This window comes from Setaria viridis, chromosome 4 (genome assembly GCF_005286985.2).
Source record: "Setaria viridis chromosome 4, Setaria_viridis_v4.0, whole genome shotgun sequence".
Taxonomy (NCBI): domain Eukaryota; kingdom Viridiplantae; phylum Streptophyta; class Magnoliopsida; order Poales; family Poaceae; genus Setaria; species Setaria viridis.
The window spans coordinates 4396076-4535288 of record NC_048266.2 but is presented as its reverse complement, the minus strand read 5'-3'; the positions used below and the strand labels follow the sequence as shown (position 1 = coordinate 4535288).

Below are 139213 nucleotides of genomic sequence, written 5' to 3'. Positions count from 1 at the left end.
AGTACCATGTAACGCTAGCGCTATGGCTGAGCTAGTGAATGTGAGGAGCATGTTAATCAATTAATGTTTAACTCCTATCTTTTTTGAATAGCACCTACGGAGTATATATGGAAAGGCTAAAATTTGAAGGCTAAAATAACACTTATATTTGTAATTCTAACAACTAAATGCTGAGTTAGTAACATCATTGATTGCGACCAGCCTGTCATGAGATTTTTCATGCTAAGCTATTTTTTTTTTTGGCAACAACAAAATGATATCCTGGTGATGGGCTGATGGGAGTGAACGTATAAAGGCATTTTATTTTCATATCAGAAGTGGCAGGTGATTTCTAATAGATATAGAGGTATTTTAGGTTTTTTCCCTTAATGATAATGATGATAATTTATAAATAGATATGGATATAGGGTGTTTTGGGATTTTAGATTAACATATCCATAATGACATAAATAATGGATATAAATATAGAAGTATGTTAGCTTGTTTTTAATTTTAAAGTGAATGGAAGTTTTTTTAACCAATTACTAGAATATTAATAGATTTTAGTAGCCACGATATCAAGTGGTACCGGAATCTCACAAATTAGTGCGTAATTTCCATGAGATTTCGAACCTGCATGAAAACGTTTCATAAAAAAAAACTGCATGAAAACCATAACAAATATATCTTGAAAAAAGAAGAATATAAAGAATTTCTCACAGAACAGCAAAAGGGAAAAATGAAAAGATTATCCCGTATTCTTCATTTCAAGCATCCGCCGTCTTCGCTCTTCACTCTCTTTTCAGTCTTTCTATCCATCAGTTCACTCGCCAGCAAAATCCGAGCACTGCCTCCCCGAGCGCGCCTCTTCCCGCCGGCGCCGGCGACGCCATGCCGCTTGCCCTTCCCTTCCTCCACCTCCTGCCCAACCCCGCCCCTTTCCATCCCTTCCGGATCCACCGCACCCAACAATCCCACCCCCACCTCCCCCTCCGCACCCGACGCCCCTCGGCTGCGGCGGCGGCCGAAGCAGAGAACCCGTCCGCATCGGTGGACGTCGAGATGGTTCGCGGGCAGGACGGAGTGTGGACGGCGCGGTCCCCGACGGTTGTAGTCCTGTGGGACCTCGACAACAAGCCCCCGCGCGGGCCGCCGTTCCCGGCGGCGACTTCCCTCATCGCCGCCGCCTCCCTCCTGGGCCGCGTCGTCTCCATCTCTGCCTTCGCCAATCGCCACGCCTTCTCCCACCTTCCCGCCTGGGTCGCCGCCGAGCGCCGCGACCGCCGCGCCCTGGACCGCGCTGAGCGCGCGGGGAGCGCCGCCCCTTCCGTGCCCTACTCGTGCGCCGTCTGCGGCCGTCGTTTCCCCACCCGCCCGGACCTAACCCGCCATTTCCGCCAGCTCCACGAGCGGGAGCGCAACAAGAAGCTCTCCCGCCTCCGCTCCCTCAAGGGCAAAAAGCGGCAGAAGTACCGCGAGAGGTTCATCACCGGCAACACCAAGTACGAGGACGCCGCACGGGAGCTCCTCACCCCCAAGGTCGGATACGGGCTCGCCTCCGAGCTCCGTCGCGCGGGCGTCCAAGTCCGCACCGTCTCCGACAAGCCGCAGGCCGCGGACCACGCGCTCAAGCGCCAGGTGAAGCACTGTCTGGCCTGTGGCGTCGACTGGATGGTGCTGGTCTCTGACGACTCTGATTTTACCGATACGGTGCGGAACGCACGCGCCGCCGACCTGAGGACTGTGGTGGTAGGGGACGGGTGCCGCATGCTTGGCAAGGTTGCTGACATTTGGTTGCCATGGGACCGTGTCGAGAATGGTGAGGTTGATGAGGAGATGCTGAGGAGTTGTACATTTCCAGAGTTCGGAGAAGATCAGGAAGATGAGCAGGGTGAGGAGTTCAGATTGGATTGGGATACCAGTGACTTGGACGATGTTGTTGATGATATTGTTGGAATGAGAACCAGTTTGCATGGGGCTGCGGCAATATCTGCATTTGCTGATGAGGATATTACAGATGGTATATTTGGAGTTGAATTGAAGGGAGATAGCATGTTTTGGAGTAGTGATGACGAGGAAGAGGATGGTTACTTGTGAGGATTGAGGAACACATGGGTGTTAACAGGTAATCAGTAAACACTTAGATGGATACATTTCTTTTGTTTTCTGTACATCTGAAATGATCAATTGATCATGTATCAGTTAGCAAACTATTGTAGAACTAGCAACTAGATTGTATTCCCTAGAAAATTAACTGGATCATGAATATTGGACCAGCTTGTTTCACTCACTATGTGCTCTCTGTGGCACAGATATTTGGCAACTAAATTGAATTAGTCCACCTCTTTGGTTTTTATTTTTGAGCATGGAGGCAGACTAAATTTGTTCACTTTAGTGATTACACATCATTGCAAGTATGTCCGTAGAATTGAAGAAAGCTAGTGTGAAGTTTTCAAGCAGTCATTGGAACAGATAAAATTTCTCCACCTTGTATGCTGCTGGAAGGTCCATTTGTTTTCCTGTGCATTCCACTCAGGTTTCAGAATGAAAGTTTTTTATTTTTTGAAGCAAACTGGCAGGAGCTCTTCTGAGTTTATGTACAAAGAAAGCAACAGGGGCTAACCCCCAACAGCGCCCAGGTGCTACTCAACCCCTTGTCTAGAATGACAGGTCAAACACAAAGGGAGAAAAGACACCACAAAAGTTAAGAGATATGCCCTCCAAAGGCTCCCCTTCTCTGTTCTAGATCCTCCTTGACGCGTTGCGCAACATGGAGTGGTGGCTGAGCCTCGTTTTAAAAAATCCTCCTATTCCGTTCCTTCCAAAGATTCCACATGATGTGGATGCAAACACCGTTGAAAGCCCGCCAGCGGTCCTTTGGAACTGCCTTGGCCACTGCTTCCACCAGTCCCACCAGTCCAAGGACTCCGCTTGTTGATGCGCCTTAGAATACCTTAGGTGGTGGTGTTTCTTTTTCAGTTTGTGGTTTACATCCCTGAGCAAGTTTTTTTTTCCATTTTTGCGTGGTCGTGTATCATGGTTGTACATGTTCAAACTTCTCTTCTTCTTAATGAAAAACGTGCTATGCACGTCTTAAACGCAATGGACTTAAAGCTAGTTTGAATTTGAGGTGGGATGGTGAATTGTTCCTAGCCAAGGAGATGCATCCAGACTGTGTTGGGGAAAGAGCATCCAAATGTGAAGAACTAACTTCCCATATGCCATACCGATGCATGATTGCTTCGCTCACTGCTATTCTACTTAAGAGTGGAGCTCTTCTTTTCGAGGATGTACTATTTTGTCAAATAATTCAGCCATTGTTCCTTGAAACTTTTACCTGTAAAGAGAGGGTTATCACAGTTGATTTGCAAACCCTGTTCAGGTGGTTTCTGTTCTGTTGGCACTTCAGTGCTTTCAACTTTCAAGGGCTTGGGACTTTCCCCAGACTTTCTTCTCGTTACTTCTCACCTCTATTAGCATTGTTGCACATGCTCCAAATTTTGTAGATGCTAACCATCATAATTGTCATGCCATCATTGTATCTGCTCTTTTTTTCTCCAAGCACTTATTTTAGAAACAACATTAACTCCTGCTATTTGTTAATTTTGGCAATTGAAGCCCATGCTATTCAAAGAGATCGCCAGGAACCATGCTCAATTATTTCCTTCTGAACAAAAGAGCATGGAGGTTGGAGAGTATCCAACTATTGATTTCTCTGTGTATAAGTTCATTCACCACCAAAACTTTTGAAAGCTGAACACATTTTCCCAGTTTCGTTATAGAAAATGATCATGTGATTGTGAGAATCCATGCTTTTAGTTCATTAGGGCAGTGCTAGAATGGAAACTGTGGATATGAGACAGAGCGGCTTCCCTCTGTGTTATATGCGAGTAATTAACAGAAAGTCTGATGCCTCTGTTTTATGCGCCTGCTAAGTGCTAACTTCAGGATCCATGCTTACAAAAAAACTGAATTTTGAAGCTTAAGTAATGTTATGTTAGGCTGTAGTGATTCTTCAATGTATAAAAACTGATAAGAAACTCCAAACATCTTTCGTCACTTGAAGAACAATGGGGGCAAGGATCTGAAAACCCATAAACTGCAGTCCATCTCTTTGCAAGCCTTTCTTTCCCAACAATTTTTTCCCCTGCAGAGTACTGAAGAGCAATTGGCTGCAAACCAGTCGTCTGTATTTTCAGACTTATATCCACTTTTTCTTCTTCTTATTTTGGCTTTCAATACAAGAAGGGGCTGGAGCCTGTTTCCAAAAGGTACTCCAGTTATAAAATAGGTCCAGTGTATTGACATTTTGTCCTGTACTCTCTTAGAGCAACTCCAGCAATAGCACAAACCAAAGCTCCTAAAAATTAAATGGGGTTCTCTCAATTTTTTTAAGAACCATAAAAGTGTCTCCAACTCCAGCAATAGCCTGTATGGATAGGGGTCTCCCAAGAAATGGAGGGTCGAGGGGGAAATTTGGAGGCCTCCCCAAAATAAGGAGCAGAGTAGAGGATCCGCTGAAGTGCATTTTTTTGACTTGACTCTCTAAATTTAGAATAGTGGTCTATTTGGAGGGTCTACTGGAGTTGCTCTTGTGTTGTTAAAATGTTGTACAAGGGATACATTTCTTCAGGCTACAAAGTCCCGTTAAAGAGGGAGGATTTGTTTATCTGCATCCTTTGTGTTTCTTGAGCGAGCTTTTGAGAGGTTGCAATGTTATGATCCTATGATCGTTAGGGTAAACACCGGCCGGACGGAGTCGGCTCAGAGGGAGACTAAGGTTGGAGTTGGAGAGGGGAGTTTCTTTGCCTTTTCTTGATTGATTCCCAAATGACTGCCGTGCCTCTGTTGATACAGAGCCGGCTGAACCTAACCAACGAGCCTAACATCATAATGTAATCTTATCTTACCCTAACGATCCGATCTGATCTTACTAGTTCTATCTCTTTTAATGGACCCATCGGCCCTTGTCCGACGCCCCATGACACGCAACATCCAAATCTGACGAAGATTAGCCATCCCTGATACTCATGCTGCAACTTTGGGACAACAACGTGATTCAGGGATGACTGGATTGGGAGATCCAAGGCCGTGATACGGGAAAGATACAAGATACTCGATCTGGAACTTCCCCAACCATAAGCTGTTTGACTTTCTGTTTGAGTTGAGTGGGTCAGTGGGTGGCAGCGGATGTTCGATCATGAAGAACGCATGGGCCCATGAAGTTCAGTTCGGTGGGTGGCGTACTGGCGTCTGGCATCTGCTGCAGCAAAGGATGATTGCTTTTCACAAACTCATTGAAAACCTGATGGATACATACCATAAAAAAGTGCATGGCTGCAAATGCACTTATGTGGCTGTACTCAGTGATTAGTGATTAAGGTCCTGTTTGATACAAATTTCTAAAGTTTAGTAGTGTACTAAAGTTTAGGACTCTCAAATTGCTAGTCCTAAAGTTTAGTACATGGCTGTTTGGATGGACTATTAATCTTTAGGATTTTAGAAGGAAAATATCATTTTTACCTCTCAATTACTCCTCTAAACTACCCTGCTCTGTTCAAGTCATTAATGCATGCGAGGGCAATAGGGGTAAAGGGGGACTTGGGGACCACTTTTAGGAGAAATAGGATCCATTAGGCCCTGTTTGGATACAAACTCCTAAAGTTTAGTAGTGTACTAAAGTTTAGGACCCTCAAATTGCTAGTCCTAAAGTTTAGTACAGGGCTGTTTGGATGGACTACTAATCTTTAGGACCTTAGAGGGAAAATGTTATTTTTACCCTCCAATTACTCCTCTAAACTACCCTTGCACTGTTCACGTCATTAATGCATGTGAGGGCAATAGGGGTAAAGGGGGACTTGGGGACCACTTTTAGGAGAAATAGAATCCATTAGTACCCCTTAGCCCTCCTAATGAAAATAGCCCTCCTAAAGTTTAGGAGTGCACTTTTAGGACCCATGTTTGGATGCACAAGTCCTAAAAGTATCCTAAAAGTGGACTCCTAATGTTTAGGAGGGTGTATCCAATCAGGCCCTTAGTACCCCTTAACCCTCCTAATGAAAATGGTCCTCCTAAAATTTAGAAGTGCACTTTTAGGACCCATGTTTGGATGCACAAGTCCTAAAAGTGGACTTCTAATCTTTAGAAAGGTGTATCCAAACAGACTCTAAGAATTAAGCTGAAGAGAATCTACTTTGTTTGCTGTTTTCTTGGCATCCATGTGATGTTCTCCTTATATAACTGATGATGACTTTTCTGTCCTAACTTTTCCTGGCATAATCTAGTAATCTGTTTGCAACAACTTCGCACCGTCTTTCTCCTTGGGAAACACCAGAAAGTAAAAAAAAAAAAAAACCATGCCGGTCGAAAGAAAAGAAATCACGTACCAGTACTACTATACTAGAGACCTGCCACAGTGCCACGAACGTGGTTCCGTCATCCGCTGTCCACGCTGCCACCGAACACCTGGGCGGAGGAAGGAACCGTCAGGAAGCACAGGCCCCGTTCACCGACACGAAGCCCCAGTAGCAAACGGCCAAACCGGTGAATCGCCTTCACAGCTTCACTGGCCAGCGTCACACACACTGACGGTGACACCCCAGTCGCTCGATGCATCCATCCTCCCCGTCCTACTCGCCGCATTCCCCGAGCAGGCCCCCTGTGCAGTGTGCACTGCACTGGCCAAGCGGTGTAGTGCAGAGCATGACCCCAGCCGCCCGCCGGCCACCGGCCAACTCCGGCCGCTCAAGGCCGCGCGCCAGACAAAATCCCAAACCGCCCGCCGCCCCGGCCGCGTTGACGAGGAGAAAGAGAAGAAATCCAAGGGCCGGCGCCACGGCGGCAGGGGCATGGCAGGCGGGCCCCTGCGCGCGGGGCGGCAGCGGTGGCATCGGCATCCCGGACCGAAGCGGATAACAACGGCGTCGCGGTCGCCCCCACCCGCCTTGTCAGTCCGGGGGCGGGGCCCGCGCTACGCGACACGGGCGCACGGGGACGCCCCGTGCCCCCGGCCTCTCTCCTCCTCCCCCCACCGTTCTCCCTCCAGTCTCCACACCACCACTTCGCTCGGCTGTCCGCGTCGCCGGCCGCGGCGCCCGCCACGTGGCCGCCGCCCTCCCGCGCATGTCGGCGCGCGCTAGCTGTCCCGTCCTCGTCGGTCGCCGCGGCACCGTTTCGGCCTCGCCCCTACCTGCACGCCTGCTCCCGGTCCATACGGTCCGTCCGTCCATCCGTTGCCTGTCGCCCCTGGCGGCGCGACACGTGGTGCTGCTGGCACGGGAGACGCACGGCGCACCGGCCCGTCGGCGGCCTGGCTCGGCCTGGCTCTAAGACGGTCGCAGTCGTGGGGGTCGCGCGAGGGGTGTGGGCTAGACGACTGATTGATCGCGTCGCTCGCTTAGGCGCGACGCGATTAAGCGAGGAGACTCCAGTCTCCAGGACCCGTTGCGCCACCAGCCAGCGGCGGCGGCGGGGGGGCCCCGGCCATGCCATGCCAGATTCGGTGCACGCCGCGTTGCCGTCGCCGCTGGACGGACTGGGACTGGAGCCGCCGCCGCCGTCCTCGTAGCTACCTTTTTTGCGGCGTTCAGAACCGGGCGAGCGAGCGAGCGTGCCTCTCGCAGCCAGGCCAGGCCAGTTCACTTTGACAGAGAAAGAGAGAGGGAGAGGGAGAGGGTATCTACGTTACATCAATGGACATACAAGTACACGGCGAAAGAAATCATACGCGTCGTCTCGCAACTCATCACTCCGATAGAGATAGAGATAGACACAGAGAGGGCATCCGTTTCCATTCGAGTGCGCGCCGCCGACCACCAATTATTTCGGGCGCACTAATGACCGCACCCGTCACACCCAAACCTAACGATCGAGTAGTTTACTCCCGCTAAACATCCCTGGCGATAAGCTCATGGTCACACTCACAAGCCCCGCGCCGGCCGTCCCTGTCGCCTCTCGCCACACCGCCACACAGGAGCGCGCACCGACTCGCCCCCGCGAAAAATCCCCGGCCGGCACGGCGGCACGCCCTAATCGCCCTCCCACCAACTCACACGCCCCCACGCTAATCCCCACCTGGCCGCAGGCCTAATCCCCTCCTATTTATAGACCCCACCGCTCATAGGCGCAGGAGAAGAGAGAGGGAGGGGGGGGAGGTCAGAGGGGAGAGAGACCAGTAGAAGGAGCAGCGAGCGAGCGAGCGCCCCACACGGCGGCGGCCACTGCGACAGCGAGCTGCTGCCGAATCGGGGGATGGAGAGGGAAGCCACAGCCTTCTACCCGCCGCCCCAGCCGGCGCCGGCCGCCCCCGCCGCGGGGCCGGCCGCGGCGACGGTGGCGGCGGGCACCGGTGCAGCGGGCGGGGGTGTCGGAGGGCACGCGCGCGGCGGAGGCGTTGGAGGGAGGCAGTACCGCGGCGTGCGGATGCGGAAGTGGGGCAAGTGGGTGGCGGAGATCCGGGAGCCAAACAAGCGGTCGCGGATCTGGCTCGGGTCCTACTCCACCGCCGTCGCGGCGGCGCGGGCCTACGACACCGCCGTGTTCTACCTCCGCGGCCGCTCCGCGCGGCTCAACTTCCCCGACCAGCTCGACGGAGCCGCGGTGGCCGACCGCCCCGAGGGCCACAAGGACGGCGGCGGCGGTGGCGCGGGGCTCACCGCCGCCGCCATCCGGAAGAAGGCCGCCGAGGTCGGCGCCCGCGTCGACGCGCTCCACTGCGGCGTCGGCCTCGGCGGCGGCGCTCCTCCGCCACCGCCGCTGTCGACCCACTCCCACCGCCGCCGCGCCAAGAACCCCGACCTCAACCGGGAGCCCACCCCGGACACCTCCGACGACGAGTAAAGCGCGCTGATTTTGTCTTCTCTCCTCCTCCTCCTCCTCCTCCATCTACTAGTCTCTAGTCCTTAGGCAACAACTACTCACCAGAGGAGTAGCTAGCTAGCTAGCCAGTCAGTAGTAGCAGTAAGCAAGCAACCGGAGGTAGCGCCAGGCCAAAACGGATGGGCGTGGGCGGACGCAACGCAAGGTGTTCGGTGGAATGCGGATGAGCTCGGAGGTGGCCAATAATGGAGCCGCGACGTCGCCGTCACCCGTCAGGGCGGGAAGTAGTAGGCAGGAGGAGCCTAGGGTCGTGCGCGACCTGGGTGCTGTTTGGGCCGGAGGCGACGGCGACGGACGGCGACGGCTCGAGCAAGTAGCAGGAGACACAGACCGGCCGGTGCGTGTCAGTGTGTGCGGGCATGTAGCTAAGCAAAAGACGGCTATGTACCTCCTCTCCCCTTCACATAAAGATGTGTGTAAAGAAAAAAAAAAGATACCCGGCAAGCAAGATCGACAAGAGCTTCATGAATCTTTTGCTTGTTTCGTGTTTCTGATTCCATGGTGCCATTTGAATTTGGAAGTGGAAACCAACAGCTGTTGTGATCCGAACCTCGGGCCTGTTTGGAACGTTGGACTTTCGTGGGAATTTTCAAATTATGAATACCTTGCTCTTGAACTGGCAGTAGAGTTTGAATTAAATTATGAATACCTTGCTCTTGAACTGGCAGTAGAGTTTGAATTTGGAAACCGACAGGTGTTGTTGCAATCGCGACTGAATCTCGGACCTGTTTGGAACGTTGGAATTTCGCGGGAATTTTTCAGGTTACGGATAGTTTGCTCTTCGAAGTGGAAGTGCTATTTGAATTTGGAAATTGGCAGGTGTTGCGATCGAATCTCTGACCTGTTCGGAACGTTCGAATTTCGCGAAGGACTTTCAAATTACAAATAATTTGATCTTAAAATGGGGGGATAAAATTCACGTGTTCCAAACCAGGCCTTTGCGACGCTCCCGAGTGAATCTCTGCATGCTGCCGGTGCCATACCGGGCCATATGTGTTTGGCTGAAAGAAGCAGCAATGATTTGCACAAACCAGCTTTAGCAATTAGCATCTCTTATCACGCCTCGGCCCCCCTGGAGTGGCCCTCCTCGTGTCACCTGCCGGCGGTGGCGGCAAAGGATGAGGAGGCAGCCACACCCACCAGCCACAGCCAGGGGCGACGGCGTTGGGCTGGCTGACGTCGACGGGCGCACGTTGCGGTGCCGCGCGGGGATTGGCGACCTGGCCGGCGCGGTGGACGGGACGGGCGGCGGACACGGGGGGCCTGCCGTTGCCGTGCCTGCCCTGCCCGTCTCGCGGAAAGCGATAGGCGGTGGCGGTGGGACGTGGGACGGGGTGGGGTGGGCCGGCCGGTTCGGTTCGGGTTCGGCCGTGGGGATGGCGCGAGCCGTGGACGACGACGACGCCACGCCATCGTACATGGGGTCTCCTCGTCCGCTCGTCGGCGCTGGCCAATGACGCGCGTGTCGGCAATTGATTACGGCGCTCGAGAGCCGCCGCGCGCCGCCCAGGAGCCTGGACGGGAAGATTCGTGGGGGCTCTCCCTGTCTGCGCGGCGCGCGAAGACCAGGACACCAGGTACGGCGCCTGGTCCACGGTGGCGGCACAAAAACTGCCGAGGCACCTTTCAGTCACGGCAGATGCTGCTGCTTTAACCTCCACACACACGACACATGCACGTTCCTTTCAGAATGTTTCTCTCACACCACCGGCGGTGAACAGTGAACATGGCTGATTGGTGATTACACCACTACCATGTTGAGCTCAAACGGGCCGTGGCAAATATCTGCGTATCTAGAGGTGTTTGATATGAGGTGCTAAACTTTAGCAGGGTCATATCGGATGTTCGGATGCTAATTAAGAGAACTAAATATAAGCTAATTACAAAACTAATTGCACAGATGGAGTCTAATTCGCGAGACGAATCTATTAAGGCTAATTAATTCATCATTAGCAAATAGTTACTATAGCACCACATTGTCAAATCATGGACTAATTAGGCTTAATAGATTCGTCTTACGAATTAGACTCCATCTGTGCAATTAGTTTTGTAATTTAATTATATTTAATACTTCTAATTAGTATCAAATATCCAAATATCCGATGTAACGGGTGCTTAAAGTTTAGAGAGGGTATCCAAACACCTCTGCTACCAGCTTTCGATCGAGTGCACTGTGTGTGGAAGAACATTCCGATTGGACAGCTGTGGCGGTACCAATCAAAGCGAGTATGGACGGCAACGACCCCGGAAAACGACCGCGTTCTCGCCTACGATCTCGAGGATCCGGCTGGGTCGGCATCACCGCATGAGGCATCAGCTCCCTACGCCAGGCCGGAAAACAAAATCCTCGGAAGCTTTGGAACGGAGCGGGTGGGTGCCGCGTCGCCACTGGATTTCCTCCCGGACACGGACCACTCGTCGATGAGCCCGGGCGCCGGCCAGGACAGAGTTGTTTGACCGGCTCAGTCCGTGCAGTACAGGGTGCAGGCCTCTGACTTTTCCTACAGTTTCTACCCACCAACACCAGGGCACCTAAGGTCAAAGAGTAGAGGTCCAACGGCGGTCAGATTTTCTGGCGTCCCAGCAGGACATAGGGGGCGTTTGGTTCCCTTTGCTTATTTTTAAGCAAGTGTCACATCAATGTTTAGATACTAATTAGGAGTATTAAACGTAGGCTATTTACAAAACCCATTACATAAGTGGAGGCTAAACAGCGAGACGAACCTATTAAGCCTAATTAATCCATCATTAGCAAATGTTTACTGTAGCAACACATTGTCAAATCATGGACTAATTAGGCTTAATAGATTCGTCTCGCCGTTTAGCCTCTACTTATGTAATGGATTTTGTAAATAGTCTACGTTTAATACTCCTAATTAGTATCTAAACATTCGATGTGACGGGTGCTTAAAAATAAGCAAACCAACCAAACCAGGTCATAAACTGCTTTTGTTTAGTCTCCGTGCATGTACTTGCCTGCATGGATCGGCATCGGATCATGGTACGGGCAATATTCTAGGCCGTGTCGGTTCCGGATTATCTGAACCTCACCGACGGCGGCATGGCATGGCCCAGTGCAGGTGGACCCACTCAAGTGGTGGGGTCAGCTTCTTCTCCATTCCCCTTGCTACAGTGGAGGCAGGGAGAAAAGGGCGAATCGGAGGCAAGTGGAGTGTCCGGCGGCGATTCCGCCAGCTCCCTCCCTGTCCGGCGGCAGAGGTTCCAGGATCTTATTTGCAATTTTTATTTTCTTTAGGGGCCTCTGTGTCAATAGGTCGAAATAGCTTCTCGTATGTACCTGTATCTGTATGGGTCTTTGTACGGTATCCTTAACTTTTAATACAGGTATATGTTTGGTATAAAAAAAACTCGAGGCGCTTGATTGGGGAGCAGTGGGTGGCTCGGCTCTCTCTGGGTCGAGGTGTCCGGCCGGCGGCCAACGATCGCATGCTAAATTAAACCGCGCACGCCGGCCAGTTGTTTTGACTTGTTTCTACCCCGATGTGCGGTGAAGTTTTCGTCTTTCTTAGTGCCCTGCGTTGTGTCTCGTTGCGTCACGGCAGATCGAACCGCTAGTTCTCTGAATCGCTGGCTGGTTCTGAGCGAGGATGGCGATACGGCGGCCTTTACCGAAACAGGTCGGAACACGGATCGCTGTCCTGAGTGGAGTCGGCGGCGACGGCGGCGACGCAAGCGGAAGCGGCTGCATGTGGCGGGCGAGAGGAGCGGTCGTCTGGTCGTGCACGCCGGCGCTGCCTGGTGCCGTGCGGCTGCATCGTCTCCGCGGATTGGACACCTGCAGGTGGGCTGGGTGGTGTCGAGCTGATCAGCCTGCCCTCGGGCTCTGCAACTTGGCGGGGCAACTCGCCAACTCCTCGCGGACCTGGACCAGCTCTGGATGACTGGGTCTGTTCTGTCGCGACATGATCAGGGGTTGATTAGTTGTTCAACGCTTTTGTGCTTTGCCGGCATGGCTGTCTTCCTCTGTCTACGCTTCATTCTTCCATGTCTTGCGGCTCTAGCAAAAATGGCTTGCCACGGAGGGAGACAGGGTGTCTCTTTGCTTGGTAGCCATATATGTAACTAAAACTTTGGTATGCATAGTAATCAAAAAAGATAATACAAACAAATCGGCAAACAATTTTGGCAAGAAATGACTCTACCACATGCATGTAAAGCGGAGACTAAATCGAAAGTTTGGCGAGCCACTGTTGTAGTACATGCCTAAGAAACAATGGCACAAGTGGCAAATTTTGCAAGCAACCAAGTCCTTGTTTACTTCACAAGTTGGGAGGTGCCAAATTGGCATTTTGCCATAAATGCGACACTGTAGCGTTTCGTTTGTATTTGTGAATTATTGTCCAAATATTGACTAATTAGGCTCAAAAGATTCGTCTCGCAAAGTACAACAAAACTGTGCAATTAGTTTTTGATTTCGTCTACATTTAGTACTCCATGCATGTACCGCAAGTTTGATGTGATGGGGAATCTTCTTTTTGCATAGTATCAAAGTTGGGAGTTTGGAGGGAAGTAAACAAGGCCCAAATATGATCAAAGCAAGTGAGATCGTTTGGCAACTGTGGGGTAAATCCCAAAAAAATGGGTAGGGCGGAGTGAACATACTTGTCACTTATTAGGGGCATATCATTGTACACGCGGCGAATTAGTATTTTTACTGGTTGATAAGATAAAACCTCCACAGAGATTGCTCTAACAAGAATTTGGATCCCATGGACTATTACTCCGATGACTCTTCAAGTCTTAACGTCTTCTTTTTACTCACGATTTGGACAAAGTGACTCGCATTCTCCGTAAAATGAGGAGGCGCTGATCAAATGAACCATGACATACCACTCTACATTCCCAGTAAGCATACAGCCGATACTTGCAGCAATATTTCAGCAACGAACAGATCGATCCCGTCCCCGTGTGAACGGCGGGTGAGCGAGGTTCAGGCTGTGTTTAGATTCACCTTGCTTAGAAACTAAAGTTTAATCCTTTATACTTCCTAAAGCTCTAAATAGACTTCATTATGCGGACTAAACTTTAGTCACTAAATTTTAGTCCATGAGCCACCAAGAGGTTGTTTATGGGGACTAAAGTGTACCCTAGACACCCCCACCCTTATTTATGACCTGTCCATATCCCCCTCACCCCACCCACTCCGCTGCTCCGTTGGCCCCCGCCCTCCCAGGCCCCCGCCGGCCCTAATCACCCGCCTACTACCACCATCCTTCCCAGCCCCCACCCCGCCGCCGGGCCCCACCACCCGCCCGCCACCACTCCTACCCGCCGGGAGGGCCCCCGCGAGGCCACGCGCGGGGAGGCGCAGGAACACAACACGGCCGTCGGTGTCGTAGGACACGCTGTCCTAGGCGTAGCACGCGGTGGCGGTGGGGGAGGAGGAGGGGGACCACGCTGCGCGGAGGCCGGTGCCACCGGCGCCCGTGAGGTTCCTGGCGAGGAGGAGGAGGCGGCGGCAGCTCGGCCATGGAGTGGGAGAAGGAAAAAGGTAGAGGCAACAATGATTAGGAGCAAGTTGGTCATTGTACAACTCATTTAATACCGTTTAGTCACTAGAACCAAATAGGAAGGGACTAAACTTTAATCCTGATTAAAGGGAAGTTTAGTCCCTAAGTGAAGGGAAACCAAAGCAGCCTCAACCTGAACTGTCCACGCACGGATGCCCCCAGCTGTGCAGGCTGACGTTAATTAATTAGTACTGTCTTTATCGCCAAGCTGCGCTGATGACGGTAGATGTGTCGATCATATGCGTGTCGGTGTCTGCCGTTTCCAGCAGCAACTGACTTCATCCGCAAGCCATGTTCTTTCTGATGACAATAGTAAATAGACGAGCGTTTAGTCGTCTGTGACTATGAGTCAATATGCTAGTTCATTTTTATACGCCACTACTACTTTTGTTTAGAAATTCAAATAGCTGAAAATGTTGAGTTTCACGTCGATCTATTCATGATCCAGAGAAAGCAAACAAAGCTCACTCAGTACCTGCTGCACCATCCTATTAAAAAGAAAGTACCATCATGGATAAAAGTCCTAGCACTACTTAAAAACTGAGCATTGGTCCTACCTCTAGTATCGGTTAGTTTTTGATCCGGTACTAATGCACATTAGTACCGGGTCTAACGGTTAGTTCCCTAGGAGCCCTTTGTGACCCCTTTAGTACCGATTGGGAGCTCCAACCGGTACTAAAGGTCATATATTAGTACCGGGTGAGGAGGCTCCACCCGGTACTAATGGGTCACTTTTAGTACCGGTTGGAGCTCCCAACCTTATCCTTTAGATCTCCACCGTCCCCCTATCTACTATCTCTGCCCCCCCTCTCTCTCCCCGCCTCCTTATCCGCTCCCCCTCCCCTCCCCCCTCCTCTCCAGTCCCTCTCTCTCCTCCTCTCCCGCTGCTGCCCTCGCCCCCTCCCCCTCTGCTCGCCCCTCACTAGCAGTAAGGAGCGGCAGCAGGGTGAGGTGCAGGGTAGTGCTTGGGTGGCGGGGTGAGGTGCGGGGCGTGCGGAGGTGCTTGGCGACGCGCGTGGGTGAAGCAGCGCGCAGGGGAGCGACGGCCAGCCGGAGGCGGCGGGGCGCAACGGTACGACGACGGGGCACAGGTATTTTGTTTTTTTTGCTCCGAGGCTGATGGCGGCGGGAGGGCAGCGGGGCCGGGCAAGGAGCAGCGTCGGGAGGGTGGCGGGAGCCGGGCAGGAGGGTGGCGGGATTCTTTTTAATTTTTTAATACCTACCAGTTATTTGATCCAGTACTAAAGGCCCCCTTTAGTATTTAGTACTGGAGTAGCAATATCGGTTGCACAGCCGGTACTAAAGGGGGTTTGGAACCGGTACTGAAGCCCCTTTCCCTAGTAGTTTCCCTAGTAGTGCTACTTCGGTAATACTCAAGAGGGAAGAATACCAGCAATCAGCAAGAGGGAAGAATACATTACACAGTGTTAGTTGCGACACGTTTAACCCATGCATTTGAAAACCAGCAAGGAGACCCAATGGGATTGAAACCTCAAACACTACTAGCAGTACGTGAACAGGCTTAACTAGACGACCCTAACCCGGCCGGCCACAGACGACGACCGTACACGTATACGGTCGTCACAACGAGGACCGAGTGGCTGGCTATTTTGGACTGGACGCAGACGAAACCTTTGACACGAGATTACACGAACAACTCGGTGCAGCGTGACGAGATAAGATCGCTAACAGCTAGTGCGTAGTGGTAGACTATAGTAGCTATAGCAAGCTGTATGCTCTCGTCATGCTCTCAAGTCTGAACCCACCGAGACGAGCAAAAATACACGCACTGGTCTGATGCACAGAGAGGACAATACTATCATTATTGAGAGTGAGCTAGCCAAGCCATATTATGAGACACACACGGCACACGTAGCTGCTGGCGTACGTGTGCCGTCAGCTACGCGAGGATCTTGAGCCGCTTCACCGACTTCGCAAAGGCCCTGCAGCAAATCAAAATTACCATTATTGCTGTTAGTTTAACAGTGCTGGTGAACTGGTCTTATGCATATGCTGTATATGTACGGAGACGACAAGCGATTGTCTGGCAATGCAACGACTTACTCCCATGGCACGTCTCCGACGAGCAGCCAGTCTCCCTCGCCGTCCTCGTAGGTCACCGCGTAGGGGTGGCCACGGCGGCGCTCGTGCTGGGCCACCTCCCTCTCCTCCTCGGCACCTTTGTTGGCGGCGGACGGGAACATGCGGGCGAGCGTGCGGAGCAGCTCCTCGTACGAGGCGTGGAGGGACACGTCCACCTTCCGCCCGATGGCCACCCCTTCCATCTTCACCTTCACGTACCCGGCCCCGCCGCCGCAGCTTCGCCGGTGCGCGCACTTCACCGGCGGCCACCCCACGAGCCTCTTCCTCCTGCAGGTACACGGCGCGCATGCGTTTCAGCCATCAGCGTAAAGAAACCGTGCTTGCTTGACATGCATGGACGATCGAGCAACCAACACGGCGGTGGCGGCGGCTTGCAGTGGTGTGCGTAGATTGAATTCAGCCACTCACTTGTTGCTCGGTTCATGGTCGAGGACGTCGCGGTTGCCGTCGTCGCCGCCGCCGCCCCCATCGCGCACGAAGAGCGGGAGCGTGGCCTTCTCGGCCCCGCCGAACACCCTCTTCCCGCAGCCACCGCCGAGGAGGCCGTGCGGGTTCGGCGGCGCGAGCCCGAGCTCCAGCTCCATCGCTTCACCTCCCCTTCAGCTCCACGCTAGCCGCGCGCGCGCATACGCGCCGTGATCACAGCTAGCAACCCCTTTGGAGGATACGATAATGCAGCAGGCAGCTAGTTTGAGACAGACTGGAAAACACACACTACCAAGAACCAAGGCCTCGCTAGCTAGACTCTCGATCGACCATGAACAGAGCAGGGATGGAAGCGCGGCGGTGCGCGCTCGTATTTATACATGCGGGTGCGCGGATCGGTGGATCTGGGCGGCGGCGCAGGCAGCCGGCAGTGGCCAGTGGGGGCAGATCCGGGGCCGGGGGAATAAACAAGGGGCCGACAGGGTGTCGGGTGCCCGGGGGACCCGGCCGCGGGCGCGCTGTCCGCCTGCCGCCGCGCGGCGCGGCAGCGCGGGCAAGCCTCGAGCGGTCGAGCCCTCGACGCGCGACCGACACGGTCGCTGCCGTGCCGGACCCCCGCGCGCGCGGGCACCCCCGGGCCCCGGGCGGGGGTGGGCGTGGCCGCGTGGTTTTGGCGTTGCGCGACACGGCATGGGCGCCTGGCTGGTGGCCTGGTGCGCGGGTGCCGGGGGAGATGTGCCGTGCCGTGCCGTGGGGTCGTGTGGAGTGGGCACCGGCGCTGGTGGCTTTGCCGAGCGAGCGTGGGGCAGTGGTAGTGGCCCTTGCGCACGCGCGCGGCGGGTCCGGCAAGAGCCTGCTTGCATGGTGCGGTGGCTGGTAAGATTTCTGGGTGATGGTTCTCGTTTATCACCAGTGGCATATGATTGTTGCTCCCGCTTTACTCCCTGACATCCATGATCACGCACATCACTCTTTCCTTGTCCAACGAATTTGAGTAAAGAAATTGGAAATCTCTTTTTTCAATGCTGATAAGAAAAAAAAACCGAACTGCTGCTAGTACTCAGAATCCATCCGACATTTGTAGACCAAAGAGTGTGGCATACCAAGAACAAATTTAAGTTTTTCCTAGACACAACTGTGACGAAGAAGGGCAGGCAAGACTCAAGAGGCATGTGGGGCGCGGCTGTTTCTCGGGACTTTACCGCTGGGATTCCGATGGCCACCTCTCCTCCAGGCGGTCCCCCGGCACGCCACCAAGTCAGGCGTAGAGCCAACAACAACTGCTGCTGCTCCCTTGCTCCTGTGGGGCTCTGCACTCACCCACTCCAGTGTCACTTGCCCATACACTGCATGCATGTCCGCATCGCGATCTGCAGTCCACGCATGTGCACCACGCTTCCCCATGCCTCGGCGCACCCGCTGCCGGCTCCGTTTTACCCCTACGTAGCACACCGCAGTAAATTTTCCCTGCAGGCTTTCAGTGCCCAACGACCGTGTGTCCGTGATTTTTTCGTCTAGCTTAACCCCCTAGTAAAATTGTAGCTTAGGGGTGTTTGATACCCCATGCTAAAGTTTATCACATATTATATTGGATGTTTGGATGCTAATTAAGAGTATTAAACATAGGCTAATTACAAAACTAATTGCACAGATGGAGTCTAATTCACGAGACGAATCTATTAAGCCTAATTAGTCCATGATTTGACAATGTAGTGCTACAGTAACCATTTGCTAATGATGGATTAATTAGGCTTAATAGATTCGTCTCGCGAAATAGCATAGGGGTTCTGCAATTAGTTTTATAATTAGCTCATGTTTAGTCCTCCTAATTAGCATCCGAACATTCGATGTGACACTGCTAAAGTTTAGCACATAGTATCCAAACACCCTCTTACTCTACTCCCTTAGACTATTTCATTTGATCCAATCTACCTTTTAAAAATAAATCTAATTTGAAGATAGATTGAACCAAATGAAATAGTTTGGGGCGAGTAAAGTGATATCTAAATTTTGTTTAAAAGATTAAGTGGATAAAGTAAATAGGTGAGGAGAGTAAAATTAATTTTTTTTACTCCTTCAGTTGCGTGCACACTGGACGGACACGTCACTCGTAGATAGAGTACTAGTCTCGATCGGGGCATGTAATGTTTATCCTGGATCGTAGGGGGACAAGATTACCCGGATGTCAAAAAAGATTTGGGCGTTACGGCAGGCTCCGCTACAAGAAAAGGTGAGTGGTGTCTGATGCTGCTGCTTGCTGCCCGCGTGCCGCGGGAGCCGTACTGCGTTTTCTTGGGTGGACGGACGGAAACGGTTTGCGTGTGCCGACCACTGTCCGGCCGGCGGGCAGACACGACGCGACGAGATCTCTCGGCGCTGCCGGACGGCGACGGGAAACATGGCGTGGACGAGCCGAACTCATCCTTAACGAGCTGGACCGAGCCGAGTTGGCTCGTTATCCAGACCTAGGTGTGGATTTCCGGCTCACATTAGTAAAAACATGCTGCTAGCGCGTTGCGTCCATTCAGGTTTCGGATGCACGTAACCTGCGAGTTAAACTAAGGTTACTTGCTCCCTGCGGTGTCCGGGAGCTCTGCATTTGACTTGGACAGTTGAACCGTGCTCTGCATCCGGTCCGCGGAACTCTGCTCTTGTGAGAGGGTAAGTTCAGTGCTTGTGCTTCAAGTCTTTCATACCACCGAACACGCACGTTGACACGCGACCTCGCAAGTACAATGAACTCGATGCACTGAACCTTGGGAGCGAATGCAGGGCTCGGCAGATCTCTCGGTGCGCGACAAGTGTCGAACCGCCCCTGCTCTGCTCCCCCGCTAGAGGCGCGGGGCATCGGCTCGGTGCAGGCTCCATGCTCCTGCATAAAATTTGGCGCACGGGGTAAATTTTGTGGTAGTACTAGTAGCCGCCGGCCACGACTGAATGGGAGCGCCAGGACACTGCTGCCTTTCTGCTAGAACGGCGGGTTCGTGCGATCGGTACGGTACGCGGGCTCGGAGCAAGAGGGAACGAGGTCGAGGAGAAGAGTGAGGTGCCGTACCGGCATGTCCACCGGGCAGGGCCGGGATCTCCGGGACTGGCTTGCTCCGGCAGCGGTGTCGCGTTGCAATGCCGGGTGGAGTGGCAGCCCGTACGTGGTCCAGACGACGTCACGCGGCCGTGGCACTCATCACGCGCTGCTCAGGTACACGGGTAGTTCGTTGGTTCGTGCACAAACCATTTTGCACGGCACCAAACTAAGATCCTGTATGGATAGTCTAAAGCTAATTTTTAGTTGGATCTAGTTAGCTAAAAATGAGTCAACACTTACCGTGTTTGGATCCTAGAATTGAAATGCAATTAGGAGTTTACCCGATAAGATATCATATTGTCTTCACCAAACAATTAACCAAATGAATACTACTGTGGATATCTAGAACTAAATATAAAGTCAAAATACCATTAAGGTTTATATATGTATAAAAACGAAGAGTAAGGTGCATAGCCGATCCTTAAAATTGTTTCGCTCACTTAGGTCACTGTACTCTTACAATGCATATATGACTCCCTAAATTTGAGTCCGGGTGTCATTTATGTCCCCGTACTCTCAAAATGCAGATCTTACTCATTAAACTTGGCTTCAGGTGTCATATAGGTTCCTAAACTCTTGAAATGCAGTATCATCCCACTAATAGAACATGATATGAAATGCAGTATCATCCCACTAATAGAACATGATAAGCCATTACTTTCATTAGCACATTTCCAGACTTGTTTTATTGCCCCTTCTCCCAATATTTGATCAATCATTTATCTTATAAGCTCCTGATTTTAGTTTAGTAAGTGCAACGAGTTATTTAAACTTGAACAATCTTTCAAGAATAATAGAGTATGCGTGTGTTGGCGCTAAAAGTCATCCGATTGACTCTCAGCGTCGGACACACGACCCGGGAGAATCTGCTTAGCTCCTATTCGGGTGATCGCCCTGGTGCAGTTCGCGCGGCGTGCCAGCCAATCTGACCTGTTGATTGGTAAGGAAGAAACGTGTCAAATTCTAGGGGTTGCGATCGACTAAGATTCCGATCTCGAGGAAGCGTATCAGCGAATCGGCCGATTTGCTATAAAAAGATAATCGGCTATGATACAGCCGACAACCACGCAGCGATTATAAAGAAAACTACTAGAGTAAGCTAGATAACGCTACAGGAGCAACACTTGAAATAGATCTAATCGGCTATGTGAAGATAGTGGATGAAAATAACGATAATCAAGCCGACAGTTCTAATCTCAAGCTGGATAACTGGTGATAAAACTAGAACAACAGGTAAAACCTAGAATTCTAGTAAATATCGATAACTGGTAAATAAATCTAAACGAAACGACAGCGATGCGCTCGAAGTTAAAGCTTAGATATTACTCGATAAACGGAACTTACAGAATCAGCCGGAGATCGTATCGATGCAGCCCTGCCAACCTGTATGAACTCGTGAAAAAAGAAAAATATTGGCGAAGTCACCGACTTGAAAGTAAAGTACAAGGAAATAATAGATTGTTGTATTGATTGATATGTTGTTTACAGATCTCTAAAGATGGCTATTTATAGCCTGTTACAACCAATTTCCTAACCGACTATGATCTATCTCTAATTTTAAACGAAAACGAATATTTACAAGTACAACTCGTATCGGAGTTGGTTAGTGCACTCCTGCGGGCCAATCCCCCTTCGTCTTCTCTTTCTGATCCACTTTAAGCCCATATTGGCCCAACTGCTCCAGCCTTTCAATCGGCCGATCTCTACCAACTCTATCCATCGGAATACCGTAGCGTAAATCGGCCGATCTCCAACTGTAGTACTAATCGGACAATTCCCAATCGTGACCTTTTAACCTGCCGCATCGGCCAATCCTTTCCTCCTTGACACCGATTCCATACATGTCAAAATCCGGCGTCAACAGCGTGTAATACACACCTAGTAAATTAAGATATTCCCTTCAAAGTAAAAGATCATCAATCTTTCTGGGTTCACCACATCAATATTCTCCATACATGTTGAGCTAAAATTCACTTTATTTGACTATAATTAAATTATATCTAGAGTAAAATGCACCAGAGGTCCATCAACTTGTAAGGAGCTGTCACTTAGGTCCACGAACTCTGAAAGTGCATTTTTAGGTTCATAAACTTGTTAAGTCGTTCACCCTATATCCATACCCCTCCACATGGGCATCTAGTGTTGACATGGCACACTGACTGGGCATCTTCTCCCATCCCTCTCATCCTCCTCTTTCCCTCCAGCATTTCATCGAACATGTCGGCAGCAGTGGCATGGAGCTCTTCATCGACGGAGGTGAAGCAGATGAAGAGCTCCATGCCACCACCGCCGTCGACATGTTACATGAAATGCTAGAGGAAGAGAGAGAGGAAGAGAGATAGGAAGATGAGAGGGATGAGAGAGAAGATGCCTAGTCAGCGCTAGATGGGGTATGGACCTACGGTGAACGACTTAACAAATTTATGGATCTAAAAATACACTTTCGAAGTTCGTGGACCTAAGTGACACCTCCTTACAAGTTGATGGACCTCCGGTGCATTTTACTCTTATATCTATGTAAAGTTTTTATCAATTTAATTAAGATGACAATGCTTTTAGAGAGTATATGGCCCTCACACCCGAAACCAAGTTTAGGGGACTATATCTGCATTTGACCTAAATGACACTCGAGCCCAAGTTTAGAGAGCCAGATAAATATTTGAAAGTAGGGGATCTAAGTGACACAGCGAGACGGAATTTAAGGACCGACCGTAGACTTTACTCAAAAAAGCAAATTAGAAAGTTCACCTCTAACGTACCGCACCCGGCCGGACCGATCTTCTTCTTTTTGCATGGGCCTAAGAAAAATCCGGCTCGCCAATCAAGCCCACGAAGAAAACACCGTGGAGAGAAACGCTTGTGCCCTAGGGCCGGCGCATCCGTCCGTACATACTATTTATATATTCTCAGATGCACCCACGCCTGCGTGCCTTCGACGGTGGAGACGATGGGGTCCTCCAAAGTGGACGGGCCGGCGATCGGCATCGACCTGGGGACGACGTACTCGTGCGTGGCCGTGTGGCGGCACGACCGCGGCGAGGTCATCGCCAACGACCAGGGCAACCGCCTCACGCCGTCCTGTGTGGCGTTCAAGGGCGCCGAGAAGCTCGTCGGCGACGCGGCCGTGAACCAGGCCGCCTCGAACCCCACCAACACCATCTTCGGTGAGAAGCAACACAAGCTGCTTGCTGTTTCATCACTCGCTTATGATTATTTGTTAGTTTAATTTCTTCGGTCGTCACGAGTTTTATGGGTTCGTTCAAAGTAGAACGCCTAGCTAGGTGTTCGTGGCTGAATAGTACGACTACTCCTATATTAATATATTAACAGTGTATTGCCCTCTACGTCTTATAGGTCATTTTTTAATTAATAGATTTATAACTTTTTAATATATATCTAAACATACAGTACACAGAATTTAAAAAATATCAAATAATTTATAAATTGAAATGGAGGGAGTACAAACCAGCTCGATCGTAGTATCGACATTGAAGCACTAGCACTAGCAAGCTGCAATTTGCCCGTCCCGTTGCATGCCACAAGCCTCTTAAATTTCTTTAGCTGCCTGTTCATATGTCTGCCATTTGTTTAACCATTCATGTGTCTAGTGGAGTGCGTTTTCATCTTCTACGCAACTGGTTAGTCTTCCTAAGCACTACAAGACTTTAAATACTCCTGCGTGTAAAGAATGTTTTTTTACTCTGAAATTTACTATCCTACAAAGAGTGTTCTTTTACCTCGTAGTAAATCTCATCTAATTAATGCAACACTCACATCAATAAAAGAAATGTATGAACAAGCGCGTAGAGCCAATCAAATGATCAATTGATATTATTTGATATTATTTTTCTGGTTCCAATGCACGCACATTTATTATCCAGAAAACTAAATAGATAGTACGATTTTCAATCACAATTAGTATTGGTTATTAGGGGTAATATAGACATTTCACCACTACTATGTCTGAAATTTTCCAAAATAATACTTTTTGCGGGATGGAGGGAGTAATGTGCATTCCATTCATTTATTCCAAACAACTCTTGGAATTCTTGCATGTATGCCAACCTTCAAACTTCAGCCGAGCGTACCAAAAAATTGAACGGACATCCAGGATTTGCTAAACAATTTTATTGCTAAACTATGTTATGGCTCACTCGATTGATTCCTGATTGCATCACTAAATTCTCGCAGAAGTGAAGCGATTGATCGGCCGCAGATTTGATGACGAGTCTGCAAGGAGACATCAAGTTGTGGCCTTTCAAAATTGTTGCAGGTCGTGACGACCGGCCGATGGTCGTGGTGCAGTACGACGGCAAGGAGAGGCAGCTCGCGCCTGAGGAGATCTCCTCCATCGTGCTCACAAAGATGAGAGAGACAGCCGAGGTCTATCTTGGCAAAACAGTCAAGAACGCCGTTATCACTGTCCCAGTCTACTTCAACAACTCCCAGCGCCAAGCTACCATTGACGCCGGCACCATCGCCGGCCTAAATGTCATGCGCATCATCAATGAGCCAACTGCTGCCGCCCTCGCGTATGGTCTTGAGAAGATGCCCGTCAGCAACAAACCGAGGACGGTGCTCGTCTTCGATCTTGGTGGCGGTACGTTTGATGTCTCCCTCCTCAACATTGATCCAGGCATTGGCATGGACAAAGGTCTCTTTGAGGTGTTGGCTATCGCCGGCGACACTCACCTTGGCGGAACAGATTTTGATAACGAGATGGTGAAATACTCTCTACGGGAGTTCACACGGAAACACCCGAAGACGAACATCAGTTGTAACCAGAAGGCACTCCGACGGCTGAGGACCGCCTGCGAGAGAGCAAAGAGGATGCTGTCTTTCACTCCACAGACCACTATTGAGGTCGATGCACTCCATGATGGCATTGACTTCTGCACCACCATCACCCGGTCTCGATTTGAGGAGCTCAACAAGAGTCTCTTTAGCAAGTGCATGAAAGCTCTGGATCAGTGCTTACGGGATGCCAAGATGGACAAGAGCAGGGTCGACGACGTCGTCCTCGTGGGCGGTTCCACCCGCATCCCCAAGGTGCAGAACATGCTACGAGAATTCTTCGATGGGAAGGAGCTCCGTAGGACCATCAACCCTGATGAAGCCGTTGCCTACGGCGCTGCCATCCAGGCCTCCATTCTCAGTGGCGGAACTGATGACAAGAGGCTGGTGGATATGCTTTTGCGCGAGGTCACCCCGCTCTCGCTTGGGATTGAGATCGAGCATGACCATAAAATGAGCGTGTTGATCCCGAGGAACGCCGCCATCCCGACCAAGAAGGTGGGGAGCTTCACCACCCTCTACGGTAGCCAGACCAGCGTGACGTGTTGTGTGTACGAGGGCGAGAGCACGAGCGCCAAGGACAACAACCTGCTCGGCATGTTCATGCTCACCGGCATCCCCCCGGCGCCACGGGGCGCGCCTCGTCTAGAGGTCACCTTCGATATCGATGCAAACGGCATCTTGAACGTGTCTGCGGAGGACATTGACACTGGGAGGAAGAGTGGCATCACCATCCTTAACTACGGCGGCCGGATGCGCAAGGAAGATATCGCGTGCCTGGTGCAGGAGGCTGGGAGGTAGAAATCATTGTTCGAGTAACTAGCCGCGCGCTGTTATTGAAATGGATGCTAAATACTACTGTCACATGTCTTTTGGCTTGGCACATGTTTGGCTATTGCCTAGCTTGCGCTATCTTTGTCTCCGGAACCATAATGATATTGTTTTAATACAAATATTCTATATATGTCTATTGGGCGTCATGCCGGGAGTTCCTCGAAAAGGACTGCGGTCCCTCCTCCTGCTCGTCTGCTGGCAGGCAGTTGTGGCTCGAAAGAAACGCTAGAACGTTCCAAAGAACTGAGCGTCAATGCCCATGCTCTGCTATCGCAGATTAGGGACGAAGCCTGTACCTGGAAGAGTGCCAGCGCGAAACACCTGGCAGCCTTACTTGAGGGGGTATAGCCTTATACAGTATACATAGTATAGGCGGGCGCTTTGCTGGCACCGAGTTTTCCTTTACTCTTGTTTTTTAAATAAACCTGTAAATCTCTTCTATATTAATAGAAATCGCACAATCCGTGCCGTTCGTTCATTTTTTTATTGGACGCCCTGCATCTGTCAAACTGATTTAAAGTTGTGTTTCTGAACCCAAACCACGACTATCTGTTGAGCTTGAGACACACACGAGTCACAAACACTTAAACCAAACTGGCAGTACACTGCAAATAAACAACAAGGAGCTAGCAAGTGTGCCTTCCGTATCATGAGAAGACAAGCATGTCGATTTTCTGCTGATAGCATATTGTTTGACATAGAATTTGTTTATCATCACTGACCAATGCCAATGTTTTAGCTAACAAATACATTAAGTGCTGCTCCGTTTGAACCAAGGTACTCAAAAGAAAATCATCTTTACCTACTAGTAGAGATAGAAATGGGGACCAGGTCCCGTTTACCTGCGGGGAATTTCCTCTAGATATTCTAGTGATGTTCAAATCTCATTACTGAACTATCCAGTGGATGCAACTCTAATTCATCTCCTCCATACAATAATCTAAGCGAAATATTCTTCCATATAGTTCCGGCACATGCTTCACACTTTTGAGTAGCATCTCATTTAATACATCTTGAATTTGATATTGCCCATTCCTACGATTGCTCAAATCAAGTCCCAGTTGGGAAGGCAACTGTCCTCCTCAATACATGACAAAATCGCTCCTTTAACGTTGCATGAAACGAGAGTTAGTTGAATTCAACAACCATGTTTGGTAAGATTTTTCACACACTGAGAGAACATCGCACAGTCTAGACTGCGGCGGTACGTACGAACGAATCCAATTCGTCGGGCTGCATAAATAAAAGAGAAAAGTTAAAAATGTAACTATTTTGGAGATGCAAAGAGAAAAGGAATATTATGGAGATGCGGGGTATCGATCCCCGTACCTCTCGCATGCTAAGCGAGCGCTCTACCATCTGAGCTACATCCCCTTCTTGTTAAATTAGATTCTTAGTTTAATAAGTACAGAACCCTGTAGGGGATGGGCTGGGCTCTCAGCTTGACTTTTTTCTGGGTTGCCCGAGTTCGTACGGCCCAAACAGAGTCCTGCCGCACAGCGGGCCACTTTGCGCAGTCTGGAGCTTAACCTATCAAACCCAAAATTGGGCCCTTCCAAATCCTAGAATTTTTTTCGAGAATGTCCCAAATCCTAGATGACACCCGAAGACAGAGGGCCCAAACGTATCACCATCCGATTTGCTTCAAAGTTAAGCAGCAGAACTGTGGAAACCCCAACTGACCTAATAAAGAGGTAAATAATCTAGGCTCGAGGTACAAGGTTAGTACCCAACAGCACCCTACAAGGAAATGGTAGGTGACCGATCAAAAAGAAGCAATAAAAGCTCCTAAAAATATGCGGCAGCCAGTACTTGCCACTTTTAGTTTTGCCTGCCAGGCTTACAACACCTGTCACTCCTCGGCTCGTGCTGCATTGCATCGTTCCCTGTTGGATGGATTCTTCTTCCGATGTCCTGGATGACAGGCATCGCCGTACGAGCGTTCTCCCACTGACCCATGCCGCCGAAACTTGACGCCTCCTCTCGTATGCAAATTCACGCGAGCCTTTTCGGTTTCGGGGTGGAGTCGCCGCGTACCAGACGGCCCTCGAGCGTTGGCCGTGTAACCAAACGCAACCACCACGAGTCCAAACGGTTTGCACCGCACGGCAAGCAGCGCGCGGCGTGTGGCCTGCGGAACGAGGTGCCGAGCCGAGCCCCCAAACCCAACCCAACCCAACCCAACCCAACGGCGTCGCGTCGGCGCGTGGGTGGGGTGGGAATCGCGAGCAAAAAAGGCGACGACGAACAGGTCACACCGAAAGCGCAGCTGCGAGGCTGGTCTCCGCTGTTTACGTCTCGGCTCGGCTCTGCTCTCCCTCTTCTTCCTCTAGCCCAAGTCCCCCACCCCACCGGCCACCACCTTCCACCCCGCCCCACCCCACAGCTCCTTCCGAGTCGTCGAGTCCAAGTTCCCCCCTCCGCTCCTCCTCCTCCTCCGTTCGCACGCGCAGGAGCGGCGCCGCCGGCGGGGATGCACCCGAAGCTGTCGCGGGCCGCCCGCAGGCTCCTCTGCTGCGCCAGGGCCGCCTCCCGGGAGGACCTGTAAGTCACGAAAGCTCCTTAAGCACCCCCTCCGTTGCTCTTCGGTCCCTTCTCTGGCGCTTTTGGGCGTGCGTGGGTTCGCGGAATTCCGGCGTCGTGTGTGATTGGTGTGAGATAGATGGATGTTTGGATTCCTACGGCGGCGAATTCGGCTCGGTTCGTGGTGGTTTTTGATTGACGGCGCCGGATGCCGCTGGCGCTGAGGGTTTTCAGCGATGGTAATTCATTCCTTGTTCGGGGTTAACTGAATTTTGCCAAATACTCGGGGGTGTGGTGCAAGAGGTGACTTGTTTGGTGCTCAATTTGGTGACAAGGAGACGTCTTGGATTGGTTTCAGAACCGATTTTTTGGTACCGATTTCGTTAGGCGAGAAACTGGTGGGGGGATTAGGCCATTTGGGTGCTTCCGTTTTTGTTACCTGTCGGTAGAGGGTGCCAGCTTTATTCTATTCCTCCTTTTTCATACCTTCCCTGTTACCTTTTTCCAGCTTTAGGAATATTATTATGAATTTTCCACCATGGAAAATTCACATGCTAGTCTGCTTCTATGAACCATCCTCTGAATGGTGCAAATGGTGCATGATTGATTTTCTATGCTCGGATTAGGCAAATTTGTTCTGGGGGCAGAAGGGGATTTGTATAAGTGGAATTGGATATGAGTTGATCGGCTAAGTTATACTTGGAGGTGGAAGATTAATTGGTTGTAGCTCATCCTGTCTTTGTTGGCTTTGGTTTGCCAGGTCTGACGAAGGCAGCGGATCGTTGCGGTGGGTGTTCTCGTTGAGGGAGCTTCGATCGGCAACAAACAGCTTCAATTACGATAACAAGATTGGACAAGGGCCACTTGGGAGTGTGTATTGGGGACAAGTTTGGGATGGCTCTCAGGTTTCTGCTCTGTACATCTTGGTCCTTGCTGTGAACTAAAATTTTTCTACTTTATTGCTTTTCAGTTGGCCCAGTCACAATTATTCTGCACAGTTGGGAAATTTTTATTGGTACCTGACTCACTAAGTAGCCAAGCAACTGCTATCAGTTAACTTTTCTTGATTAGTCTTGGAACATTGATCTTTGATTGCGTTATTATTAGGTAGGTAGGATATGTTGTCATAGGGAAGTAAACAAAAAAATAAGTCAGATGAACTGGCTACAGGTTTGCAAATCTCTATCTTGTAAACAAAGGAAAAAAAAGGGGCTGAATTCGCCCTATCATGGTTGCAACTACGAGACATGTCTTTTTTAAAACTATGATTGAGGGCTCATGTTTATGCGGAATAACCTTCTTTTTAAGCATTGTGGAGAGGGTTAGTATAATGTTAGATTGACAAATGAAAAAAAACATCTCTTAAGTATATTATGTTCTGTTTGTCCCTTTATCTTTTTTATGTGTACTTGAGTGGCTGGAAAAAATTGTGATGGCGTGCAGTTCGATACATTATTGGTACTATCCAGTTTTAATATATAAAACTGCAATGAATTCAGTGCAACCTACTGATTGACTTTACCAATCTTTTATTATGCAGATTGCTGTCAAGAGGTTAATGAATACAAAGAATGGCACAGAAGTGGAATTTGCTTCAGAAGTCGAGATCTTGGGAAGAATAAGACACAAAAACCTCCTGAGTTTCCGTGGATATTGTGCGGATGGACCTGAACGCATTCTGGTGTATGACTATATGGCAAACTCAAGTCTCTATGCACATCTTCATGGACCACTTTCAGCGGAGTGTCTCCTTGATTGGCGGAGGAGAGCATCTATTGCCATTGGTGCTGCTCGGGCTCTCTTGTCAGTAAACTGTCTTATTATCTTTGCTCATAACGGAATAGTGCTGATAATTTATACTTTGTTGCTTTTGATACACTGTCATACATAGCTCACAAGTGCTTTCTTACAGGTATCTTCATCACCATGCAACACCTCAGATAATCCATGGAAGCATCAAGGCCACCAATGTGTTACTGGATTCAGACTTCCAGGCACATGTTGGTGATTTTGGTCTGATAAGGCTTATTCCTGATGGAATGGACCATGAAAAGATAACCAGTGAAAACCAACGAGGCTATCTTGCTCCTGAGTACATTATGTTCGGCAAACCAACAGCTGGTTGTGATGTATACAGCTTTGGAATAATATTGCTGGAGCTTGCGAGTGGCAAAAGGCCAATAGAAAAGTCAGGCTCTGTTAAGACATACGGAATTCGAAATTGGGTGCTCCCTTTGGCAAAGGAGGGTAGATACGATGAAATTGCGGACTCAAAGCTCAGTGACAAGTTTTCCGAACCTGAACTGAAAAGAATGGTGCTTGTCGGGCTTGCATGCACGCATTCAGAACCTGAAAAGAGGCCGACAATGCTTGAAGTTGTGCCGTTGCTGAAAGGAGAATCCAAAGAGACGCTTCTGAAGCTTGAAAGAGATGAGCTGTTCAGGCCAGACTCAACGGTTAGTTCCCAGGGAACATCGACTCCAGATGTGAGCACAGACTCTGTGCCAAGGAAAGATCAAGAACTCGAATTGGCTGGGGCGTGAATTATGATAGGTTGCTACCGTAGGAGATGCTAGAATGCATATTTGTGGTATTGATGATTGGTCGTGTGGTTTGACATGGATGGAAATTGTACAGGCATTGATACTTGTGAGTTGCATTTCCCCCTTGTTTTTCCCCCCTTTTCCTGTTGAGAGAGAGCAAGAAAGAGTGATGGGGTTGGAGAATGGAGATAGGTTGTTATGCGAAGTGCTTTTTGCATGCACCGCATAGAAGATGCATATGTTTCCCAGATGTTTGTATATTTCTCTGATGATGTTGTCAGCATATTAATTCTCTCCTTTAATTTGCATAATACATATCAATATACAGTGAGGCGATTGAATTATCTCACTAGGAGTTTTGAGACTGGAATTTCCCTAATCCGTGCCATCCCATGCCGCATTCAGACCTTGTTTGCGAAGAGCCAGTTCGATCGGTTGCAAAGCTACTACTACAATTTGCGAAAACCATTATGGCATGTCTGGCAAACCATGACCAACTCACAAGTAATTATGCCTCCAACAGGCTACGCATGCGGCTTACAATGCGAAGAATATGCTATGAAAAGAGCAACCGGTGGCTTAGGCAAATCACATCGATCAATAAACCAAACGTGACCTTGATTTAGTTGAGACCTTGAGATGTGAGACACGGCTGATGGTTGGTAGTACGTGCAAACAACTAAAAAAGACGCGATGGCACCCAAGCTTTGCCAAATATTGTATCCACAAAGCGTAGGACCAGAATCTCAATCACAAGTAGTAGTCGGGTGCAAAGCGAAAGGAGCCGCAGAACAGTCCACAAACGAAAACGCTTTTTTGCCCTGACATGTCTCCAACACTCCAAGTCCAACTATTTGACTCGGACCGACATCCCAGCAGCCTTCCCTGCAGTGTGCCAGTGTCCGACTCGACTCCACTCCTGCAGCGTCGACGCCGACACGGCGATGCTAGAGATATAGTTGGTTTGTGTAAACAATATCCAGATCAAAGGAGGATCCGCGATAGGATAGATTTGTTAGCTCTATCTTCAAGAATTGTAAAACCACATAACAACCGGATATCCTACGATCTCATCTGTAAATATGTTAGAGTCTTTAGTGCTCCATATATAACACGTAACCTGTAGTATGTCAAGATAGGCAACTACAGTTCCATCAAATCTTTCATGGTAATCAGAGCTGCCTCTTCCTAAGCACAAGCAAGATCTGTTCAGAGCTCCGTCCGCTCGAACTATGGCGTCCTCCTCCTCCTCCACACCGCTGCAGCTTGGGCCGGTTGTGTCCGAGAAGCTCACACGGGGCAATTATCTGTGGAAGGCGCAATTCCTCCTTGCGCCAAGCCAAACGCTGGAGGTGCTGCTGGACGGCAAGAAGCAAGAAGTCCCTAACCCCGAGTACGATTCGTGGGTAAGCAAAGATCAACAACTCCTTAGCTACCTGCTAAATTCTATCACCAGAGAGGTGTTGGCAGGAGTAGCGACCATGACGACCTCCGCTGAAGCGTGGAAGGTGCTGGAGGTTATGTTCGCGGCGCAATCAAGAGCGCGGGTAACTAACCTGCGGATGCAACTGGCTACCTTGAAGAAGGGAAGCCTGACGATGTCGGCCTACTTCAACAAGATGCAAAACATTAAAGATGAGCTCGCGGCCGTGGGGAAATCCATTGGAAATCCATTAGCTTCCATATACAATCTCGAATAAAATTTCTAGTGCCCCTCTTGATTTAATCTATTCTGATGTGTGGGAGCCGGCTCCTACTTCTGCTGGACGATATACTTACTATGTCAGCTTTATCGATGATTATAGCAAATACACTTAGATCTATCTCCTGCACCACAAATTTGATGTTTTTCAGATGTTTTTCAGGTGTTCCAAGACTTTCAGAATCTTGTGGAAAGAAAGCTTAATAAGAAAATTGTAGTCTGATTGGGGAGGGGAATATGAGAAATTACACTCCTTCTTCCAATGGATTGGCATCACGCATCGAGTGTCCTGTCCTCATGCGCATCAAAAGAATGGGGCGGCCGAGAGAAAACATAGGCATATTGTTGAGGTTGGTCTCGCTCTTCTCGCAAATGCATCGATGCCTTTAAAATTTTAGGATCAAGCGTTCCTCACTGCCACGTATCTTACTAATCTCCTGCCAAGTAAGGTCATTAATTACGACATGCCTATTGCTCGCTTGTCTCATGAAACTCCAAATTATGACAGTCTGCGAATTTTTGGCTGCACATGTTGGCCACATTTACGGCCCTACAATTCTCGAAAGCTCTCATTTCGCTCCACCCAATGTGCTTTTCTCGGCTATAGTTCTATGCACAAAGGGTTTAAATGCCTTGATATCTCCACTGGCCACATCTACATCTCCCGTGATGTCGAACTGTCTTTCCCCTTGCTAAGCTTCATCCAAATGCTGGCGCTCAACTTCGCAAAGATATTATCCTCCTTCCTGATTTTCTTCGCAATCCCGGGGATGAAAATTGTTTTGCTTCCAATATTACTGATGCTACTGACCTGTCTGGTGTTAGTGGTGATTTACAGAAAAAATCGGCGGCGAATTCTACATCAGATTCTGTTCCAGGGGGTGTTTTTGTCCCTACGTGCGCGGGCGCTGATGTTGGCACTGCTCCGCCTACGATGCCGGCCGTACCTGCTCCACAGCGCTCGCCACGTGGGGGGCATTGGGCGAGCCACCCGACGAGCTAAGCGGGCGTACGGGCGAGCCGCGCGACGAGTCGATCGACGAGCCGGTGTGTCAGCCGAGCGAGTCCGACGCACACGCGCCTGCTTCCACCCCTATTGCGTCGCTAGGTGTCCCGACTGCCGGATCCTCTACGCTAGACGCTGGATCAGGTGCGCCGATGCCTGCTGCTTCAACAGAACCAGTGCCAGCGCCAGTCTCGTCTCAAAGGTGGCATACCAGGCTGCAAAGTGGGATTGTGAAGCCCAAGAAAATGTATGATGGCATGATACGATATGGCATGTTCAGTTCTACTGGTGAGCCGGAATCTGTACAGGAAGCACTTGGAGATTCAAAGTGGCGCAATACAATGCACGAGGAATATCTTGCCTTAATGCACAATGGGACATGGCGCCTAGTTCCAGATGAAGCGGATAGAAACTTAATTGATTGCAAATGGGTGTACAAAATTAAGAAAAGAGCTGATAGTAGTATAGACAGATACAAGGCAAGATTGGTAATGAAAGGTTTTAAGCAACGTTATGGTATTGATTATGAAGATACGTTCAACCCGGTTGTGAAAATAGCTACTGTCAGAGTTGTGTTATCAATTGCAGTCTCCAAAGGATGGTCTCTTCAATAGCTTGATGTGCAGAACGCGTTCTTGCATGGTGTTCTGGAAGAGGAAATCTATATGAAGCAGTCACTAGGATTTGAAGATCCAGATAAGCCTACTTTTGTCTACAAATTGGATAAAGCTCTTTATGGCCTGAAGCAAGCACCAAGGGCATGGTACTCCAGGTTAAGTACCAAGTTAATTTCTCTCAGTTTTGTTTCTTCAAAATCCGACACCTCACTTTTTATCTATAGAAAAGGACATATAAAGATATTTATGCTTGTCTATGTTGATGATATTATTGTTACAAGTTCGTCACCAGATGCAGTGTCAGCTCTGCTTGAAGATTTGAAGAAAGATTTTGCATTAAAGGATCTTGGTGAGCTACATTATTTTCTGGGCATTGAAGTGAAGAAGGAAAAGGATGGCATAATCCTCTCTCAAGGAAAATATGCGCAAGATATATTGACCCGAGTTGGCATGTTCAAGTGCAAGCCGTGCACTAGCCCTCTGTCCACATCTGAGAAGCTCTCTAGCTATGAAGGAGAGGTACTTGGTCTAGAAGATAGCACTCAGTATAGAAGTGTTGTTGGTGCGCTACAATACTTGATGATGACACGTCCTGATTTATCATATGCAGTAAACAAGGTCTGTCAATTCTTGCATGCGCCTACCACACTACATTGGACAGCAGTCAAGCGAATATTGAGGTATATCAAGCATACAATGAATTTGGGTCTTAAAATTCAGAAATCTATGCATGCTGTTAGTGGATTCTCTTATGCGGACTGGGCAGGAAGTGTTGATGACAGAAGGTCGACATGTGGCTTTGCAATATTCTTTGGCAAAAATCTTATATCCTGGAGTGCTAGAAAACAAGCCACTGTGTCGAGATCAACTACCGTGTCGAGATCAAGTACGGAAACTGAGTATAAATCTATGACCAATGCAACAGCTGAGATAATTTGGTTAGAATCTTTGCTAGCCGAACTTGGACTTAAACTTGAGCAGACATCAATCTTATGGTGTGACAATTTGGGAGCCACATACTTGTCTACTAATCCAGTGTTTCATGCTAGAGTTAAGCACATAGAAATTGATTTTCATTTTGTGCGAGAGCGGGTCATGAAGAAGTAATTACAAGTACGGTTTGTTCCTTCAGGAGATCAGCTGGCAGATGGATTTACCAAGGCGTTACCTGCTCAGTCACTTCAATGTTTTGTGCACAGGGCCTGTTTGGTTTCCTTTGCTTATCCATAAGCAACTTAAAAATAAGCAAATAAGTTGCTTATAACCCAAACACTCTTGCTTATAGAGTTGCTTATAAGTTGCTTATGCATAAGCAAATAAGTAAGTTTTGAGTTGCTTATGGGGCACTTTACTCCTCCTACCCTCATTCTCTCTCCTCTCTCCCTTTTCTCTCTCCTCTCTCCCGGAACTACTCTGGCGCCGCTTCCGCCCGCCGCCGCCGCTGCGCCAGCCGCCGCCCGCCGCCGCGCCCGCCCGCCGCCCGCCGCCGCTCACGCCCGCCGCCGCCGCTCCCGCCCGCCGCGCCGCTCCCTCCCGCCACTCGCGCCCACCGCCCGCCGCCGCTCCCGCCCGCCACCCGCCGCCGCCGCCTCTGTACTAGGAGCTGGTAATAGTTGGGGGTAGTGGGAAATGGGATGGCAGGGGCAAATATGTCATATGCAATCAGATAAGCAACCCAAACCAAACACCTAGACTTATAAATAAGCCTCTACAAATAAGCAAATAAGCAACTTATAAATAAGCATCCATAACCAAACAGGCTCTAAACCTCACGGCATCAGGAGGTTAATATTGAGAGAGGGTGTTAGAGATATAGTTGGTTTGTGTAAACAATATCCAGATAAAAGGAGAATCCGGTTTGTTATAGGTAGGATAGATTTGTTAGCCCTATCTCTAAGAATTATAAAATCACATAACAACCGGATATCCTACAATCTCATCTGTAATTGTGTTGAAGTTTTTAATGCCCCCATATAGTATATCAAGGCAACAGTTCCACCAAATTTTTCAGGCGACACGCGCCTGGGTCCGAGTCCGCGCCGCACTCCCGTTGGGAACTGGTGGGCGCTACAAATTTCCACGGCGTCTCCACCGTGGCGTCTCGGAAAATACTTTGCTTGCACGATGGCGGACGACGACACGGGATCGCCATCGCCCTGGGCAGACCTCCAGCTGGAGCTCCTAGCCATCGTCCTCCGGCGGCTCCCCAGCCTCGCCGACCGCGTCCGCCTGCGCGCCGTCTGCCGTGCGTGGCGCCGCGAGCTGCTGCCCGTCCCGTTCCCGTGGCTGGCGCTCCCCGACGGCACCAGCTTCCTCAGCGTCCCGGACGGCGCGGTCCACCGCTTACCGTTCCCGGCTCTATTACCGGACGGCGGCGGCGGCGACGGCGGCCTCACGACCTGCCATGGCTCCGTGGGCAGCTGGCTCTTCCTCGGGGTCGGGCGCTCGATGTCGCTGGCGAACCCTTTCACCGGCGACGTCGTGCCGCTCCCGGACGTGGCCACCATCTGCCGCTACGAGGGCAAGGCGAGGGACGACTACCTCCACCCTCCGTCCGCCTTCAAGCTAGTGCAGCTCGCGCCGCCGTCGCCCCTCGGCGCGGCGCCGCCGGCGGACTCCCTCTTCGCCGTGCTGATGCCGGCGCCCAGCAGGAGGAGCAGCATGATCTGCATCTGCCGGCCGCCGGCGGCCGCCACGGCGTTCGTCATTCCCGGCGGCGAGCGCGCATACGACGCCGCCTTCTACGACGGGAAGCTCTACGCGATCGCGTACAGGCAGCTCTACATGTTCGACGTCGACACGGCCTGCAAGGGCAAGCCGGCGGTCCCGCCCATGAGATGCATCGCCAACTTCGTGAACACCCGATGGGGTCCGTTCCACACCACGGTCGGGGACCAGAGGTACTCGTGCAGGTACTGCGGCTACCTCGTCGAGTCCGGCGGCCGGCTGCTCCAAGTCCGGCGGCTGATCGGGCACCTGTGCTCCGCGCCGCGTGGGCACGGGGTGACGCGTGCCCGGACTCTCTCGTTCGAGGTCTTCGAGGCGGACCTGAGGGCCAGGTTCTGCTTCCCGTGGAGGAGGGTGGCCGCTCTGGGAGGAGGCCAGGCGCTGTTCGTCGGCAAGCACTCCAAGTCCGTGACGGCTTCGGAGTGTGGAGCTCGGGAGGACTGCATCTACTTCCTGCGTGAGTATTGCGGGGAGGAGGAGGATTCGGACCCTCTGGGAGACAGCGGCGTGTTCGACATGAGGAATGGGAGGATCACGCCATTGCTGCCGGAGGCGGTGGCGGCGCCGCCGCTGGGTGGAAATCTTGGCAGGGGGCGTCCGGCATGGTTTTTCCAAATGGAGCTTATAATGTAGTGTAAGCTAATGCGCATTTCCAGCATAGCCTAAAGCTTTGCTGTTCATTCGAGGATAGTACTGGTGCAGTGCAGGTCCCTGTAAGCATGCGGAATCTTTGCTTTTGGTTTGTTATATACGTACATGCCGTGCTTTCCATTCCTTCGCTTGTGGATAACCAGCTCAACTAGAAATTAAACTAGTGCATCAATACGTGCTCTCACACGGGCTAATGTTTTTAAAAACTAGTGTATTTAAAAATTATTTAGAAATTAAATTCTTAACTAATAATGAAAATTATTTAACTACTACTCTCTTTACCAATATTTCAGCATAATACTCATATAGATATGTACCTATTTGTCCAGTTGAAATTAATTTTTAATTAGTAATTCTATACACTTTTTCACCCACATTAACACTTTTTTCATTTTATTTGTATCGCACCTCCATACATTGTATTTAGCATAAAAATTAATATTTTTCACCAATTCCTCACATACATGCATAAATGGTCTACATGGTGACACTCATCATGCGTATATACTTTAACTTAGTATTTCTATATTAACAATAATATAAATAGGTAATTTAGAATAATATATTAGTTTACTTTTTTGAACATTTATGTATGATGTACGTGAAGATAATTAGACCAAGACTTTGGTGTTTACTTTAGGTTATTTTTAATAACTACATATGTGGGTAACTTAGATACAAATTTAGAATGGCATTTTTAGTTATGCTTTATAATGATATTTATAAGTAAATTGGATGAAGATTATATGATTACTTTAGATTATTTTTTATAATGGCCGAGCTCAGAAATTTAGATAGAGGTTTAGAGTTTATTTTTTAATATTTTCATAATGATAGTGGTGTGTAACTTTTTAGAAAATATAATAGGCCAATGACTATGATTATTAGAGTTTACATGATTGATGTTTGATGTTTTTATTTTTGTGAAAATTTTTAAGATTTATCTTTTTTTTTCTAGCATGTCTTGTGGGAACTAATGTGGAGTCTCCAATGAAAAAAAATGAAACCACATTACTACAAAACTATTACCTTGAGCTACCTCTCATTTGTTACATATTCGAACACAATACTTATATACATATATACTTATTATCTTCATTCGATTGTGGTAGATCTATAATGTTTTCATCCATATTTATAATCTTTAACTATTCACTTTGCATCGTAGGTATGCACTTGAATTTGTTGAATGATCCCTAAGTTTGAGCTATAATTTTAACATAGAAATCTATATTCTCAACACTTCCTCTATATCTTTATAAACAGCGACACACATAATTCGTATATAGCTTAATTATTATATCATATATCAATAGTGTAAGAAATAGATGATTTAGAATCATATATTGATGTATATTTTTAATTAAGGTGATTTGGATTCAAATGTCGGATTACCTTATATTATTTTTAATAATGACATGTGGGTAATATAGATGCAAATTTAAGGGATTACTTTAAGTTTTTTAAGTATTAGTGGTGGGCAATTTAGTTGCAAATTTAGGAGGGGTTATTTTAAATATTATTTATAATGGCATAAGTGGGTAATTTTGATGAAGATTAGGGGTTACTTTAATTAATTTTATATAATGGCATAGGTGGATAATTTAGATATTGATTTAGGGGGATTACTTTAGGCTATTTTCATAATAGCATAGGTGGGTAATTTTTTTAGAAAATATAATAGATCCAATAGTTATGATGATTTGAGTTTACCGATTGATGGCAAGATGTTTTGCTTTTTTGTGAGAATTTCTTGAATTTCTCTCTCTAGTGTTCACCTAGAATTTCTATGTGGCTTCACTGGAGGCTTCAAAAGGAGACTCCAATTAGTAATAGTAAGATACGACCCTCTACTTCAGTTTTAGAAAACATTTATCATCTTCTAAGGAGAAGCCTAACTAACCATAATCAACAGATCTGCATCTGGAATATAAGAATCGCTAATACACATTTTCACAGTTATGGTTCACGATTCTACTGCTATTTTACAGATCAATAAGCAACTTGAGCCTTCAGCTGGTACAAAATCTGAAGCATGCATCACACACGACAAACCTGTATTTGCACTTTCTTCACATTTGATCCCTCTCATACTCAACCATCTTGACATCACCTAACCTGATCACAGTCCCCTCTCTTTTTTTTGAACTTAATCAGGCAGGAGCGCTGCCATATCATTTAAGAGAGAAAGAAGAGTTCAAGGTTAGATATAGGTTATTACATAATTGTGCTTATGCTCTCTTCTCTGGTTATACATCAACAAAGTTGTCATTAATCTAAGGAATGATTGGTGCTCCACATACTCATTGGCGCAAGCTGATCTCGTCCTTGATTAGGCCAAAGACTGTTTGGGGCGTAGCCTGAATGCCTTGGAAGATTCTTCGATTTCTTTCGTTCCAGAGATTCCAACATGTGTAGATCAGAACAGCCGCTATTTCTCTTCTTCTTTCCTTGATCGCCTCCTGCATTGACAGGCGCCACCATTCTTGAAGACCACCACCTATCTGCGGTAATGGCACCAAGTTACTTGTCCAAGAATGAATGAGCTGCCAGACTTGAGCTGCGTATGGGCACTGAATGCAGAGATGCTCAGCGGTTTCAGGTGCTCCTTGGTAGAGAGGGCATAGGGGGTTACATGACCAATTCCTCGCTAGCAATCGATCAGCAGTGAGGATTTTGCTCTGTAGCAGGAGCCAGGCGAAAAAGCAATGCTTCCCCTCTACCTGCGCCTTCCAGATTGCTTTAGCCTGAAAGCTGCAATAAGAGCCTTTGAACTGTATTGCATATGCTCGAGAAGACAATTTCATTATGTGCGAGAAGACAAGAAGTATGAGCGAGAAGTAGTGATTTCACAAAAAAAGAATCATTCATCATTAACCAAAAGAAGATGATTGAGGAAGAAGTAGGCACTGTCATAAAAAGTAGTATCCTGCCTGCACAAGTAAACTAAACAGGCAGGTACATACAGTGAACGGAATGCAACTCTTTGACGAACGCATCACAGATAGATTTCTGATTTTAAAATGCTAGCAGATCCTCCAATTAATTAAATAACCGAAATAGCAGAACTGGTAACAAGAACAAGCGAAACGAAGCATGCAGGAGAATGGCACAGAGACCTAGCTAATGTTAAAGTTTGCGTTTGCATGAGGGTCAGGGGGCCACTAATGAAAGTTTTCAAATTTTTGGTCAAAATTCAAATTTTATAGTGCAAACTTGCGTGGCTTAGGGCCCCTACGCCACTGGCCAGAGGGGGCCTGTGCCCCCTATGCTGAATGCTAGGTGCATGCAATATTCTAGCATGTAAGTTAAGATAAAAAATAAGTTACTTCTCCCCAGCTAAATATCCCCCTTCTGGAATTTTTATTTCTCGTATCTCCCGTGTGTGTGTTTATGATTACAATGCAATAATTGTACTTTGTGGGGCAGTTGTAATTTTGGTAAGCTTACTGATGAATTGAGTTGATTGTTGCCTTCATGAATGCGTTGGAAATTGTTTTTTCAACCAATCCCATATCCGGAAGATTATTTGATCGAGGACACTGATATCTGAAACTAGATTGCCTCCAGCTGGTCTGATCGAGGATGCTATTATCTGAACTAGAAGGTCTCGAGGTCTGAAACTAGCCATGGGGCTGACTGGGAGAACACGAACGAGGCCCTACCGCCCTAGTCAGGTCAGGTCAGCCCAACAGAGAAACAGATTCCAACCAGGCAGTTCTCTTCTTGCTCGCTTCGCTCGACCTTGATCGGACTCGCGCTGCAGGCCGTTTGACTCCGACTAGGCGACTAGAGCTTTTGATCGACAAGCGAGCAGCCGAGCACTGCCACGTGGCGTCCAGGTCCAACTGCAGAATCGGACACAGGCACACCGGCCGGCCATAAAGCGCACGGTCTCGAGGCGCCTCTCTGCCCACCGATCTCTCCTTGCATCCACTCCTCCCATCCTCCTCTGCCTACCGATCTCGACGAGTATCTCGCCGCGAACTCGCCTCGTCGTCGGTGCAAGACCCGTCGCTCCGTCGTCAGCTTCAGTACCAGCGGCCATGGGGAAGAGGAAGTCGCGGAGCACCAAGTCGATGGCGGCGCCGAGGAAGCCGCCAAAGCTGGACACGCTGTTCACCTGCCCGTTCTGCGGCTACTCGGAGGCTGTCGAGTGCCGCATCGACCTCAAGGACAGGATCGCCAGGGCGTCGTGCCGCATCTGCGGCGAAAGCTACTTCACCAGCGCCCACGCGCTCACGGCGGCGGTTGACGTTTACAGCGATTGGATCGACGCCTGCGAGCTCGCCAACGAGGGCGTCCGCCGCTGCCGGCCGCGCCTGGTTGAAGCCTGAGGAGGATACGATCATACGAAGACGATGTGCGATCGTGCTGTAGTTAGTTTCAGCCTTTCACGTGGTTTCATCCATGGATCGGTAGTTTTTTTTTTCGGTTCTTTTGTTGCCCGGAATTGCAGAGCAGGAAGGAAGAGGCATGTGATACTTTTGTCATAACATGTCAAGTTGTGCAGACGGTATAGATCAAAATTCTTCTGTGTCAGGAGAGTTAAGGCTTGCAGAGTTTAGTTCTCTCATCGATGAAGAGTAATCCATCCGTCAAGACGAAGCTAAGAATGAACTAATTCAGTTATCCTCTTTTCTTAAAAAAAATTAAGGCAGGAGGCTCCAACTCTGAAAGAAATCCGACAACACAGAAAAATCGAAAACCACGCACTTGAAATCGGGAGGTTCAGGAGTACAGCGCTAGGCCATCATGTTGGGGGCCTGATGACCCTGCTGAACAAAGGACTGGCAAACACTGAAGGGATGAAAAGCACATCGTGTGTTTGCAAACGCATCAGAGCAGCAAGGATCGTTCTGAAGATCTGAAACATGAGCAACCTTTCTCAACGCAACGCTCGATTCATTTTGCTGAGAATATCAGGAAACAAAGACTAGGAACTTCTCTGCATAGCTTCATCACGCAAATGATGTAACCGTGATTTTCTTTTGGGGTGAACATTTGTTTGAGCTAATCTAGTTGACATCTTCTGAAAGATAAATTCAACAAACATGGAGTCTTTTTGTGTGTGTGTGTGTGTGTGGCAGGAGCAACGTACAGACAAAATCAGCAACATATATTCCTGCCATCACCCAACAGAGACGAAGATGGTACTAAAAACATTATTTCCACATGACGCTTTCAGCCGTTTTAAGTTTTGCATGTAAAAGTTCAATTCAAACCGCTTTGATCAGGAGAACGCGTCCAATTTAACCACCAAATATAGAAGAGTTGCTGCACTTTCTGAAACCATCTTTTGATGTCCTGTGTAGGGACAGCCGATTCTCATGTCACTGTATAGGGACAGAAAAATGCTTTTGATCTCCGAAGAGATGAATTGCGAAGTTGTCAGAAGTTCTTCTCCCGTACTCCTCTATGGGCTGGTGCATCAGATATTTGTGTAAAATAACACCTCACTCCCTCAGCATCTGAATTGGCAAGGGAACATGAAAACAATAAGATAAGTAGGCAGCATGACATGGGTGTTACAGAGTAGAAAAAATAACAAAGAGTAGGCAATCAGATTAAGAATCTATCCACTTTTCCTTTCCTCCCCGTATCTGATACACGGGTGCAACCCCTGCAAGCAAGATTCGTCGCCCAGGTGTCCGAGCGGCGCCCTGCGATTACGTGAAGTCTCTCTGCACTCGGACTAGTATTGCTCCGCTGTACCTGCACGACTCCGGAGCAATCACGGCTTGCGATTTCAGTAGCCTTTCCTGCATTGTCCGACTGGCATTCTGTTGGTGGACATGGACTACAAAAGTTCCAGAGCGTCGATCTCCACTCGTACCTCATCCTTGCCCTTGAAACTGTTCGTCTCGTCGCAGGAACTAACCAGGATCTCAATCTTGTATGATGGCGGCATCAAGACAATGCTCGTCTTGGTCAGACTTGCAGCCAGAGCTTCTGGGCCTTGTCCTCAGGCGGCTCTCCTCCCTATAGCCGACCGCGTCCGGCTCCGAGCGGTTTGCCGCCCATGGCGTCGCCATGCCCAGCAGGAGCCCCTCCTGCCCCCCTCCCGTGGCTAATCCTCCTTGACGGGACCTTCCTTAGCATCCCGGATGGCGAGGTTCACCGTGTGCCCATACCCGATGGCACTCATCGCTGCCATGGCTCCGTGGGCAACTGGCTCTTCCTCGAGCACGTTGGCGGTGGATGCTCACTGACGAACCCTTTCTCCAAGGCTGCTGTACACCTTCCTAAGTTGCACACCATTTGGTGCCGTGAGAAGACGAATGCGCACCCGAGGCCGAGATATCCGGGGTCTACCTAAAGTTGGTGCCCCTCTCGTCGCTGGACCCGTCGTCACCACATTCCGTTTTTGCTGTACTGATCATGGACAACGAATATGGGTGTGAAATTTCTATCTGCCAACCCCGAGCTGCCTCTGCATTCAGGGTGCCCAACCACAATCACATCCTTGACGTTGCATTCTTTGATGGAAAGCTGTATGCTCTCTCACAAGAGAAGCTCTTTGTTCTTGAGATTGATTCAAACTACAAAGGTACGGCTAGGATCCCACCCATGAAATGCATAGTCGATAAGGGCTATGACTGTTTGAGATTGATTCAAACTACATTCCAATCTTTTGCCGATAAGGGCTATGACTGTTTGAATTCGGGCTGAGCTGTTTTACGGTACACAATACTATGTTATACTACTGTTCGAAAAGGACTCGTAGGTAAGGATCCGACAGTTGAGAATAATTATATACTACTAAAACTTTTAGTTGTAGTATAGATAGTATGCATGAGTAGTATGGGTAGTATATGGATATGATTGGAAATATATAAAATAGCATTGTTGGGAGATCGACGGGCGCCACAGCATGCGGGTGGTGGTGGTGGCCGAGCGCTGTCAGATCGACAGGCGCCGCGTGCGGGTGGTGGCGGCGGCCGAGCGGGAAAATGTCATGCGGAAAAAATCCCTAAATAATATATGCTGTGCTAATTATAATTTTATCCATACCAAAAAACAGTCTATACTCTATACTACCACCTGGTAGTATTGTGCACCGTAAAAGAACTCTGGCTGTAGATTGTTGCAAGTAAGGTGGCTGGTTGGAGTCTTGTCCACCGTGCCAAACGAGGAACGGATGGAACATGCCCGTACTCTTTCATTTGACCTCTTTGAGGCAGACTTGACCTCCAATTCTTGTGGTCAATGGAAAAGGGTCAGTACTTTGGGAGGCCAAGCACTCTTTGTTGGCACACACTCCAAGTCTCTGCCTGCTTCGGAATGTGGAGCTCAGGAGGATTGCATCTACTTCATGCGTGACTATGATAGGGGAAAGTTTGATGCAAATCCTTTCTGCGACTCTGGTGTGTTCAACATGAGAGATGGGAAGATCGCACCCTTGTTGCCGGAGACTGCAGTAAGCTGGGCGTCCGGCATGGTTCTTCCCTACCCAAGCTATGTAAACCTTATTACAAAATAGCATACTTGTTTTTTTTTTTTGAAAAACCGAAATAGAACGCTTGTTGTTTGAATATTCTCATGCAAGTACTTCTACCTTGGAATCTGGAGTGTGAATATATCTGTATTTTGGCAACAAGTTTTTGTTTTTGTATTAATATTTAATTTATGCTACCAATACAGGGCAGGAAGGAGCAGACATGTGATTGTTTTCACAAATTATATGAAGTCGTGCCTATGATTAGATGGTTCCGCATAAATTGCGGAGCAAGAGCACACGGGTGTGTCATGAAGAGCTACTTTGTTCATGCCTCCCTTTCTTTCCCATCCAAGCTCGGTTGACATGTGCAGAGCAAATTTGATAGCCTACGTGATGAGGTACTAGAAAACGAAACGTGAAACTTAACGCAGCAACGGAGCAACTTGATAATTCTGACGGGAATCCGACAATAGCAACTGGAGGCACGGGTGTTTTGGGGGACAGAACAAAAAGGGCTCGCAGACCCTGAATTCAATGAAAGAACCGGGGCACCCAACCAGCAACGACTCCTATATACTTACTGACAGTCATATGAAAACCGTCTAGTTTGCCATGGCTTTCTGGCCAGCCCGGAGCCCCAGATGGACGGTGGTTCTGTGAACCTGTGATTGTGCATGTGCGCTCCTAGCCGCCATTGACTACGAACTGGACTGATGCACCGCGAGGTTCGGCAACTGAATTCACAAGGGAACAAGTAAAACAATGAGAAGATTAGGCACTGTGTCATGGGTGTTGCAGCAGAGATGGTAAACTAACAGTTATAGTTTTGTGAATAACCAAAAAGGAAAAGGAGCAGACATCGTTCTTATTCTGTGACTCGGTGCTGAGGACGATGATCTCCATAATCTAAACCTCGTTCCGAGGCAGATCGACGACAAGATGGGTTGGCCGCCCATGCGAGAGCCCATACAGTGCTGACCCTGAATGTCTGATGAACGGCGCGTGATCGGCCGTGTTCCAGATAGTTTCAGGCGATCTGTGGCTTTGATTGATTCGGCCCTCGAGCCTGTTGCCGAGTTGGGCTGCTCTTTGTTTAGCTGTTGTGAAAAGATCGCAGATCAATGGAACGATGTTGTCTTGTATTGCTGGCAGCAATGTTATGTACTATGTGCTATGTGCTATGTGCAGTTGTTTCAGTCTTTCGGTTGTGGCCACTTGCTGAATTCACAATTCAGTCTTCCGATTTTTACCTCCCCTGAGACGCCAAATTCGGAGATCACAGGCCGATTTGATCGAGGGCACTGATATCTGAAACTAGAAGACCTCCAGCTGGTTTGATCGAGGATGCTGTTTTCTTAAACTAGAAGGTCTCGAGGCAGTTCTCGCTCGCTTGGCTCGACTTTGATCGGACTCGTGCAGCATGTCGTTTGCCTCCGACTAGGCGACTACAGCTTTTGACTTGCGTCTCTGCGTCTTGCAGAAAGACAAGCGAGCTACCGGGCACTGCAACGTGGAGCCCAACAGCAAAATCGGACACAGGCACATCGGCCATTATGCGCACGGCCTCGAGGTGCCTCTGCCCACCGATCTCTACTTGCATCCACTCCTCCCATCCCCTGCCCACCGCGAACTCGCCTCGTCGGTGCAAGACCCGTCGCACTCCGTTGTCAGCTTCAGTACCAGCAGCAGCCATGGGGAAGAGGAAGTCAAGGACCTCCAAGTCGATGGCGACGCCGAGGAAGCCGCCGAAGCTGGACACGGAGTTCACCTGCCCGTTCTGCGGCCACTCCGACGCCGTCTGGTGCCATATCGACCGCAAGGACAGGATCGCCAAGGCGGCGTGCCGCATCTGCAGCGAAAACTACTTCACCAGCGCCCACGCGCTCACGGAGGCTGTCGACGTCTACAGCGAGTGGATCGACGCCTGCGAGCTCGCCAACCAGGGCGTCCGCCGCTGCCGGCCGTGCCTGGTTAAAGCCTGAGGAGGATACGAAGACGATGTCTGATCGCACTGTATTTAGTTTGAGCCCTTCAGGTGGTTTCGTGCATAGATCGGTTGTTCTTGCTGTTCTTTGGTGCCCGGAATTGCAGGGCAGGAAGAGTAGCCTAGTAGGCATGTAATGCTTTTGTCATAACATGTGATGTTGTGGAGATCGATGATATGGATCTCACTTCTTTTGTCTCATGATCTGAGGAGAGTAGCCCAGGGCACCTCTCTGCACCGATCACAAACCAACGCTGCTCGTTGCATCCGTTCCTCCCCTCGCCGGCACGCTGAGTTCCGAAGAGTCTCTCCGGGGCTTCCTTACTTCGTCAGCGAAAGATCCGTTGTCGGCTTCAGAGCTGCTTCCTAGCAGCCATGGGGAACAGGAAGTCGAGGGCCTCCAAGTCGATGGCGGTGACTAAGGAGCCGCCGAAGCTGGACATGCTCTTCACCTGGATACGCTCGTTATTGACACACTTTTAGTATTATTTAAGTGGTATTTTCATACATATTCTTAGACTAATCCACCATTTAGCATCTGAAATAATCTCGTTTTCACATATGCATTGTATTTTGAAGAACATTGGAAATTGAACCTAAATGTATATTTTTGGATAAAACCTCGAATGAGCAACGAACCTGTCAAAAACGAAGGTCAAAGAGCTCAGGCCGATCAGCCTGGTGAAACCCAAGCCAATCGGCCAGGGGTCTTCTGAGACGCTCATTTTTGACAAGCACTCCTCCAAGATAACTTGTGAAGATATGACAAGTATCACTTCGGGATCAAAGAGAAATCAAAGAAGATCAAGCAGAGATTTGGAGAGTTATCAAAGATCAATCTCATCCCGAAGCTATCGACTACCAGACCCACATGCATAAAAAAAAAAGGCAGTCAGTTAAAAGATCAACGCTATTTGCTAACATGTGAAAAATCTGAATAATGTGCCTGGGGATCATATCAATTCAACTTCAAACGAACCACTATGGTAAGAAATGCAATCTCCGACAATTTGTATAACCAGATCTCAGATTAGGAATCTGTCAAGGGCTGCTAAAGCCTAAGTTGCATAATGAATTCTACAGACTCGAGACTATTTCATTCAAATGCTCCTGCTTATCTACAGCATGTTTTAGATTAGTCCTAAGCAAACAAAGTATACCACCACCTCAAGCACAAGTTGGCTAAAATGTGAAGACCCAAAAAGCATACTGCATACAGCAACTATCCAAAAGTACAGAAAATTTCTAAACATCCCAGCTATAATAAACAGCATGCAAGTTACACTTGTCAGTATGATATTATGAGATCTACTAAACATCTATCATGCAGGTAGTTTAGTCATATGTTTTTATAGCAAATTGCCAAATTCAGAACTGCCGAACTACCGCGAGCAACTGGCTATGTTGCAAAGTGTGCAGGTCACACACTCACACTGCCATTAGAACTTTGAACATCTCACGTGCTTTGCATTACACAACAGCGGTAACTGAATGAACAAATCTGAAAAGTACAATTGTAGTGAGAACTAAATGTTCAGAGACAAAATAGCTCCAAATACTGTGATCCGGCGAGAAAAGACCAAGACCAAAATAGCTCAAGTACACACATCAGGGACAGACAAAGAACTCCAATGGTGACGTCGTAGATGGCAGACGATGACCTGACCCCCATGCTATCCACACACCTTGATGCGATGCAGATTAACGAGCGTCGGAGAAATTCGTAAAGCTTATCCACAAGCAGATTAATAGAGTAATAGGGTAACTTTTGGGTAACTGTTAGGAAATGGGATTGCGAGTAGGATTTACTCCCTCTATCCTATGAAGAGTGCAATTCTAGTTTTTTTCAGACATATTAGTGGTGGCTTAAAAAGATTCTGATACCCTTGTTTATTGGCCAAATGCAGTAAATTTTAGCGTGCAAATCAGATCTGGTCACTTAGTGAGGTAGATAATTAGATTCAATTTCTAAGGTAGATAGTTAGATCCAATTTTTAGGATTGCACTGTTTTATGGGATTTTTTTCAAATACTAGAATTGCATTTTTTATGGAACTAAGTGGAGAGGCGCGAGAATACAGAAACCATAACTAAAAATACAGAAACCATAACTGTTGCTCGCTAGGAGCATGTGCTGCAGAACTAGATGAACTTTTGAACTAGCGACTGATAGAAACCCGTGAACTTGTCAGGAACAATTAACTAATTGATAGGTTTAGTCTTCTTTTGAAAAAAAAAATCGAGTGCATATCTTTGTATTAAGAAGAAACATAACGTTTAGAAGATCGTTACATCGCGGGTCAACCGGGCGCACACACACGGAACTGCAACCCACAATGATTTGCACTGAATAAAACAACTAAACAAATTAAATCAGGAGACTAGCAGAACTACTAATGCTATGTGACTCCTCCTGATGTAGGCTATCCCAAGAGACGCAGGTGTTTAGCACCTGCTTCGCACCATAGATTCAGTAAATTGGAGACTTTGGCACGAATAACGAAGAATAAACAACGATCCTCGTGTGCGTGGAGGTGCGTAGCGTGCACGATCCTCCGCCGCCGCACGTGCGCCCCGTCGGGCAAGTGGTCCATCGCGGCGGCCGCCCGGGTGGTGGTGTTGGTGGTGGCCGCGACGAGCGCGTGGGTTTCCTTGGCTAGTTGGCTTGTTGGCGCCGTTGCGAGGAGAAGGGGGAGGGAGAGGCGACGCCGCGATGGCAGACATTTCGTGGCGATGGCTTCTCCTCTACAGCTGGACTCGCGAGCGTTTGGTCGGTTTGCCCCTTCCGCTGACACGTGGGGCCATTGTCGGTCCTGGATACGCTGTCCAGTCGGGAATGGCAAACACGATCAAGTTCGTATATCAGTCTGTCAGACGCACGCGAGCATGATCCAGTGGACAGGCAGCGGCCTTCGACTCGCTTCGTGCTCATGTCCGGTGGCTCGAGCTCGCCTCGCCTCCTGCTGACAAGTGCCCCCGCCGGATCGACCTCAAGCGCCGGATCGCCGAGGCTCCTACGCAGTTTTCAGGCGGACATGGATGATGGATGTTCTCGGATTTGTTGCCTAGTCGAGTCGTCTTCTTTTAGGTATCTCCAGATATTGCAGATCTGCGGAACAGGCGTGAGAGTTGGTAATGTGCAGCAATTGACGGTAAAAGTTTGACAAGACGGCAAATCAGCGGAACGTTTGCGAATATCGCTAACAAAACACGAGGTGCTAGGGCCAAGCAGCGTCGTGTGCTCGTGAAGATTTTGCTGCAAACACAGTTGATTGAAGAATACAGCTTTATTTTTTTAAAGAGGGTTACATAGGACAAACACAATCATGTACACCACACACACATACACACACTTAAGAATAGATACTACTTCCCTCATTGCGTGTTTCTAGAGAGGAGATTGGATCATTGCGTGTTTCAAGAGAAGAGATTGGAGAGACTACAGTACCACTAAACACGTCCGCAAGTGTACTCATAGCAACCCAGAAATAAATCTAAAAGATCCACCAAAATTTATCCGGGACCGAACCCGCAACCTCTTTAGCCGGGTCCTATAAAGCAAGTACAGAAACAGAAAACAATGGGAAATCACTATCAGCCTGCGTGTCAAGTTCAGAACTATCAGCATAGCTACGAACCAAAATCTTACTGTTACCATGGCGTGCACTTGTACATTTTTACCCCGTCTCTCAAGGGTTGGCTTACAACAAAAAGGTATAATACAAGCTAGAGCAACATTTGGGGTGGGGGCTTACAGCCCGTTGCTATGGGTACAACCCGTTGCGTCAGCTTACAGCCTTACAGGTTCACACATCGCTGTCCAAAACAAAGCTCAGTGCGTTTCAGATACAGAGCTAAACATTTGGGGTGGGGGCGTCCCAGCGCCTACGAGAAGGTGTCCTCCCTATCCCCTTCTGCGACCTCACCCTCCTCGATGTTGCTAAACTCCAGGAAGTGTGTTGGCCGGTGGTCCTCGTGGTAGAAGTCCCGGGGCATGCCCAGCTTCATATTGTACTTCATCAGCGGGTCATGCTTCACCCCCATGAAGTTGAAGTTCCAAGGGACGTTATCTGGAACCTGATTGGAACAAAAACATCAAGTTAGTGTTGGAGCAATGTGACTATAAAGATGCAAAAGAGAGGTTTTGAAGTGTGTTTAAACAAGTGCATACCATATAGAAGCCAAGGAAGCGGTCACTCAGAAGCATCTGGACCTTCTCATAATGAGTTGGGAGGTATCCATGCGGGTTGCTCCCATTGTCCTTGTTGCTGCGTCCCCACTCGTAACCGCTTGGTGTCAGCTTGTATGCAGTCAACGAGCAAGATCCTGGCGTGAAGCTGCATGTCAGAATGATGCACTTCTCACCATCCCATTGTTTGTTGCCCTCCAGAATCTTAGCATGTGATGTCAGGTCCTGGAAGAACAATGCAGTTAGTGCCATGAATTCGGTCAAAAGAAGGCAAAAAAGGTTAAGTGTAATAAACTTCTGACAACAGCTAAAAAATGCTAGATAGGGTTCAAACCTGTGGTGATAGCTGTGGAGCTTCATTTGGCTGGGTATGCATCCATCCCAATGGTTCCAGGTCATTAAGGAACTCATGCTCAGGAAGATTTGCTGGCAGGGTCACCATCTGGTGAGTTCCATGCTGCGGTGGAATGGCTATACACCTGATCTCTTTAACTTGAGGATTGTCCTGTGGACTCAGCCCATACAAGAATCCAGCGATTTGTGTCCGCAGATCTGCTACGCATATGAACTTCTTCAGTATGTTCTTTGGCATAATATAAGTGTAGCCAGTCTCCTGCAATCAGAATGAATGCAATCAGTAACCATTCAACATTTCTTTTGAAAGAGATGCACTTACTGTACTGACCTTTATATCGTCAGAATTGACATAAATGTGATTGACACGAAGATACAAGTTTGTGGCAGAGATGGCCCTGACACGCCAATCAGTCTTCGATGCGAACGCTTGTTGCTCGTATGGACTTGTTGTCGTGATAATGAGCTCATCTCCATGTACATTCGTTGTCCTTGTGGTAACAGCAGTTAACTGAGTCGTCTCTCTAGACTGCAAAAACCAGGTGAAACCAAGAGTGAGAAAACTGACAGGATTATATCTAAAAAAACAAAACACAAGGGCAACTATTTATGTTTTACCTGTTTCTCAATCTCAGCTATCTGTTGCCGCTGCTGTGATGGTGGAGCAATTTCAGCACCAAGTATGATATCTCGAATTTCAGATTGCGTCAGTGCAGAAGTATTGACATTGTTTTTCTTTGCATAATCAGAAAGAATGAGGTCCCTTAGTGCACATTCAACCTTCAACCACTGTTCATCATTCAAAGTTGGCCATATATGATGTGGTTCAGTAACAATTGTTTTGTCAGGTTTGAGCAACATCTTTGCCTTCTCGTTATTCACATGTAGAGCCCGTAGAATAAGTACGATACGAGAGAATGCTGTGTATGAAGAGATACTTTTCAACCAATCATCATATATATTATAAAGAACCATCTGTGGTTCAGTTGCCTTCAGAATAAGATCACCAAACTTCTCAATCTTTAAGCAAGCCTGGAAAGGAAGTTGCAGCTCACTGCCCTTGATAACAATGTTAGGGAAGTCGAGTAGATGGACCTCCAATGGATCCAACATGCCCTTCCTTGTCACAATAATTTGCTTTGGCTGCTCTTCTACAGGCAGAGATCGAACCAATGCAGCAACCTCCTCAGCTGTTTTCCACTTGGCCAGCTGTCCAAGACGCTTTTGCCCCGCCCATACACTTGTGTGGATAACCTGCACATTATGATCCATACTCAGTTCAAATCTTCCATGTTTAGGCCTTTAGGGTACTACAGCAATAACAAAAATTACATGAAAACTGGAACAGAAATCGGAAAAGAACATACCTTAAGGAAAAGTTGACCAGTTCTTGGATTGAAAATGAAAATAGCACCGTTGATTGGTTTTGTGGTCAAGTTACCCTCAAAAGTTTTGTGAATAGTGACTCGATACACATTTGTATCATCCACAAACCATATGATTTGATTGCTGAAGATCTCTCCATAGTTTTGTGAAGACAGATATGGTTCAGTGGGTTCAGATGAGTACAACTGCAGACCCTTCCTTATCCTCTCCCTCAGCACATACAGAGCAGGATTTGACTGAAACGGAAAGTCAAGAAGGTTACTCAAATTGGACATCTATTACAGTACAGTGATCATCAAATCAAAAGGAGCTAGATTTAAACATAGTTATATACCTTCATGATCTTGTTCATTGCTTGCTGAAGTAGGGGCTTTGACCCAGGGAACCAGTTGCCAAAAGCGGAGTGCAAATTATACGCTAGATCAATTCCAATCATCACCCCTGCAACAGATGTCAATGAACATTAGCTATATTCAATTCAAACAAGCAAAGAAGACAGGAAATTGGCAGTTCATGGACACTCAGAAGCATACCAGTAGGTGATGGGTAGATGGACATATTGTCTGTTGTGTAATCCATGAACTTGGCTCTTGTATAACGTTCTATGTCATGCGAATCATAATCTCCCCAACGCAGTTGAACATCAATCCAATACTTGTTACTTGCTTTCTGATCGAAGAGATCCTTCGACTCAGAAACTAAGCTTGGTTTTGACATCTGCCATCTGTGTGCAGCAAAGAGGAGGATATCTGCGCATGAACTGTTCATCTTGTAACTCTTCCTGGGATGTATTGTCTCTTTCTGTACAGTCTCGATCTCCAGTGCATCCAACTCTTGGTCCAAAACTTGGCAAAGATCCATAACAACACTTTCATGTATCTTCTGCCACAGATGTGCACGGAAGATCTGGATCAGAGAAATCTTCAATGTGGGAATTTTCCCGTGCATGAATATCCCCGTAAGATCTAGCTGGACCTGGAAACCAACATACACGTTTGCACGATTGATGGTTGGTGACCACCACAGGGTAAATCTTCGATTGGGGATTTGATTGAGCCCAGAACGCTGTGCATTTGTCAGTTTCTTGTATTTCATAGACTCTTCGAAACCTGATGCCTTCTCCCAAAACAGACCCTCCCAGGTAGGGAAATAAGTTCCTTTAAATAATGTATGTTCCAGGATACCTTCTACACCACCAAGCGCTTGAATGACATCAGTTCTGTAGTTATTTAGGTTCCAAAGCTTCCCATCATGCCGCTGATGTGTCCACCAGAATGGGTTCTGTTTCAGCACTTGATATTGCTTAAAATCTGTTCTCACTCTCCATCCTTTATCATAGGCTAGCGTATGGCGGTCCTTTTGGAAAAGAGTGTTGATACGAGGTATACCTCTATCCCATGAGTCTTCAAGATCCTCAAGGGTCAACCGTCTGTTTTGAGATTGTGCTTCCTGCCTCTTCAAAGCATACTCAGCCCAAACACGCTGTGAATCAATAAACTCACTCTCCCATGGCTGGATGTAGCGATACAAGTTAGGAATAAGCTGGTCCTCTTCATGGCTCATACCACTTCGGAAATGTGTTACACCAACATCTGTCTGCTTACTGTACCTAAGATCGCTTTGTGGTATAAGAATATGACCCATCGACAGCATTCCTAGACCTCCAATTTCCTTAGGTGTATAGAAGATGACAGGAGGAAACCTACTAGGCATCTTTGAATTCAGGCCAATCTTTATACGAGTCTGGATCTTGTTTTCACATTTGACAAGTAAATCCAAAAGCTCCTGCGTATGGACTGTTGCTTCGCGGAAATATGTCATAAGGCCAATGAGAGCAGTATTCCACTTGTTGACTATCTTGGTGAATGTTGTTGACCCTGATGACATTAGAATCTGCCTAACACGGTTCTCAAACACCTTCATATGCTCATCATCGACTCTCAGAAAGGCAATTGCTGTCCTTTCTTTTGTCTGTTCATTCTGCAAATTCCATACTCCATCCTTTGTGTTGCTGAATGCCTCCTGAGTCATTCGTATCTTTGGCAGTATACGGACTTCAAACCCACACATGCTAAAAAGCAGGTTTGGATTGTCCTTGCTGTAAACAGAGACAAAGCTATTCTCCCATTCTAAGGTTGTAATACTCCGTGGAAGGCGGTTCTTCATATCCCAGAACACACTTCTTCCAAGATTTACATCATGTTTCATCAGCCTCATTCTTGCATCTCTAGGCCAACATTTCTTGTTATTGTAGCCAACCATGTTCTCATTGTTAGGATCAGGATGTTCTGTCAAGTACCGCTGAATTAGATCTCGCGCTTCCTCATGAGTGAAGCGGAACAATATGTGCACCTTGTCAATATATCGAGAATACAATCTGATGGGATGCCTTGTCTCAATTTTTGTGTCAGCATATGTAAGGAACTCATTTGGCATCTGAGGTGGCCCAGCAAGCTCACTTGCACGTGTTAGACCGAGAATCAGGAGATCCAGCACAAGGCCATAATACTGAACAACGAAAGATGCAAACTGAAGCCCTCGAATGAGACCATAAGAATTTGTGTGGCTCATGTCCTTGTAAGACAACACAACATTGTTCTTTGCAGTAACATAATCAGCTATGTTATGATCTAAGACCAACCGAAGAAGCCTGTTCAACAGTGTCAGATCAATTTTTTCAAAGAACTTCTCAAATTTTGTCTGGAGCATCACAACACACTGTCCATCACTTGTGTCCCATACATCCTGTAAATTGTTTATGCCCTGGCACCATTTATAAACAAGTAGAGGTGGTGGTTCAGAATCAGCAGGCTTCACCCAATTTGGGAAGAGATGGCGTTTGTCCCCCTCGTACCACAAGTACTGGTCAAGGTATGCATCAGTGATTTTTTCAAGAGGTTCGATTTCATATACTGGGATCAAGTAGCTGTATAAGTCCATGAATTCTATGCCAACTTCTTTGAACGCCCGCTGAGTAAGAAGATGCCTTTTTATCCTTGACAGTGCTTCGTGTGGATTATCGTAAGCCTGTTCAATCAACCCAAGCTCCTCCCGCTGCAGTTGGTTCAACCTAACTGCTACACTGTATGACTCCTTCAGCCTTTCCAGTGCAAGTATAAGAAGTTTGGTGTCATGCTTGTATGATAGTGGCGGAAAAGGAATTGGTGAGAACTTCCTTGATTCCAGCCAGTGAACTGTTGTTGTATAAATAGCAACAGCTTCCTCAGGAGTTACATATGGCCCATCTTTCAGGTAATTGTGTTGCCTCTCTTGTTCTGCCTTCAGCCATAGACGAGTTAACCTTCCAAGATTTTTCCGACAAACAGTCTTGTCAACTGTAGCACCACGCCTGATACGCTCACGGTTGTAATGAGCAACATTCGTCCACCAATCTGCCTTTGACTTCACATAACGAAGAATCATGTTCTCAATAGGCACAGGTAGGCCAGGGACTTTCCATGGGATATTTGCCTTCCAGCATCGCCATGCCTCACTAAGATGCTGTAATATAGTCCGGGCCTTGTTTTGTTTGATGCCCTCTGGCATAGCATCTAGAACATCGTGCATAACTGCAGCACGAAGCTCCAAATCAAAATGAGACTCAACACGTTGCTTTGTTACGGTTTTGGCTACTCCCTTCGAATGCCGACCCTCAAACTGCCTTGCCAACAAATTACCCAACCAGCGCTCCAATAATGGGACAATACCGCGAAGGAAGAAGAGCCACACTCTCCACATTGGAGCCCAAAACCCACAGCCAGGTCCTTTTCCAACAGGGCCAGTGTTGAAACGGTAATATATCAAGTGCTTCAGATCCTTGCACATCCTAATCTGCCTCATCAATCGGTACTTGTACCTATACATACCAGTTAGCTGGCCAACATGAGAGAATATGTATTGCAGACCATCTGCCAACTGGAAAGCATCAACATTTCCCAGACGGAACTGGATGTTAGCATCAACGACCAACTTAGTAAGTCGTAAAATTTCACGACACAGATGGAATGCATTTCCAAAACGAGATTTTTTCCTTTCCTTTGTTGTAAGAGTCTTCACGGGTTTCAAATTGAAATTGTAGTCTAAATGAAGATAGTTAAGATTCTTCCTGTGAATCAACAAGTTCAGCATGTTGTACCCCTGCTTGCAAACTTGCAGGCCTGCTTCCGCCCAGTCAAGCTCAGTAGTTTGGAAAAACTTTGTTGCTTGGAGTGAACGGAACAGATGCTTCTTTTTCTGAGCCTTGGGAGGCCTATGATGTAGCTCATTGAGTACATAACACTTCAACAGCTTCTGGTAACTCACACGAACTTTCACAGGATAAGCTGGTGGGCTGAAAACAGGCATTAAGAAAGATAAAAGTCAGTTGAGCGGTAATATGAATATTGAAATATACAATAAAAGAACAAGGAATAGACTGTGTGTGGTATCAAACTAGCACTCACCAATGCTCCTTGAACCACTCCGATACAAGAGGAATGTCCTCTGCACGACGTGTTCTGCCAGATCGCATGTTAAAAGGCTTTGGAGCAAAAAGCAATGATATACCAGCGGCTGTTGTATCAGTGTAGAGTTCAGTGCTTTTCAAGAGAGGTTCCACGTCTTCTGGGAGACAAAAATCTTCATCATCATCCTCTTCGGTTACTTTCCTCTCCCGACGATCAACCTTGTTAGTTGAAGTGATGGGATTTATCAGAGGATCATAGTAGAATGCTGGCAAATCTGGATCCTCTGTCTTGATATACATTATCATGGGGGTATGATAGATCCCAAGTCTCACTTTCCTTGGCCTGTTATTGTATAGATGAGGGAAAGCAATCCTATACTCAGTTCGAAGTGGCTGACGTATGATGAGTTTATTTATGTCATTAAACTCATTCCAGTCCTCATCACCCTTCTCCATATCACGGTACAGCGGTTCAAACTTCGGACCCCCTGACAGAATATAGATCTGTTAGTTCTAGATAGGAAAAAAAATAGCACATATCGAACAATAATGACAGTAGGCAGAGTTTCCCTCTTCTGACAAAATATATGACAATATATTAGATAAAAAGAAGATGCGTTATTTATCCAAAGACCTTGCCACTAGGAAGACAGATACACAACATTATACTTGGTGGGCTAAATTTTCATGTACCCGTTAACATGAAAACTTCAATCCCATGAAAGCCTACTTGGTTCTAACCCCACTGGAATAAAAGGTGGCAAAAATCATGACAGTGACAATAGCTTACGAAACTTGAAGCGGACATGCATACCTGGAATGCACATATTTAGTGCTTTGGCAGTAAAGAAAGATTCCATATCAAACAAGTAGAAATAATTCCTATCAATCAGGTCTGACAACAGCTGGCCAGCAAGGCGATATAGTGTTGCCATTATGGGAAGAGATAGATGCCATTTCCTGTAGCTGGGGCCGTTTATAAGCTTGGTCTTCATAAGAGGCTTGTGGTCATAGAACCATTCATATACAGCTGCATCTTCTTCACTGTCCAACTCCAACTGTATGGCCTCGAGTGGTTCAACATCCAACAGATTATCAGCATAGTCCAGTGGAGGCTCCTCATCATCAAATGGAGGAAAGCGCATTCGTTTAAAATGCCGCCTATCCCTCTTCTCTCTCCGCATCATGATCCACATTGTACCCCACTGAGAAGCACATTAAAAAGGCAGGTTTAAGCATAAAAGAAAACATAAAGTACATGTAACAACTGGTTGTACAGTTTCACAAAGAATAGCAGTTTCTAGCATATAAAAAGCTCAATATGTAAAAAGGGTGTGAGAAGTCTATGGATTGTTACCTGTGCAAGGTATATGGGTTCCACCACCCAGGGGATTTCATTTACAAAAGTGATAGCCCCAGTAATGTGATACAAAATTTTCACATGCCGAACCTGAAAACAAAAAACAAATTACTCAAATGAAATGCCACAAGCCTGAGTGATTACACATAAAAAACTATTTAACTGTACATCTAAAAGGACATGGCAAATACCTGCTCCCAAGGCATTGGCATGTTCTCCAGTAGTTTGTAGACAGCATGGGGCACAAATTTGAGCGCTCCAAGATAAACACGCTTGTCGTGCCTGTACTTCTTGGAGGACATGTCTCCGTGATCTCTGTAATGAAATAAGAAAGCATAAATAAAATGCATCTTAAACAGGACATACACTCTACAAAAAGAAAGGGCATCATCGGAACATGGAAATCCACTGGATGTATAATAAAACATATTTATGCAGATAAAAGGTCCAACCAGCTAGCACCTGAATGCTAAAAGGATACATCTCAAGTAACACAAGCTATGGATGCCACCTTTACCATAGAAACCTTCTCTCAGATCCCACAACAGTATTAAAACAGCTATGAACACCATCGCTACCATGGCCTACATCATCCATTAATACACATAAATTGGGACTGAAGGTCTGAAGCCAATTTCAGTATCACAAAACATCACTAGTCACTAGGTAACAGCAAATGGGCGTGCATACCACACAGCAGTTGAATTACCCACGCAGCTGTAACCTTCCAAAAGGCACACCAGATTCTCTAGTCGCACAGCATGTAACATTAAACTAGAAGCCCATCGAAACCCAATCAGTTCAAAGCTATGCATAACTAAAACAACCCGAACCCGTAGCCCAGCACGAACCAAAAAGCACTAAAACTTAGCCAGGATCATAAAGCAAAAGCCGAAAACATCTAAGGGGGAGGCGGATCTGGATGTTTACCTGATGATTTTGCGGACGTGCTCAGGAGGCATGTCCTCCTTCTGCGCCTCGACGAACCCAAACTTGCGCTTGTCTCCGTAGCGCTTCGAGTTGAGCTGGTGCCACTTGCGGGCCTTCTCCACCAGCTGCGCCTCCAGCTCCGCCGGCGTCAGCGGCTTGGCGCCCTGCGGCGCCCCGGCCGGCGGCGGCGGGGGCGGGGGCTGGCCTGCCCCGGCCCCCGTCGTGCCCGGAGGAGGCGGGGCCGCCGCCATGTGCGGCGGCGGCGGAGGCGGCGCGCCGTTCCACATCGGCGACGGGGCGGCGCGGCGGCCTCCCGCAGCGGCCTAGGGTTTTAGCGTCGTCGAGCGGGGTGGTGTGTGTTCGAGAGGGGTCGGGGTAAAAGAGAAGGGGAAAAGATGGAGATGGGAGAAAGAAACCGATGGGATCGGTGTGGCTTGGGGATATTTGTATCTGAAGGGCCTTGCGACTATGATGGCGGTGCAAGCGAGCCGACTTTGGTGGTTTGGGCCGAGCTGTGAGCAGCTTGACGGGCCTTGTTTGCTGTGTCGGTTTGGGTGGGATGGCCCGCTGGCTCTTGCGACTTCTCCAGTTTTCCAGTATTTTTCCGAGTGACGTGGTGGAATAAAATTGGGCAAACTGGATATGCAGCGTCAAATGGTTAGCAACAACACTTCACAATTTTGCTAGCAAACGATTCTTAATTTTAATATATCTTTCATTTTTTTTATAGCCGTAGCATGCATTATGTGAATTGTAACGACATCGAGCTTAAACTTTTCACCGTTGCTTTCGTGAAACTAGTGCATTCAGAAATCAGAGTTCTGAAATATCTTTTGATTGAATTGTTGAATCAGTGAGCACATAAAACAAGGTGGCCCAATTAAGTTTCCCTTCCTCGATTATAATTGAATTCAGAACCAACTTCAACAGAATTTGCTCAAAGAGCTCAAAATCCATAAAAAGCTTTTAAATAGAAAATTCAAAGCAGTTTGTTTAGGCTTTCACCCTCGCTCCATCCAATCGAATAACGCTTGAGCTGCTACATGCACCGCAATAGAGCGTGCGATTAGAATAGTGAGTTGAGACTTTTGGAGCATCATCCCTCGACGACGCACGCTGTCGTGCCCGGCTTTTGCTCTGCACCCGCGCTCATCCTTCGGATGGCTCATAACACGTGAATGATTTTTGAGAGTATGGTTTGGTACTAACACATTAACACGTCAATGGAAATTTGAGTATAGTTCACGGAAATCCTACAAAAGTTTACAGCGTTTTGGACTCAATCAACGCCCACCTCAAACTCTGAAATCGATTCAGATTCGTAGTTTCGTACCGAAGGTAGGCATGGTTTCCTGCCTTCGTGGCGCCGCCTTTGAGAGCAGGGTTTTTTCCTCACCGCCTCAAATAAAGCCATCAACTGATCTGAGTTATCACAAACATGGACACGATGACGACGCCATCAAGCCGCGGCCGTCCACGCGCCCTACCTCGCCTTGAAGCACGTGACAGGTTCAGACCGTCCCGTCTTCTTCAGCGTCTCGGAGAAGAAGGCCATCGGCGTCGACGGCACCGGCGAGCTCAAGAACAGCAACATCTGGGCAACCCCGCAGGGCTGGGTCCTGGTCCGCGACGCCGCCGCCTCGTCCACCTACCTTCTCGACCCTCACAACCCTCGCACGAGGATCCAGCTGCCGCATCTGCCGGAGGACAACCTCCCTCCCGTCTGCACCTGCCTGCTCTCCGGCTACCCCGACGATCCTGCCAATCCAAAGGGGTGCCTCGTTCTCCTGATCGAGCTCGACAACCCAATCATCCGGTACTGTCGCATCGGCGGCGGCGGCGGCGACGGCGACGAGTGGGTGAAACACGAGTACGACATCGGGACTCTGGATCTACCCGAAGGCAGCAGCGAGAAGCTGGTCATGTGCTCGGTCGCGGCGTGCAACGGCAAGTTCTACTTCAACGGCGGCTTCGACGAGCTCGGCGTGCTAGAGTTCGGCGGCCCGGTGGCGCCGGCGTTCAGCTCGGTCGCCATCCGTGACGCCGTCGAGGAGCTCTTCATGGTCTCCTTGCTGTCGGCCACCGACCTCAACGTGTCTACCGGGTTGTTGCGCCCAGGATGGACTTCTCGAGGCAGGAGTGGCGCGAGGTAGGTGACATCGGCGGCAGAGCGTTCCTGCTGTCGCCGTGGTACTTCGGCGCCTCGGTCAGCGGGCGAGTGTTGGGATTGTCAAAATCTGAACACCTTCGAGCGCGTTCACACCGTATAAGAAATCCTTTGACCTCGCAAGTTTTACATCAAATATAAAGAGGCGCGGAGCCTTTCAAGCCTCGCAAGTTAAGAGTGTTGAACAAGTAGGGGTAACGGTGGAGTTCTATGAGAGTAAAACTCAATTACCTTCGAACGTCGTTAGTAGGTCTCAAGACTAACCTTGCAAGTTGCGCGTCGGCGGCAAGGAAAGCGAAACCCCTTTAACTTTGCACGCTCTATGGAGGCACCACTGATAGTAAATCTCGTATCCATGCATCACCTATACTCCTGAAAGGACTCGAGGGTAGTAATTGACAACAATAATGGCTAACTCCCACTAGGTTAACCTTCGAGTGTTCAGAGTCGGTTCCGGACACCGAGCTTTTATCTTTTTACTCTTTACTCAGAAATGATGCTCGAAGAAGAACTATGCGAGGTTAGAACCTCTCGACAAGACTCAACGAAGCAGGTGTCTCGAGGCTGGGCGTTCATCTCGGATCGCGGATGAAGCCTCGAGGTTGGACGATTGGCTTAGAACTAAGATGAAGTCTCGAGGTTAGACGACGGTAGGCGTGAGAAACGTGACCACGTAGAAAAGTTCAATTTGTACGTGTGTTCCTTTATGACCTTTATGTACGGCATATCATAGAGATACAATGGTTGAGAGAGGATATTTTCGAAATGTAAAGTAGATCATGGATCACTGTAGGAGGGGAGCTTTTCGGAGCAACGCTTTTTCAACTGAAAGGAACAACCAAAAGCGAGTGTGGGCCGGAGGCGAACTGCGTCTGCATGGCGTATGCGGAGACGAAGCGCCTCATGGTATTCAACGTGAAAGACGGGACAACGAAGATGCAGGACCTGGATGGAGCTCCGGTGTCTGAACTAGCGTTGTGGATGCTGCCTACGAACCCATAGATCGTTGCATAGGCTTTGCTTTGTGGTTTTCGCGTTGATGTTTATTTTTAAAGTGCAATGTTTTCTCTAGCAATTATTTTGTAGCCTGTTATGAAGAAGAGCCTTTACTAATAATCCTGTAAAACTTACAGATGCTTGCAAGAGTTGTTCGTCAGGACCGTCAAAAAAAAAAAGACCAGTCAAAAAAGAGTTGTTCGTCAGCAAATGAAACACATCTCGTTGCAGCAAATGCTTGCTGTCTTGCTGATGATTGTTAAAGTTCCACTTTCAATTCGTTACTGAAATTCAGGCCATGGCCGTGTATACCTTTCAGTTCTAAGAGCAAACAGTCCTAATTCCTGGTGGCTACTTAACCGTATGAACAAAACAGCCATGGCATAAGATTAAAACGGAAAAAAAAGGAAACAGCCATTACATTATACATGATTTTTTGAGCGACTTGTTCCTTTGATTACCCGTGAGTTTTCTGCTCACGAGGTGGTTCATACCTTCAGGAGTAGCAATATACTCGCTCAAGGTGAGGCTGTGTTTTCACTCAACGTGAGACCATAAAAAGTTTATTACTAACCCGCTTACGTTTTTTTAACTTTGTGGAGCCGGCCTGGTCAATTTAAATAATATGCTAAGATAAATTTGCATTTTAACATTCATCGTGACATGTATATGATATCACGTGAAATAAATTTATTTTCTGTAATTTAAGTTCCAAAACCACTCTTTGCTGCCCAAACAGTAAATGTTTCTACAAAACTCAAACAGTAAAAAAGAAATCCCCTTTTAAATTGTTACCAGTTCTCAACATATTTGAATAGGAGAGGTTAGAATTAAATATCTACTTTCTCCATATTATTTTAGTTTTGTTCTAAGTCAAGCTATCCTGTATCTGATCGAGTTTAGGGGGAAGAGTATCAACATGTACGGCACAAAGTGGTATCACAAAATATTGCCATATAAATATGAATAAATTTAAGATAGCTTGATTTGGAATGAAAATAGACTGACACTCCTTTTTATACACTTCAAACAAATCTAAAACGGACTTTTTTTTTAAGACTATGGCAAAGGTAAAATAGTAAATTTTATCAGCTATGTTTAAACTTGTCCTGAGTTCTCATCCCACATAGCAGTCCTTAAACTTATCCCGAGCTCTCATCCTAGTCCGGGTACTCTCGAAATGGACATAACAGTCCCAACTTGTCCCGAGATCTCATCCAGGTCCATAAACTTATACCGAGATCTCATCCATGTCCATAAACTTGTCCCGACATCTCATCTACTAAAACTTTGAGTTGGATTTAAACTTGGTTCCAAATCCTCATGATTTTTTTATCAATTTTGAATGAGATTCGAAATTGGTTTCAACTCGTGATTTTTGGATTGATTTCGAGTGGGATTCAAACTTTTAGGACTCAAATTGATCCAAAGTTTATGAGTATTTGAAATCAAGTTTGAATCCTATTCAAAATTGGTCAAAAATTCATGAGGATTTTAAACAAGTTCAAATCTCACTTAAAATTTTAGTGGATGAAACCTCAGGACAAGTTTATGGATCTAGATGAGACCTCCAGACAAGTTTAGGGACTGTTATGTGCATTTTGAGAATACCGGGAATAGGATGAGAGCTCAAGACAAGCTGAAGGTTTAGGATGAGAGCTCGGGACAATTTTAATGACCGTCATAGGCATTTTAAGAGTACCGGGATCAGGACGAGAACTCGGAACAAAACAGTTCAAGAACTGCGAGTGAAATTTACTCAGGTAAAATGACAATAACGCTAGCTGAATCGACTGCCTTTGTTTGTGCGGAGCACGCCGTGGGGGATCACGCCACTATAGGTCAGCACAGCGAGATCAGATCCCAAATGACCCCACTACTCCCCATGGACTCAACTAAACAAAACCGAAACACAAAGCAGGGGCCTCTTCGCAATTCCCACCACCACCACCACCACCACCGTCACCACCGCCCGCCCCCAGATCCGCCCGGCCGTCGTCGCCCTCCTCCTCCGCCCCCGCGGGCGGTGAGATCCCCCGCCGCCCCGCCCTGGATTCCGTCGAGAAGATCGTCGAGGACTTCGCCATGGACCTCGCCATCAACCCCTTCTCCTCCGGCACCCGCCTCCGGTGAGTCGTCCTCTGCCGCATCCACCTCGTCTCCTCCCCTCCGATCTGCTCGTGGCGTGACCGGGTCGGCATGGGCGTTGTTTCCACAGGGACATGATACGCTCGATACGCGCGTGCAAGACGGCCGCGGAGGAGCGCGCGGTTGTGCGGCGGGAGTGCGCGGCGATACGGGCCGCCATCAGCGAGAGCGACCAGGACTACCGGCACCGGAACATGGCCAAGCTCATGTTCATCCACATGCTCGGCTACCCCACCCACTTCGGCCAGATGGAGTGCCTCAAGCTCATCGCCGCCGCGGGCTTCCCCGAGAAGCGCATCGGCTACCTCGGACTCATGCTGCTGCTCGACGAGCGGCAGGAGGTCCTTATGCTCGTCACCAACTCCCTCAAGCAGTATCCGCCCCACCTACGCCTGCCATTTGTGTTCGCTGATGCTGTTATACGTTATTTCTGATTTATATGCTGATAAAAGAGAATTTGCTACTACTTAACGTGGGCAGAGATCTTAACCACTCGAACCAGTTCATTGTGGGGCTTGCACTCTGCGCCCTTGGCAACATATGTTCTGCTGAAATGGCTCGCGATCTGGCACCTGAAGTGGAGAGGCTGTTGCAAAATAGGGATCCTAATACAAAGAAGAAGGTACTCATTTCGACATGATAGTTTAACCCCTAGTGAAGTCTGTTCGGGCACTGTAACAATAGTACAATACTCCCATTCCAGTAGCGTAGTGTAACTCTCCTTATAATTCTACATATGAAAGAGTTAGCTATTAAGATGCTTCAAGGACCAGAATAATCGTTGCCATTTCACTATTTAGTTGATAACACCACCGAAACTATGCTTAAGAGGTAAGTGATAAAGTGATAGTGCTGGAAAATCATGCACATTTAGTTAATATACTGGCAGTCTAGCACCAATAAAATTGTCACTAACAACCCTTATTTTCTTTTTGAGTATTCTTGCCGCTGTCATCTCATAGCTTACACCCTGAGCATTTTCCCAGCTTGACATTTTCACCCTTCACCAGTACTTTATCATTTTTTATTAGCTTGTGAAATGTGTGTTGTGGAAAATTCTTGTTGATTCTCTAGCTCTTGCTATTTTGTAGGCTGCCTTATGCTCTATAAGGATTGTAAGAAAAGTCCCAGACTTGGCAGAAAATTTCATGGGTGCTGCTGCATCATTACTGAAGGAAAAACATCATGGGGTTCTTATATCTGCTGTTCAGCTTTGCACGGAACTCTGTAAAGCCAGCACTGAAGCATTGGAGTACTTGAGGAAGGTACAGTGCATGACAAGAGCAATGCTTTTTTTTCTTCCCTGGAGAATTATCTACACACATAATGCTCGTACTCTCAAAGTTAGATAGCAACAGCTGTTTATTTTCCATTACTCATTTGTGTTAATAAATACTGTTTATCCTTGCATGTTTTCCATATTAAGATGCCTGAGAAACTCAACCATTTTTGTTTTCATTCACACTAGTGAAAGAGACACTGTTAAAAGAATTTCAAGTTTTGTATCCCTAGTCCAAATTTATCCACTGCTTTAGTTTTGGAAACCTGGCATGATCTTTTAGTTTATGTGACCTATCTGTTGTCTTTACACACACTTAACTTTAAATAAGCTGGGCATTTTATGTATTTTTCCTTTTACCATCAACGAAATATAAGATGCTGTTGATTAATCATTCCTCTTATTTACTTGCCTCAATAGATCATATATTATGAGGTATCCCAGACACTGATTTCTAGGCAGACACTGCAGCATTTTGATCAATGCCATTCGTTAGTTTTCTGTTATCTATCTCGAAAGGCCTGTGAGCGATAGCATCATTAGAAGTGTTAGAATTGGATGCAGGCAAATATGGTCGTTCTTTGTTATCCAATGGCGTGCCTGATCTATGTTTGATGTGGGCTTTGCCCAGTAAGGTGGAACGTGTGTGTTTGTGGTGAGAGCGTGTGTTTTTGTGTGTGTATCTGTTCATGTTGCCCTCAGGTCATTGTGTACAGACCTTGGTAGCTGTAGAGAGTAGTAATGCGGTGTAGAATCACAGATGACTTGATAGATGGTGGGAGGTGTGGGATACACATGTACCACCCAGGTGCGAGTCCTCTTTGACTCGGAATTTAGGTGCTTGTTTCTTCATATTTACAATGGGACCTAGTTCCTGCTAGCCTGGTCGTTTTTTAAATCAGATGACTTGATAGGCAACACTAACAACCTCAGTTCTCACATCTGTATGTTCCACATCGTAATGCATAAATCTCAAAACTAGCCCCTGCTAATTTGGATGACTCTTTTTTCTTTGTATGCAACCATTCCCTATGCTGAATCTGCACCGGAATTTTTTTTTTCTTCTGTTCTGCCTCATAGATGATTTTTTTTGACATTGTTGTTGGATGATACCATGAAGATCATTGTGAATTTGCATGTTTTTTTTTGCGGCTATAAATGTTCTGACTAAGGCTTCTTGTTGCAGAACTCTCTTGAAGGTTTGGTCCGAATACTGAGAGATGTGTCCAACAGTTCATATGCTCCTGAATACGATGTTGCTGGCATTACAGATCCGTTCTTACATATCCGAGTGCTTAAACTCATGCGAACACTGAGCCAAGGAGATGCAGATTGCAGTGAGTATATTAATGATATTCTTGCTCAGGTGATGTGTTCATCTTTCATTCTATAATTGTACAACTACCAGAGCCCTTCTTCTGAATAATTACCACAACTCACGTATTACAGTACTATACAAAACTATAATAATATGAACTCCTAGTGGCACTACCCTGAGTAATTTGTAATTTGTTAATTTCGAATTGGTGCTGTTTCATCTAAATCTTGTTCAGTGAGTTACTGCTGTCACGTGTTAGATTCTGAAAACTGTGTTATATGATTGTTGATTTATTATTATTATTATTATTATTTTTGTGCCCTTTTCGGTTATCTTTGCACTTGGCATTCCTGATAATAAATACTTGGATTTGTTTTCCAGGTTGCAACGAAAACCGAGTCAAATAAGAATGCTGGAAATGCTATTTTATATGAATGTGTTGAGACCATAATGGGCATCGAAGCTACCAGTGGTTTACGTGTGTTGGCAATCAATATTTTGGGTAGATTTTTGTCCAACCGTGATAACAACATAAGGTAAATTTACTCTTTCTTTCAGCCAGCTGATATTGTGAACTATTTTTTCTTCATATTGGCCAAAATGGTGAAGATGTTATTTTTTTGGGGGTAGTTTGATGGGTAAGTTATTTGGTCTTGACTGTTCCTGTAGAATATGAGAATTATTGAGAGGCTTAGCGATTACAGTGCTATCTTCAGACAGCAAGAATGGACGGAATGCATGACTGAGTTTTTCTAATAGTAAAGTGCTTTCCATCTCTCATAATTAAATTCTTACTGTATATACCGCCTTTTCAGATATGTTGCCCTGAACATGCTTATGAAGGCCATTGCTGTAGACACACAAGCAGTGCAGAGGCACAGAGCAACAATTTTAGAGTGTGTCAAGGTAACCAAGTACACTTTGCCAGACTAATGTGATGTGTCTGTTCCCTTTGGCCCTTTCTTCTACAAAGTAAAATATGCTCATCATGTACAACTTTGGAACAATATTCACTTATGATAGTTTGCTGAGAGCTTGAGATAAGGGTCTGTTCATTTCTGCATATCTTGAGAAGACAGTTCTGCCCTTCTTTGTATTCTGTCCAGTCTGTTCTTAAATTATATGCAGAACAAGAGAAAAAATACTAGCTATTTGATCCATGTATAAGTCATTGTTATATTTTCATCCATACAGCTTAAAAGCATCCTCAACACACTTTCTATTTACCTGCCTTGCTTATGAATTTGTTCTATTGACCTGTCACTTCCTACTGGACTCCTAGCCTTCTTTTGTACTCATATTTTCAATCGCATATGAACTGTCAGGATGCAGATGTCTCCATTCGCAAAAGGGCCCTGGAACTTGTTTACCTACTTGTCAATGATACAAATGTAAAGCCTTTGACTAAGGAGCTTGTTGATTACCTTGAAGTGAGTGATCAAGATTTCAAGGACGACCTCACTGCTAAGATATGCTCAATAGTTGAAAAGTAAGTTGTTAATTATGGATCCAGCATTTCTCCTTGTTGTGAATGACCTACGGTTCGTGCAGTTGTGTTCTCTCTAGGTGCAATTGGAAGGAGGGGGGGGGGGGGGATCTGATGTGCATGTTCCTTTTTGCTCCAATGGTTACTGTATATCCACTGATATTAGATGTATATTGATTATTGAAATAAATTGACATACAATAAAGACATTTGGCTGTTGAGTACATGCTGCACTTTCCTCCGGTACCGTGTCTTTGTTGTCTCTTAGACAGAGGGAAGTGAATGGAATAAGGGAACATCATTCATTAACAAGTGAAGAATTGATTTGCTCTCATTTGAATAGTAGCCTTTCTTATCATGCCCATGCCCTGTTTTGATCTTGCCTAAAGTCTTTAAGCATGGTTCTTTTAGCATAATAATTATTATTTCAGCCTAATTTTCTGGATGCTATCACCTATCAAAATATATGACACATACATCATTCAGTTCTCTTTCCTTTGCAGTACGCTAGATGACAGGCTATGGTATAAATGTTTTAGTTTCCTAGCCACATAACTTGCAGCACTATGTTGTCTTCTGCTGCATTTCATGCTTTTATTCCTTTGCTCCCCTCCCCCCTTCTGCTGAACTACAGCTCATTTTTGGTTACTTAATTATTTTTTATCCATATCTGTGCTTGATGAGTTGTTTAGAATTTTGTGCTGGTATAGGATAAATTTTATGGAATATCTTGTTTACTTCCTGTTGATTTACGGGAAATTAATGGTTTGGCATTTTTTTGTTAGGTTTTCCCAGGACAAGCTATGGTACTTAGACCAGATGTTCAGAGTTTTATCACTGGTACGTGGAGCCATACAGTTATTATTACTTTCGGGACCCCTTCTATTTTTTTTGGCTCGATATTAATTCGACATCTATACAATTTTTCCTTACCTAATTACTGGAGTCCATTAAAACACTCTTGATGTTTTGTAGCCAAAGTTCTCATCCACAGTTTTAGGGGGTTGTGGTTTGTGCAATGTTGGCGATTTCTATTATAAAAGTTGCGTCTCCCACACCTTCCAGACGCGATAACTGCACCTGTAAAAAGACTCATGACCAACTTACTATACCAAAATTCCAATCGTCAAACAGTCATCATATTTAATCTAGCGTGCACCTCTGTTAATATATGATTTACCTTCAGCCAATCAAGTCTCTGAGTCTGTAAATGTATAAGCATGAATTTCTGCTGCACTTATAAATTAAAGAGTCTTGCATGCACCTTTACTTACTATATAATTTACTCTTATATTAACAGGCTGGAAATCATGTAAAGGATGATGTATGGCATGCTCTTATAGTTCTAATAAGTAATGCATCTGAACTTCAAGGATATTCAGTCAGGTCATTATATAAGGCATTGCAAGCATGTGGTGAACAGGTATTGAGAAATAATTAGTGTTCTTTGTACCGTATACTATTGGATTATGTATCTAATGTGCATAGATCTCTTCTATGTTGATATGTTTAGGAAAGTTTAGTTAGGGTGGCTGTTTGGTGCATCGGTGAATATGGAGAAATGCTGGTCAACAATGTTAGTATGTTGGACATTGAGGAACCGATCACGGTGAGTTGGAAGTTCTATTCTTGGTAGCCATCTCTATTTAGTGATACACTTTCTACTGAGAAGACACTGCACTGATAATTCCATTTTGTATCATTATGTATTCTTGTTACTTTTTCATGCAAATAATTTGTTATTGGACCGTTCCAAATTTGGTGCATGTAGGAAGTTGATAACTCCACGCTGAACTAGAATCTTCTCACAGTATCCTCCCTTGTGATCTTCTTGTGATTACTTATGTTAGCTATAATGGATGTCATCAGAAGTGACATGATCATTTGTTTACTTGCATGGCTGCATGTACGGTTGATTGGAGAATTATGACTTTATAGAGTTTATAGCTTAAGCCTCTTCCATTTGTTGCCATTTCTCTTTATGTATTTCATTTAGAAGCACTGCTCCTCAAATTTTCTAGTGTCAAACGGCTTGGCCAATTTCTGATCTTGTTCAGGTAACAGAATCTGATGCTGTGGATGCTGTAGAGGTCTATCTTAAACGCTACTCTGCAGATGTTACTACTAGGGCTATGTGTCTTGTCTCCCTTTTGAAGCTTTCCTCCCGGTTTCCACCAACCTCGGAGTAAGTTATTTTTGAACTGGACCTGTGTCATAGTGGTTTGAAAATACTCTGTACCGTAGCGGGACAACCTACCAATGACTCAAATGCACAGTTCCTTTTTCTATAAAGTAGCAGAGTTTTTATGTCTTGATTTGCATGGAGTTTGTTTTTAACTAGCCACGGTTAAAGGTTTTATATTCTATTTCTTCAATGTATTTTTGAATGAACCATATGAGCATACACCATCGTTAAACAAGAAAGCAGTAAGTTCTCAAATGCCACAATGAGAAATCAATAGTGCACAACTTTGTTTAGTAATTGGGGTCTGTAGACCATATAATTTCTTGTGAACTGGTTTCATCATCATCTTTCTCAGTAAGAACTATATAAAAGAGTTTATAGCACAACAATCTCGCCATTCACTTTGTGTCTTTAGCTTTGTTTACGCGCAATTCAGCTTTGTTTCAAGTCTATCTTTGTTCCTTTGTTTTTTATGCCTTGAATCATTTGTAAAGTGATTGTCTTCATCATTCTTTTTTTGTTTTGTGTTGCCAGGAGGATAAAAGAAATAGTTGCACAGAATAAAGGGAATACTGTGCTTGAATTGCAGCAAAGATCTATTGAATTCAGTTCCATTATACAAAGACACCAGTCTATAAAGTGAGTGGCAGATTTTGCAATTATTGAGTATACTTTTGTATTACTATATTTTTTTGTTAAAATGAATGGTAATCTGGATGATGCTGGTGTATGTGCAGATCATCATTGCTTGAACGGATGCCTGTATTGGATGAAGCTAATTATTTGGTGAAGAGAGCTGCTTCTATGCAAGCCACGGTTTCATCAGTAAAATCAGCTCCAGCAGTCACTCCTGGAGGCCAACTTAAGCTTCCAAATGGTGTAGCAAAGCCACCAGCAGCTCCTTTAGCTGATTTGCTTGATTTGAGTTCTGATGATACCCCAGTGACTACCTCGGCCCCTACTACAGCGCCTAATGATTTTCTACAGGACCTTTTGGGCATTGGCTTGATTGATTCATCCCCTGCAGGTCTTACTCTCGCCTATTTACATTTCATAAGGATTTGCTTCTGTTTCTTCTTGGTTTGCACAGGCAAAGCAAGTTATGCTTTATCACATATTAATCTTTGGGCACATAGTCCACACTTGGTTTTAACTATGCTAGTAGTGCATAATTTGCTGTCTTATAAATAGGATTAAACCTTGGTTTTAACTGGCAATTCCAAACCGGTATTGATATGATATTATGCTGTTTGTGGTGACATCGTTAGTGCAAGTGTTGCTTATGAGTCTGTTTTGGTCCTATGTCTAGGCGGAGCTCCATCTACAAGCACAGACATTCTAATGGATCTTCTATCTATTGGTTCAACTCCTGTACAAAATGGCCCACCAACATCGAACTTTATCCCTCCAGGCATAGGTAAAATAATGTGATGATTAAGTTGCCAATTTGTTTGAGTTTTTTCATTTGTGCTTATTTATCTAACACCTTGCAGCAGAAACCAAACCTGTTCCTGTTACACCTCAAGTTGTGGATCTTCTTGATGGTTTGTCCTCAAGCACATCTCTTCCTGGTTATCTCCTGTTACTTGATTATCCGACACAATAGAAAGTTGCAAGTACCCCCCGAAAAGTCACCAAGTTTGATTTCTTTCCATATCAAACTCAAGGTGGCTTCAAAGGGTGGTTTTGCATTTTTCTACTAATTATATAACATTCTTGATAATGACAATTTTTCTGTTACTCAATTTGCCTGACCGCCAGATGGAAATGCAGCTTATCCCACAATCACAGCATTCCAGAGTGCAACCTTGAGGATCACATTCAGCTTCAAAAAGCAGCCTGGGAAACCTCAGGAGACTACAATTAATGCTACCTTCACAAATTTAGCAACTACCACATTCACAGATTTCGTCTTCCAGGCAGCTGTGCCAAAGGTAGTATTCACCTCTGACTCTTGCTCTCATTACAAACACCAGTTGTTTTAATAAAAAGTTGGACTTACAAATCAACTTGCTTAGTTTATGCTGTAGATCTTGTAATCACTCAACTGATTGTTATTGCATCAAAAGCCATATATGTTCCTGGTAGGTTATAGACCTTTTGTTGCCAAGCATTGCTATCATGGTTAACATTGGATCCAGTTAGTAAAATTGTCTGTAGAAATTGTTAGCATATAAATTGTTCATAACCAACATTAATAAGGCGTCCAGGCGCTCAAAGGATTCTGGGCGTCCCCGTCGCCTAGTAAAAAACAGCAAGAGACCGGAAGGTAGGAGGAAGAATCGAAGGGAAATCAAACAAAAAAGGCCCAGCAGCTGCCGCAGCTCCATCCCTGCTAGCTCCGGCGCTGGCGTCTGATGCAGAACCCACTCCGGTCAGCTGCCGTGGTCGATCTGAGAGGGTGCAGGCGCACAACTTCGTGGGGGGTGCAGAGAAGCGATACTGAGGAGGATGGCTGGAGGAGCTGTGGGCAGCAGGAGTGCAAGGAGAAACAGAGGGAGAGGAGGAAGCGAGGGGCGGTGCCAAGGAGAAAAAGGGAGAGGGTGAAGCGAGCGGCGCACGGAGAATAAGCGAGCGGCGGCGGCGCGGCGCTGACCGAACAGGGAAGGAGAGAAGGGTCGGGGAGTCTTATCCACAAGCCAAGGGAGGGTTATATGGGCTGTCTGGTGGGCTGGGCCAGCCTCTTGCATCCCCTTCCCCCTTCTCATTTTTTTTCTTTTTCTTTTTCTTCCCCCTTCCTCCTGCTGTCTTGCTGTTTCTCTGATTTATAAGGCGTCGCCTTGCTCGCCTTGTTAGTGCCTAGGCGTCGCCTAGGCAGTTAGAATATGGTCCAACGCCTTGCCTCGCCTTACCGCCTTAAGAACTATGGTAGTTTCCTAACTCTAGATTTGTGTAGCTCATTTTTGTTGTCCAAATTTGTGTTCCAGTTCATCCAGTTGCGTCTGGACCCAGCTAGCAGCAGCACTCTTCCTGCCAGTGGAAATGGGTCAGTTACACAAAGCCTCAGTGTTACTAACAACCAGCATGGACAGGTATATCTAGAGATACCCCTCTTAATGACTCTTAGCATTTTTTTCTGCTTTTCTTTGACTTCTGAACCAATTTGATAATTGAAAGTTTACCTGATGCACTTCTTTTGGTTTGTTAAAAAGTTGTTTATATTTCTGCTCTTCAAGTAGAACAATAATGTTTGTTTTTCCATTCCGATAATCTGATTCTGGATCGTTTGCTTCATAGAAACCACTTGCAATGCGTATCCGGGTGTCTTACAAAGTGAATGGCGAGGACAGGCTAGAACAAGGGCAGGTCAGCAACTTTCCTGCTGGGTTGTAGTGCTCCACCTGTCTATAATGTTGCGGTTGCTCTTTCAGCGTGCTTCAGGCAAGGCGTTTCCTTTCTTGTTCTTAACCATTTCTCTCACTTCTGCTTGCCTGTTAGTGAGTTGTGTACACTGCTAGTTGGTTTTTGCCATTCATTCTTGCTTTATATATAGTGTACAGTAGATGGCAGCGATTAATGTTGTATCCTCAGTTTTGCCGGAATGTATTCATATGTTGGTGTATATCATACCGAGGGTAACCAAAATTTTCACCCTATCCCCTCATATCAAGCAGCAAAGAAATATGTTGTATCATGATTTCACCCCCAATGTAATTATTTATTTCTCGAATCGAGCTCGTGCAGACTTATTATTCAGAGACTATTTTTTGTCCCAAACTTTAGCACCTCTTCTCGAGCCATTCAAGGGCGACTCACAGAAATTTTCACCTTGGCACACATTAACTCTATTAGAATTTGAACACTGGTGGGTTTTACTTTTACCTAGGAAGTGCAGATAAGTTTGGTCTGATTCGATGGTCCTCAACTTTATCTGGTTGCACGGAAAGCGTGATGTGTGCGCACTCGAGTTTTTCTCGGTGCAATTGTCAGACATTTGCGCTGCCCATGATCCTTCAGTCAACATCAGACTGATTGCACGAGTGCAGTGTGGCAACGTCACTACATCAGCACAGTTCTGTAGCAGTGCTTGTCTCCCCTGCTGGCTTGCTCTAGACCTCTGGTACTAACTGCACTCGGAAGCCTTTAATGTCATTTGTCAGTCACTGGCAATTAGCATGACAAACCTAGCCACACCCCACAGGCCAAATATGTCAAAGCCGAAGCCTCCAAGTCACCAACTCCTTTCATCTCATGACACGAACACACACACGCAATTAGTCAAGCTGCACCCGCCTGGTCGACCAGTGCTAAATGCTAATCGCACAGCCGCGCAACGAGCACATTGAATGCGCACTGTGATGGCGAGGCATCTTTGCCATCACCATTGAAGGGTTAGCAGTACTTGCTGCCTGTTTAATAGTGGATACGGACAGGGTAACCGCACACGCTTAGGACCAGCGGCCTCACATCACATGCCCCTGCAGTCAAGAGCCCTAGTAGACGATAAACACGCCCTGTACAAACCACAAAGCTGTGCCCATCTCTTTCACGGGGATTCAGATTTCAGAAACGACGCTCCAGTCCAAGTGCTAACAAGCATGGACGTGTCTGGTTAAGTATGGTTATCCTTTTGGTTTCTTGCAGCCGTTTTTCTAATCGGGCTGCTGCAGCTTTTTATTGGGCGTGTAGCGTAGCGTACTGCTGGTGTAGATCGCCTGCAGAGTCTGTGAGCAGTTTGGCAGATGCATCCGCCGGACCTGTCACGGAAGCCAAGCCAGCCATGAAACCCTCTCCTGTAACATCACATTACTCGCACAGTCGCAACGTCAGTGATGGAATGTAGTAAGCACAATACCGTGAGCTTTCAATCCTAACAAAGCTGCTTTGATTTTGTCATCTCCATGACCTAATTTTTGTGGCACTGGAAAATTGGAGTGGTTGAGTACTTGAGCTGGACTGGAATGAGTCGTGCACTGTGATTTTCTCTCTGTTTTTTTGCGAACCTTTCGCACGTTATTTTCAAAGAAAGGTCCTGAATTACATTGATTTCTATGCGTGCAAATGTACGGTCACTTGTGCTTTACAAGTCCTGGTGATGCTTGAAGATTGAGCAAGGGTACTATACTGTACAAGCACTTGCTTGCTAAGACAAGAATCTGCCATTAAAACTAATAATCCTCCCCAGCAGTGTCCTCACAATAAACAAATAAACAAGTGACCTGCAAGCTCAAAATTAACTAATGATCACGGAATTGTACCTCAACTCGACAACAGCAACTTTGTCTCTGCGATAACCTTGCAGTAAAACTTTTTTTTTTCTTTTTGGTTAAAGTGTCACTGAAATGTGAGGAGAGACACAAGTGACTGGCAAATGAACGAAGTATAATCCGCACACACACAGAGTTCATCATGCACCTAGAAAGCTAAGATCACGGCCACCACACGCAAATGTGATTTTGTAAGAGGAACGAATGGCTATGAACAGATTCAGCGGTTAAAAGGGCGAGCCAAATCAGCTCAAGGAAGGTTGGAGCACGCACCACCACACACGTTTTCTCTGCCGTCACGAATCCCCGGGGCTCCGCCTCTGCCACGGCAACCGGCCGTTCATCGCCGGCGAGTCGTCGGACGCGAGCACGGGCAGCTTCCCCTTGCCGTTCCGCGGCCACTGCCAAATCTTGGACACCGAGAAGCTGTCGCCCTTGCTGCCGGCGCCGATCCTCTTCCCCTCGGTGCCCGCGGCGGCGGCGGCCTCTGCGCCGGCGGGGTTGGCACCGACTCCTCTGAGCCTGGCCCCGGCCCTGCCGTGGCCGTCGCCGTGCCTCCTGTGGACGGACAACTGCAGGCTCGCCTCGGCGAGGACGTACTGGTAGGAGCCCATGGAGTAGCACCGCCTGGCGTCGAGGCTGCTGCTGCTCGTCTCGCCGGCCTCCCTCGTCACAATGCCGGCGCCGTCGTGGACGGGGCCGGGCGCCGCCCTGGACAGGCTCGTGAACTTGCCGAGGCGCACCGGGAGCACGGCGTCCTCGTGCTTCCACCCGCCCTCGCCGTGGAGCGCGTCGAGCAGCGCGGCCGCGGCGTCGTCGTCGCCGAGCGCGCACCGGCAGAGCGGGCACGTGGAGTTGGAGAGCAGCCAGGTGTCGATGCAGTCGATGTGGAACGCGTGCCCGCACAGCGGCAGCAGCCGGAGCCGGTCCTCGCCGGCGAACTCGCACAGGCAGACCGCGCAGTCGAACGGCTCCTTGGCCCCGGCGCCCACCACCTCCCGGTACAGGAACACCGGGAGAGCGTCGATGACGTCCTGGTCCAGCCCGGCGTCGTGCAGGTGGAACAGTTGCTGCAGCTGCCTCTGCAGCGCCGACTCCTCCCCGCCGCCGTCCACCCCGTCGGCGCCGCCCTCCCCCGCCCCTTGCGCGCGGCCGCGCCGGCGCAAGCACCTGACCAGGAGATGCAGGAGCCCGGACACGAGCAGCACCACGGCCACTATCACCAAGACGAACAGCACCGCTGGGCTAATCCACGAGCCATGGCCCCCGGAGGACGACGCCCCGCCGCCGTCCTGCTTCTCCACTTCCCCGGCGACGGCGAGGCCCGTGGCCAATCCTAACAGCAGCAGCATTTCCTTCCTCTTCTCCTCGTTGCCCCGTCTGCCCCGGGCAACGCGCTGCTCATTTCGTGTACTAAACCCCAACGCCTTTTTGAGCTGAGCTGAGCTGAGCCGGAGCAGCTAGTAGTGGTAGCTTCTCGGTTGCTGGCAACTTGCAGGAGGTGCAAGGATCCAAGCAATTAGGCGATGAGGGAAAGGCCAAGGCCAAGGCTTGTGAAGCGTGACAAGCCCATGCTTATATGCAAAAAATGGGGGGAACACAAGTCACACGGTCACGCAAGCAACCAAACCAACCCAACAAAAGCGGCAGAGCATACGTGTCTTTCTTTTGCGAGCTGCAAAGGTAAAGGACTGAGCTACAAGTCCACTAATCCTGCTCTTTTCTACCGACATTTCGCATTACACCAAACCATAACTTTGGAGACTGCTTTTTTACATGTTTTTCTCTATTTTTCAAGTGATGAAAAGCTGAAAACCAACTTATTTCAACCAACATGCCATGTTTACATCTACTAATAAACTTACATCTTAATAAAATGATGATTTAGAGACAAATAAAGCAGGTGGCAACCACATGATTTTCACATAAAAAAATCTTGAAATTCGTGGTTATCCGAAGGGCCTCCAAAAAACTTATTTTCGTTCTATGAACTTTAAGGTGTATGAAGTCTCATAGTAAACTCTTGCAGGCTCAGCTCCCAAAAGAGAAAGGGAGACTTTTTTATAGGTTGGCGTCGGTTTTGCCGACGAAAAGCAACGAAAAAGTGATAAAGAACGAAGGAACAAAGATTTGATCTCTGGACCTTTCTGCAAGGTTGCTACTGTGTTCTTTTCTTCTCACTCACCTTTGGTCTTCCTCCAGCTTTGGAATATCACACGGGGGGCTGACCAGGCCATGAGGCGGCTGCGGTTAGAAGGCCATTGTCTTCAGCAAAAGGCGCACGGTGCGAGGAACCCGGGCCGCCGCCGATTGGGATGGCTCGCGGCCGGTCTTGTTCTCTCCAGTCTCCTCTCCTCGTGTGTTCGTGGTGCAAAGGAGAAGACAGAAAAGCAAGAAATGCCCGGGGGAGGGAACGGGCGAAAAAGGGAAAGATGATGGTGGCCGGTGATGGCGATCGCCGTGGAGCGTCGCTTGCGCCGGTGGAGGGGTGGGGGTGGATGGCAGCGGCAGCGGCGCTCGTTTTCAGTGGAAATTCGGGGGGAGATTTTTCTGGTGTCGGATGAGATGGGATCAGGGTTCAGGGTTTGCGTTTGTTTATCCGTAGAAAATTCAGATTTGTGTGATGGGGCTGGGGGAGTGGTTGCGCTGCGTGTGTGGCGGCTCGACTTTCTCGCGCTGTCTCCAACTGTGACGATGCGCGCCAGGGCCGCGTTGCCATGCCGCACGTGTGGGTGTGGCCGAGGTCCAGATCAGATCCCCACGCTACAGTACTTGGGTTGGCAATCAGCTTCGGAATTTGGGGCCAGACAGAAAAAGGTCTGGACAAACACTGCAACGCTGCAAGCTACAATCACACCTATAAACCCTGCAATCGCATGGATAAATGACAATACTTACTGAAAGATCATGTACTTTATATACATCATACCGTATATTTGATCTTTGATCTAGCACCTGTGTGTCTTTCAAAAAAAAAGAAGATCTAACACCTGTAGCCTATATTTGCACAAGAAATTCTGCAGTGGCCGTGAGGTACCATTGAACCTCTTGGGTTGGAGTGACAGGTAGGAGTGTGCATTCTCATTCTTCCACGGCTGACGGCTCACGCTCACCCAACCACTATTACAGACGCAAATCGCAGTAACGCAGGTTCCTGCCTAAAGATACCCACAACAGCTCAACATCTGGAGACTGGAACCCAAGAATTTCGCATCCACCAACAACCGGCGCGCATGGCGTCTGCTTGTTCCCCACAGGCCACATTGTTGGTGCCGCCGGGCCCCTGCTGGCGCGTTGACGACTGCGGCACAGCGGCAGCGTCATCCTCCAGCGATTCGGTCTGTTGGGGGCAGCCGGGCAGCCTCCCCCACCCCGTGCCGTCCCGTCCGTCCATGCGCCGGAGTCCCCGTACCCGCCAGTTCGTTCCCTGCCGGCTGTCGCCTCGACGCCTCGTCCTCACTGTCGCTGTGTGCGGATGTGTGTGCCACCAAACTACCAAGGTGAGGCGCAGCGCCGCAGCGGCGCGGGGGAAGGAGTTGTAGGGGGCCCCGACCCCGAGCGGCCGACGGGCCGACCCCTGACGGGTCTCAGTGTCTGGCTGGAGCAACGCGCTGCTCAGCGCCCGTCGCCACGCCACGCTAGCTTTATAGCTTGTGCTGTGTCCCATTCCCATAGCCTGCAGGTTGCAGCGGTGGCAGTACCCTTTCATCTCAACTGTACATTCGTACGGTCATCGCTATGAACTGGCAGGAAATGCCGACTATGGTTGGCCGGCCGGCTGTCACTTCATTACATTCAGGGAGGTCGCATCGCAGGCACGCCGAACGCCGTACGTCCAATTGAAAGTGAGATCTGCATGGGTGGGTGTGTGTGTGTGTGTGTGGTGGGGGGGGGGGGGGGGGGGGGGGGGGTGGAGGATGGGATAAGCTCCTGCTTCTGTCCGGGGGGGTGATGGGATGGGATAGTGCTGAAGCTTAAACGGAGTACTAGACTGGACCTGGACGTCGCGAAGGGTGACCATTAATGGCTAGTTACCATCAGCTGGTGATCACTATCCTGGCCATGGAACAGGGGCGGTGTACTAGTGCACTAGTAGGAGTCCAGGCGCCCTGCTCGCGGCCGGGGTGGCAAGCCGGCAAGGACAGCTCATATTGTGATCGAGGCGCCTGACCAGGGGCGGACCTGCATGGAGTCGAGGGAGGGCACGGGCCGCCACTCGGTTTTCTATTTGCAGTCGACATGCTCGGTTAGCAGGACTTTACATTTAGCCTTTAAAACTTCTCCCACGAAAAATGTTTATACGACTTTCAAACCATCCAATAAAAGTCTTCATAATACCTTCTAGCCCAGTTAATGAATCGATCATTTACTCTTACTATCGATGCCCGAGCCAGACTTGCTAAATAAAAAAAAACTAATAGGTTCGACAATTACTGCAAGCGTGCATGGATAATTAATTCTTCTCGGTAATCCATCCAATTAAGAGCATTTGCTACTATCTTATCTAAAATTTTCTAAACGAACAGTCTTTATAGGACGGAGGGAATAGGTCATGTTTATTGAAGTTTTAAAGGCTCCGTCACTCATTTTCCAGGCTAGGTCCACCCCTGCGCCTGACTGCTAGTGTTTGGGGTTAGGTCGCCCGTCCGGAAGCACAGAGTACGTCCGATGAACGCCACTAGTGCTCGAAAAGATTATATATAGCGCCAGTACTAGCTCCGCCATTTTGGGCAGTGGGTGTGCCGTGGTACGGCCCGGTGCTCGGAGTTTAATGGCAAGAATGCGACGTCTCGTTTGTGTTTGGGTAAGTCGCCTATACGACACGTACACTTGCTCGGTCCCAGTGGTGTCTGGGTTTCATATCACGCGCCCGCGTGAATTGTGCTTAGGTTTTCAATTGCATTCTTGTCAAATACTCGCTCCTTGCTTAGTTACTTAAGACAGCAGCGGCAACCCTTTCCTTTTCGCGATCCCCCGTTGTGTCCATGCGGATGTGCCACGCCCGAGCGGCCGAGTCCATGGTGGTCACCCTTAGATGATGAGTGATTGACAACGTTATGTGGAATGATGTTGCTCTTGGCTTCTAATGTGCAGGTGTAGGATACGATATGGCGGCCGACGGCGTGCGGTGAAGGTTAAGCGAAAGGTTCATGCCAATGGACCAAGGGCGGTGAAGGGTGAACACGAGTAGGCTTGGACCGAGGGACCCGAAGAGTTCAGGCGGAGTCATGGGTGATCCACATGGTGCACGGAAAGAGAAAAACATGACGGGATGGATATAACGTTGGTCGAGTCAAGCGGGATGGAGGCGTCAAAGGCTTGGCGGAGGCTGGACACATGTCAACATCAAGGAGGACATGTGGCGGCCAAGCGGAGATGGAGGTTTTGGGTGGTTTGGGTCTCAAAACCACCGTGTAGGCAGGTTTTATGGTTTGAGCCTCAAAATCGGGGGCGAGTCCGGTGCAGCTGGAGCTTCAAAAAGAAGGTCACGCGGCGCCATCGTGAAGCTTGCGTCAAGGCGAAGCGAAGTCGTGAAGGCGGCGTGCCTGTCCGATGCGTCTACAAAAATCTGGATCAAAATACCCTTGCGTAGACGGTTATCTTAGTTGTAGCTATAGGGGTATTTTCATCATCAACCATGGACCATATGTATCTATGTTGGCTGGTTTGAGGGGTAAGTTTTGGAATCTAATTTTATTTTATTAGAGGCTAACCAAGTGCTTAAGGGAGGAGAAAAGGGAGATGAGAGAGTAAGCCTCTCTTTCTCTTGATTTCTCCATCCTAGGGGAGGATGAAGGGTGGAGGCTAGATCTTTTGTTGTATAGATGTTGTTCTTGTAATTTAGTTGAATTTATCTCTTAATCCGTGACTAAATCTCGTGTTCTTCGATGTTTCTTCCGTTTTTCTTTTTCGGATTTTTCGAAGCATTTTCGTGGGAATTTTCATCCTTCGTGTTTGAGCCAAATCTCGCGAGGGTTGTTGGGGGGAATATGTTGCTAGGATCCTTGGGTGCAACTTTAGTGTGATTCCCGCCTAAATCCTTCACGGATTCGATTTGAATTCGAAGTTTTCCACGAAACCGTGTTCTTAGTAGGGCGTTCTTTGTTCTCCAAAATTCACGATGGATACTTGAGCTTTTTTAGATCTTTCTCGTGGATCTGTTAGCCCTTGAGGTGGTGCTTCTATTGCTCAAGTTTTATTTTGATTCCGTGGAGCATTGAAGGAGTTCTTTTGATTTGAAGTTGGTCGTGTTTCCTGTGCTGTTCATCTATTATTCCGTTTCTCTCTGTCTCGGGCAGCAGGGCGTCGGGCGAAGCAGGCGGCCACCTTGCGCTGCGCACGCGCTCGCGCACGCGAGCCGCACGTGCGCCAGGCACAGCAGGCCGCGGTGGGCAGCCAGCCCAGCAGCAGCGAGCAGAGCAGTCCAGCCCAGCTCGGTGGGTTGCTCGCGGCCCAGGCGGACGGCGCCACCAGGCCGGGCGAGCAGGCCTCCAACAGCACGGCCCAGTGCGCGCACCAGGCCGGCATCCAGACAGGTCCAACTAAAGCTCGCTTTCTGTCTACAGTATTCAATGTTTTGAGTATTTATTAGCTGGGTGTTTGGATTATAGTTCGGGTCACATCGGATATTTGAATACCAATTAGAAGGATTAAATGTGAACTAATTATAAAACTAATTGCATAAATGAGGACTAATTCACAAGACGAATCTATTAAGCCTAATTAATTCATAATTAGTACATGTTTACCGTAACATCACATGGGCTAATCATGAACTAATTAGGTTTAATAGATTCGTCCCACGAATTAGTCCTCATTTATGCAATTAGTTTTATCATTGGACTATATTTAGGGGGTGTTTGGATACCCCGTGCTAAAGTTTAGCACCTGTCACATCGGATGTTTGGATGCTAATTAGGAGTATTAAATATAGACTAATTACAAAACTAATTACACAGATGGAGTCTAATTCGCGAGACGAATCTATTAAACCTAATTAGTCCATGATTTGAGAATGTGGTGCTACAGTAACCATTTGCTAATGATGGATTAATTAGGCTTAATAGATTCGGCTCGCGAATTAGCATAGGGGTTCTGCAATTAGTTTTGTAATTAGCTCATATTTAGTCCTTCTAATTAGCATTCGAACATCCGATATGACACTGCTAAAGTTTAGCACCTAGTATCCAAACAGCCCATTAATACTCCTAATTAGTGTGCAAATATCCGATGTGATAGGGATTAAAGTTTAGTCCGGGATATCCAAACACCCTTAGTTGATCACAGTTATGGTGTTGAGCTACTTAATCATAATAAGTAGTATCTCGTGCTAATCATGTCTAGTATTTATTATTTCGAGCATGTTTAGTTAAGTAAGTGGTTAGTAGTGGCTTAGCTTGTTTTTTTTCTTGTGCAAGCTTTTCGACATCTTGTCTTGCTTTGCCTCCGCTATGCTTTGAGCCTTTCTCATTCCTAGGGTGAGCTTGTCATGAGTTGACTTGTGTCATCTTGGTGATTAAGAAGCGATGTGTGTTTGGAGCGGCAATTGAGATATAGACCTTGTTCTGAGAGAGAATTTTAAAAGCTCCCATTCACCTCCCTCTGGTCACCCGTTCCGATCCTTCAGAAAGCATGACAGGGCGAGACGCTTGCCGCCCGCACGTGGCTGTTTGACTGGAGCAAGCCACCGGCCGACGCCGGCTCGTCCATCTTTAATTGCTGGGAACCGGCAAGAGCGATGGTAGCCGATGAGGTGATCATCCTTGTTATGGAGCATCCTGCACTGCAGGGTGTGTAAGCAAGCACGCTGCTGCGGCCTGCTGGTCCTGCAAGTCCGTGTCGCTCAGCGGCGAGGACAGGGCAGCGAGTAAAACGTGCAACGTTTACTTTCTTCTGTGCCCGTTTGGCAGGTCACCTAGTCCGATGGAATGGAAGTCGCTGGCGCCGGAGAAGATTTAGGGTGTGTTTGGTTTTGGGGTTTGAACTGGGTTGGAATGGGTTCAACCCCTATCGACCTGCGTTTGGTTGAAAATACATCTAGGTTGGATCGGACCCAGGAGGGAATATTCCTCCTAGATGTGGGTTGGATGGATTCCACCAAAACGAGCAGACTATTCCAACCCACATGGATGCCATCGTTGCTCCGTTTCGCGGTAAAGAGGCAGGAGCGCACACGCGGCCGGCGCGGGGAAGAGGTAGGGACACGCGGCCGTTGGCACGATGGGAGAGGTAGGGTGCGGTGGACGATGCGGGGGAGAGGCAGGACGAGCGGCGACCGGTGCCGGGGAGAGGGAGGGATGGAGGTTGGAGAGAGGGAGGGGCGTGCGGCGGTCGGCGCTGGGGAGCTCCGCCGCCGGGGACAGGGAGGGGCGGAGGTTGGAGAGAGGGAGGGGCGTGCGGCGGCTAGCGTTCTGATACCACCTGAAGCGTCCCCACATAAGTAGAGACTAAATATGATACAAATATCAGTCCAGGAGGCTGATAACACATTTATTCGACTGATGGTTCAAAAACCGTACAACTCCCGAAGGAGCGGGCATGCAAGCCACACCCAAAGAAGAACTAAACTAATAACGATACAGATCCAAGTTGTAGTCCAGTCGGACTCCGGGCTGCAATCGAAACTAAGCGTCAGCGGAAGCATCCTGCAAAGGCCAACACCATAGGCAGCGTTGGGTGCGGACACGACCTCCTACTCGAGATCCTCGGCGACAGAGTCCGGGTCTTCCTCTGAAGCAACAAAACAAGGGTGAGTACGAAAGTACTCAACAAGTCCAACCACATCCACGGAGGGGGGTACAAGCAAGAGTATGCACATGATATAACAAGGATGAGGTTAAAGTTCATTTGCAACAAAGCTAGATTTTCAACACATGCAAGGGTTCATTTTCAAAAGACTTTTCGCATAACATTTCCTTTAACCGAAACATTAAGTGGGGTTGATCCTACACAAGGGATCCAAATTTTATTGCTATCGGACTCCACGTCCGCCATAGCCCACGGCACAACTGCCGGACACTTACAAAATCCAACACACGCCATAAAACCATCCATCTCCAAATGCTAGTTGTGTGACCAAGCCGTAACTCGTCCAATGCCGTGGACACGACTACCCGGATAGGTTTTAACTCTGCAGAGGTTGTACACTTTTCCTACAAGTAGGGTACCGCAGCACGATCACCTTAGTGTCGGTGCGAATCCTAACAAAGCCATTACCCACCTTAGCTAAGACTGACTAGTCCACACGGAAGCAACCATGGGGTTAACGACCTACCAACGAGATCTTAATCGAGACCTAAGTCACAAAGATTTCACTCCTTTTCCATGGCTCCCGTTGCTCACCAGCTCACCCCGAAGACTAACAGTTTAACTAGTGGAATTTATGCTAAGCTGTTGCCGCATACAACGGTCGAGTGGTTGCACGAGGATTGGGTTAGGCAAGATGACACATCAACTCGGTCCTTAACCATGACAAGATGGATATCTGCCAACTTTGCTCAACCACCAAGGTACAAGCCCAACACAATGGCATTTCACACATGAAACACCCATCCATCTCATCTAAACATCTCTTTCCTTTACCTCCGAAAAACCCAATTTCCCCTTTTAAAATCACTCACATATTTATTTCTTTTAACAAAATACATGGTGGTCATGATTGAATTGAGTAACAAGGTCCTAAGCACTCTAGCAGTAATTATCATCCAAACAGAGCAAATCATATTTAGAGATAATTGTAGGACAAGCAAGGAATAATCATAACAATCAAGGGGTTGCTATCCAACCATGTTTCAGCGGTGAATTAATATGCAATTTATAAAACAGGCCAATAGGTTGTGTTTGAAAAACTAGGATAAGTATACATCAAAGGGTGAGATTGGACTTGCCGTTCTTAAAACCTTCCGGGAGTTCCTGCTTGTGGTACTGGTCCTCGGGCTCGGGCTCGCGGTCGAACTCCTCCTCGTGCTCCTCCTCGGGTACCTCGCGATCTACGGCACACACAATCGAGCACACAATAAATAAAGAGAAATAAACTTTTACTCGTTGAGCTACGAACAGAGAATGCGAACGGAAAATTGAAGGAGTGGGTATTTTCATGAAATTTGGATATGCCTCGGCGGAAGTATATGGGATGAGGCCGTGGTCGAATTTGGGATCAATTGGAGGAAGTTTGGCACATGAAATGACGAGTTAAAGGAGGGTTAGGGGCTTAAAACAAGGTTTAGGACTAAATTGCGAGAACCAGGGACCTATTTGTAATTATTTCTAAAAGGTGGAAGGGCGTATCTGTGAGACTTCTTTTGAGAGAGGTGGAAGGGCCGGTTTGCAAATAGGGGAAACTAGGGGGTTAGATTGAAATGGGAGGGGAGTTTTTCCCTTCTTCTTCCTGGCGCACGGGCACAGGGAGGTAGGGGGCAAATCCGGCGGTGGGCCGGCCGGCCAAGCTCGCCGGCGGTGAGACCAAGCGGCGGGGGAGGTGGAGGAGGATGTGGGGAACCCATTTTGGCCCTCACCTTGGGCGGATGGCGATGGGGAAGGGGGTGCCGGCAGTGGATAAGGAGGAGGTGGCGGCGGCGGCGGCTCGGCAGCGGCGTGCAGGAGGCCGGGGCAGGGTTGGCAGTAGGCAGTGTGGGGGGGGGGGGGGGCGCCGGTGGGGGTGTGGAGGCGGCTGGGGCTCGGCCCCTTTTTAATAGGCGGCGGGGGAAGCTCGACGGCTAGTGGCTCTTAATGGTGGCCGGGAATCCCGGCCGGTGGCGTGCCGGAGCAGAGCTCCGCGTGGAGGGTGTGGTGGGGACGGCTCGGTCGACGAGAAGCACAGGGAGTCCACCGAGGTGATGGCCAGCGTGGCGTGCGGCAGGGCGGCGGCGACCGGCGCTTGCGCCAGGACGGGCGGTGTGGGTCCGGCGCCGGGCGCTGGGCGGGCGACGGGGCGCGAGCGCGAGGCGTGGGGTCGGGCGAGCAGTGCAGGGCGCCAGGCGCGGGCGCGGCCAGGCGCTAGGCGCCAGGGGTCGAGCGTGGGCGGCCGGCGCCAGGCGCCAGAGGAAGCGCGCGCCAGGGGAAAGGGAAGGAGAGAAGGGAAAAGGAGGAAGAAGGAAGAGAGAAGAAAGAGAAGGAAGGAAGGGAGAAAAAGAAAAAGGGGAAAAAGGGAGGGGAAAAAGGAAAAGGAAAAAGGGAGGGGAAAAAGGAAAAGGAAAAAGGGAGGGGAAAATCGGCGAAAGTTGTGGAATTGGTTGGGCACGCGCGACGGATTTGACGGGCACGCGGCGAAATTTGCGGGGAACGGAAAAAGATGAATGTCGACGTTGGGTGTCGGGACGGCGGGGTCGCCGGGAAGTAAAAGATTTTTCGGGAGCTCAACGGTCGAAGAAAATTTTGAAACAAATTTTTAGCGGGTGATTTGAGTTAGTAAATTTAACGGGCGTTACATCCGCCAATGGCTCGTGGTGCGGGGGGAGGCAGGGGTACGCGGTGGCCAGCGAGCTTGACCTCCGACGGGCGCGATGGGGAGGAGCCGGGCGGCGCGCGCTGATAGGAGCCGACGGGCGGAGCAGGACGGCGCGTGGGAGGAGCCGACGAGCAGAATAGGGTGCGGTGGGGAGGAGCTAGCAGAGCAGAGTAGGGCGCGATGAGGAGGAGGCGACGGGCAGAGCAGGGCGGCGCGTGGGAGGAGCTGACGAGCAGAATAGGGCGCGGTGGGGAGGAGCTAGCAGAGCAGAGTAGGGCGCGATGAGGAGGAGCCGTCTGGCAGAGCAGGCGGCGGCGTAGCGAAGGGAGCTTGGGGGAAGGAAGCAGAGGAAGAAGATAAGATTCGTGAAAAAAAGAAAACAGAGGATGACAGATATGCTCCACATATGATAGGTGGGATCTATTAAAAACTGGTATCAACGGTGTTAAAATGGCATCCATGGCATCCCTCTCAACTTCTAAAAAAATTAGGTCGAACCTATCAAACATGAGATGGGTTGAATCCAACCTAAAAAGTGGAAATGAAGTTCACCGTGCCACATGTGCGGCTGCCATGGAAAAAGCTGGCCGGTGCTTGGTTGACTGCCGAATCGTTTGGCGTGCCGCAGCTTTCTAGCGTTTTACCCGTCGTTTTTCTGGCCACAAGCTGTCGAACCTTTGGCGTCGATATTTGCCGCCACAGGTTTTGGCGCCGCCACCAATTGGCGTGGCTCGTCGCGGCCAGCAACCTCTTAGCGCCAGTTAGCAGTACGATACGATACGACTCCAGTGCTCACAACTTTTAATGGCGAGAAGGCGACGTGCCGTTCGTTCAAGTCACCCCATACATATGCTCGTTGTCGCCGCATTGATGGGTAATGCCGTTCATGCTTTGGTACGTTGGGGACGCGCTCGCATCGTCGCATGGATTGCCGTCTCCACTCTCCAGGCGAGATCCCGCGTTCTCGGCGTCTGAAAGGAGTCGCACCATGACTCACGCTCATGCATCCACCGTCAGAGATCCGCTTATACAAGTTCTCGTTCTCTTCAGAAGATTAAGAAGACATATTGATTCTTTCTTTCTTTTTTTTGAGCTAAAGAAGACACACTGATGAGTGATGACTGAATCCTCTGTTAGGTCGGTCTCCGAAAAGAAAAGAAAAAACTGTCGGCAGTTCGCGAGGCCGAAATTGACGTAGTTAGTTCATCATCACGCGCGCAATCCCCCATGGGCCGTTGAAGCCAGCTGGTGAGCCAACTGGCCTAGCTAGATTTACGGGGCTGGGCTCCGCCTCACACGTTACGCATGCCCGCGTTCATTCAACCGGCCGGCCTCGCTCAAAGTCCTCGCGACCCGTTCGCCTGTGGGCCGTCCGTCTCCGTTCTCTCTGGGGGTGGGTTCAGTGGGGCGGGGCCCGCCGGTCAGGCACAGAGAGGCGTCCAAAGGGTCCGCGGCGTACCTGCTGCTCCCCAGTCCGTCCACCTCGGCGATCGGTGATACACCGGCATCGACGCCCGTTTTTAGGGCTCTTTGGGCGGGCAAGGATTCGGCTTTTTTTTTAATAGCTTCGGTATTGACTTCTCTGGTGGAGCGGCTTCTCCGATGAAGTTGAAGTCGTTTTAAAAAATGTTTGTCAAAATGGCTTCACCCTATTTTTTCCTTAATGCCGGAAGATTTTAAATGTCCAATGTACCCCTAATTATCTTAATTGATTGTAAAGATACATTCTATATTTCTCATCTCAATTTTTAATATGATTTCATATAAATAAAAAGGCTAATGAATACAATTATAAGATTAAGCCAATATATTCTCTTTTCTTTATTTTTTCCTCCTCCTCGACCTTTTATTTTTGTTTTTTTTTACTATACCTTATCCGGTCCCTTACTTATCTTTCTACTGGTTGCTCTCATCTCCTCACGCCGCCCAGTCCAACTTCTAGACGCCACGCCGTGTCCCTCCCTGGCCAGCTCGATCTGCCGGCTGCCGCTGCTGCCCTGCCTCCGCGGTTGCAAGACGCTGTTACTGCCCCACGGCCGTTTCCCGAGCATTGCTGCTGCTGCTTCGCCGGCCGCCGCAACTGCCCCCGAGCTGCGCGAGGAATCAGCTACTGCTAGGCGAGACTGGGACGTGCGGCCGCGCCGACGCCTGCAGCTGCAGGGGCTGCAACGGGGCAGGAGGACGCGTCCAGGTCGAGCCGCCGGTGGTCTTCGCGACTGCACGCAGCAACGCCGAGTCGCCGACTGCCGACGGTAAGACAGAGCATATAGGAGGCGCGGTGGCATTTTATCTGTAGTAATTACGAAGTGGAAGAGGCAATTTCGTCGAGCCGGAGGAGCCACAGTTTCCAGCTCGTCTCCGTAGAATGGAACGGCTCCACCAGGAGCTTCATGCACGAAGCCGTTTGCAGAAGGACTGTTTGGTACAGCTCCGGGTGAAGCAGTCGGAGGAGCCGGTCCAAAAGCCCGTGCCAACTGGCTCTTATTCGCGTCACGAGGGGCGTCGTGTCGTGGCGGTAGTGGTGACCGCGCTCGCGCTCGAACCCGGAGGGAAAGATTCCCCACGAGCTCGTCGTGCCACGTCTCGCCTGCACCCCGCCGCGCCCCCGGCTCGGCTCCGCTCCCGCGCGTTACCCGTACCGGAGGAGAAGCGACGACGGGAAGTTAGCATAAATCCCCTTCCTGATTCTCACTCTCCACCACTCTTATCTCCTCCGTCCCTCTCCCTCCCTCCCTCCCTCTCTGCCTCGTCGCCGGCCTCCCCAACCCTCAGGTCAGTTGAGTCTCTCTTGCAGCCGCTCCACTGGCCCTCCTCACCATGTGCTCGATGAAATAGCTGTGAGGCGGGTATTACCTCTGCTGGTTCTTGTTTGGCCGTTTGGAGTGGAGGTGGTAAACTGGTGGGTGGGTAATCCTAATCCAGTATCTGGATACCACCTTATCGGTATGATGGTTTCTGTTTACAAGCTGTCAAATTTGTAGATAAGAATTGGAGTTGCTGCTGTCTGGCCTTCTCAAAACCATTTATGCGAGCTTGTCCTAAAAAAGCACTTGAGATTTGAGCATGGCACTTTACTCGCACAAGCTTGTCGAGAAACGAAAAGGGGAAGCTGTCGTTCCTGAGGCGCTTTGCACAATAAAGTGGAAACAGGACACTGGCCTTTAGTAGAAGTTAGTTATGTCCCTTTTTTGCATCTTTCCCCATTATTTGCACCAGCGAGCTGAAATTGACACTTACACGCAAATGCTCAAATTCGAGCTTTGGATACATAGACAAGTTGCTGGTTGATTTTGAACCCCAGTGGTCCCATCGTCTGCACTATGGGAAACTCCCAGCTCCATCAACTAGTAAATCAGTGGGTCTCATCATTCATAGCGCGAGATGACTCTTTTCATAAGTGGGTAACTGAACAGCCTGCTTGTAAAAACCTTACGACATTTTTTTTTGGCAATTTCAAACATTGCTTGTTGTAGTTCGTTTTCAGTGTACTCTATTCTGATGGCGTTTTTTCCCCTTTACTCATGTTCTAACCCTCACATATTTTCCTATTTGCAGCTTTCCCCTCATTGCTACAATGGCAGGGTCACTTATCTCTTGCTCTCCTTCAGTGGTGAGTTTTATATTGGTAGCAACATATGTAGATTAATTTCTTAATAAAGCAGGCAATCAGATATCATCTATTAGGCTTGGAAAGATCCTCAAAGAGATATAACCTTTTTGTTGTGCTGACATCCACAAATATTCTTACAATATGGGAAGTTCTGATCACTTTTGATTTATTTGCTTGATCTAGGATCTGAAGGTAGAGAAGCCTGATGAGATGGTCACAACTGGTGTTCTTGCGAGTCTTCAGAATTTCCTACGCAAGTGCCTGATAGCTGTCCTCTCATATGGCCCGATGCCCAAGCACATTGCGTTTATCATGGACGGTAATCGCAGATATGCTAAATTCAGAAGCATCCAGCAAGGAGCTGGTCACAGGGTGGGTTTCTCAGCTCTTATTGCAAATCTGCTGTACTGCTACGAAATGGGTGTGAAGTACATCACGGTTTATGCATTTAGCATTGACAATTTTAAAAGGGACCCAAGTGAGGTGCAGTCCTTGATGCAGTTAATGGAGGAAAAGATCAATGAGCTATTAGAAAACCGAAGTGTGATCAACAAGATTAATTGTAAAATCAACTTCTGGGGAAACTTGGACCTGTTATCTGAGCCTGTGAGGGTAGCAGCTCAGAAGCTGATGGCAAGCACAGCTGGAAACACAGGGCTCGTCTTCTCTGTCTGCATGCCATACAACTCGACTTCTGAGATTGTCAATGCTGTTAATGAGGTCTGCGCAGAAAGGAGGGAGATGCTGCTGAGAGAACATGCCGGTGATTCTGATGATCAAGCTGCAAATAACGGTGTGAACTCAGAGATTTCAGTGGCCGATTTGGATCGGCACATGTATAGCGCTGGTTGCCCAGATCCTGATATCGTGATCCGGACTTCAGGTGAGACTCGACTGAGCAATTTCCTCCTGTGGCAGACGACGTTTAGTCATTTGCAGAACCCAGACCCCCTGTGGCCTGAATTCTCGTTCAGGCACCTTGTTTGGGCTATATTGCAGTACCAGAGAGCTTACCCTTATCTGGAGCAGAACAGAAATCTGGCAAAGAAGCAACTGTGATCTTATGTTGTCTGCAAGAAGATTATAGCTATAACACATCTAGCTTATATGCCAAAACAAAGGTAGCTTATGCCATTATGGACCGATTTCAGGTCAAATGTGTCTGTCATTGTAACTGCGTAAGTCATTTAAGCTTATACACAAATCTTGTGGTCTGAATACCAATTTTTACTAAATAAAGTGTCTTTTTCTCTCTCTGAAACGAGTGTTGCGCGTGAGGACACAATCACATGGTGCTAGCATTTACTTGTTTAAAAGCGCCCATGCCAGCAGTACTGGAACAGCATGTGCAGCTGAAGATCGATCAGTACAAATTTTTTTTCAGTCATCGATCATTACATGTTTAGCCACTCTGAATATCGATTAGTTCCTAACCGGCAACCTAGCAAGGAAGAAGTATGAGGGTTGACACCGTTCCTTTGCACGAAAATTCATATTTGAACGTGTTGACAAATAACTTTCATTTATATCGCATTGATATGTTAGAAGTCACTCGATATGTCGCCTCGCCAAGTACACGTACTCTAAAGATTGATTAGTACATGCTTGCCAATTCTAAAAATCGATTAGTGCCTAACTAGCAACCTAGCACGGAAGAAGTACCAAGAGTTGATACCATTCCTTTGCACGAATATTCAAATTTAAACGTGTTGACAAATTTTGATCATTTATATCCCATTGATATGCTAGAAGTCACTCGATATGTCGCCTTACGAAGTACATCTACTCTAAAGATCGATTAGTACACGCTTGTCAATTCTAAAGATCGATTAGTAGTACCTAATTGCTAACCTAGCACGGAAGAAGTACGAGAGTTGGCACCAAGTACGAGAGTTGGCACCACTCCTTTGTACGAAAATTCAAATTTAAACGTGTCGACAAATTCCGGTATTTTGTATCCCATTGATATATTAGAAGTCATTCGATACGTCGCTTCGCGAAGTACATCTACTCTAAGAGATGGATTAGTACATGCTTACTAATTCTGAAGATCGATCGATTTAGAGGGTGTTTGGGTATCCTCGCTAAACTTTAGCACCTGTCCTATCAGATGTTTAATACTAATTAGGAGTATTAAACATAGTCTAATTACAAAACTAATTGCACAGATGGAGCCTAATTCACGACGAATCTATTAAGCCTAATTAGTCCATAATTTGACAATGTGGTGCTACAATAACCATTTGTTAATGATGGATTAATTAGCCTTAATAGATTCGTCTCGCGAATTAGACTCAATCTGTACAATTAGTTTTATAATTAGCTCATGTTTAGTCCTCCTAATTAGCATCCGAACATCCAATACGATCCTGTTAAAATTTAGCATCTTGTATCCAAACACCGCCCCGACAACCTAGCACGGAGGAAGCACGAGGGTTGACACCGTACCTTTGCACAAAAATTCATATTTAAACGTGCTCACAAATCTCGTTCATTTATGTCACCGTTGCTTTGCACGGAGATTCGAATTTAAGGTCCATACGAATTTCGTTCAGACGCGACAGCGACCAGCTAGCTCCCCATCTTCCTCCCGTCTTTCGCTGTTTCGCATCGGCCAAAACTCGAAAATCGAAACCGGCGCCGCCGACCCGCCGCATCCGCCGCCGCCGGCCGACCGGATCCTCCCGCCTCCCGCTCCCCGACGCGGTCGCGTCAACTCCACCTGCGCCCCCCGCGACCTCGTCGCTGCGAGCGCACATGACCATGATCACGCGGTCAAACCTCAGAGGCAGAGACCCAGCCCGCCCGCTCCGCTAGCAAGTAGCAGCAACCCCCCCCCCCCCCACCCCTCCACCACCTCCTCCTCCTGCGCGCACAAGTCAACTCCCACCCGCGGCCGCGGCACCCCGCGCCGGCCCCCATGGCTCGTCGTCCAGCTCCCGCTCTCGTCGCCGTCTCCCTCCTCGTCCTCGCGCTCCTCAACCTCGACGCAGCGCGGGGCCAGCCGCTGCCGCCCACCAATTCCTCCGACGGTATCGATTTCTCGCTCGCTCTGGTGTCTTGTGGGAAGGCTGGCAGCTTGTAACTCGTGGATCTCGCGTTCCTGCAGCGGCTGCCCTGCACGCCGTGTTCCGGCAGTGGCGCCTGGAGGGCGACACGGCAGGGGTGGTGGACCCGTGCCTGATGCCCGTCTTGTCCGAGTCGTCCATGATGAACGCATCCATCGACTGTGACTGCTCCCGCGGCGACGAGTGCCGCATCACGCACCTGTGCGTCGTCTTCACCCCATCACTCTTCCTCCCGTTTTCTGCTGGCGCTTCTGGCGCTCAATAATGTAATTGATGTATGGGTCTGGAATCTCTGGATGATGCAGGAATGTGACTGGGTACAGGAACATCACCGAGATCCCGCCGGCGCTCTTCAACTTGACGGAGCTCGTTTCTCTGTGAGTCTTTAATGGTTGATGTTCCTGGATTGCCAACTCTAAATTATCTCGCAAAAAAGATTATATTGGAATGAACCTCTTTTAGGAAGATTTCAAAATGAGATCTGTAATTAATTAAGGGACTAACTGATCTAGTTTGAAGTTAGCCTATCACTGAACCACGATGAACTATTTCAGATGTTTACTGAAAAAGTTAGCCTAGAACTAAAACTTTTCATCCCATATGTGGGCTTGTATAGCTTGTGCTTAAATATGGCGTTCCACACTTCCACTGTTCCCAGAAGGGCCCATTAGACATTAGTTATGTATTCTCTGTTCTCACCCGAAGTACTTGTGCTTCATTGACAGTTTAGATGCTTGATACAGGGAACCTTTGGTAGCTCAGATATCCATGCACATATCATTTTGATTGAAATACTACTAGATCTCACCCTACCAGATTGAAACTTTGGTAACTCAGATATCCATGCACGTGAAAGAAAGATTGTCTACCATAACTCCCCCATATCCTATTTGGTTGTTATTTTAGCTCCATTCACATGCAACAAGGAGCGGATTTCTTAGTTTTGGCCGTACTTAATACTTATTCCTATAAACTGTATCATATACACTATAGTCTATAACAGAATAACACCACATGGCACCAGTACGTCTAACATTTTACTGAGGAACAACCAATAGGGCCTTTTTATGGAGAATGCTGCCTAAAAAAATGTATTTACTGACTAAACTCACTTCCCAGAATGACATCTATTTTGGACTGAAGGATGCAATTTTTAAGTTTCCTCAACCTACTTTATCATCACTCTGGTCTTTTTTGTAATTCTGTCCCTGATCGAAATATGAAATATGCATTTTTCTTGTGAGAATAGTAATTTCAATATGAATGTAACTTACCTCCTATTTATTCATGTAGGGATTTGAGTAACAACAACTTGAGTGGTTCAATACCCCCAGGCATTGGCAATCTTTCCAAACTGGAAACATGGTGATAACCGAACCTGTTCCCTTAAATTGAGCTCTTAAATGTGATTTAGCTCTTCATTGAGCCATTGTTTTTGTAACTATCACCTAAAAACATGTGTATTGATAGTCCATCCAGTTGAATGCTGTTGAACTGTAATTTAATCTATTGCCAAGAGAATGTAATTTTCCAACTTAATTGAGCAAACAAAGCTTTGGCCCTGACATGCAATGCAACCATTACAGCTGCAGACATGATATAGCTGAATACTATGAATGATACCTTATCTAAGAAATGTATGCTTATTTCTGCATTATCTTTCTCAAGTCTAGACTGAAGCTCCTAAATAATTCTGCAATTCTTATACCACTTTAGCAATTTCAAATAATACAACATCCCACATTGTTGACCTTTGGGCCCATAGTCTATACCATCCAATGGTCAGTTTCTAGCTGGGGTTGTTTGGCTGATGTAATTGAAATAGCTAGTCTGTGATCTATCTAGTGCATGCTTACTTATAAATAAGCCTATCTTATGGGAAGAATTAACCCTTCTCCAGATAATGTTGGTGTTCAAATTGTCTTAATTTCAAAATTATTTGCCACCAATTGTATTTGGTCTTCTCATAGCTGATTGAATGCTCTCCATATAGCTAGGCACTTCAATAATAACCATCTCAATGGATCTTTTCCTCGTGAACTGTCGCTTTTGAGGAATCTACAGTCCCTGTAAGTATGCCTTATGTCCCTTTGTTTTACATTAAGTAACCATCTACGTTAGGCAGAGCCAATTTGAAGAAAGACTAACTAGTCATATGGCTGATTATGCAGGTGGATGTTTGATAATTACATCGAAGGGTCTATTCCAGAATTTATTCAGAATTTAACCAACCTCACAGACTTGTACGCATAACCACTTGGCATCTTGTTGTTAGGTACAGCTCTTCCTTCTTTCCATTTTTTTGAGAGCTAATGTTGTGATCCTGCCAGGAGAATATACGGGATGAAACTTCAAGGACCTATTCCAAATTTTTTCTCTAATTTGATCAACCTAGAACACCTGTAAGTCACTCTCATGGTTACTTGTATTAAAAAAAATCCTCCATTTTTTTTAAATTTCCGCTCGGTGTATATATTGGAGAAAACATTGTTATCATTCAGTAGAAGCCTTCAATCTGATTTTTCATATCGATATGCAGCATTTACTGCCAACTCTGATTGGGATTTGTTTACAGGATGCTTGGTGATCTTGAGGGAAAGCATTCTTCTTTTGATTTCATAGCAAATTGGGCAAACCTTTCAACATTGTAATGTCAAGTGTCACCATCTCCTAGTGAATTATAGTCTAGTCTAGTTATTAATGCAATTACTTAATTTTTGCTTTATTTTTATTGTGCAGATCTCTGAGAAAATGTGGGCTCACAACTCAGCTTCCTAATACTCTCCCAACCTTGCCCAAGCTAAAGTACCTGTGAGTTTTTAAATAAGTTTCTTTTTTTAGTAAAATACTTTTGCTTACTTATGCTAAAATAGTAATACTCCCTCCGTTCCAAATTGTAGGTCATATTGACTTTTCTAGGTGCATAGTTTTTGCTATTCACCTAGATATATACTATGTCTAGATGCATACAAACGCTTATGAACTTAGAAAAGCTAAAACGACCTAAAATTTGGAACGGAGGGAGTAGAACTTAGTATTTTTATATAATCTTTTAACACAGCTGTTACTCAATAGGATGCGTTTTTGGTGTTATTGCATTTGTGAATTCTTTTGTGGTTTGTCAATTTCAAATGGATAATGGTATCAACAAATTTTATGCATACCCCTCTTCTAGCTTCTATTATGCCGGTGGATAAGTTAGTTAGAAAATAAGTTGGATGATCTCAACTTAAACAACGAAAACAGCAAAGCCTTTGTCCCAATGAAGTTGGGTGGGCTAAGCTTGTTCAACTTAAAATTTAAAATTCTTTTCTTAAAAAGGGGAAGACCTGGTGCTTGTAAGGATTTCATGTATCATACCAGGCTCCAGCATTTTATCGTTGTCTTAGCTTTGCTATAAATCCACTGGTTGAAGTTATCCAATATTTTAATACGAGTAAAGTGCACTAACAGTCCCTAAACTTGTCTAAGGATGCCAACTAGGTTCCCAAACTGTTAATATACTGTTTTATGTCTCTGAACTTGCTAAGTGTGTCACTCGAGGTCCAAAGTTTGCTAAATAGTGTGTAACTACCCACGTGGCATGCTAGCAAACCAATGGCAACGACACATCTCTCTCCTCATCTCCCATGAACTGAGCAATACCTTCGAGATGGCAAGTAGAAAGATGAACATTAATCAGGGAGGTTTGGACCTTGGGTGATACATTAGCAAGTTGGGGAACCTAAATTTGTAACTTAATAGTTCACGGACCTAGGTTAATGAAAGGATCTTGATGTCGCCTAGGGGGGGGGGGGTTGAATAGGTGTAACCTAAAATTATCACAGCTTAAAACAAGTTTATCAGTGATATACGGAGATTCTGAAGAATATTCTGGAGATTCCGTAACTTGCGGAATTTTCGAAGAAGTCTACGGATTCTCCGAAGGTTACTTAATGCAGTGGAGTAAAACTCTCTCTGCTAGAAACCGGAACCTTCGGTTTCCAAAACCGGACTTGTCTAGAGAGAACCCCCACACTGAGTGATGAACGAGCTCGAGATCAAACTATACTTGGTGTAGTATCTTAGTAGGTGTTTCTTAGCAGGCTCATAGAGTTTGCTGCACTTCACAAACACAAACATCCAAGTAGATCAACCAAATCAACAAGTTCAACAATGAATGCAAGTGTAAGCAAACCAACGAGGAGACACAAAGATTTGTTTCACCGAAGTTCAGATTCACCACTGTGAATCCTACATCTCCGTTGAGGAGCCCATTGGAATACGAGTCTATCTCAACTCCCTTCCAATGTGCCGGGTCTCTTTCAACCACTTTCCTCGTCTCTACTAGATGACCTTTTTCCTTGCGGAGGCAAGATCGTAACCTTCATAGACTTGCCGCTGCTCACCACACCTTTGGGAGCTAGCCGGCAACACCTAGCCATCTAGGAGGCTACACCTCCAAGAGTAACAAATGCTTCACTTGAAACTTGACAAGGCAAACCAGTGCTCAAGGAACTTAGTGCTCTTCTAATGCTCACGAATGGCTCTTCTCTACTACCCAACTCACAAGATCTAGCAAAGATCACACAACCTCACAAAAAGGGGTTGGGGAGAGCTATCTTGGCTTTAGTTTAGCTTAGAATAGGTAGGAAGCACCCCAGCAACCTCTAAAACAGCAGCTAGCCACTGAGGAGGGTGTGGGGTATAAATACCCCGTTCCTCAAAAACTAGCCGTTAGGGTGTCAGACCAAAACCAGAACTACTGGTTTCCCAAAACCGGAACCTCCGGTTTTTGAAACCAACTAGCCGTTAGTGATACGTGGCACCCAAAATCGGAACTTCATGTTTCCAAAACTTGAACTTCCGATTTTGCCACTGCCTGACTCGACAGAGTGTGTACATGTGGCTTTTGTGTTTCTCATCAACTCACATAGGAAACTTGAGCACTGAGACTTGTCAAATGACCATGTGATGCATCCCTCTTGATAGTATAGCATACCTATACTCAAGAAAAAGCATAAATACAACATACATCCACTTGAGCTTCATCATCATGAACCATGCCATACTTGATCAATATATCCACTTGAGAGCTGCATCCAACTTTGTCTCTTTGGTTTGAGCACTTCAACCTTGAGCTAGTTACTTGGATCAATATTCAACACATATGAATGAAATCCAACTTTATATCACAAATCACCCTTTTATATGACTCAATAAACATTTGATCCATCCTATTGCTATACTCGGTAAGGCTTGACTTGATACCTCAAAATCTTCAAGCACTAGGCACTTCACCCTAGCAAAGTTCATGGCCCAAGTCACTGACCAGACTTCGCTTAGTACCTCGTTGCTAATCCCTTACTTGATTCCTTCATCCAATTGCTGCCACATTTGAGTCTAGTTTTGTTTTGACATCAAGAATGAAACCCACTTGAGATCATATCTTCTTTTGACTTCAATATCCCATTTGTTGCTAACTAGCTTCTCATTTTATTTAGAAACCGAAGAATAACCCAATGCCATCATGCCTCTATCTTCACCTTTATTTACTTGTCATATATCATATATAAACATTATGGGATCACACATAATATTCCTACTTGTGACATTTATCTTCAACACAAGCAATCTTGAAAATATGAGGCTATCAAACTGGCCTCTAATCATTTTCTCCACCATTGCATGTTTTCCATGCTTAGATGCACTATGTCACACTTGTTCTTTTCGCCATATGAGCTTATCAATACAATTCTTTGTCATAAAGGTTATTCACCAATAACTTTATACCTGCTCATATGCTTAACAAGTTCATTAGACCTTTAATCTAGTTGTCATTCAACACACCAAAACCCACTAGGGGCCTAGATGCTCTTTCAGTTAACACCCCCTCCTCAACACCACACAAAACTGTTGAAAAGTGCAGTCAATAATGTTAAACATTTTTATTCTGTTGATATTCATTTTTTTCATGAGTTTGAAAGATGCTTAATTGTCTTGTATCTTCTGCAGGGATTTGAGATCAAACAACTTATCAGGCGCAATAAGACTATTGCTTCCATATAAGAACTCGGAGTATATGTAAGCTACGGTTTAATCCTTGAGCTATATGCATCTTCAGTAAGCAACTGAATTAGGCTTGACATTTTTGCTTAACTAATTAACTTGGCGGTGAATGCAGTAATATTAGAGACCAAAGGGTAAAATGCATTTAATTCAACAGCCTTGACTTTTTTCAAGTTCTAGTGCATATTTCTGTTCATCTCTTTAGCTTCAGGTCTGGTATCCCCATATCATGGGTAGGCATTCAAACTATTATACTGTCTCCTCTCTAATTATGCTGGTTGCCCAAGAAGAATTCCTGTGCATTTGCCACCTCAATTTCCGTCTATACTAGAGATACCATGCGCTTGGATTTGTTAGAGGTTTTGTTTGTCGCTTTTTCTGATTATGGAAAGTTACTGTCACTAATTGGATGTGAAGTCTGAACCATAGGCATTCTGAGTTTTAGATCCTTACATATGGATTTTGCGACGGTCTCGCATCTGTACTTAAAAATTTTCAACCAACCTTGTAGTTTGGAGAGCTTAATTGATGCATGTAATTTTTGGCCTATCTTGAAATCTAGAGGAGATTTTGAGGTATGGGTGTAGAGATTTCAAAACCACAAATTGTAGGCAGCGTTGCTCAACAATATCTAGCACCAAACTAAGAATCAAGAATGTATGTCTAAGCCATGCAAACTGCATTCCACAAATGATCTGTTAACACCTATATGTAATCTTATAATTATGTTTGAGTTCCATGATGTTTGTGTTTCCACTTTGCTCATGAACTTCATTCATTCAGATATGTAGGTGAAAACAACTTCAGTGGACCTCTGCCTGCTGAATTCGTTCGACCATCAGTTCCATTGTAAGTGTTTGTTGTTCATTTATGCTGTCCTATACGTCCGCGCTGGTAGATGGATGGCAATAGACAGACTTATCTTAATTAGTACAAAAAGCTTTGAGGATTTGTACTTTAAAGTTAAAACCTTGGCACTGTCGTTGATTACCATGTAAATCCACTTTTGCGCAGCATAGGACTTAACATTCTATCATGACACCAAAACTAATTCTGGGCTGCAAACTTTATTAGGATGCCTCACATTCACACTAACTCATAATTGACTATAGCCATGCTGTTGTAGTATGAAATATATTGCATATCACATGTAACCTTTTACCTTTGGGATATTATATCACAGTTCACAGGTGAACGGGCCTCTAGCTGAGTTTGTTAGATGGTCTCAGTAGCACTGCTTAGGTCCTGGGTTCGACTCCTCGTGGGAGCGAATTTCAGGTTGGGGTTAAAAAAATCCCCTCGTGTGTCACCACTCACCTCACCAAAGCACAGGTCAAGTTTTTTCAACCTTACATAGGGGCCCTCCTACCTGGGGTAGTTGCAGTGGTCGCCAGCCCAATGGTAGTCTCACAATGGGTTACGGGCCCCTATGTAAGGGTGAGGCAGAGGTTCGGGGTTTTCTTAGCAAAAAACCCGGGGGCTGTCTTACCCCCCGTAGGTCGAGTTTTTAAATCACAGCTCGTTGTATGATGAAAATTCTTTACTTAAATCAGATCAAACTTTGAATTGAGCATAGTTATAATAACTTTGATAGAACATTGATGTATAGTCATATAGCAATCGTAGGAGCTTGCGAACATGGATCTGAAGCGGGAAAGGCATTACATTTCTACTCTTTGGGTTCCCTTAGGTGCATATTCTATGCTTCTAATTCTCAGGACCTGGCACCTGCCCACCATCCTCTGCCCTTTTAAGTAAAACTTGATTTACATTTTTTTTTCCGAATGATCTTGTCTCTAATGCAGGCTGATCTTGTGCATGTCTAACTCTTCTCAATTTTGGAATAAACACTGCAGGGATGTTTCATATAATCCTTCTGTTAATGGACGCCTTCCTAACAAGCCTGCTGGTCAAAATTGGCTCATGTATAGATTTCTTACCTTTTCTCAGTACAGTAATCACTATTTTAACTACTATATAAATTGTAGCAACCTTATTCTTTTGCAAACATGCTGTTCTGTGTAGAAATTACATTGGGACTTCAATTGATACAAGCGGAACAATTGACAGGTAATAACATTTTAAATAATAATCTTGCATTCTTTGATATTTTTTGGTAAATAAAAATCCTTGTGTTATTGTTTTGCAAATTAGTATACACACTTTTGAATTTTGGATTACATTCATTACTGTTTCCTTGCTTCTTTTTTTTCACATATATATTTTTAAAGAGAACTTCTCTAACGCTGTTAATCAACTGATTATCTTGTTTGATATCTTACCTGCTGTTCACTGTAGCCCTTCCTTTGTCCCCAAGAAAACTTACCAACATGACTACATGTCCCTTGTAACTTCTATTCTCTTCATGCAATTGAGAGGAAATAACTAGATCTGTATAAGAATTGGCAGACTGTGACAAATCAATGTTATTGCAAATTTCCTTAAAACACAAATATAAACATGCCTACCTATTAGAAAAATGTCACATGGCTTTTCTTTTTATTCCGGAGATCAACTTATTAGTTACTGAATTGAATGATCGAGTGTATAATAATTGGAACATGTAGAAAATTATCAATGAGAATATGGTAGAAGAACTTCTAGACCTACGGTGTCCTTGCTACCCGTTGTAACTCGTAACAGTATAAGCCATGAGATTGCCCTACTCATAGGAAGTGTATTTTTTTATCACTGCATTATTTTGAAATTTGAAGTAATATGCTGCATATTTCTCACTTTGCTTTATTACCATGCAGTGCAGATCTAACAACCCTGAATTGCCTTCACATGAAAGAATGCAACAGAACTAATTTAACTAGTAAGTTCTATAAAAATCTGTACTTTTGATCTTTGAGCATGCCATTATTGCTGTTAGACTGCTGGTGCTCATTTCTTAACTGGAACACCACTTTAAATACTCAATATTATGGTGTAAATTCTATGGAGAGTAACTTTCTACAGATCATCACAATCGCAATCATGTTGGAACATGCTACCTCAAATGAGGTCTACTTAAAAATTCCACCATAAAGGCCTCAAATGTTGGGAAATGCCATCTCCATATATGTTTCCAATCGATAGCATGCAAAAGTGATCTATCTACCTTTGCCCTATCTCTGTTCTGCAAGAGGCCTTTCACTCTGTTTCACTGCTCTAATGCCTGGTAACAGACTCACAGAGCACCAGCTTGTATACTGATTTAGTGATGTCAACCAGTTACTGATTCAATTTCTACTTGCCCGTACCAATACAGAACACTGAACTCATGTCTTACTAAACGCTACTTTATTTCTTCAGTATTTTTCTGCTTTGCATTGATGCCAGCATTGTATTGTTATCTGTCTGTCTGTCTGTCCACTCTTCTCACTCTTAGATATTGCTGTGTTCCATTTTCTGTTTTCAATATTTCAATTCTTGATTTTACTGCTGCATTAATTGAGTTTCTTGAACGATCAAGCATGCTACCCAATATTCATTTTGAACCCTTGATATCGATGTTTTGTTGCCTTGTTAAGATTAAATATCTATAATGGCCAATCTTTTTTTTTGTTTTTAATGGACTTCATACAATATATGCCTGATTTTAGAATTATGGAAAATAAAAGGAAAACAGGTGACATGGTTGGGCACATTGTTAAACTCTTGGTCAAATAATCCAAATTACAAGTAAAATTCGATGTTGTTCTTATTATCGTTCATATGTAAGATGAAAGATACCGCAACATATATTTGCAGCCAGAAAATTAATGAAAGAAGCTAAGGGCCCATATGGATCATGCCTAGTGTTCGGCAACTAACCTTAGGCAGGTATAGCATGCTGCACTTTTTGTGATTAAGAAATTGATTGCCACAATTGTGTCAAACTTAAGGAAAAAAAGAAAAAAATACACTGGCATTTGGGACATGCATCTAAGCAAGTGTAAATTTGTTCATTGCAATGTTGATTTATGGGGTTATGAGAGATGCCTCTGAAGTTGTACTTAAACTTTGTCAGTCAATTCTGATATGGATTTTTGGTGATCATGCCCCTACTTTGAAGCGCAATTGTCTTTTTACCCTCATTTTTCTAACTTTGTGATTTTACCCTCAACTATTCACAAGTCATTGTGATTTTGCCCTTGGTCTTTGCGTATTTGCCCCTGTTTTGACTATTGACTAGGGGCAAAATCGCATTGACTTGTGAATAGTCGAGGGCAAAATCACAAAGTTGAAAAAACGAGGGCAAAATCACAATTACACTTCAAAACAGGGGCAAGAATTGGTGGTATCTAGCATATTTTCTGCAAACTTGTAGTCTTTACCTTATAGATCGATTATGCATGCAGATCCTGCAACTTCCTTCGCTATAAATTGTGGTGGCAAGCAAATGGATTATTCAGATCCGATGCCAACTATGTTCTCTGAAGACTCCGCTGATCTTGGAGGAGCAGGCTTTCATATTAATACCACCAGTCATTGGGTAGTTAGTCATGTGGGTTCTGATCCATTTAATAAAACCAGCGGTATTGTAAATACAAGCAATATTTTGGAAACAAACATGCCAGAGCTCTACAAAACAGCAAGAACATCAACAAGTTCGTTGCGATACTATGTGGTAGGTTTGGCTAATGGGAAATACACAGTACAACTCTTCTTTGCAGAGATAGTCATAACTGATGGACCAGGACGACGCTTATTTGACATTGATATGCAGGTTTGATCCCTCTCTAACGAGAAAAATGTTTTAACATATCCAGTCAACAAACCATACCTTTATATGGTGAATTAATTTCAGGATCAGAATATCAGGAAGGATTTTGACATTACTAAGGAAGCAGGGGGTCCTAGAAAAGCCACTAACATAACCCAGGAAGTGACTGTTGACAACTCCATGTTGGTAATACATCTGTATTGGAGTGGAAGGGGCACCTGCTGCATTCCCTACAAAGGAGCTTATGGGCCACTGGTGTCAGCGATAAAAGGTAGCTACTGAACATGCCCCTGCCTGTCTGTTGACCTCTTGTCTTGTTTTGGCACAAAATCATTAGCTGACTACGAAATGCTTGATTTTCTCAGTTACCCGGTCCCATGACAGGAAGATCAGTCCTCCACAAGCACCAAGTTCTGATTCTGCACGACAGGATGAGAAGAGGAGAGGAGTGATTGCAGGCATTGCAGCACTTTGTATTGCTGCTGCTGTGATATCTTCATCCGTTGTCTACCTTTGGTGGAAATGGGTTTCACTTGTGAAGCGCTCAATGGCATGAGGAGTTCGTCTGATGTATATAGCTGATTCTTCAGCCAGTTTCCTTCATGCGAATGAGCCTATGTATGTGTTTTGTCACTTTGCGTGTGCTGAGTTTGGTTGCAAGCATAGCCAAGACGACGTTGATGTACAGTTCACTTCTTGATCAAGGTTTTAGGCCTCAGGTTTTGTTTCACGATGATTGTAGCGCAGTTAGCCATCTCTAGACATTATGGTACTGATGTATTACACAAATTTGATTGTTTGTTGATTGAAGTAGTTTCATTTTCTCATTGTAAATCCCTGTCGAATATATAACTGCCGTATATTCTGAAGTCTGATGCATTGCATGTGTGGTCTGCCTGTCACTGTATTTGTTTTGCATGAAATTATTGTAATTCCATTTCAAACAGGCAAAGGAAATGATGTACTTTGCACACGTCCACTGGACTGACCTGTGTTGCCATAACGGTGAAAGATCATATGTTTATTCTCACTGATTTCTAAAATTCAGTTATAAGGAAACAAAACAAGTCATCGAATGGCTCCCGAGTTAGTGGGCAGACCGACGACCATTTAACTGTAACTGATCAGCACATGATTTGTACAGAAAAAAAAATGCACGGGATCAAAACCAGGTTAAGTAATACTATTACTCATGGATGACGACCACAGCATTAAGCCAAAATTATTGCAAACTGAAGCATTTTCTCGGCTTGGCAATGCAAGCAAGAGCTAATCAACACATACTTGCAGCCGCAGCAATAACCAATCCGTAAAACTGTAAACGGATTTTATCATGAAGCATATACAATGAGCACATCAGGACTCCAAAGGGGAAAAAAAAAAGGCCTACCACAAAACTAGATGGACGTGACGTGTGCAGCACAAATTTGAAGCCAAATCTAATAGCATTCAAGGATTCAATCCTTCGCAGATCAAAGATAGTGCAATTTTACATCTAACTGTTGCAACTTGGTACCTTAAAAGTTAGAACAACATGGTTCCAGCGAGTAAACCAAGAATACAACGCAGAGTATCCAGGTATAGTATTTGGTACTTCAGTTGCAAGATATCCCACGGTTTCATCAAGTGGCCAAATACTTCATAATCATTCTCTACAGAATAGAGGCGCTAAAACACCTAAGAAAGGAGGCAGCCAATGCAATTATATATTGCTTCAGTTGGCATATAGCCACAGAATTGACTAAAGTTAATGTGCACAGACATCTGATCATAATTTATCATCCCAAAAAATGACTAAAAGCAAATAACCAGATAAAGATCACAAGCACTAACAGAGATGCACCATAGTTAAAACTACATAACATTTACGCTCTAGATGATACTAAATATAACTGATGGATATGAATGATCAACCAAATAATTCCAGGCAAGGTACAAAAAACTTGCAAGAGGGGAACAAAAGCTTTCGGTTATGATGTACCAAGGAGTGATCCATCAAAAAACAAATGCTGTCAAATCAATACTAGAATCCTAATCCTAAAAACTACAAGGTTGAATATGCCTGAGATGCCCACAGCATTAAGCCACCTTAGCTATCTGAATCAGACATAACATTAACACTACAAATTTTGGTGTTTTCTAAGCTCAATTGACAAAAAAAAAAGTGACATCCTGATGGTTTATTGTCACGTCTGATCATGTTAAATATTTCTTTTCTTCCCCCCAGTGCCCTTGTCCCCCATAAGTCCTAATGCTAACAGCAATTCAAGCACAGAAGCATATAGATAATCTGAATCTGAAATACATAAAGACCCCTATGATTTTGCCTGGTTACAAGCACAGTTGATGGAAGCAGTAGAATCCAGAGGTTTAAATTGTCATAGTTTAGAATCTATTATCTCAATTTAGTTATGTGCCCTTGCCTCCCGACCTCAGCAACAATACAAGCATCGCAGAAGCACAGATATTTTGCAACACATACAAGCAACCACAAAGTTTTGACATGTTTACTAAGCAGAGTTGATGGGGGCTCATCTAAATGCCTTAATTGTCATAGTGTAGTCATATGCATAGACCGGAACCTAATTCTCTCTATTCCCTTGTGTCCCATACTCCATAATCATGGTACAATCAACAAAGGCAGATAGAACTCAACAACTTGCAACAAGTTCATAGATACTACGTAACACATAGAAGCACAGATTTCTATCCCAATCTCAACAAGAATACAAGCACAGCAGAAGCAGATAGATATTATCACATAGAAGCACCGCAAAATTTTGCCATGTTTACTAAGCACGGTTGATGGAAGCAGTAATATATCATCCAAACACCTTCAATTATCATAGTCTAGTCATATGCATAGATCTAAACTAGTTTTCCCTGTGCCCTTGTTTCCCATACTCCCTAATCGTGGCAACAATCAAGAAAAGCAGATAGAAACCAACAATTTGCAACAAGTCCAAGGCAATCCACTGTTACAAACGAAGCATTAATGGATCAAGCATGCTGAACATAAAATTAAAACACATAATTCTCGGATATCTTAGTTCAGACAACAGAAGCATAACTGCTTAAACCATAGCTAAGAGCAGTAATAGGCATCGCAGGCCACAGCAAACCAGCCATTATGCCTCCGGCGCTGGCTGCGTGAGGCCGGACTTGGCAAGCAGCTTCCCCAGCGCCTCAGGGGAGCACACCTGGTACTGCACCTCCCCGGTGCCAGGCTGCAGGAACACCTCGGCCAGCTCCAGCTTCTCAGCAGTCAAGCTGGTGGAGTCCATGGTCTTGCTGAGGACCTTGAGCGCGAGCGCAACGGCCTCCTCGCGGGTCAAGCCGTCCTTGTAGTCTTGCTTGAGCATGGATTGCGCAGCCTGGCTGTTGGCCCCAACAGCGGCAGCCTTCCACCCACCGTAGTTGCCAGATGGGTCGCTCATGTAGAGCTGGAAGCCGTGGTGCTTGTCCCACCCGGCGAAGAGGAAGGAGACCCCGAAGGGGCGGAGGCCTCCGAACTGGGTGTAGCCCTGCTTGGTGTCGCAGAGGGACTGGACGAGCTGCTCGACGGGGATGGGCTCCTGGTAGGAGAGGGCGTAGCGCTGGGCGTGGAGGCGGGCGGTGTTGATGAGGATGTTGGCGTCGGACATGATCCCCGCGACGGCGCAGGCGAGGTGGGAGTCGATCTTGTACATCTTCTCGGCGGATCGGGAGGTCTGGAGGAGCTTGGAGGTCACCTTCTTCTCGCCGACGAGGACAACGCCGTCGGCCGCCAGGATCCCGAGGGCCGACCCGGCGTTGCCGATCGCCTCCATCGCGTACTCCACCTGGTAGAGACGCCCCTCCGGCGAGAAGATCGTCGTGCGGCTGTCATAGCGGCGAGACATCGCGGCGGTGGCTCGGCGGCGGCGGCGAGATTGGGGTTTGCGTTTGTGAGATTGGGGGGATTCGGGGGAGGCGACTCGGGAGAAGTTAACGCGAGATCTACTTGTGAGGCAAGAAAGGGGAACGGAGCCGCGGGTTTAATCGCATCCGAGCCGTCGGGTCTCTCCGCGCTGGTTTCCTGGTCGTTGGATCCGTGTCGAGGCTCTCCGCGAGAGCCAAACCAAAAGGGAAGCAAATTGGGTGGAGACCGGATGCAAAACGCATCCGGTGCGTACCCAGTCCCGTTGGCCGCCGCGTGGGCAGCGCTTCAATCCAACGGACTGCGTCGCGATACTGGGTTGGCTCCAGGAGAGACTCACGTACGCGGCTCGGCTTCAGGAGAGACTCAGCTGGCAAGTGCGTTGGGCGAGGGATATCAACACGCGAGCCGCCGCCTCCTCCATCTGCCCCCGCCGCCACCGTGATCTCCTGGCGCCTCCCCGACATCTTCGGCTCTTCCTCCCCGACGTCCTGGCCACCTGCCATCACGCCGCCGTCAGCACCGGCGTGCACTTGCTGCTGCCATTGCAGGTGCTCGTGCAGACCACCAGCGCCGTGCTTAACTTGTGGATGTATGCTGGGTCTTCAAACCTCGACTGAATGCACAAGGCATGTTCGACGGTTTGCCTCACACGAAATCCAGCTCGCCGGGCCCATGGAGCTCTGGATCCAGGACGGTGACGATGTCAAGCTCGCATTACCGGTAAGCGTAGAAGTTCGTTTTGCCCCTACAAGTGTGTAAATTGTAATGCTCTTGTTCTGGTCGGTATTGAATTGTGTATCTGTGATCCTTGGTCTCTATGTGAGAGTCTAAAGATTGAAAGGGTGTGATTTGCTGATTGCTAAGGGTAAGACCTGCTCACCCGAAGACATCAAAATTGAAATCGGGATATAGCATGAACTGGTGATAGAATAAGATAAGAACATTAAGATCAGGGAGTTAAGCTAAATGTTTTGGTTTACTACGCATGATGCAGCTAGCAGTATTAGCTTTTGAATTCCTTGCCTTAAGAAATAACTTGATAATTCTGATATCCTGATACTTAACTTAGAAATTTAAAGTACGTATTCTCTGATGTACATATTCTCTGATGCATCAGAGGCTGGCAACTGCTACCGGGGACTCATGCAAGACCATCTATGTATTTAGCCAAGTAAATTATTCTGGTTTCTTGAGTTACTCTGTGATCTATATTTATTGATATGAATTATGCAGACCTATTAGCTTAAACCTTTACCATAATAAATACTAAATTTTAATGTTTGATTTTCTCTGCAGCATGATTATGGTAAATACTAAATTTTAATGTTTGATTTTCTCTGCAGCATGATGTGGATGCGGGAACCTTGAAGAAAGTTGTTCTGTCTGATGGTGCAGTGGTAATAGTGAACTCCAGCATCTTTGGTAATACGTAGGTGACAGTACCTTTTTTCTACACGCAGGTGACAGTGGAGATGAAAGGAGACTCACACCTGAAAAACCTAGTTGAGAAGCTGAAAGCTGCTGGTGTCCAACACAAGCTGTGCAAGTGAGAACGTCCGCCCATTCTTCTTAGTCGCTGGATAGCACTAGAAAACGAAAGCAAGTCTGATCCATGCAGGATGAAATTGTGTTTTTTTATTGTAAAATTGTCCAAACATTATGCACTAATCAAATTGTGGATGGATGACAGATCAATTTGTGATTGTAAATTACTGCTTTGTGACATGATTGACACTTTGAGATCATCTATAAACTGAAGCAAAATGATGTATTATATCATCAGTGATGTGGGGCTTCTTCCATGGATGTTCTGTCATTTGGATATTCTGAGATACAAGCACGAGTGATTCCGATGCAAGACTGATATTCTGAAAAAATGAAAGCAAGACTGATTCCGATGCAACATAATATCAAGTAAAATTCATTATTACACCATAATAAAATCTAGGGCAAATAACAAAATCCCACGTGCAAAGTGGAAACTTTAACAGCTTAGCACAGTTACATGTTTTCATGATTGGATCTCCAGCGAAATATAATTTCCTAACTGCTGACTGCAATGTGGCGTCTTGATCAACTCCAAGTAACAAACTTGTATATCCTCCTTGTATATATGGGGCAGACATGGTAGAAGAATTCCCAATCATATTAAAGTGTGGCATTGTCGCATTACCATATCCACCTTGGATCAACAGAGCAGGCACGATAGAAGAATTAAGATCATGTGTCATATTAAATGTGCGTATAAGTAAATAAATTGTGAAAAAGGGTATAATTAGTCTGAATCATGTCTTACAGTTAATTGCTTTGGATCAACACCTCCATCTCCATTTTTTGCAGCAGTATTTGGATCCTCTCCTGCATTTGACAAAAAATGAACATAAAAAATTTATTATAGAAGAACCATAAGGGAAGAAAAACCATCTTGAATGGGTAGGATCACTACCTTTCTTCTTAGCACTTTTCTTCTTTGACTTCACTGTCTTCTTTTCAACCACATTTTTGAAACGTGTATTTTTGGGCCTTTTACCACCTGAGGAACTCTAAAAGATATTACACCATTCAATGAGCCTGTGTCACATTCATTCGGAATTAGAGGAACCTCATTTGATTTTTCTTGCATCTTGCTAAGAGAAGTATTTGCTTCCAAGTCCAACTTCTCTATGGCTTTTTCCAAAGTATCAAGAAGCTCTCTTGTTATTGAACACTTCAATGCAATGGTTGTAGCTTTTCGAGAGATAAGTGCAGCACGTGCTTTCAAATCTTCCTCCTCACTTCCTTGTTTGTCGATATAAAATCCCTTTTTCGCATATTTTGTCCATCTGTTTAGAATATATTCCGATGGTAAACTATACTCTCCATTTATATTGAAGACTTTAAAGGAATGCTGGCACAATATACCTATACGACATGGATACCATTTTCAGCAAATTGTATAAAATAATTATATTACAAATTGAAATGCATATATGTACCTATGGCTTCAAACTTTCTGCAAGAACACGTAATGGTAGAATTTGCACTGTTAAACACAATTGTTGCTCCATGATTGGATTGTGTGTATGTGACAAAGAATGTCAAGTTGGTCCCTTCAGTTTGTAGCAATTTATGAGACAATGATACTTGTTTTTTAAATTCATCCTCAAACTCAGAATACATCCTTCTTGTGTATGATTCCGTTGCGGTCTTTAGCATAGGTAAATCTGGGGTGTAAGTAAACGCGTCCTTTTGGCGTGAATTAGAGCCTTCATCCAACTCATTTGCACGAAGACTAACTAAAACCTTCTCACATTCTACAAGGAGTTCCGAAAGACTAAGTTTCCTACGAAATCTTTTCTTAAATACATTGTTCATGCCTTCACTCCTTTGAGTCGAGGTCATATCCGCTGTAAAAGCATCACGGTACACAGCTGCCCATTTTGCCCTCAAATCATATAGGTTTCTCATCCAGAGTTATCCTCTAGGTTATATTCAGATAACAACTCATTTCACCTCTCGATGAAGTAAGCTTTCGATCTATCTTCATACACACATCTCTTAAAATCAGGTAGAAACCTGTTATCTGACTTGTGAATTATATGTCCGAGATGTTTAGCAGCATTTAAGTAAATGTGCCATAAACAAAGGCGATGGCTTGTATTTGAGAATACATAAGCAATTGCTCCAGCTATGGCCGCGTCTTGATCAGTGAAAATTGTCCTTGGATGCTTACCTGACATTGCTATCGGTGTTTAAACCCGACAACCTACCAAGGGAGTACCCGAGGTAGAGTTTTGGTTGGTGGGTGTCGTCGAAATCAGGAGCTCGATGGTGTACGTAGGCACGCGATTTAGACAGGTTCGAGCCGCTAGATCGCATAATACCATACGTCCTGTTTGTTGTTTGCTTGTATTGGATTGAACTTGTCTCGAGGGGGTCCCTGCCCGCCCTTATATATTGGGGGAGCAGGGTTACAAGGTAGTTGTTTTACAAGAGTACTAGTCGGATTCGACTACCGATTACTACTCCAACTAGGAAGAGTAGTTTCCTTATCCTCGACTAGTCCCCTGGACTTCCATGTAGACCATGCCACCCTGTACCGTAGTCTTCATGTCTTGATACATCTTGGTGTATTTCTCCACATGTGGATCTGTACGAACCTTTTGGTGGGTCCATGGATGTATGCCCGACAATTACTGTTAGGAAGGTTTCAAAAAGCCAAACAAATGATTCAATAGATTCATTAAATATCAATGCAGCCCCAAAGATTATTGTCTTCTTGTGATGGTTTGTTCCAAGAATCGGAGGAAAAGGCATCTCAAACTTATTAGTCTGAAATGTAGTGTCAAATGACACAGCATCACCAAAGCATTTGTAGTCCATAATAGACTGACCATCTGCTCAGAAAAAATTTGCTATCCGACCATCTTCTTATCTACCTGAACGGCATAAAAAAATGTAGGATCCTGTAACTTCTTGTTTCTTAGGTATTCTACTAGTGCCTATGCATCATTGGCTTCTAAGTACTTTCTGCGTTTGCGTCCAACCTCGTTATTGCAATCCATTTTTGTGGATGGCACTTTGTCAGCTCCTTCGTAAAACTGCTTCATGAACTCATACACCTAGGCTGGCTTTATCCCAGCTTCTCGTATCTGGTCAATTAGCATCCTATCTGCTTCAGTGACACGTCGTTGGGATCTCATCTTCTGCGACTTATCTGGACTAGCAAGATAATGATTATGTTCAATTACAATCTTTTGCACTGTCCAAATCCCCTCTCTGTTGACACTAAACTGGACACGAGCATCGCAACCCATTCCTATAGTGTCTTTTGATGACTCGGTTTGCCGATGTCCTTGGCTATTGCAAACTATATATTTCTAAGATATACTATCATCCACTCGACGCTTTGTATTGTTCTTTCTAACACTGAACCCAACCTTACCGGCATAGGTGTTATACATCTCAAAGGCTTCTTTCTCTGATTCAAAACTCATTCCAACTTCAGGAGTGATCCCAACTTTATCTGCCACCTGTTGTAAAATGAGATGATGATTAATTATTCAGGCATGTTATGCATGATCGTACCAAAATAGATGAGTAACATATGATGTTTCTGCATTATCGTATAAATGAACATGCGATGACCCTACCCTGTGATGGCTGCTCTCAGAGACTCCATGACCCCCGTCAGCGATTGCATCATCCTCATGCGCATCTGAGGTTGCCTGATGTGAGCCTGTATCATGTGCTAGGGCACAGGGGGGAGCAACCACGGATGACTCCTCATAACCCCCTCCTCCTAGCATGGAAGATAGGGTGTCTTCCTGACCTCGTGCCATACTTCTAGCATGTGCGACTTCGGCAGACGGCGGTGGTGGCGGCGGGGACGGCAACAATGACCAGGTCCGGGTAGCATCCATCATGGCCCTAGGTACGACAAGGCTTAGATGTGCTCTGTGATCATCGTTTCACATCGTTGTTGACGTAAGTACAGGCAGGACCTGCGTCACCAACTTACACGGTGGCAGGCTGCCTATGGCTCCAGTGACTGTGGTGGGCTCTTGATGCGGTGGCGGCGCAGGAGAAGGTCGAAGGAGGAGAGAGGCGGCTCGATCTATTTTGAGGCAAGGAGGAAACGCAGGCTGAGCGAGCCGTCTTGCCTAGGTGCCTTGCCCTTGCCCAACGCACTTGTTAGCTGAGTCTCTCCTGGAGCCGAGCCGCGTACGTGAGTCTCTCCTGGAGCCGACCCAGTATCGCGACGCAATCCGTTGGATTGAAGCGCTGCCCACACGGCGGCCGATGGGACTGAGTATGCACCAGATGCATGCACCAGATGCGTTTTGCATCCGGTCTCCACCCAATTTTGGGGTCGTGGTGACGAAGATCTGCCGGTTGAAGTTGAAGCTGCAAATCTCCCGCAAAACCAAAACCATATCGATTCCAAATTTAGGAGATGACGAGCACTGTATTTCCAGTATCGCGACGCAGTCCGTTGGATTGAAGCGCTACCCATGCGACGGCCGACGGGACTGAGTATGCACCGAATGCGTTTTGCATCCGGTCTCCACCAAATTTTAGGGTCGTGGCGACGAAGATCTGCCTGTTGAAGTTGAAGGTGCAAATCACCCGCAAAACCAAAACCATATCGATTCCAAATTCAGGAGATGACGAGCACTTCATTCTTTTTTTTTACATACACGTGATGCTTACATGTACACAGCCACGTATACTTATCTTTATAAACACGTATATACACCTTAATTCTATAAGCACGTCCAAATCATTGGACCAATATCTTTTTGAAATTGATGAAGTAAAAAAATCTAGATGGGTTTAGGTCTGCTTGGTCGTTAAAAACCGACATGACGATCAACCCCCACATCCTAAAATGTCTGTGTAATTTGTTCATGACAAATAAGAGACTTTATACAGTAAGTCAGTTTGTATTTTGTATTAGCTAGCAAAAGCATTTCCACCCACATATATTTGTCTTTTTTAGGTGAAAATTCTGCTTGAATAAAAAAAGTTCAGGTGGAACAATCAATAGAAAATTCGCAGAAGAAAAAAAAGTTATGTTGGGAACAAAGAACTTTCTCTAATCCAACGCCGCATTTCTCAGATTGATGATTTAAGGCTTGAAAAGGTCATCATTGGGAACATAGAACAAATCAAGATACTCACATAATCGAAAGTTTATGTTTGGAACAGAGAACTTTCTCTAATCCAATGCCACATTCCTCAGATCGGCGATTTAAGGCTTGAAAGGTAATCGTCGGGAATATAAAACAAAATAAGATACTAACAGGACAAAAAAGTAGGCACATGGAAAATCATGAACTCTCGTGGAAGAAAAATACACCTAGGATAAAAAAAACTACAATACAAACTTGTGGAATAACAGTTTGGGTCCAATCTCAGCTGGGTGGATTCTTGTCTGTGGTTAAAAGTAAATGAAGAAAAAAAAAGAAGATTATACACGTGGGGGAGTCAGAATAAACAATTTGTCCATGTGGAATAACTAATAAAAAATCACGGAACAAAAAAATTATACACATAGTAATAGAATGAAAATTTTTAAATCCAAGTAATAAATAATGAACACTCGTGGAACAAAAAATTATATGCCTTAACAAAAATTTCGGCAAAACTATTAGTATACAAACTTTCCTTCAAAAAATTTAGTATACAAATACAAACTCGTGGAATAAAATTTTATTAAAAGAAAAAATAGATAATGAAGCTAATATCTTGTTGGATATACATTTCAATAGCTAAATTGATGTACTTTCGCAAGCTAAAAAAGTTGGTAACACGTGGGCAGACCATGTATATGTGTAGCAGCAACTTAGCAAGCACTTTCACGTCAGCTACCATGGCAACGAATATCGTCGTCCGTTTATGGAAATAAACTGATACTACACTCTAAGCGCCTGTGCTGACTCGAATTGGTGAATTGGTGAGTGATTCGTACGTGTCCCTTGGCTATCAGTGCGACAACAGCTACCATCCTGTTCACAACTTTTACAGTTAGCTCCTCTTCAGCGACCGTGCAAGGAACTGAAAACGCAGGGGGTGCAGGCAACATAAGGTCATTAAACGCCGGGCGCAAGGTCCAAGTTTTTTTTGTTGCCTAATAGGATTGTGTTTGATTGCAGCCCTTAGAAAGGTTCAGAAACTAAGGGCTGTTTGGATCCTTGAGCTAAAATTTAATCCGTGTCACATCGAATATTTGGAGGCTAATTAGGAGGGCTAAATATGAGTTAATTATAAAACTAATTGCATAGATGGAGACTAAATGGCAAGACGAATCTATTAAGCCTAATTAATCCATCATTAGCAAATGGTTACTGTAGCAGCATATTGTCAAATCATGGACTAATTAGGCTTAATAGATCCATCTCGCCGTTTAGCATCTATCTGTACAATGGGTTTTGTAAATAGTCTATGTTTAATACTCCTAATTAGTATCTAAACATTCGATGTGATAGGGACTAAAATTTAGCAATGAACCAAACGGTCCCTAAGAGAAAACGTGATGATTGGCCTATTATATACGAACTCACGACAAAGAGACTATGATAAAAAAAACAGAGAGAGAAAGCCTAGTTGTGTTGGCGTCAGCTTGCTAGTTCCTAGTTACTAGGCACTAGCTACACGCCGATCATCACATTTTCTACTAGCAGGGTCACATTGGATGTTCAGATGCTAATTAGGAGGACTAAATATGAGTTAATTATAAAACTAATTACACAGATGGAGACTAAATGGCAAGACGAATCTACTAAGCCTAGTTAATCCATCATTAGCAAATGGTTACTGTAGCAGCACATTGTCAAATTATGGACTAATTAGGCTTAATAGATTCGTCTCGCGAATCAAACTCCATCTGTGCAATTAGTTTTGTAATTAGACTATGTTTAATACTCCTAATTAATATCCAAACATCCAATGTGACAGGTGCTAAAGTTTAGTAGGGAGTATCCAAACACCCCTTAGTGTGCCTTCTTCCTTTGTGTCTACTCGAATAAAATTATACTTCCATAGCCTTAAAATAAATAATTTTATAGAACTTAACCATCATGCATGCCCTCCCAAGGTTCCTGTGACATTTCACTGGCCGAAGCCAATTTAATTCGTTAAAAATATAGATCAATGCACATCATTGAAGCATAATCACACAATTAAATGAATGATCAAGGTTGCGTGAAAAATCAATGGAGTGGTTAAGAGGAGATGGTGACGGGCGCTTACGTACAAACTGATTTATTTTAGGGCAAAAGTTTTGGCTTCAAATTCATTTATTCTGGATGATGGAAGTATCCACATTCTTGATCAATTAGTACTCTTCAGCGAACATGCAAAGATCGGAACTGGAAGGGAGCCGCAGGCAACAGAAGGTTCAGCGCCAGGTGTGCAAGGTCCAAGTTTTAGCGTGACCAACTTAGCCAATCCATATAGTTGTGTTTTATACTCTCTCTGTTTCAAATTTTAAATTGTAGATTATTTTGATATTTTTAAAATTTATAACTTTTTACTTAGATATATAAAAAAATTACGGATATTTTGATATTTTTAAAATTTATAACTTTTTACTTAGATATATAAAAAAATTACGGATATGTTTGGTTTCGACGACGGCGTGGGATGCAACGGGACGATCCCGTTTTCGCCGATGTTTGGATGGGAGCCGGACTGGAACGGGTCTATCCCGCGAGCGAATATTCGCTCCAGACGCGGGACGAGCCCGTCCGCCCAAAACGAGCGGACGGACTCCCCACTTGGGACACGGCGTGGGCGAGCGCGGGCGTTCGGCTGACGACGACGAGGGCGAGCTCGCAATGGCACGACGGCGCTCGGGGCTCGTCGTCGGTGCTCGTGAACAAACAAAGTTGCAGTACTCGAGGATGGACAGAGAGGATGTGCAGGCAAGGGCTGTGTTCGCCGGCCAAATCCGACACCCATAGTGATTCCCCTCTCAATTCCTTCCTCCGCCATGTTCTTCACAATCAATGGATTCCATTTGACCCCATCTGAGCTTCGATTCATGGGCTACCTTGCCGGAATTTCAAATCTTGCCACAGCCTTCGGTTGCCACGGAGGCACAACTGCCTTGGGCATACGAGCTCATCAGGGCGGGCGGCTCACGTGTGCGGCTGCTAACCAAGCATCCGTGGCCGGTGCGCACAGCGGTGGGGCGCAGGAGTTGCAGCTGGGCGGCTGGGCACAGGCGAGCAGCGGCGCTCGGCTCGTGAAACAAACGACGGGAGGTTGGGGATGACATAAGATGACCCACATGGCAGTGAGACATCGGGAGGGGAATATGTAGGCCGAACTGGGCTTTGGCCCGATACCGTGATTGATTCGGCCCAAAACCATGGGTCCCATTTGTCATATGTCTCGTCCCACTAAATTCATCACCTCAACCAAACAAAAATAGTGGGATGAACCTGTCCTTCAAACCAAATATTAATTTTAGGGTTGCATGTTGGAATTCTAGTTCATTTTCGGTCGAAGTGGTAGAAGAAGAACAAGGGCAAAGTTTATGAAATCAGTTGAAGATGCATATGAGATCCCGCTTGATCGAATTAGTTAGGACGACGAAATATGTGATAGCCACAAGTGATACTGATTACTAATGAAATCAAGGGCATACCTATGTTGACTTGAGTGAGGGCACATGCCCTCACTCAAAAATTTGAAGCCATGTTAAAAATTGCATTTGTCTTGAGGTCTGCCTCACCTCAACTTTTGCTCTAGTTGGAATAATGGATTCACAAAGTAGAATAGTCGGATTAGTTAGGGCAGCCTCACACGGCACAACATGAATTGTACACTTTATCATTGGTGAAGGATGCACCGCACGTGGTAGAGGCCTAGAGGGTGTGGCGATACTGGCAAAGTTTATGAAGTCAGTTGAAGATGCATATGAGATCCCGCTCGATCGAATTAGTTGGGATGATGAAATGTGTGATAGCAACAAGTGATACTGGATACTGATCAAATCAAGGGGCAGACCTACGTTGCCTTGAGTGCAAAAATTTGAGGCCATGTTAAAAATTGCATTTGTTCTTGAGGTGTGCGTGTGCCTCACCTCAACTTTTGTTCTAGGTCATGAAATTGAATCATGGATTAACGAAGTAGAACAATGGAGTGGTTATCAAGTTAGTTGGAATAACGGATTTACAAAGTAGAATAATAGGATTAGTTATAGGGCAGCCTCGCACGGCACAGCATAAATTGTACTCTTTAGCATTGGTGAAGGAATGAAGCACTGCACGCGGTAGAGGGAAGGTGTCGCGATCATGGATGACTTTAGCATTCTTTTTTTATATATATAAAAGACTTCAGCATTCTGAGTCTTCCAAATATTCCACGGGACTGCAGTGGCTTTAGCATTGTTCCGACTCTTCCATATTTGAAACATCTACATGACTTAAATTGCCACGCGAATGACACGTGTGACAGCAACAATAAGTGATACTTCATCTGTTCCAAATTATAAGTCATCTTGACTTTTCTAGGTTCATACCTGTACTGAATACTGATGGAATCGTGGATTAACTAAATAGAACAACGGAGTGGTTACCGACTTAGTTAGAAAAATACTAGATTCACAATGTAAGAATAAACATCTGCATGACTTAAATTGCCACGCGAATGACACGTGTGACAGCAACAATAAGTGATACTCCATCCGTTCCAAAATTATAGGGTGTTTTGACTGAATACTGATGAAATCGTGGATTAACTAAGTAGAACAATGGAATGGTTACCGACTTAGTTAGAATACTGGATTCACAATGTAAGAATAATCGAATTTAGTTTGTTATAGCCGGCAGCCTCGCTCAGCATAAATTGTATAGTACTCATGATGCATCCATCTCATTCTCACCCCATCTCGATCACCTGCCCCTTACTCGGTCAGTCGGAAGCGCCGGCACCATGTCCCTCACCGAAGCCGTCGCCGTCGCCGACGGTTACAACCGCCGGCGAGAGCTGCAGGCGTTCGACGACACCAAGGCGGGCGTCAAGGGCCTCCTCGACGCCGGTGCCACGTCCATCCCGGCCATCTTCCACCACCCGCCGGACTCCCTGCCCCAACCCCGAGACCATCACGCAGCCACGCCCGTCACTACCGACGGCGGCGCGGCCGTCCCGGTCATCGACCTCCTGGCCGCTCCGCGGGAGGAGGTGGTGCGCCTGGTGCGGTCGGCGGCCGAGACGGCCGGGTTCTTCCAGGTGGTCAACCACGGCGTGCCCGGCGAGGCCATGGCCGCCATGATCGCGGCCTCTAGGCGGTTCAACGAGCAGCCCGCCGAGGCGAAGCGGCCCTACTACACGAGGGACACCGCCGCCCGCAAGGTGAGGTTCTACTCCAACCTCGACCTCTTCCAGTCGCTGGCGGCCTGCTGGCGCGACACCGTCTTCTGCGACATGGCGCCGGAGCCGCCGCTGCCGGAGGAGCTGCCGGAGCCACTCAGGGGCGTGATGTTCGAGTACGCCGACGCGGTGAGGAAGCTGGCGGTGTGGGTGTTCGAGCTGCTGTCGGAGTCCCTGGGCCTGGGCGGCGACCACCTGAGCAAGATGGGGTGCGGGGAGAGCCTCAAGGTGGCGATCAACTACTACCCGCCGTGCCCGGAGCCGCACCTCACCCTCGGCAACACCCGGCACACGGACCCGACGTTCCTCACCGTCCTCCTGCAGGACGGCGTCGGTGGCCTCCAGGTGCTCCTCGACCACGCCGGCGCCGGCAGCGGCTGGGTCGACGTCCCTCCCGTCCCCGGCGCCCTCATCATCAACATCGGCGACCTTCTCCAGGCATCGATCCACCTCTCGCCGACGACCGGCTATAGTTGGTATTATCATATTCCGGAGCTGATCATCATTGTTTTCCCTTGTCTGCGCGCAGCTCGTCAGCAATGGCCGGTTCAGGAGCGTGGAGCACCGGGTCCTGGCGAACAAGAACACGACGGCGAGGATCTCCGTGGCGTCGTTCGTCGACGTGGGGGTGGGGAGAGACACGAGGCGGTACGGCCCCATCCAGGAACTCGTCCACGGTGGCAACCCCCCGCTGTACAGGAGCGTCACGGTGGAAGAGTTCGTCGGGCACTTTTACAGGAAAGGCAGCGAGCGTCGTGCTAGGCTCGACTACTTCAAGCTGGAGCAGTAGCATACTCGGTTTGCTCGTCAGGGACGGGCAGCAGTGCATGCTTGCTATGTGTAGTTCCCAAATGAAAGCAGTCTTGGAATAATGGAGCATCCGGTGCAGGTGCTGCTCCTGATAGTTGAAATGTGTGTGGTAGGTCTTCCATAATCCGTGGTCATTCTTGCCAGGACGTTTCACCACCAACGTGTAACAAAAGTTCTTGGTGTGCAGTGGTAGCAGTAAATGTGGTTTGGATGTTGGCATGTTGCTGTTCAAATGGCGAACAAATGACGTTGTGATCTCCGTTTGATTTCTATTTCTGCTCTGCAATTTCACAACCATCCCAATTCTAGAATCGGGACCATGCATGCACTCGGATGGCCCCTGGGCCGTGCGCCGTGGGCTGGACCGTGCAACTTTTTACATGAGCTGCTGCTGGGTCGACTTTCTTTAACAGGCTGGATAGAGAGCTTCGAACCCACTGGCCTGCTAGATAAGGCCCGCTTCAGTATTAAGAGATGGGGAGACACGCAGACGACCAAATTAAACCCTTTTTTCGCAAGGCAAACCCCCCTTCCCTTCCGGCGATGGCATCGACGTCGGCGGCGGCGGCCGCCGCGGAGTGGAAGGTGGCGGAGCGGAAGGTGCTGGTGGCGCGGAAGCCCTGCTTCGGGCTCCCCACCGCCTGCCCCACCAGCCTCCCCGTGCTCCTCTACCTCCGGATGGCGCAGGTCCCCTTCGACATCCACGTCGACACCTCCTTCCCCGACGCCGGTGAGCTCCCCGCCCCCACGCGCAGCCGTACCCTCTCATCCTGTATCGCCTTAGCTCCTCTTTGCGTCCCCGGTGTTGCCAGCCTGGGATCTCGCTCTGCTGCTGGAGTTTCCGTTCGTCAGCTGGCAGATACAGTAGTGTTTTCCCCCTTAATAAAAAGGATAAAGCTGTAGATAGCAGCTACGTGTAGAGTCATACATTGGCGTGCTGGAATCTCTGCGCGGAGCCATGTGCGAGGCAATTTTGCTCACACCTTAATTTTCGTTCCACAGATCACATACCATATGTCGAATTTGGTGATTGCGTGGCGTTCAACAATGAGAAAGGGGGTGTGATTGAGTATCTGAAGGAGGAGAAAATTTTGGACTTGAACTCAAAGCACCCAAGTGTTTCTCCCGCCGATGTGCTGTCCACGAAGGCCATGGTTTCGACCTGGCTCGCGGACGCTTTGCAGTATGAACTCTGGGTGGTTACTGATGGAAGCATCGCGCATGATATCTACTTCTCTGATCTCCCCTGGCCCATCGGAAAGATACTCCATTGGAAGAAAACTAGAGATGTGAAGCATCTACTGGATATAACGAAGCTTAATGCTGCAGAAAAAGAAGAGGAGGTTCCTACTCCCTACTCATTATTTTCCTAGTCCTTTTTTTTGCCCGGGCGACACACTAATAGCTTGTGATGCAATTTTTTTATTTAAACAGATATACCAGAAGGCAAGTGCTGCATATGACGCATTGTCTTTGAGATTAGGGGATCAAGTCTTTCTATTTGATAATAGGTAAGCTACTGATCCTTACCTGTTTCACTTGAATCAGCATATTTCTTTGTGCTTTTTTATGGTTACTGTTACTGGCACTTGGATATTTGTCCTGATGCGACTTTTATGGAGCACTAATATTTCTGTTTCTCTTTGTGAAGCCCTACAGATGTTGATGCTCTTTTCCTTGGACATGCTCTTTTTGTGCTCAATGCATTGCCTGTAAGTTTCCCTCTATACTCAGATGTACACCCAAATGGCAGACATCGCCTAATGTATAATTGCATAGAAACATTGATTGAAATTTGAAACACAGATGCCCAATTGCACAAGCACATTATTTAAAAGAACTGGTGCAAATCTCGAATGCTTCCAGCGTTAGCAGTAGGGGAATTAAGTTGTTTCTCTATGCTGTGAAGAATTTCCTTAGCTATAACCTAAATCTGTCCAGCAAATGATTCAAAACATTCTTGACTATGTTTTGATAAACTTCAAGGCATGTTCTGATCTTACTTCTGCTTCTTAGGATACATCTGTGCTGAGGGGCACTTTGCAGAAGCATGAAAACTTGGTGAACTTTGTAGAGCACCACAAGATCCAATTGCTGGAAGAATCATCATCTTCAGGGTTAGGATCATCACCCAGTCCATCATCATCATCCACCCCCAGGAAAAGAGCATCTGCTGGCCAAAGTAAGCAAACTGATCACTTTATTCAGATGTTCAAAATTCAGAGATCGGTAGTTATAGCACGAATACTCTACTAGATAACCTGTCAAAACATTAAAAATTGGATGATGCCGTTTTATACCTAACTCTGCCTTACTTTAGCACCCATTATAAGTATTTTTTCCTGGAGCTGCAAATGCTTTCAGGTTGTCTTTGTTGCTTGTCATTTTGTCGAATTTAATACAATAATGCATTTCATTCAATATTTAATTAGGTATGGTGGAGAAACTAAGATCTGCTTGTCTGAAAATTATTATTTTTATCTGTGCTATTGCCAATGGCTATTATATGCACACACTGAACTGTTTAAGGCCATCTACATTCTGCAGTCTACTCATCCGCATTTAGCAATAATATTTCTGTATGAAGTGATGACTTATTCCCTTAAAAAATGCATTTCATTACAAAGTAAAGCAGTGGCTGCGCTAAATAACACCCTATTGTATTTCCCTGAAAAAAAAGCATTTTAGCGGACAAATACTTTCTGTAATCCTGGATCATTGGTGGCTCAAACTGTTTCTTGATTTCATTGAATCAAGAAGTTGTGTCAAACGATGCTTTAGTTATAGGATAGGAGTGGAAAATCAATATGGTTATACATAGGTTGCATATGGCTAGGCCCCAAGAGAACCCAGCAGAACAGAATAATGGTACTTGCGCTCATCTGGCAAAATGATTTTTGTCCGATATGTTTGGGAAGATTTGGTCAGAAGTTCATGTCGAGGGGGTTATCACAATATTTACTTTTGTACATTTTACTTGTGTGCACTTTCATTTGAAAACGAGATAAGTAAAATGCATCGCGGAAATGTTGAAGTAGTGATAGCAAGTTGTACTTGAACTTCACCTGGCTCATTTCCCTGTTATCTTGGCACTTGTGTTGCCTATATTCTTGACTGTTTCCAGACGTCTTATTGTCGTTTGGTGTTCTTAGGTTATAAGCCGAAACCCAGAGCCAAGAAGGAACGGACCGAGGAGGAAAAGAAATTCAGGCAAAGATCAAAGTACTTCCTGGCCGCACAGCTTGTTGGAGTCCTTGTGTTCCTATCACTGATGGGCGGGGCTGATAGTTCGGAGCTAGACGACGATGACGGCTTAGATTATGAAGAATAGATCCTCCCAATGTTGTACTACATGATTCGTTTCAAGCCCAGCCTACAGTACAACCTTGTTGGGTGCTGTGAAAATTTGTTCCCACCGTCAATGAGATGTGGTGCACTTGATACTGTAGCTAGGAATACACCGAGTTTGTTAGCCTTGGTCAGCTTCATAATCTGGGCGCACACGTGTCCCTCTTCTTCTTCTTCTTCTTCTTTTTTGGCTTCAGTGAATCCAACTGTAAGCAGATTCGAATTTTGGAGCTTTGGAGATGCTTCTTTGACACATGTCGAATCTGTTGGTCTGAACTTCTGTCCAGTCAATATTACAGGTTTGCAAAATAAAGGTTGCTCTGGCAGTACCTTGCTTTGAGTTGTGAAGTTCAATTCAAGACTCGTAGTCTCGTGTTCGGATATGGAGACGTGGGACGGAGTGCTTTTCACGAGCCTGATTCCGAGTCGACCAAGGGTTTCCACGCGACGCGGAAATAAAAGCTCGCGCGCGCCAGGGTTTCCGATCGTCGAAGCGCCTTCACGCCGGCTGCTAGCTGCTTTGGCGAGAGTACAAGAGCTCTCTTGAGACTACGCGCGTTGCTTGCACAGGTCGACCAGCAATGTCCAGCATGGCGCTGCGTTGTCTGCTCCGACGGATTCCCGGCGGTCCCCTCCTCCTGCCGCGCGTAGCTCGCGGTGTTGCCGGCGCCGCCGGCCTCTCGGTCCCTGAGCACCCTACCTCAGGTCCACCCGTCCTACCCCCCCTTCTCGAGGATTAACTATTTGATTAGGTAATTTACCTTTGACTTTATATTGCTTATTATTAAATCCATGTGAAATTGTTCTCAGGCTGAAGCAGCGCAGATCCCGGAGCCGAGTAGGGCCAGGTGGGATTGGGAAGCGGCCATCAAAGAAAATGTCGAGTTGGATAAACAATGTGACGAGGCTATGAGAGCTGCAAGGGTTAGTTTGGATGAGTGGAAGAGGGCTGTCGTCGATAAGCTGAAGAAAGTTAACGAAGCAGCTCCTGCTTTCCTCGTTGGCTTCGCTCTGCTCGGAGTAGCGGGGGTCGAGTACCACTATCGCACCGTATAGGCGTATTTATTTGTACCTGCTTATCGTAGCCTGCTCTGTCGATTTTTTTTTTCTATGTAGGTCATCTTAATACGTGTCTGTGGACCAAGGGATCCTAGTGTCAAAGTCGTCGTTTGTTTGTTCGTTCGTCACGTTTGCAGATCATAAAATCTTTCTTCCATTAATTGTTGTTATCCCTAATCTATTATATTATTATCGTAATAAGGGAAGTGTTAAAAGAAGGCATGTTGTTCGTCCGGAGGGTTTAGAAATTATTAAGTCAATGAAAAAAGAGAAAAACATATACACCATTGGATTTGTGATGATCTAAACGATCTAAAGTAGCAGAAAGAGTTAATGTGAAATGCAATTAATAATTGTAATTCAGTAGAAAGAAAAGGGAACAACACGTGCCATTGATTTTGATGATCCATATTATAATGGTTAGGAATTAGGATTGATCATATATGCATTAGAATCCACTATGAATACAACTCCAATTTTACATGCAAAGAGATTGGAGGTGTGAATTAGGACCTACTAAATGACAATTGCTAAAGTCCTACCCGACATGCGACATGTGGAAATCCTATTTTACAGGCAGCACAGTGCCCGGCTCCCCATTGCTATCTCTGTTTCTCTATCGCACGGGAAGTCTCTACACTGATTAGTGACTTAGTTCTGACTTGGAAATAAACAAGGAGACGAGTGCCGTGAGGTCGCAGCAGGAACATGATGGGTATTTATAGGCAGTAGCTATCTACTGTGTCTTTGGAAAGGATAGCTGTCTACTGTGGAAGTATGACAGGAAGTTGCTTGGATGCAACGGCCAACGGGTGTGTACCTGCCGAACTCTGTTACGAGCTATCCCGTTGTCAGGCAACTGAAGAGCAGGCCGCTGAAGAAGAAGGTGATGGAGAGCTGGGAGTGGATGGCACAATCTTCTTGGACTGAAAGGGTTGTTGGAGCTTGGAAGTAGTGCCTTTGTTCCTCCATCATCACATGTGCTGATCATAAAATCTATCTTCTGTCAATTATCGCTAATTTATTATTATCTTAATAAATACTACCCTACTACCTTCGTATTGAAATATTTGTCGCTATTGACTTTTAGTCACAATGTTTGACCATTCATCTTATTTAAAAAATTATGTATGTTTCATTTATTTTATTTGTGGTTTACTTTATCATCAAAAGTATTTTAACACCAATTTATTTTTTCACAATAATTTTTTTAATAAGACGAATGGTCAAACATTTTAAGAAAAAGTCAACAACGATAAATATTCCGATACAGAGGAAGAGTGTTAAAAGAAATCACTATATTCGTGAAGATCTAAAAAATTATCACGCCAATCGAAAAAGAAAAAATATACACTATTAGTCTAATAGCTTAGACTAACCAAAAGAGTCAATGTCAGACAATTGATAATTTTAATAGGTAGAAAAAAAAGGAATAACAGATGCCGTTGATTTTGATGATCCTATTAGGATCGATCATATATGCATTAGAATCCACTATGAATACAACTCCACTTTCACATGCAAAGAGATTGGAGGTGTAACTGAATTAGAGCCTACTAAATGACAGTTGCTAAAGTCCTAGCCGTGCGGCGAATAAGAAGAGTACCGTGTTGGACCAAACACACGTTCTTGCCTAAGAACGAAAAAATAAAAGAGTTTCGTACAGGCATTGCACAACAATAGCACCCACCACCAGGAAGAAAGTGAATCAAGATGCGAGGAGAAACAGAGCGCAGGGTAAAATCGTGACGCACACAATCCAGCCCCTAGCAGCCGGCGAGACTTGTTCTTTGTAAAAAACACACACACATGAAAACGTGTCACTCCAAATGATAATGGTTCCAAGTCTTTGCTGGGAGTAGTCAAAAGTCAAGGCCGTCGTCTTCACGCCCATCTGCCTTGTCGTTCTCGTAAGTCCCACGGTCTGTTAGTATTGCATTCAGGACTTAATGGCTCACAACATTATGTGCACTCCCTTATCAAAAAAAACATTAGTTCAAGACAAGGTCAAGACTAATCTATACAGAAATAGAGTAGATGACGTCACTATTGGCCGTAGAATATAGACTGTACTCCCTCCATCCCAAATTGTAAGTCATTTCAAGAATCTTGGAGAGTCAAAGCATATCAAGTTTGACCAAAATTATAGAGAAAATTATAAAAATTTATGACATCAAATATGTATACTATGAAAATATAATTGATGAAGAATCTAATGATACTTAGATGACATCATAAATGTTATTATATTATCATACAAATTTAGTCAAACTTTGGTCAAACTTGAGATACTTTGACTCTCCAAAATTTTTGGAATGACTTACAATTTGGGATGGATGAGTAGTAAACAGCATCACTTTTTTTCTTTAAAGAAGAAGCATCATTATCAGATCGGTTATATATACACGGCATAGGTACCTGCGAGGCTGCGACGATGTCGAACCAACTGCTCAAAAGTCCAGACTCCATCTGGTCCAAGTGAATAGCCCAGCGCAACACGCCAGCGGCATGGCCCTCCTGCTCCTTATTGTCCTCGTATCACTGGCCGAAGTGCTGCCGGCGGCTGCCGTGTCCTCCCGGAGCAACGGCACTGACACCGACCTCGATGCGCTGCTCGCGTTCAGGGCACAGCTCTCGGATCCTCTCGGCGTCCTGCGCGGCAACTGGACCCCCAGCACGTCCTTCTGCCGCTGGCTGGGCGTGTCGTGCAGCCAGCGCCGAGAGCGCGTCACCGCCCTGGAGCTGCCCAACACTGCCCTCCATGGGAGCATTTCTCCCCACATCGGTAACCTCTCTTTCCTCTCCGTACTGAACCTCACCAACGCCAACCTCACGGGCTCCATTCCAGCTGAGCTTGGACGGTTGCGTCGTCTCAGGGTTCTTGCTCTTCCCCAGAACAGCCTGTCAGGCTACATCCCTTCGACCATCGGAAACCTCACGAGGCTCGAGAGCTTTGCTCTTTACAAGAACAGACTAGCAGGGCTCATCCCACCTGAGCTGCAAAACCTGCAAAACATTAGGCTCATTGATGTGCACATGAATTACTTGAGTGGCATGATACCAGAAGAATTATTCAACAACACGCCTTACCTGAACCATCTGAACCTTGGCAACAACAGCCTTTGGGGACCGATACCAGTTGGTGTTGGTAATTTGCCCATGCTTCAGATCCTTGTCTTGCAACAGAATCAGCTCTCCGGCATAGTGCCTCCTAGCATCTTCAATAAGTCCTCCCTGCAAGTTCTGAGCCTCTGGAGAAACAATAACCTGACCGGAACTGTCCCTGACAATGAAAGCTTTAGCCTTCCTATGTTGCAAGTTTTATCCCTATCCGGAAACAACTTCGTGGGTAGAATTCCTATGGGACTCAGCGCGTGCCAGTTCATCCAAGTAATATCTTTGTCAGAAAATGCTTTTACAGATGTTGTGCCAACATGGTTGGACAAATTGTCGAATCTATGGTACCTTGCCTTAGGTGGAAATAACCTTGTTGGGTCAATCCCAGTTCAGTTAACCAATATCTCTGGGCTTCAGAAACTGGATCTCTCAAACTGCAAGCTGAAAGGGCAAATTCTGCCAGAATTTGGGAAGATGAAACAACTTTTCTATTTGCATCTTTCAGATAATGAACTGACAGGTTCGATTCCTGCTTCCATCGGTAACCTATCTGACCTGTCTTTCCTAGTGTTGGATACAAATATGTTGACTGGCCCGATCCCAGTCACACTTGGGAATCTCGGCTCTTTAGGCCTTCTTAGCTTCGGATGGAACCGCTTCAAGGGAGACCTTGACTTTTTGGGTGCTCTTTCAAATTGTAGGCAGCTTAGTTACCTTGGCATATCATCCAATTCCCACTCTGGAAGTCTCCCAGATTATATAGGAAACCTCTCCAAAACACTAGTAACTTTCCGGGCAAGTGATAACAACATAATTGGCGGACTTCCTGCAACTATATCAAATTTAACCAGTCTCCAGTTCATAGATCTCATAGGCAACGAACTGAGCAAGCCAATACCAAAATCTGTTGTGACAATGGAGAATCTCCAGGTACTTGGTCTCGCCAGTAACAGCATTTCTGGCCCCATCCCAACCCAAATTGGTATGCTAAGAAGCCTTCAACAATTGGTTCTTGACGACAACGAGTTCTCTGGCACCATACCTGATGGTCTTGGTAATCTTAGTATGTTACAACGTATTTCTATGTCCCATAACCAGTTGTCTTCAACCATACCACAGAGTTTATTTAATCTTCACAACCTTATCGAACTTGATATCTCAAACAATCACTTGATCGGTACTCTCAAAGCTGATATAGGAAGCTTGAACACAATAAACAAGATAGATCTCTCTACCAACCAGCTACTCGGTGACCTTCCAGATTCATTCGGACAACTACAGATGCTGACCTACCTCAATTTATCACACAACTCGTTTCAAGATTCGATTCCAAATTCTTATGGCAAGTTAGCGAGCATGGAAACACTGGATCTCTCCTACAATAACCTCTCTGGCAACATCCCAATGTACCTGGCCAATTTTACATACCTCACCAATTTGAATCTCTCCTTCAATAAGCTACAAGGACGTATACCAGAAGGAGGTATTTTCTCAAATATCAGTTTGCAGTCGTTGCTAGGGAACGATGCACTCTGCGGTGCTCCACGCCTAGGTTTTTCCCCATGTACGGTCAGACCTCACTCAACAAATGGACAGATCCTAAAAATTGTGCTCCCTGCTGCCCTTGCAGCATTTGGAGCAATAGCTATTTGCTTATATGTAACAATAAGAAGGAAAACAAAACGTCCAGGAGCGTTGACAGATCCCAATGATGTTACTGATGCAATCAGTCACAGATTAATATCTTATCACGAGATTGTTCGTGCCACTAATAATTTCAGTGAAGATAATTTGTTGGGAATGGGAAGTTTTGGCAAAGTTTTCAAGGGACAGCTAAACAATGGTTTGGTGGTTGCCATCAAAGTTCTAAATGTAAGAGTGGAAGAAGCGATAAAGAGCTTTGATGCTGAGTGCCAAGTGCTGAGCAGGGTTCGACATCGCAACTTGATAAGGATAATCAACATTTGTTCAAACCAAGACTTTAAAGCATTGTTACTTCAATACATGCCTAATGGTAGCCTGGATGCACATCTGCACAATGAAGGCAAGCCACCCTTAAGATTCCTTAAGAGATTGGATATCATGCTAGAGGTGTCAATGGCAGTAGAATATCTGCATTATCAACACCATGAGGTAATCTTGCACTGTGACCTGAAGCCTAGCAACGTGTTAATTGATGATGATATGACGGCACACGTGGCAGATTTTGGCATAGCAAAACTCTTGCTAGGTGACAATAACTCGATGGTTTCTGCAAGCATGCCTGGAACAATTGGATATATGGCACCAGGTTCTTCACCAATCATGACTGAACTAATTCTTTGCTAACATGCAAACTTCTTTTATTTTGTACTGATTCTTATTTGTTTTAAACATTCCTGAACAGAGTATGGTTTCATGGGGAAAGCATCAAGGAAGAGCGATGTGTTTGGTTTTGGAATCATGCTGCTTGAGGTATTCACTGGCAAGAAGCCTACAGATCCCATGTTTGTCGGGGAACTGAGCCTTAGGCAGTGGGTTCATCAAGCATTCCCATCAAGGATTGACCGTATTATGGATGGTAATGTACCAAAAGACGATGAAATAGTGCATGGTTTTCACCACACCGCCAGCTCTTCAGAAGTTTCTCATAGCATCTTGCATAGCACTCTCACATCAGTGTTCGAGTTGGGTTTGCTATGCTCAAGTGACTTGCCTGACGAAAGGATGGCTATGACTGATGTCGTTGCCAAGTTGAAGAAGATCAAGGACAATTTGAAGCTGGAGTCTAGTTCAGCATGAGGTGGAAGCAAACATTACAGTCATTACCGTTTTATAAGATTCTTACAGTGCTACGAAAGTATAAGTGTATAACCCTATCCTTTCACGAAAGGTAGTTTGCATGCATTGTTAGAACTTGGGGACAAATGGTTACTAAGTGGCTAGCTAGAGTTAACAGCACCTTAACTCTCTCCAACAAACAGCGCTAACTAAAATCACCAACCGAGTTATTTCAAAAGAAACAATAAAATCACCAACCGGGTGATCTGTGCCAAATGCTGTGGCCTGTGTTGCCAAACACAGTATGCTTACTTTCTTGGATGAGCAAACTATTAATTTTAGTAGTATGCACATGTTAATAGAAAAGAAATAATTGTTTGCACAAAGGCTACCGCTGACGAGTAGCATAATCTCCAACTGGCCGACTTGTGCCGGAGGCTGCTGAAGCAAACGCCAACTAGTTGTGATTCTAGCATCTATCCAATCGATTGTATTAGTTCCACGAGGAAAGCGATTAACGATGTGATTTCGACTGCTACTGAAATCCACAGGGTACCACGTAATCGCGATAAAAGGAAAACAGTAATATTAGATCAGTAAAAATGGTAGTCGAGTCGGATGGCCATGCATGGGTTCTTCTCCCTCCTGCTATTCCTCGGTGATGGCATCATCCATGGTGAAGTCCCTAGCGGATTAGCCATGAGGTATGCATTCCACTGCCTGGTAATGTTGAAATCGGGTTGGTGTGCATGGATGACGGCCATGCGCCAGACCGTTCAGCGGTTGAAGTGCCGTGCCATTGCTGCCGTTTTCAAAAATTGAAGCCTCTTCGTTGGCTATGGAGTCGGCTTCTAACCTCTTCCTTGGTACTATTCTCTATTGCCTGCGCAGGGGAAGTACCGAGCAGAGGTGGATCCAACCGGCGGCGCTGGGGACAAGCAGGAGCTCCATAGAAGGATTTCAATGTAATTTATCTTTCTTTAAGGATTCCCTTGCAAGGGGCTGAATGTAAAAAGGATGTTATTCCTATATAATGGTCCAACCCGGTTTTCTCAACAAAAAAAAAACAACCCTACGTACTCCAGCTTGCAGCGGACAATTTTCTGCCGATGGGTCGATGGTTTGCAGTGGCAGCCAAACACCCATCGCATAGCACGAGTCCGAACCGGAGCCGGATTCATCATCTCCGAGCCTTGTGCGTTTAACAAGTCGTGCATGCTCTCTATTCGATCGATCGATCGATCGAGTTGGTTACTATTACCAGATCGACTGGAGTCCCTGTCGTAGTCGCCGTCGTACTCGTACGTGGATCAAATATGCAGGCCCGACCGCTATAATCATGGTGCTGGTGCCCGTCCCCTGCGAACACGTCGACCAAATAACAATAACAACGTCGATCGTCATGGAAGGGGGCGCACGCGCCGGCGACATCAGCCGAGAGAGGCCGCCGCCGCCGCTCTCTGCTGTTCAGATCAACCAGCTCCTCCACGACGTGGCTGAGGACGTCTACGCCCGGGCCGACGCGCTGGCGAAGCGAGTCGACGAGCTGGAGGGGGACTTCGCGGCCCCCGACCTGCGGGCGCGGCTCGTCGAGCTGTCGCGGATGGAGGAGGAGCTTTACCTGGAGTTCGAGACGAGGCTGATGGACCTCGACGCCATGGTGCAGCGTCGGCTCGCGGCACTCCGGGCAGGCGGAGATGATGCGGCGGCGGCGAGCGGGGTTGAAGTTTACAGTCTCAGCGAAGCCGAAGCTGATCTGTTTGACGAGGATGAGGACAGGAGCGATTAAGTATGTACTAAAACTAAAGGTAAAGGTTAAATGTATAAATATTTAAACTTTAGTTGGTTAAAATTAACCTCATCTTGTTTGCAGCTTGAGCTAATTTTTAACCTATTTATTGGTAAAAGTCCATTCTATCCTTAGAGGGTGGAGGAGAAAATATAGTAAGGTTTTAGAGGAGGGTATTTTTAATCTTTTAACATTTGTATCTAAAATTAGCCCCCATTAGCTGGGTTCGGAAGGCTAATGAAATAAAGTTTAGTTGGGAGATTTGCTAATTTTTATCCCACTTTTAGCCCCACTGTTTGAATCATCAAGAGCTAATTTTTAGCCGACTAAAGTTTAATCCTTGGATCCAAACAAGGTCTAAGACTTTGTTGTTGGTGGATAGCTACGTGCACGCGTGTAATTAGGAATAGAATGTCTTTTTTATTAGTGTATAATTAGAGTTTATTTGATAGGAAAAGTCCATTTTACTTCGTTCACCTATTTTATTTACTTTGTCCACCCCACCCCCTAACCTATGTATTGGCTCAATTTAATCCCTTCACCTATTAATATTGGATCAAATTATCCCTAAGAAAGATTTCCGTCGTAATTTGCTTATGTGGCATGGTTTTGACCGAGTCAATTGATGTTTGAGACCAACAAAGTAGTCTAACGTGGACGAGTGTGAGGTCATTGAGCCACAAAAACGAGCCGAGCTGCATGTCTCCAAATGAAATACGCACTGACGCCTGTCCATCCGTGCCCAGCTGAGCGCACGCCAAGCCATAAAGTTCATGGGAAAAAATTAGATGGGGACGGTCCCAAAAACCTCACCATGAGGACCTACCCTCGATTTGTGCCGCGTGGCCACCCGAGCGGATGGATACCTCAGCGACCACGACGCTCGTACTCGCTCGGCTCAACACGTGCTACTCAGGCGCTCGTCTCCAAACGGACGGCTCAGTTCCTTCTTCCTTGTCGAGAGCCGCTGCCACATTTGTTCCGCAAGTTGTCGCCTCCAGCTTCCTACGTCGCTGCCGCCGCTATCCTGCCATGGTCCGTCTCAGTCCCCTTGTCCGACCAATCTCCCGTCAATCTCTCTCATCCTCCGCTGCCGTCGCATCCGTCATCCTCCACCGTGGCTGTCGTAGTACGCCGAAGTCGCCTTTCCCACTGGCGCCCCCTACGACCGCCTCATCCTCCTCTGCCGTCGCCTCCACTGTCCAGTGCTGCCGCTGCCTCCGGGCTTCACATGATGGGATGCCTTGAGCATGACATGCAAACGTATTTTTCTCTCTAGCGTACTGTGTCTCCTCCGACCTAACGTATCCTATGAAACGGATGAAGATGAACATGAATTTTCACCTTGATCAGGGCGTTGGAGCTAGCTAGTACCATGACCAAATTAAATGTCTTATTTGCATTAGTGGCTGTGATTCGGAAATATCTTATTTGCATTAGTGGTTGTGATTTAGAAGTCCGCCACGTTATCCGTCGTTCACCGCCTCTGCACCGTTGTAAGCTGCTGTCGTCTCCGTCGTCCACCACCGCCGCTGCAATTTTGAGCAAGAGCCGATGGCCTGAGCCGAGCCAGCGGCCGTTGGAGAGAGCCGAGCCAGCGAGCGAGCCTGCGTTCCCTGCGAACGAGCGCGCGAGCCTGCATTGCCCTACAAATGAGGGCGCGAGCGGCGATGCGGTCGGGTGGCCACGCGGTAGAAATCGAGAGCAGATCCTCACGGTGAGGCCTTTGCGGACCATCCCACCTAATTTTTTTTTAAAGTTCATCGCCACTAGAGCCTGAAACCGATCTTCCAAGCCACTAACCAAAACGCTGCTGATATTTTTATTTCATCAGTTCAGTTTGCACAGATAAAATGCCACCACATCTTTTAGACAGTGCCCGTGCTGTCCTACACGCTCGTCGCCACGTTCAAGCGCGCGCAGGCACACCAGTGCCAGGGCACCCTCGAAGGTGGCCAACCAGTGCTCGCTGCCGCTGCCAAATTCGTGATCGAGCAACTCATCATTTCCATCCTCAGACGACCCCAGTGTCAGCCACGTCATGCGCGAGACCAGCTTCGTCTCTAGCTCCCAAGTCAAGCCAAACGTCTCTAGCTCCCAAAAGCCATGCCAAAGTCAAGAAGTCTGTCTCGTCGCCGGAACATCATCCAGAAAAAAGATGCCCAGCTACGCGGTGACAAGCTCTCCACCAGGTTCCGGCCATGCGAGGCACCCCCAACGCAGCCGACGGCGCCATGCGCGTGCTGGACTGCATGGCGAGCGGGAGCAAGCGGTGCGTGGTTTGAAATTTGGTTCCTGATTTGATGAAGTACGCCTCGAGCCTGCTGGCGAGCGCGTGCTCCGGGTCCATGCTGCTCGTACGCGAGTTTGTGACTCCGGCGATGGATCAATGGCGGCGTGCAATGGCAGCAGATGAGCAGATAGTGCCTGGCTTTTATACACATGGAGAGGGCGTCGCGGGGACCGCACGCATCGACGTCCGATTCCGATCCGGACACAGGCTGCTACATCTACATGATTGCGATTAAGTTGCAGGAGATCAAGAACTCGATTAGGATTCAGATGACTTGATCGAGTTCTCGTAGGCGTCGTCATCTGCAAACGCACAACGGCTTTAGTGGCGATCGACCGGCACACCATGGAGAAGACGGGAGGGGACGCGCGCGCGCCAGCAGCCATGGACGACGCGGAGCCGCCGTTCTCCATGGAGAAGTTCCTCGACGACATCGAGGAAGACGGCGACTCCTTCTGGGTCGACAGGCCGACCGCGGAACGGCTCAACAAGCTCCTCGCCGACGTCAAGGACGCCTGCGCCCGGATCGACGGGCTGAAGGGGCTCTTCGACGAGGCGGAGGGAGGAGGCGGCGCCACCACGGCGCCGCCGTGCCCTGTCTGCAGCTCCCTCGCCGCCTCCGGTGCGGAGGTGGCGCGGCGCCTCGAGCTGGAGCGGAAGCTGGACGGAGCGTCCGCCGAGCTCGACACGCTCATGAGGGATTATATCGCCATCGCGAAGCACATCGCGGCGGCGCGGCTGGAAACGCCCCCGCGCGAGCAAGAAGATGCGACGACGACAGCTGAGATGTTCCGGCGCTGCCGCATCTGATTCGGATCAAACAATGAACCAGTCTCTCTCTCTCTCACTAGTCACTACACCTTGGGCCGATCGACATGCTCTCCCTGCGACCCTCGCTCCAAGCGCGGGGCCATGAGGGGGACTTGGCAACACGTACAAAATCCTAACTCCGTCAGCCGTGGTTCACAAGAATCACGAGATTTCAACCGCCTTTGTATAGGGAAGGAGTGATAAATTATGTTTGTAAAGATAACTGCATATATATATACAACAACACTGTCGTAAAGCTGAAATTTAAAAGTGTAAGACTACTCCTCGCCATTAGGAGCTATTGTTATCATGAAACTCGTAAATTTTCTTTTGTTCCATCCACAAATTAGGGGATGTGGTATAATTACAGGACAACTAAAAAGATAACATATTGTGTGGGATGTTTATTAAGTCATCTAAAATTACATATCAAAAACCGTCTAAATAACGGTATAATACGATATTAATATGTACTTTTCCTTATTCTACTACAGAAAAATCTAGGGTGGCTTTCCGTGCAACGCCACTCTATCTATTTTCACGAAGATTTCGCACCTAGCGAAGCTACAACAAATCAATCTTGTCTTCGATCTCTAGATCAGAAACCTAGATCAGAAATCGTCTATAATACGATATCAATATATATATACACACACACTTGTTCTTATTCTACTGCATTAAGATAATTTAAGGAGATTTCTCGTCCGATGCCACTTTATATACTTTTATATTTGAAGGGGCACTTTATATATTTTTATAAAGATTTTGCACATAACGACCATACGACAAATCATGGGATTAATCTTTGAGCAGCCGGCCGAAGATTCCTACGCCGCCGCCTTTTCAGCCGCCAGGAAACATCTAGCCGAAGCACTCAAGGTGTTGCACGCCCAGACGGAGCGGCTTGAAGCTCTGGAGGCGTCGGCTCGCCGGATCAGGGACGAGTTCAAGCCGGTCCATGACCGCATCGAGAGGCTGTCCCTCGCCGTGCCTGCCGCGCTGAGGCAGCTCGCCGAGGACCCGTCCGCCGCCGACCTCGACGAGCACGTCCGGGACGGCCAGGAGGCCGCGGCCCAGCTGTACGAGCTCGTCCGTGCCCATGAGGTCGTGGACAGGGATCTCGCGGCCGTGGAGTACGAGGTGCGGCTGGCGCGCGGGCGCGTGAAGACGGCAGGGTACGTGGCGAAACTCGCGGCGGTGACGCAGGTGTTCGCGGAGGTGAAAGTTGCGGCGGACGCTGCTCGGTCGGCGGCGGCGGTGGCGGATAGTGATGCTTCGTCGGGAGACGTCGAGAAAGCAACAGCAATGGACCACGATTAAGCGGATGGACTGTTACACATAAAGATCAAATATTGATTTACATATAAGGGTGCAAAATCTTCCCAAGCCATTTACAGTTCGGAAATTTTTGGTGATGCCATGGGTCTCGGTACAATTATTTTCTTTGAACAAAGAGATTACATGTTGCATAATGTTGTTCTCTCTAAACTCTACACTCCACGAAAGCTCTTATATAAGTCTTAAGACATCTATAATGTGTTTTTTAAGTTTAATGTGTTAAAACTTATGTGTTTTTTGCCCGAAAGAATGGACACTTATATGTTGTGCTTGTCCTAATTGGTGTTTATCTATGGACACCATAACAACACTTATAGGCATGTAACGTTACTAATTTTAGATCAATATAATGTGATACCAAGATGTTACACCTGGTATGCATTAATATATTAATATTAACTGACGAATCATTAGTAAATCACAATTATGTTTACCTATTAAGGATAATTGCGTGTAATTTTTTTATTTATTGGTGACTGCCTAATCTATATCTATACCTATATCTAACGTGAGGACCGCTTCTGCCCACTTTTTTTTAGTTTGGTCCAACTTAATCTCGTTGACATGTGGACTGTACATAGACATGTGGGTCCATATTCGTGGCAACTCCCCCACGGTACGAGATTAATCGAACCTTTTTCCATTGGTGCCTCTCCCTCCCGTTCCCCTTCTCTCGTGCTAGGGTCGAAACTCCTCGGCGCCGCCGCCTCCCAGGCTGCCGCGGTGTCCAAGCTCCGGTGCCTCCTTCCACCACAGATCCGGTGCAGCCCGATGATGGTGGACCGGCATGGCTGTAGCGGCCCGACGAGCGACGTAGGTGAGATGGTGCGGCAAGCACGGCAGGCGACGAGCGCAGCAAGAAAGGGGCGTGGCAGGCGGCGAGCAGGAAGGGGTGAGACCAGGCGGCGAGCAAAGAGGCAGCACTCGTGAACAGCGTGGCAAGCAGTCAACCCTTTTTTAATAAAACATTTCAAAGAAAATTGGCGTAAGGAA

At 46.6% G+C, this 139213-nt stretch overlaps 15 protein-coding genes, 1 non-coding gene and 1 pseudogene across 27 annotated transcripts; 12 read left to right on the top strand and 5 right to left on the bottom strand.

Moving 5' to 3' along the window:
* Nucleotides 1-750: 750 nt before the first annotated feature.
* Nucleotides 751-3082, top strand: LOC117854268 (uncharacterized). Of its 3 annotated transcripts, none has more exons than XM_034736573.2 (2): nt 751-2104; nt 2559-3082. In XM_034736573.2, the coding sequence occupies exon 1, from the start codon at nt 871-873 to the stop codon at nt 2074-2076; it is 1206 nt and encodes a 401-aa protein (XP_034592464.1). In that variant the 5' UTR covers nt 751-870; the 3' UTR covers nt 2077-2104; nt 2559-3082. The 3 variants fall into 3 exon arrangements, with proteins under 3 accessions (XP_034592464.1, XP_034592462.1, XP_034592465.1); XM_034736571.2 differs by having other exon boundaries at nt 2548-3082; XM_034736574.2 differs by lacking the exon at nt 2559-3082 and adding an exon at nt 2292-2335.
* A 4686-nt stretch (nt 3083-7768) lies between these two features.
* LOC117851379 (ethylene-responsive transcription factor ERF008) lies at nt 7769-9325 on the top strand. The gene has a single exon (XM_034733187.2). It carries the CDS (start codon nt 8230-8232, stop codon nt 8815-8817), a length of 588 nt encoding a protein of 195 aa, XP_034589078.1. The 5' UTR covers nt 7769-8229; the 3' UTR covers nt 8818-9325.
* A 6493-nt stretch (nt 9326-15818) lies between these two features.
* LOC117851997 (auxin-responsive protein IAA20) lies at nt 15819-17500 on the bottom strand. The gene is made up of 3 exons (XM_034733915.2): nt 16899-17500; nt 16452-16757; nt 15819-16330 (listed from the first exon to the last, which is right to left on the bottom strand). Exons 1-3 carry the CDS (start codon nt 17072-17074, stop codon nt 16288-16290), a joined length of 525 nt encoding a protein of 174 aa, XP_034589806.1. The 5' UTR covers nt 17075-17500; the 3' UTR covers nt 15819-16287.
* A 5448-nt stretch (nt 17501-22948) lies between these two features.
* LOC117852508 (heat shock cognate 70 kDa protein-like) lies at nt 22949-25763 on the top strand (annotated as a pseudogene).
* A 1167-nt stretch (nt 25764-26930) lies between these two features.
* TRNAA-AGC (transfer RNA alanine (anticodon AGC)) lies at nt 26931-27003 on the bottom strand. The gene has a single exon. It is a non-coding gene; the product is annotated as a tRNA-Ala (tRNA).
* Nucleotides 27004-27954: 951 nt separating this feature from the next.
* On the top strand, nt 27955-31039 carry LOC117854219 (PTI1-like tyrosine-protein kinase At3g15890). Its single transcript, XM_034736519.2, has 4 exons — nt 27955-28173; nt 28913-29057; nt 29693-29955; nt 30065-31039. Exons 1-4 carry the CDS (start codon nt 28103-28105, stop codon nt 30693-30695), a joined length of 1110 nt encoding a protein of 369 aa, XP_034592410.1. The 5' UTR covers nt 27955-28102; the 3' UTR covers nt 30696-31039.
* Nucleotides 31040-35868: 4829 nt separating this feature from the next.
* LOC117852507 (uncharacterized) lies at nt 35869-37380 on the top strand. Its single transcript, XM_034734614.2, has one exon. It carries the CDS (start codon nt 36145-36147, stop codon nt 37378-37380), a length of 1236 nt encoding a protein of 411 aa, XP_034590505.1. The 5' UTR covers nt 35869-36144.
* Nucleotides 37381-46419: 9039 nt separating this feature from the next.
* On the top strand, nt 46420-46934 carry LOC117852503 (transcription elongation factor 1 homolog). The gene has a single exon (XM_034734611.2). It carries the CDS (start codon nt 46531-46533, stop codon nt 46819-46821), a length of 291 nt encoding a protein of 96 aa, XP_034590502.1. The 5' UTR covers nt 46420-46530; the 3' UTR covers nt 46822-46934.
* Nucleotides 46935-50449: 3515 nt separating this feature from the next.
* LOC117852234 (pre-mRNA-processing-splicing factor 8A) lies at nt 50450-59875 on the bottom strand. The gene is made up of 13 exons (XM_034734238.2): nt 59486-59875; nt 58747-58870; nt 58553-58645; nt 58010-58400; nt 57194-57683; nt 53285-57081; nt 53086-53192; nt 52733-52987; nt 51984-52619; nt 51697-51894; nt 51346-51624; nt 50994-51236; nt 50450-50899 (listed from the first exon to the last, which is right to left on the bottom strand). Exons 1-13 carry the CDS (start codon nt 59770-59772, stop codon nt 50708-50710), a joined length of 7092 nt encoding a protein of 2363 aa, XP_034590129.1. The 5' UTR covers nt 59773-59875; the 3' UTR covers nt 50450-50707.
* A 4704-nt stretch (nt 59876-64579) lies between these two features.
* On the top strand, nt 64580-74734 carry LOC117854091 (AP-1 complex subunit gamma-2). Of its 5 annotated transcripts, none has more exons than XM_034736373.2 (19): nt 64580-64777; nt 64867-65169; nt 65277-65418; nt 65888-66061; nt 67262-67441; nt 67775-67929; nt 68209-68299; nt 68719-68882; nt 69665-69719; nt 70180-70302; nt 70393-70488; nt 70937-71064; nt 71599-71703; nt 71802-72091; nt 72374-72481; nt 72558-72635; nt 72826-72998; nt 73992-74096; nt 74302-74734. In XM_034736373.2, the coding sequence occupies exons 1-19, from the start codon at nt 64734-64736 to the stop codon at nt 74395-74397; spliced, it is 2610 nt and encodes an 869-aa protein (XP_034592264.1). In that variant the 5' UTR covers nt 64580-64733; the 3' UTR covers nt 74398-74734. The 5 variants fall into 5 exon arrangements, with proteins under 5 accessions (XP_034592264.1, XP_034592267.1, XP_034592265.1 ...); XM_034736376.2 differs by having other exon boundaries at nt 64584-64777; nt 72561-72608; XM_034736374.2 differs by having other exon boundaries at nt 64584-64777; nt 72561-72635.
* Nucleotides 74735-76282: 1548 nt separating this feature from the next.
* LOC117854094 (RING-H2 finger protein ATL46) lies at nt 76283-78848 on the bottom strand. The gene has a single exon (XM_072293059.1). The coding sequence runs from the start codon at nt 77621-77623 to the stop codon at nt 76568-76570; it is 1056 nt and encodes a 351-aa protein (XP_072149160.1). The 5' UTR covers nt 77624-78848; the 3' UTR covers nt 76283-76567.
* A 3114-nt stretch (nt 78849-81962) lies between these two features.
* LOC117854092 (dehydrodolichyl diphosphate synthase CPT3) lies at nt 81963-92581 on the top strand. Of its 5 annotated transcripts, none has more exons than XM_034736381.2 (3): nt 81963-82807; nt 91273-91327; nt 91511-92581. In XM_034736381.2, exons 2-3 carry the CDS (start codon nt 91292-91294, stop codon nt 92384-92386), a joined length of 912 nt encoding a protein of 303 aa, XP_034592272.1. In that variant the 5' UTR covers nt 81963-82807; nt 91273-91291; the 3' UTR covers nt 92387-92581. The 5 variants fall into 5 exon arrangements, with proteins under 5 accessions (XP_034592272.1, XP_034592269.1, XP_034592270.1 ...); XM_034736378.2 differs by lacking the exon at nt 81963-82807 and adding an exon at nt 89947-89969; XM_034736379.2 differs by lacking the exon at nt 81963-82807 and adding an exon at nt 90068-90489.
* Nucleotides 92582-93924: 1343 nt separating this feature from the next.
* Nucleotides 93925-106035, top strand: LOC117852355 (probable LRR receptor-like serine/threonine-protein kinase At1g53440). 2 transcript variants are annotated; one of them, XM_034734407.2, is made up of 17 exons: nt 94184-94359; nt 94437-94596; nt 94701-94772; nt 95689-95760; nt 96393-96464; nt 96567-96638; nt 96726-96797; nt 96971-97042; nt 97135-97206; nt 100390-100458; nt 101227-101292; nt 102300-102368; nt 102469-102513; nt 103200-103261; nt 104769-105136; nt 105218-105404; nt 105499-106035. In XM_034734407.2, exons 1-17 carry the CDS (start codon nt 94248-94250, stop codon nt 105687-105689), a joined length of 1833 nt encoding a protein of 610 aa, XP_034590298.1. In that variant the 5' UTR covers nt 94184-94247; the 3' UTR covers nt 105690-106035. The 2 variants fall into 2 exon arrangements, with proteins under 2 accessions (XP_034590299.1, XP_034590298.1); XM_034734408.2 differs by lacking the exons at nt 105218-105404; nt 105499-106035 and having other exon boundaries at nt 93925-94359; nt 103205-103261; nt 104769-104910.
* Nucleotides 106036-108070: 2035 nt separating this feature from the next.
* Nucleotides 108071-109111, bottom strand: LOC117852356 (proteasome subunit alpha type-4-2). The gene has a single exon (XM_034734409.2). It carries the CDS (start codon nt 109012-109014, stop codon nt 108262-108264), a length of 753 nt encoding a protein of 250 aa, XP_034590300.1. The 5' UTR covers nt 109015-109111; the 3' UTR covers nt 108071-108261.
* An 11298-nt stretch (nt 109112-120409) lies between these two features.
* Nucleotides 120410-121925, top strand: LOC117853818 (DIBOA-glucoside dioxygenase BX6). Its single transcript, XM_034736104.2, has 2 exons — nt 120410-121334; nt 121426-121925. Exons 1-2 carry the CDS (start codon nt 120459-120461, stop codon nt 121684-121686), a joined length of 1137 nt encoding a protein of 378 aa, XP_034591995.1. The 5' UTR covers nt 120410-120458; the 3' UTR covers nt 121687-121925.
* A 257-nt stretch (nt 121926-122182) lies between these two features.
* LOC117851275 (mitochondrial outer membrane import complex protein METAXIN) lies at nt 122183-125394 on the top strand. Its single transcript, XM_034733062.2, has 6 exons — nt 122183-122436; nt 122709-123049; nt 123141-123217; nt 123358-123418; nt 123723-123888; nt 124859-125394. The coding sequence occupies exons 1-6, from the start codon at nt 122250-122252 to the stop codon at nt 125035-125037; spliced, it is 1011 nt and encodes a 336-aa protein (XP_034588953.1). The 5' UTR covers nt 122183-122249; the 3' UTR covers nt 125038-125394.
* Nucleotides 125395-128554: 3160 nt separating this feature from the next.
* On the top strand, nt 128555-132125 carry LOC117851919 (uncharacterized). The gene is made up of 2 exons (XM_034733830.2): nt 128555-131520; nt 131617-132125. The coding sequence occupies exons 1-2, from the start codon at nt 128622-128624 to the stop codon at nt 132009-132011; spliced, it is 3294 nt and encodes a 1097-aa protein (XP_034589721.1). The 5' UTR covers nt 128555-128621; the 3' UTR covers nt 132012-132125.
* The last annotated feature ends 7088 nt before the right edge of the window (nt 132126-139213 follow it).

Bases quoted from the DNA above. Each gene is read 5' to 3' on its own strand.
- LOC117854268 (XM_034736573.2), top strand. From the start codon at position 871: ATGCCGCTTGCCCTTCCCTTCCTCCACCTCCTGCCCAACCCCGCCCCT.
- LOC117851379 (XM_034733187.2), top strand. From the start codon at position 8,230: ATGGAGAGGGAAGCCACAGCCTTCTACCCGCCGCCCCAGCCGGCGCCG.
- LOC117851997 (XM_034733915.2), bottom strand. From the start codon at position 17,074: ATGGAGCTGGAGCTCGGGCTCGCGCCGCCGAACCCGCACGGCCTCCTC. The intron at 16,758-16,898 runs GTGAGTGGCTGA...GTGTACCTGCAG, and splicing joins GACCATGAACCGAGCAACAA to GAGGAAGAGGCTCGTGGGGT. The intron at 16,331-16,451 runs GTAAGTCGTTGC...GATTTGCTGCAG, and splicing joins GTCGGAGACGTGCCATGGGA to GGCCTTTGCGAAGTCGGTGA.
- LOC117854219 (XM_034736519.2), top strand. From the start codon at position 28,103: ATGCACCCGAAGCTGTCGCGGGCCGCCCGCAGGCTCCTCTGCTGCGCC. The intron at 28,174-28,912 runs GTAAGTCACGAA...TTGGTTTGCCAG, and splicing joins GCCGCCTCCCGGGAGGACCT to GTCTGACGAAGGCAGCGGAT. The intron at 29,956-30,064 runs GTCAGTAAACTG...GCTTTCTTACAG, and splicing joins GGTGCTGCTCGGGCTCTCTT to GTATCTTCATCACCATGCAA.
- LOC117852507 (XM_034734614.2), top strand. From the start codon at position 36,145: ATGGCGGACGACGACACGGGATCGCCATCGCCCTGGGCAGACCTCCAG.
- LOC117852503 (XM_034734611.2), top strand. From the start codon at position 46,531: ATGGGGAAGAGGAAGTCAAGGACCTCCAAGTCGATGGCGACGCCGAGG.
- LOC117852234 (XM_034734238.2), bottom strand. From the start codon at position 59,772: ATGTGGAACGGCGCGCCGCCTCCGCCGCCGCCGCACATGGCGGCGGCC. The intron at 58,401-58,552 runs GTAACAATCCAT...TGTGCTTCTCAG, and splicing joins AACCCATATACCTTGCACAG to TGGGGTACAATGTGGATCAT. The intron at 51,895-51,983 runs GTAAAACATAAA...TGGTTTTTGCAG, and splicing joins TAGCTGAGATTGAGAAACAG to TCTAGAGAGACGACTCAGTT.
- LOC117854091 (XM_034736373.2), top strand. From the start codon at position 64,734: ATGGACCTCGCCATCAACCCCTTCTCCTCCGGCACCCGCCTCCG. The intron at 64,778-64,866 runs GTGAGTCGTCCT...TTGTTTCCACAG, and splicing joins TCCTCCGGCACCCGCCTCCG to GGACATGATACGCTCGATAC. The intron at 67,930-68,208 runs GTAAATTTACTC...CCGCCTTTTCAG, and splicing joins AACCGTGATAACAACATAAG to ATATGTTGCCCTGAACATGC.
- LOC117854094 (XM_072293059.1), bottom strand. From the start codon at position 77,623: ATGCTGCTGCTGTTAGGATTGGCCACGGGCCTCGCCGTCGCCGGGGAA.
- LOC117854092 (XM_034736379.2), top strand. From the start codon at position 90,083: ATGGAACGGCTCCACCAGGAGCTTCATGCACGAAGCCGTTTGCAGAAG. The intron at 90,490-91,272 runs GTCAGTTGAGTC...TCCTATTTGCAG, and splicing joins CCGGCCTCCCCAACCCTCAG to CTTTCCCCTCATTGCTACAA. The intron at 91,328-91,510 runs GTGAGTTTTATA...TGCTTGATCTAG, and splicing joins TCTCTTGCTCTCCTTCAGTG to GATCTGAAGGTAGAGAAGCC.
- LOC117852355 (XM_034734407.2), top strand. From the start codon at position 94,248: ATGGCTCGTCGTCCAGCTCCCGCTCTCGTCGCCGTCTCCCTCCTCGTC. The intron at 95,761-96,392 runs GTGATAACCGAA...CCATATAGCTAG, and splicing joins CTTTCCAAACTGGAAACATG to GCACTTCAATAATAACCATC. The intron at 97,207-100,389 runs GTGAGTTTTTAA...TATCTTCTGCAG, and splicing joins TTGCCCAAGCTAAAGTACCT to GGATTTGAGATCAAACAACT.
- LOC117852356 (XM_034734409.2), bottom strand. From the start codon at position 109,014: ATGTCTCGCCGCTATGACAGCCGCACGACGATCTTCTCGCCGGAGGGG.
- LOC117853818 (XM_034736104.2), top strand. From the start codon at position 120,459: ATGTCCCTCACCGAAGCCGTCGCCGTCGCCGACGGTTACAACCGCCGG. The intron at 121,335-121,425 runs GCATCGATCCAC...GTCTGCGCGCAG, and splicing joins ACATCGGCGACCTTCTCCAG to CTCGTCAGCAATGGCCGGTT.
- LOC117851275 (XM_034733062.2), top strand. From the start codon at position 122,250: ATGGCATCGACGTCGGCGGCGGCGGCCGCCGCGGAGTGGAAGGTGGCG. The intron at 122,437-122,708 runs GTGAGCTCCCCG...TTCGTTCCACAG, and splicing joins CACCTCCTTCCCCGACGCCG to ATCACATACCATATGTCGAA. The intron at 123,218-123,357 runs GTAAGCTACTGA...CTCTTTGTGAAG, and splicing joins GTCTTTCTATTTGATAATAG to CCCTACAGATGTTGATGCTC.
- LOC117851919 (XM_034733830.2), top strand. From the start codon at position 128,622: ATGGCCCTCCTGCTCCTTATTGTCCTCGTATCACTGGCCGAAGTGCTG. The intron at 131,521-131,616 runs GTTCTTCACCAA...ATTCCTGAACAG, and splicing joins AATTGGATATATGGCACCAG to AGTATGGTTTCATGGGGAAA.